At 41.9% G+C, this 144,179-nt stretch overlaps 2 long non-coding RNA genes and 1 other non-coding gene across 3 annotated transcripts; 2 read left to right on the top strand and 1 right to left on the bottom strand.

Moving 5' to 3' along the window:
• The first annotated feature begins 57,952 nt into the window (after nucleotides 1–57,952).
• On the top strand, nucleotides 57,953–58,025 carry TRNAW-CCA (transfer RNA tryptophan (anticodon CCA)). Its single transcript has one exon. It is a non-coding gene; the product is annotated as a tRNA-Trp (tRNA).
• Nucleotides 58,026–62,681: 4,656 nt separating this feature from the next.
• On the top strand, nucleotides 62,682–107,114 carry LOC139181393 (uncharacterized). Its single transcript, XR_011565370.1, has 2 exons — nucleotides 62,682–63,868; nucleotides 67,088–107,114. It is a non-coding gene; the product is annotated as an uncharacterized lncRNA (long non-coding RNA).
• On the bottom strand, nucleotides 67,745–132,420 carry LOC139181394 (uncharacterized). The gene is made up of 3 exons (XR_011565371.1): nucleotides 130,877–132,420; nucleotides 125,218–125,313; nucleotides 67,745–67,833 (listed from the first exon to the last, which is right to left on the bottom strand). It is a non-coding gene; the product is annotated as an uncharacterized lncRNA (long non-coding RNA).
• Nucleotides 132,421–144,179: the final 11,759 nt, after the last annotated feature.

The raw sequence follows: 144,179 nt of genomic DNA, 5'->3' as shown, positions 1-144,179 counted from the left end.
TTTAACCTGGGCAATGAATTCACAAACGTCTTCAACTTTAGATTTTTGAAGTTATCCCTGAGTGAATTTCTCAATATACAGTGTTCAGTCATGTGACAAAAGGAAGATATTCATCATATTTTTTGTTCAGTTGCTAAGGTGTGTCTGACTCTTTGTGACCCCATGGACTGCAGCTTAAATCTTTAAACTTTTGTCTCATCACCTGGTCCACTACCTGTACTGCACTGTGAATTAATTTTAAAAATAAATCTGGCAATTAAGATGTGATTAGCAAAATACTATTGTAGAACATTGTCATCTGCCATGGAATGCCAGGGTCCAGCCCCAGCAGGATCCAGGGGTACCCTCAGGATGACGGCATAGGCAAAAGGATAGTCAAAAAAGGGAAGAGAAAGAGGCTTGATCTTCCTTGGTTTACACAGAAAGCCAATAAAGCTCCTTGCACGGAACTTGCTCTGTTCACGGAGGCTGCAGGCGCCCTCTCAGTGGGGTGAGGATGCAGGATGCCCCCTCCTTGGTGAAGATGCAGGGTGCCTTCCTGATCCGGTCTTAGAAGCCCAGGCAAAAAAGTGAACTCAGAGAGCCCCTGTGCCCCAAGGAGTCATCCTGAAAGAAGAACAGAGAGAGAAAAGGAGAGAAAAGGAAAAAAGAATGCACGGGGAGACCAAGCTTCGGTGAGTGAGGCCTATAACTTTATTTTCAAAAGGATCTTTTATACCTTGACTTGTACAAAGAGGGAAATGAAAGATGCAAAGTCATACAGAGTCAGCCCAAACATTACATCTGTTTCGTCTTTATCGAAACCAGGATTTTTTCTGCATACCTTTCCCACAAACAATGTTGTGTACATTATCTTCTGGTCTTGGAGGCCTGTGGACATTTTATGACTCTTGTTTGATAAAGGCTGCTCAACCAGAAAACTTATTTTCCCTTGAAGTGTTTTTTCTTTATATTTCTAATCTATGTCAGCCTCAGAAAGTGCTAAACTGAGTTACATTCTCACGGAGCAAAAGTGCAGTGAGTTACAACAAAGAAAGAACCAATTAGCTCAAAGGTCTGATGTGGTTAATACCAAGGCTACTGCTTGTTTTTCCTACATTCCAACTAGGTTAACCAATGCACTCCCAGGTGCACAATGGATAAGGGATATGGACACTTGGCAGCAAGCATTGGCTCAACAGTGAAATCCTACACCAGCACTACTCTAATAGTTTTTAACTCTTCAAAAGGCTCTATATTTTTAGAATGTTTTAGGCTTCCCGTGTCTCTCATGGTGGGGAGGCTGTGAACAATCACATGCGTAGCTGCAAGAGTCTAGATAAACCTGTCAGCCAAGCTAGAAAGCCATCAGAGGGGTTTGAATTAAAACACTCTTATCATGCCCATTTACTAAAGCCATAAGTTGATTTTTTCCAGAGAAGGGTGGTCGGGGATAGCCCCCTGTTAATGTCAGAAGAGTTGGTGAAAGGCACAAAATAGTAAGACAGACAGATGCTGGTTTTGGGGTAGATGCTCGAGCAGATCCAGGGCCTGATCTGCCTTTGCCTGTCAGGTTCTCTCCACATGACCTTTGTAATGGGTGGGATCTCCCGTGGTGGCTCCCCGCATCAGAAGATTTAAATTAGGACTTTGTTATAGCTTATGAGTTATTCATGATCATCAGCCAAACCGCTAATTGGCATAATAGTCACTGTTCTATTAAATATCCCATGACATTATTTAGCTGCAAAGATTCCAAACTTTTGCATCAGTCAGAAGATACATTATTAACTCTTAGTGAGAAGATAGAAACAAATGGATGTGTATATATTTTTTTAGTTTAAAGTGTAATCATGTGCTATGTAAACATTGAAAATACAGCCCAATTTGAGCTATAGGTTTGGTATTTAGAATAAGTTATGCATGAAGAGGGGGCTTCCCAGATGGCACTTGTGGTTAAGAATCCGCCTGCCAATACAGGAGACACAGGAGACGTGGGTTTGATTCCTAGGTTGGGAAGATCCCCTGAAGTAGGAAATGGCAACCCACTCCAGAATTCTTACCTGGAAAACCCCATGGGCAGAGGAGCCCGATGGGCTACAGCCCATGTGGTCACAAAGGGTCAGACAAGACTGAGAGACTGAGCACATATGCATGTATGAAGAATGTTAGTATCTGGAAATTGCCATTGTGAGTTTGCCTTGCTGAGAGGCCCCAGCTGATACCAAAACCTATCGTTTGGGGAGGTGTAGGGCATTAACAATACTCAAACTACCACACAATGGCACTCATCTCACACACTAGTAAAGAAATGGTTAAAATGCTCCAAGCCAGGCTTCAGCAATACGTGAACCTTGAACTTCCAGATGTTCAAGCTGGTTTTAGAAAAGGCAGAGGAACCAGAGACCAAATTGCCAACATCCACTGGATCATCAAAAAAGCAAGAGAGTTCCAGAAAAACATCTATTTCTGCTTTATTGACTATGCCAAAGCCTTTGACTGTGTGGATCACATTAAACTGTGGAAAATTCTGAAAGAGATGGGAATACCAGACCACCTGATCTGCCTCTTGAGAAATTTGTATGCAGGTCAGGAAGCAACAGTTAGAACTGGACATGGAACAACAGACTGGTTCCAAATACGAAAAGGAGTACGTCAAGGCTGTATATTGTCACTCTGTGTATTTAACTTATATGCAGAGTACATCATGAGAAATGCTGGACTGGAAGAAGCACAAGCTGCAATCAAGATAGCCGGGAGAAATATCAATAACCTCAGATATGCAGATGACACCACCCTTATGGCAGAAAGTGAAGAGGAACTAAAAAGCCTCTTGATGAAAGTGAAAGAAGAGAGTGAAAAAGTTGGCTTAAAGCTCAACATTCAGAAAACGAATATCATGGCATCTGGTCCCATCACTTAATGGGGAATAGATGGGGAAACAGTGGAAACCGTGTCAGACTTTATTTTTTTGGGGTTCCAAAATCACTGCAGATGGTGACTGCAGCCATGAAATTAAAAGATGCTTACTCCTTGGAAGGAAAGTTATGACCAACCTAGATAGCATATTGAAAAGCAGAGACATTACTTTGCCAACAAAGGTCCGTCTAGTCAAGGCTATGGTTTTTCCATTGGTCATGTATGGATGTGAGAGTTGGACTCTAAAGAAAGCTGAGCGCCGAAGAATTGATGCTTTTGAACTATGGTGTTGGAGAAAACTCTTGAGTCCCTTGGACTGCAAGGAGATAAAACCAGTCAATCCTAAAGGAAATCAACCCTGAATAAACATTGGAAGGACTGATGCTGAAACTGAAGCTCCAATCCTTTTGTCACCTGATGAGAAAAGGTGACTCATTGGAAAAGACCCTGATGCTGGGAAAGATTGAAGGCGGGAGGAGAAGGGGACAGCAGAGGATGAGATGGCTTGATGGCATCACTGACTCGATGGACGTGAGTTTGAGTGAACTCCGGGAGATGGTAATGGATAGGGAGGCCTGGCGTGCTGCGATTCATGGGGTCGCAAAGAGTCGGACATGACTGAGCGACTGAACTGAACTGAACTGAGGGTATTAAGATAAATGTTGGAATTTGATGGAGGAATTACCTTTGAGGTCTAGTAAGTGTTGGAGTTAATAAAAACCCCTGGTGGTGTAATGTGAGGCTCAAGAAGGGGAAGGCTTAGAGACTATAGAATTTCTTCTGTCCAATATTCCTCTCTCCATGTTTTGCCTGGGATTTCCGGAGGGAGGGGGCCCAGGAGCTGGGACAGACTCGATCCATCTTTTCTGAATGTGGCTGTCCTGATGCAAAATTCAGCTCCCTTCTGTGAATCCAAACAGGGTAGCCGCATACAGGGTTACCATGGCTACTGCTCTATTGCACAAGCTCCCCGCTTATGCCAGGAAAGGGTGTGTACAGACTGAGGCTGGCCTATTCCTTGAAGCTCTAAGCCGGCCTCAGCCTCAGAAGCTCTCTGATGGGCTGGGCAGTCCCAACCAGTAGAGGGTGCCACTCAGCCTGCTGTCTCGCCCCAGAGACAGCCCTGAGAAGCCTCACTCTGACGTGTAACTGATGCTGCAGCTGCTGCCATCTTGTGTCCAGCTCCACCTTTCAATGGGAGAGAGCAATCCCAAGACAGGGTTGTCTCCTGTCTCCCACCCCCACCTCTCCCTGCACCAACTGGGTCCTCCCAGAATTGCTGGGTGAGGGCTACCCTCTTCGATGTGCCTTTCTTCTCTTCTCATCCCTATTCTTCCTCTTACTTCTCTCTTCTGAGCTCTTTGCTTCTTTCTCCACTAGCTTTCTCCTTCCCATCTACCTCTTGGACTTCTCACAACCCCTCCCCTTCCCTCTTGTATTGCCCTTTATTTTATCCTTCACTCTTTTCTGACTTTTTTTTTTGGGGGGGTGGGGTGGCCAGGTTTCAGGTTCTTGGTTTCCCCCACCAGGGATTGAACTCGGGCCTTCAGCAGTGAAAGTGCCTGAATCCTAACCACTGCCAAGGAAGTCCTGATGTCTTTTATTTTTTAATGTCTCTTTTCCTCTCTTTCTTGTTCTCTGATTCTTTATTTCTCTCTTCTTCCTTTCTTTTTATCTGCCATTCTTCATCCAGAGGTTGAAATTGGTGACTGTTGAGCCAAATTCTGCCCATAATTGGGTTTTATTTGGCCCACAGGGTGGTTTATTTTTCCTAGTATTTTTTGTTGTTGTTGTTGTTGTTAACAGTAAGCAATCATGAGATTTTCTTTTTTAAAAAAAATCTGGATTTTGAACTTTACTTGAAAAACAGAGAATGTGGTAAACCTGGCCCACATTACTACAAGGTGGCCATCAGCTGGAGCTGAGTCCAGCTGCCTTTAACAAGGCAAACACTCTTCAGGGCCCACTGGCCCAGCCAACCGCCTCCTGAGCATCTGTTCCCTGATGATCCCCTGTACATATGAGGATTTCAGGTCCTGTCTCCAGCATCTTTTCTTCTTCCTTCTCATGGCTTCTGTTGGGAGGTAGTAAGCCAACTGGTTAAGCTCTCAACCTTTAAGGTTACTCAGATCTGGGGTCAAAACTGCATTTTATCAAGCTGTATGACCTAGGACAAGTCTCTCAATTTCTCTGAAGATCACTTTTCTCATCTGTAGAATTTGGGCCTATTAATGCCTATCTCTTGGGTTTATTGGTGGGGGAAGACGGTGGTCACATGAGAAAATGCTTATTAAGAACTCAGCACAGTGTCTGGAACACAGTTCAGTTCAGTCGCTCAGTCGTGTCCGACTCTTTGCAACCCCATGAACTGCAGCATGCCAGGCTTTCCTGTTCATCACCAACTCCTGGAGTTCACTCAAACTCACCTCCATCAAGTCGGTAATGCCATCCAGCCATCTCATCCTCTGTCATCCCCTCTTCCTCCTGACCCCTATCCCTCCCAGTATCAGAGTCTTTTCCAATGAGTCAACTCTTCGCATGAGTTGGCCAAAGTACTGGAGTTTCAGCTTTAGCATCATTCCTTCCAAAGAACACACAGGACTGATCTCCTTCAGAATGGACTGGTTGGATCTCCTTGCAGTCCAAGGGACTCTCAAGAGTCTTCTCCAACATCACAGTTCAAAAGCATCAATTCTTCGGCACTCAGCTTTCTTCACAGTCCAACTCTCACATCCATACATGACCACTGTAGAAACCATAGCCTTGACTAGATGGACGCAGTAGGCCCTCAGTTCGTTTTTTTTTTTTTTTTTTTACATATTATCTTTCTGCTCTTATTTGCATCTTCTTCACTTCTTTCAGCCTCCCTTCTTTCCTTTTCCTTATATAATTTCTTGTTTTTCTCTCCCTTGTCTCTCTGTCCGTTTATGTTTGTGTATGTTTCTAAGCTTTATCATTCTCCTTATTTTCTGCTCTTATTTCCTTTCATTCTTTTTATTCCCCTTCATCTTTGGAGCTTATTAAAGTCTTTCGGTCTTTCTTCCCTCCTTACCCTGTCTGGTTCCCTATCTTGTTATCTCATCTCCCAATATATACAGGCCCCAATTCCTCATAGGTTTAGAAATATGCTGTTCAGTCACTCAGTCGTGTCTGACTATTTGCAGCTCCATGGACTGCACCATGCCAGGCTTCCCTGTCCTTCACTGTCTTCCAGAGCTTGCTCAAATTCATATCCATTGAGTCAGTGATGCCATCCAACCATCTCATCCTCTGCTGTCCCCTTCTCCTCCAGCCTTCAATCTTTCCCAGCATCAGGGTCTTTTCCAATGAGTCACCTTTTCTCATCAGGTGACAAAAGGATTGGAGCTTCGGTTTCAGCATCAGTCCTTCCAATGATTATTCAGGGTTGATTTCCTTTAGGATTGACTGGTTTTATCTCCTTGCAGTCCAAGGGACTCTCAAGAGTCTTCTCCAACACCATAGTTCAAAAGCATCAATTCTTTGGCACTCAGATTTCTTTAAGGTCCAACTCTCATATCCATACATGACTACTGGAAAAACCATAGCTTTGAATATATAGACCTTTGTCAGCAAAGTAATGTCTCTGCTTTTTAATATGCTGTTTAGGTTTGTCATAGCTTTTCTTCCAAGGAGCAAGCATGTTTTAATTTCTTGGCTGCAGTCACCGTCCTCAGTGATTTCAGAGCCCAAAGAAATAAACTCTTTCACTGTTTCCATTGTTTGCCTATCTATTTGCCATCAAGTGATGGGACCGGATGCCATGATTTTGTTTGAATGTTGAGTTTTAAGCCAGCTTTTTCACTCTCCTCTTTCACCTTCATCAAGAGGCTCTTCAGTACCTCTTCACTTTCTACCATAAGGGTGATGTCATCTGCATATTGGAAGTTACTGATATTTCTCCCAGCCATCTTGATTCCAGCTTGTGCTTCACCCAGCCTGGTATTTCTCATGATGTGCCCTGCATATATGTTAAATATGCAGGGTGACAATATACAGCCTTGACGTACTCCTTCCCCAGTTTGGAACCAGTCAGTTGTTCCATGTCTAGTTCTAACTGTTGCTTCTTGACCTGCATACAGATTTCTCAGGAGGCAGGTAAGGTGGTCTGGTATTCCCATCTCTTTCAGAATTTTCCACAGTTTGTCACAATCAACACAAAGGCTTTAGCGTAGTCAATGAAGTAAAAGTAGATATATTTCTGGAATTCTTTTGCTTTTTCTATGATCCAACGGATGTTGGAAATTTGATCTCTGGTTCGTCTGCCTTTTCTAAATCCACCTTCAATGTCTGAAAGTTCTCAGTTCATATACTGTTGAAGCCTGGCTTGGAGAATTTTGAGCATTACTTTGCTAACATGTGAGATGAGTGCAATTGTGTGGTAGTTTGAGCATTCTTTGGCATTGCCCTTCTTTGGGATTAGAATGAGAACTGACCTTTTCCAGTCCCGTGGCCACTGCTGAGTTTTCCAAATTTGCTGGCGTATTGAGTGAAGCACTTTAACAGCATCATCTTTTAGGATTTGAAATAACTCAGCTGGAGTTCCATCACCATCACTAACTTTGTTTGTAGTGATGCTTCCTAAGGCCCACTTGACTTCACACTCCAGGATGGCTGGGTCAAGATGAGTGATCACACCATCATGGTTATCCGGGTCATGAAGATGTCCTTAATATAACTCTTCTGTGTATTCTTGCCACCTCTTCTTAATATCTTCTGCTTCTGTTAGGTCCATACTGTTTAGAAATATGAAGTTCCAGAATTTGGGGATATGTGTGTACATAATATTATGGTACTGCTCACTGCCAGACCTTGAAAGGGATTTAGAATAGCCAAGAGGAAATAAAGACTATAAATTGAAGGATTCTCCCTTGTGAGCAAGAATGATACACTCCCACTTCTAGATTCTTCAGACCTTAGTACAGTAAGCACAGTGCTGCAGGCTGATCTCTCTCCTCTTTTTAAGATAGCACAATCCCTAGGAGTACTATTATTAAAAAAAAATTCAACAATTATTTATTTATTTATTGGCCATACCATTCAGCATGTAGGATCTTAGTTCCCTGACCAGGAATCAAACCCATGACCCTTACAGTGGAAGCACAGAGTCTTAACCACTGAACAGCCAGGAAAGTCCCCCTAGGAGTCCCTTTAAAATATGTATTGTGAAATATTTAAGATGTAAAAAAGCTGCATGTACTTTCTTGTTTAACCACCAACCAGCTTAAGAAATTAAATATTATCAACATAGTTGGAGCTCCCAGTGCACCTTTTTCCAATCACACCCCCTTCTCTTCCTCCAGAGGTTACTTCTATCCTAAATCTGGTGATTATCTTTCCATGAATTTCTTTATTCTTTTACTACACATGTATGTAGCCACAGTAGCCTTTTTAAAGGCTTTACCAAATCCCTAGTATCATGTCCTCATCATCTGGGCAGAGATGACAGAAGAAGGAGGTTTTGGTGATAATTTGGGGCAGATGGCTTTCAGCTTCACACACAGTCTAGACGCTGCAGACTGCCAGTGGTTAGCAGACATGTGATGGTTAAGAGCATGGACACTGCAACCACACTGTCTGGGTCTGAATCCCGATGCTGTACTATTGGTTATAAAACCTTATAAAGGCATCAGGACAGTATCTGGCACATAGAATTGCTCCATACTTGTAAGCTGTTGATAAGTAATAGTGAAGGGCACTTGCCCGATAACGAAGGTGGGAGCCTTCTTATTTTGATATCAGCAAAAAAACGTCAGCTAGATATCCAATGGTCTCTGGGACTCCAAATAGGAAAAGAAATGTCATGGATCTGGGTGAAATTGAGCCCGAGTGGGAGTTATTTGGGGCTTCCCTGGTGGCGCTAGTGGTAAAGAATCCACCTGCCAGTGCAGCAGACATGAGACACAGGTTTGATCCCTGAATTGGGAAGACCCCCTGGAGGAGGGCATGGCGACCCACTCCTGTATTCTTGCCTAGAAAATCCAATAACAGAGGAGCCTGGTGAGCTATAGTCCATGGGGTTGCACAGAGTCAGACTTAGCAGGCATGTAGGAGTTTTTTGGGACTTGCCCTGCCCCAACTGATATCTTATAAGGTGTTTTGATTCTCACTACAGAATTTCTCCAGACTCTTTCATATTTCCATCTAAAAGTGCATGCCTGATAAGGGCTTGGAGATTGTGCTGTGATAATGTCTACGCGTGATAACAAAGCAAGCTTTGATCTACCACTCTCTCCCTCCTCTGAGGGGAAGAAAAAACAACCACAAAAAACAGCAGCAACAACAACAACAACAAAACAGAAACAAACAATGGATTCTTCCTAATTTGTCACTGTGGACTTTGAGGTTTGATTCTGGGATCCTGGAAGTTATGGTGGCACCACTAATATATGTGGAGAATTTGATGCGGGGAAACAATTTAGAATGAAAGATTCCCCTAAGTTTAGATCCTTTGAGCTGACGATGAAGATAGTGACAGATTGTGTAAATGAAAATGCTCTCTAAACAGCTCTGTAAAGTAGGAAACAATTGCTCCGTTTGCTAATTGAGCAAATAAGCGTTCAGGCAAATGAAGTAATTTTATCAAAATAAAGATCAATGGTTCTACAATTTTAATTTGTATCTATTGGTGGTGATAAGGCTCAAAGATATGCATTTTATATACTATTTCAAGTGACTCTGCTACACATGGTCTTTGTAAAGGGCACACTGTGAAAATTCCAAATGCATACTGTGGGAGGACTTTCATCTCAGGAAGATGGTAGAGTCTCAAGATGATGCAAGGGGAAGTGGGTCACAGACCAATCTGGCCAGCTCCTCATAAATGTTGGCTAAGGAGCAGCCCAGGCCAATCAGACTTTTGGTTGATAAGTGTGTCTAGTCCCTTCCTTCCTTTTCAATGCAGTCTTCTCTGGTCTGACTGGGTAAAAAGATCATCTGTTTCCTTGAACAATTAAATCTCATCTTTGGTTGTTGGTGTCTGGCTTAGGGGATATGGGGAATAATCAGTACAAGGGGAGTGTTTGGTGCATTGGGCTAGAGCAATTGGAATGGAGATGGAGATGTGGGCTCTGAGTTTTGCATTGAATTTTCCCAGGGTAACAGTCTCAAAGCTTATCACTTTGAGAGATGTTGGTCTCACTCAGGATAATAGATCAGTATTATAGATATATATTTCAGAGATACTAGCAAGACGATAGTTATACCTCCACTACTTGAAGTGAAATGATTTGGCAACTACACTATTTATTTTTCAGTATAGACAAGTGATCTGGATAGTTCAGGCCATTCAGAAGGATTGTATGAACTACATAATGGCCAACTCACCATCTCACTTCAGATTATTGAAAACATGGTTCCAGTTACCACTTGGCAATGTAAACATGGTTCCAGTTACCACTTGGCAACATTGCCTTGGGAAAGATCAAGTGAAAAGTGAAAAGATCCAGATAACGTGAGCTGTGCTTGAAAAGCCATGGCACTGAGGGTTGTGATGAGATTGTAAAATCAAAGGCACGCTTGGCCAAAAGAGGCATAGACTGGGGGAGGACAGTTTGAAGCTGTTTAAATTTCTGGAGGGACCAATAAAAACCAACTGACTTCTTCCCTTCCCTATAATCCACAAACAAAGGGGTCACTCAATGAAATGGATGGCAAATAAACATAGAACAAGTAAAACAGATTATGTCTTCTTGTAGTATGTCACCCTCTGTGCAGGGCACTACTGCAAGAAGCTGCAAGTGGAAGTGTCGGGACCATACTTTAAAAGCAGATTGGATAACTTCATAATCAGCTCTAATAATATTTGCATCTTTGTCCCAAGTTGGGGAGAATTCACCTCCAGGCTTCAAGTTCCAAGCCATAACTTGGTGGGTTGGAGGAGCTGTGCAGCTTTAAGGAAGATTCATATCTCCTAAGAAGAGCAATATACATTTAGCATGCACTCTGGGTTCTCTTTGGCTGGTTTGGGTCAGTGTGCAGGAGGTTAGATCAATTTGGCTTTCACTTCTCTTGGAGATGCTTTTAGCTTTGCTGAATTTGTGATTCATAGAACCACAGTGCCACACAATTCAGAGTTGGAAACGAGCTTAAAGATGACCCAGTTAAACCCTATCATTTTTCAGATGGGATTCAGGGTGAGGAAATGACTTGCTTAAGATCATAAGCCTGGTTATATGCATGGACAGAGATAGCAATGTATTCAGACTAGTTATTTAGTGTGGTACATATAAAAGATTCAGATGCTTATCTGAACTGACCAGATCAGTGTTTCTCAGCACTGGCTGCAGAAGTGGCATTCGAAGTATTTAATAATGGGTACAGTACTGGGCACTGACTATTTAGAATGAAATCTGGCTAAATGCTGAAGCAGGGTTCTGAAGGACTCTTACTGGTCAGGCACTAACCATTTAATAACTGATTGTGGGAATGTCTGGGGGCTCTGGAATGGAAGAGATGAGGTGTCCAGGGCACTCAGGTCTCAGGGCATTTACCAACTTCATTGAAAGTACTTCTCAATATCTTCACAATGGGTATGGCTATACCAGTTAATCCCAATGGGATAATCCAACTTGTTTGCCCTGCACACTAGAATCATTTTGGGAGCCTTTACAAACATCAGTGCCCAGGTAATTTTAATGTGTAACCTAACAGAAGCAGAAGACATTAAGAAGAGATGGCAAGAATACACAAAAGAACTATACAAAAAAGATCTTCACGACCGAGATAATCACGATGGTGTGATCACTGACCTAGAGCCAGACATCCTGGAATGCAAAGTCAAGTGGGCCTTAGAAAGCATCACTATGAACAAAACTAGTGGAGGTGATAGAATTCCAGCTGAGCTATTTCAAATCCTGAAAGATGATGCTGTGAAAGTGCTGCACTCAACATGCCAGCAAATTTGGAAAACTCAGCAGTGGCCACAGGACTGGAAAAGGTCAGTTTTCATTCCAATCCCAAAGAAAGGCAACACCAAAGAATGCTCAAACTACTGCACAACTGCACTCATCTCACACACTAGTAAAGTAATGCTCAAAATTCTCCAAGCCAGGCATCAACAGTACGCAAACACTGAAATTCCAGATGTTCAAGCTGGATTTAGAAAAGGCAGAGGAACCAGGGATCAAATTGCCAACATCCGTTGGATCACTGAAAAAGCAATGAGACTTCCAGAAAATCATCTACTTCTGTTTTATTGACTATGCCAAAGCCTCTGACTGTGTGGATCATAACAAACCAGAAAATTCTGAAAGAGACGGGAAAGCAGACCACCTTACCTGCCTCCTGAGAAATCTTTATGCAGGTCAAGAAGGAACAATTAGAACTGGACATGGACTAACAGACTGGTTCCAAATCATGAAAGGAGTACATCAAGGCTATATGTTGTCACCCTACTTATTTAACTTATATGCAGAGTACATCATGAGAAATGCTAGACTGGATGAAGCACAAGCTGGAATCAAGATTGCTGGGAGAAATATCAATAACCTCAGATATGCAGATGACACCACCCTTATGGCAGAAAGCAAAGAAGAACTAAAGAGCCCCTTGATGAAAGTGAGAGAGGAGAGAGAAAAAGTTGGCTTAAAACTCAACGTTCAGATAAAGAAACTGAAGTTGTGAACTTGGGTGATTCACCCTAGTAGGTGATAGAAACAGTAATCAAACTCAGACCTGTACCTTTCCTGTGTCCATATTCTTTAAATTTTATGCATTTATGAATACATAAATTTTTATGTACTTTATGCATCTATGAATCGGAGAAGGCAATGGCACCCCACTCCAGTACTCTTGCCTGGAAAACCCCATGGAAGGAAGAGCCTGGTAGGCTGTAGTCCATGGGGTCGCTAAGTTGGACACGACTGAGCAACTTCACTTTCACTTTTCACTTTCATGCATTGGAGAAGGAAATGGCAACCCACTCCAGTTTTCTTGACTGGAGAATCCCAGGGACAGGGGGGCCTGGTGAGCTGCAGTCCATGAGGTTGCACGGAGTCGGACACGACTGAAGCGACTTAGCAGCAGCAGCAGCATGCATCTATGAATACATAAAATTTTTGTGTATTTTATGCATTTATGAATACATCAGTTCAGTCCAATTCAGTCGATCAGTCGTGTCCGACTCTTTGCAACCCCATGAATCGCAGAACGCCAGGCCTCCCTGTCCATCACCAACTCCCGAGTTCACTCAGACTCACGTCCATTGAGTCAGTGATGCCATCCAGCCATCTCATCCTCTGTCATCCCCTTCTCCTCCTGCCCCCAATCCCTCCCAGCATCAGTCTTTTCCAATGGGTCAACTCTTCGCATGAGGTGGCCAAAGTACTGGAGTTTCAGCTTTAGCATCATTCCTTCCAAAGAAATCCCAGGGCTGATCTCCTTCAGAATGGACTGGTAGGATCTCTTTGCAGTCCAAGGGACTCTCAAGAGTCTTCTCCAACAACACAGTTCAAAGGCATCAATTCTTCAGTGCTCAGCTTTCTTCACAGTCCAACTCTTACATCCATACATGACAAATGGAAAAACCATAGCCTTGACTAGACGGACCTTTGTTGGCAAAGTAATGTCTCTCCTTTTCAATATGCTATCTAGGTTGGTCATAACTTTCTTTCCAAGGAGTAAGCGTCTTTTAATTTCATGGCTGCAGTCACCATCTGCAGTGATTTTGGAGCCCCAAAAAATAAAGTCTGACACTGTTTCCACTGTTTCCCCATCTATTTCCCATGAAGTGATGGGACCGGATGCCATGATCTTCGTTTTCTGAATGTTGAGCTTTAAGCCAACTTTTCACTCTCCACTTTCACTTTCATCAAGAGGCCTTTTAGTTCCTCTTCACTTTCTGACATAAGGGTGGTGTCATCTGCATATCTGAGGTTATTGATATTTCTCCCGGCAATCTTGATTCCAGCTTTTGCTTCTTCCAGTCCAGCGTTTCTCATGATGTACTCTGCATATAAGTTAAATAATCAGGGTGACAATATCCAGCCTTGACATACTGAATTTAAAGGATTTTATGTATTATGAATACATAAAATCCTTTAAATTTTGTGCATTTATGAATACATAAATTTTTGTATTTATGAATACAAAATAATTTTGTAAAACTTTTATACATTAAAAAATAAATGGAACAAGTATATCTTGATAAAATAAAAAATATTTTAATAAAGTTCTGTTGTAATTGCAAGGTAACACCCTAAAAAGAAAAAAATAAAACTCAACATTCAGAAAACTAAGATTATGGCACCTGGTCCCATCACTTCATGGCAAATAGATGGGGAAACATTGGGCACAGTGACAGACTTCATTTTGGGGGGCTCCAAAATCACTGCAGATGGTGACTGACTGCAGCCATGAAATTAAAAGACGCTTGCTTTTTGGAAGAAAAGCTATGACGTACCTTGACAGTATATTAAAATGCAGAGACATTATTTTGCCAACAAAGGTCCATCTAGTCAAAGCTATGGTTTTTCCAGTAGTCGTGTTTGGACGTGAGAGTTCGACTATAAAGAAAGCTGAGTCCCAGAGAATGGATGCTTTTGAACTGTGGTGCTGGAGAAGACTCTTGAGAGTCCCTTGGACTGCAAGGATATCCAACCAGTCCATCCTAAAGGAAATCAGTCCTGAATATTCATTAGAAGGACTGATGCTGAAGCTGAAACTCCAATATTTTGGCCACCTGATGCGAAGAACTGACTCATTTGAAAAGACCCTGATGTTGGGAAAGATCGAAGGTGGGAGGAGAAAGGGACAGCAGAGGATGAGATGGTTGGATGGCATCCCTGACTCAATGGACATGAGTTTGAATAAACTCTGGGAGTTAGTGATGGACAGGGAGGCCTGGCATGCTGCAGTCAATGGGGTCACAAAGAGTCGGACACGACTGAGTGACTGAACTGAATTGAACTGAAGGGTGTGAACCACTGGACTAGGTGTTCTGGCATCCAGTTCTGGAGGTTTTGGAGACTTATTTCCTTTTAAGCTTGACTCACAACCATCACTCAGGAACATAAAGATGAGAGCCAGTGATCCAGCCTGTTGGATTTTTAAGACCTCTGAACTTCATCTTGGTTCCTAAACAAACATATCATGGTATGTCTGGGAGGGCCCTGTGGACACTACCTGGACCCTGATTTCCGTACAGTCTCTGAAATAAACTGAGGTCAAACGCTTGATCTAGATATAAGGTAAAACAAAAGCCCCACACAAGGACATCTTCAACTGTACAGGCCAAGATGGATGCTTTTGTGTGTCCATTGCAATTTCCTCTGCACTGTGAGCTTGTATCTCTGAAAGCTAATCCTTTTCAGTGGGAGCCAGGGAGCGCTATTGGAGCCTGAGCTGGGAGGTTCCATCCGATGGGGTAGGGCCCTTGGAAGGGTCCAGTGGATAAGTTGATCACATCCTTATCTGTGGATATTCTGAAATGGAGTTAGTGAAGGAGATATGAGTTATGGGAAACACTAGGGAGTAAGAAGTGTGAGGGTACAAGTCATAAGCCAGGAATAAAATAAGAGAGGGAAATTCAGATCCTAAATATGGGTGAGCATTAATAAATCAGACAGAGGAAGAGATGTGGGGAGATAAGGGATACCTGGATAAATCATAGCCACCATTATTTTGTCTCTAATATTTTATTAATATTTAAAAGCAAAGAAGTTGAAAGAATTTCACAGTGAACACCCATATACCAAACATCTATATTCTACAGTTTATATTGTATTACCACACACTTCATCTCTATCACTCTATCCATTTATCATCCTTATTATTTTGATGCATGTCAAAATAAGTTACAGATGACGATACACTTCTCCCTAAATACTTCAGCATACCTATCATGAACTAGAGTTCAGCATTGGTTTAGGGTACATTCTTTTTGAAATTAAAGTTACATAAAAATTAAATGCATATATCTTCATTAAACCACCAGTGAGAAATGAAAAATTAATATACATGTAACCTGGACCTCTTTCAAGATATAGAACGTTACCAAAACTTCAGAAAGTTCCTCATGCCCCTCTGCATTCAATTCCTCCTCTTATCCCTGCCTGCGTTTTGTTTGTATTTTTATCATAGATTAACTTTGCCTATTCTAGAACTTTATGTAAATAGAGTCATGAAGTTTATACTCTTTTGTTTTAGGATCCTTCATTCAGCATAATATTTTAAAGTTTCATCCATGCTGTTGTGTGTATCAGTAATTCATTCCTTTTTATGCTGAGTAATATTCCATTGTATGACTATACCAGTTTTTCACCTACTACTGGACCCATGAGTTATTTCCAGTTTGGAGGTATTATGAATAAAGTTGCTATGACCATTCATATACAGGTTTTGTGTGGACTAATGATTTCATTTCTCTTGTGAAAATACTGAGGAGTAGAATTTTTCCATATTATGGTTGCTGTACATTTAGTTTTATAAATAACTTCAAGATACTTTTCCAAAGTGGTTCTACCATTTTACACTCCCACCAAAAATGTATGCAAGTTCCAGTGGCTCCAAATTCTTGACAACTTTTGGTGTTGTCAGTCTATTTAATTTTAGCCATTCGTGTGGATGTGTAGTGGTATTGTGGTTTTATTTGTTTTTTCATTGTGATTTTAGTAAACAATTTCCTAATGACTAATGATGTTGACTACATATTCATGTGTTTATTGGCCATTCACATACCTTATTTTGTGAATATTATGTTCAAATATTTTGCCTGTTTTATTAGATTATTCATCTTTATATATCCCACATATTAGTCCTTTATCAGATACATTGTAAATATTTTCTCCTAATACGTGGCTTATGGGCTTCCTTGGCAGCTCAGTGGTAAAGAATCCATTTGCAATGCAGCAGCCACAGAAGACATGGGTTCATTCCCTGGGTTGGGAAGATCCCCTGGAGAAGGAAATGGTAACCCACTCCAGTATTCTCGCCTGGAGAATCCCATGGACAGAGGAGCTTGACAGGCTACAGTCCACAGAGTTGCAAACAGTCGGACACGACTGAAGTGACTTAACATGCACACACACATGCAGCTTATATGTATCTTCTTAATAGTATCTTTTGGTAAAAAAATGTTTTTAATTTTCATGAAGTTTCATTGATCAGTTTTTAAATTGTATGATTATTGCTCTCTGTTTCCTATCTAGAAAACTGTTGCCTACCCCCAGGTCATAGAGGTACACTTCTGTGTTTTCTTCTAAAAGATTTATGGATTAAGTTGTTACATTAAGTGTATGTACCTACTTATATAAATTTTTGAGTATGACTTGAGATAGGGATGGAGGTCTACTTTTTTTCTGTTTGGATATCCAGTTTTCATTAACTTTTCATTGTCTACTTAGAGATAATCTTTTGTCTTTTCACATAAAATATAGAACCATTGTAGCTATTTAAGTCAATTTACCTCAGTTCCCATCTGTGTGCTCTAGTTGTCAGGTACATTACACCTCCATACATTTAAAATATTTTTTTAGTTGAAATACAGTGGATTTTCAATGTTGTGCCAATTCCTGCTGTACAGCAAAGTAACTTTAAACATATAGACATTCTTTTATCTCCATACATTTTGCATCCAACACAATATAGCCTTTCCTTTAAACAGCTATATGTTTTTAAGAAACTATGAGGGAAACAGTTTTCACATTTACTAGATATTTACCATTTCTGAAATTCTTCATTCCTTCCTGAAGATTCCGGTTTTTATATGGTATCATTTCCCTCACCCTGAAGAACTCCTTTTATCATTTCTTGTAGTACAAATTTGCTGGACACAAAATCTTAGTTTTCCTCTGTGTAAAACTATTTTCTTTTTTTTATATTCCTTTATTTCTCATGTGTTCCCCATCCTGAACCCTCCTCCCTCCTCCCTCCCCATACCATCCCTCTGGGTCGTCCCAGTGCACCAGCCCCAAGCATCCAGCATCGTGCATTGAACCTGGACTGGCATCTCGTTTCATACATGACATTTCACATGTTTCAATGCCATTCTCCCAAATCTTCCCACCCTCTCCCTCTCCCACAGAGTCCATAAGCCTGTTCTATACATCAGTGTCTCTTTTGCTGTCTCGTATACAGGGTTATCATTACCATCTTTTTAAATTCCATATGTATGCGTTAGTATACTGTATTGGTGTTTTTCCTTCTGGCTTACTTCACTCTGTATAATAGGCTCCAGTTTCATCCACCTCATTAGAACTGATTCAAATGTATTCTTTTTAATGGCTGAGTAATACTCCATTGTGTATATGTACCACTGCTTTCTTATCCATTCATCTGCTGATGGACATCTAGGTTGCTTCCATGTCCTGGCTATTATAAACAGTGCTGCGATGAACATTGGGGTACATGTGTCTCTTTCCCTTCTGGTTTCCTCAGTGTGTATGCCCAGCAGTGGGATTGCTGGATCATAAGGCAGTTCTATTTCCAGTTTTTTAAGGAATCTCCACACTGTTCTCCATAGTGGCTGTACTAGTTTGCATTCCCACCAACAGTGTAAGAGGGTTCCCTTTTCTCCACACCCTCTCCAGCATTTATTATTTGTAGACTTTTGGATCGCAGCCATTCTGACTGGTGTGAAATGGTATCTCATAGTGGTTTTGATTTGCATTTCTCTGATAATGAGTGATGTTGAGCATCTTTTCATGTGTTTGTTAGCCATCTGTATGTCTTCTTTGGAGAAATGTCTATTTAGATCTTTGGCCCATTTTTTGATTGGGTCATTTATTTTTCTGGAGTTGAGCTGTAGGAGTTGCTTGTATATTTTTGAGATTAGTTGTTTGTCGGTTGCTTCATTTGCTATTGTTTTCTCCCATTCTGAAGGCTGTCTTTTCACCTTGCTAATAGTTTCCTTTGATGTGCAGAAGCTTTTAAGTTTAATTAGGTCCCATTTGTTTATTTTTGCTTTTATTTCCAATATTCTGGGAGGTGGGTCATAGAGGATCCTGCTGTGATGTATGTCAGAGAGTGTTTTGCCTATGTTCTCCTCTAGGAGTTTTATAGTTTCTGGTCTTACGTTGAGATCTTTAATCCATTTTGAGTTTATTTTTGTATATGGTGTTAGAAAGTGTTCTAGTTTCATTCTTTTACAAGTGGTTGACCAGATTTCCCAGCACCACTTGTTAAAGAGATTGTTTTTAATCCATTGTATATTCTTGCCTCCTTTGTCAAAGATAAGGTGTCCATATGTGCGTGGATTTATCTCTGGGCTTTCTATTTTGTTCCATTGATCTATATTTCTGTCTTTGTGCCAGTACCATACTGTCTTGATAACTGTGGCTTTGTAGTAGAGCCTGAAGTCAGGTAGGTTGATTCCTCCAGTTCCATTTTTCTTTCTCAAGATCGCTTTGGCTATTCGAGGTTTTTTGTATTTCCATACAAATTGTGAAATTATTTGTTCTAGCTCTGTGAAGAATACTGTTGGTAGCTTGATAGGGATTGCACTGAATCTATAAATTGCTTTGGGTAGTATACTCTTTTTCACTATATTGATTCTTCCAATCCATGAACATGGTATATTTCTCCATCTATTAGTGTCCTCTTTGATTTCTTTCACCAGTGTTTTATAGTTTTCTATATATAGGTCTTTAGTTTCTTTAGGTATATATATTCCTAAGTATTTTATTCTTTTCGTTGCAATGGTGAATGGAATTGTTTCCTTAATTTCCCTTTCTGTTTTCTCATTGTTAGTGTATAGGAATGCAATGGATTTCTGTGTGTTGATTTTATATCCTGCAACTTTACTATAATCATTGATTAGTTCTAGTAATTTTCTAGTGGAGTCTTTAGGGTTTTCTATGTAGAGGATCATGTCATCTGCAAATAGTGAGAGTTTTACTTCTTCTTTTCCAATTTGGATTCCTTTTATTTCTTTTTCTGCTCTGATTGCTGTGGCCAAAACTTCCAAAACTATGTTGAATAGTAATGGTGAAAGTGGGCACCCTTGTCTTGTTCCTGACTTTAGAGGAAATGCTTTCAATTTTTCACCATTGAGGATAATGTTTGCTGTGGGTTTGTCATATATAGCTTTTATTATGTTGAGGTATGTTCCTTCTATTCCTGCTTTCTGGAGAGTTTTTATCATAAATGGGTGTTGAATTTTGTCAAAGGCTTTCTCTGCATCTATTGAGATAATCATATGGTTTTTGTTTTTCAATTTGTTAATGTGGTGTATTACATTGATTGATTTGCGGATATTGAAGAATCCTTGCATCCCTAGGATAAAACCCACTTGGTCATGGTGTATGATCTTTTTAATGTGTTGTTGGATTCTGATTGCTAGAATTTTGTTTAGGATTTTTGCATCTATATTCATCAGTGATATTGGCCTGTAGTTTTCTTTTTTTGTGGGATCTTTGTCAGGTTTTGGTATTAGGGTGATGGTGGCCTCATAGAATGAGTTTGGAAGTTTACCTTCCTCTGCAATTTTCTTGAAGAGTTTGAGTAGGATAGGTGTTAGCTCTTCTCTAAATTTTTGGTAGAATTCAGCTGTGAAGGCGTCTGGACCTGGGCTTTTGTTTGCTGGAAGATTTTTGATTACAGTTTCAATTTCCGTGCTTGTGATGGGTCTGTTAAGGTTTTCTATTTCTTCCTGGTCGAGTTTTGGAAAGTTGTACTTTTCTAAGAATTTGTGCATTTCTTCCTCGTTGTCCATTTTATTGCCATATAATTGCTGATAGTAGTCTCTTATGATCCTTTGTGTTTCTGTGTTGTCTCTTGTGATCTCTCCATTTTCGTTTCTAATTTTATTGATTTGATTTTTCTCCCTTTGTTTCTTGATGAGTCTGGCTAATGGTTTATCAATTTTATTTATCCTTTCAAAGAACCAGCTTTTGGCTTTGTTGATTTTTGCTATGGTCTCTTTTGTTTCTTTTGCATTTATTTCTGCTCTAATTTTTAAGATTTCTTTCCTTCTACTAACCCTGGGGTTCTTCATTTCTTCCTTTTCTAGTTGCTTTAGGTGTAGAGTTAAGTTATTTTTTTGACTTTTTTTCTTGTTTCTTGAGGTGTGCCTGTATTGCTATGAACTTTCCCCTTAGGACTGCTTTTACTGTGTCCCACAGGTTTGGGGTTGTTGTGTTTTCATTTTCATTCGTTTCTATGCAAATTTTGATTTCTTTTTTGATTTCTTCTGTGATTTGTTGGTTATTCAGCAGGGTGTTGTTCATCCTCCATATGTTGGAATTTTTAATAGTTTTTCTCCTGTAATTGAGATCTAATCTTACTGCATTGTGGTCAGAAAAGATGCTTGGAATGATTTCTATTTTTTTGAGTTTACCAAGGCTAGCTTTATGGCCCAGGATGTGATCTATCCTGGAGAAGGTTCCATGTGCGCTTGAGAAATAGGTGAAATTCATTGTTTTGGGATGAAATGTCCTATAGATATCAATTAGGTCTAACTGGTCTATTGTATCGTTTAAAGTTTGTGTTTCCTTGTTAATTTTCTATTTAGTTGATCTATCCATAGGTGTGAGTGGGGTATTAAAGTCTCCCACTATTATTGTGTTATTGTTAATTTCTCCTTTCATACTTGTTAGCATTTGTCTTACATACTGTGGTGCTCCCGTGTTGGGTGCATATATATTTATAATTGTTATATCTTCTTCTTGGATTGATCCTTTGATCATTATGTAGTGACCTTCTTTGTCTCTTTTCACAGCCTTTGTTTTAAAGTCTATTTTATCTGATATGAGTATTGCTACTCCTGCTTTCTTTTGGTCCCTATTTGCATGGAAAATCTTTTTCCAGCCCTTCACTTTCAGTCTGTATGTGTCCCCTGTTTTGAGGTGGGTCTCCTGTAGACAACATATGTAGGGGTCTTGTTTTTGTATCCATTCAGCCAGTCTTTGTCTTTTGGTTGGGGCATTCAACCCATTTACGTTTAAGGTAATTACTGATAAGTATGATCCCGTTGCCATTTACTTTATTGTTTGGGGTTCGAATTTATACACCATTTTTGTGTTTCCTGTCTAGAGAATATCCTTTAGTATTTGTTGGAGAGCTGGTTTGGTGGTGCAGAATTCTCTCAGCTTTTGCTTGTCTGAGAAGCTTTTGATTTCTCCTTCATACTTGAATGAAATCCTTGCTGGGTACAATAATCTGGGCTGTAGGTTATTTTCTTTCATCATTTTAAGTATGTCTTGCCATTCCCTCCTGGCTTGAAGAGTTTCTATTGAAAGATCAGCTGTTATCCTTATGGGAATTCCCTTGTGTGTTATTTGTTGTTTTTCCCTTGCTGCTTTTAATATTTGTTCTTTGTGTTTGATCTTTGTTAATTTGATTAATATGTGTCTTGGGGTGTTTCGCCTTGGGTTTATCCTGTTTGGGATTCTCTGGGTTTCTTGGACTTGGGTGATTATTTCCTTCCCCAGTTTAGGGAAGTTTTCAACTATTATCTCCTCAAGTATTTTCTCATGGTCTTTCTTTTTGTCTTCTTCTTCTGGAACCCCTATGATTCGAATGTTGTAGCGTTTAATATTGTCCTGGAGGTCTCTGAGATTGTCCTCATTTCTTTTAATTCGTTTTTCTTTTATTCTCTCTGATTCATTTATTTCTACCATTCTATCTTCTAATTCACTAATCCTATCTTCTGCCTCTGTTATTCTACTATTTGTTGCCTCCAGAGTGTTTTTAATTTCATTTATTGCATTATTCATTATATATTGACTCTTTTTTATTTCTTCTAGGTCCTTGTTAAACCTTTCTTGCATCTTCTCAATCCTTGTCTCCAAGCTATTTATCTGTGATTCCATTTTAATTTCAAGATTTTGGATCAATTTCACTATCATTATTCGGAATTCTTTATCAGGTAGATTCCCTATCTCTTCCTCTTTTGTTTGGTTTGGTGGGCATTTATCCTGTTCCTTTATCTGCTGGCTATTCCTCTGTCTCTTCATCTTGTTTAAATTGCTGAGTTTGGGGTGTCCTTTCTGTATTCTGGCAGTTTGTGGAGTTCTCTTTATTGTGGCTTTTCCTCGCTGTGTGTGGGTTTGTACAGGTGGCTTGTCAAGGTTTCCTGGTTAGGGAAGCTTGTGTCGGTGTTCTGATGGGTGGAGCTGTATTTCTTCTCTTTGTTCAGTCGCGCTGTGGGGAGGGAGGGAGGGATGCTGCAAACAAATAACACTGGCGTGCGCTCGCAGTGCCTCAGCCACACTGGGTCTGCCCCAGCTCACGGCGCGTGTAGCCTCCCTGCCCACACTGCTCGGGCTCTAGGTTGTTCCGCCGGGAACAATCCGAGGCTGGCCCTGGGTTGCATGTACCTCCCAGGTCCAAGCCGCTCAGGTTCAGGCACTCGGGTAGTCCTCAGAGGCGCAGACTCAGTTGGGCCTGAGTTTTGTGCTCTTCCCAGGTCCGAGCAGCTCAAGTGATGAGGTGTTTGGCGAGCGCCAATGCTGCGACTTATCGCCTCCCCGCCACTCGGTTATCTGGGTGTAAAACCGGCGCACCTTCTCAGGCAGATGTTAACCGTCCAGACCCCCAAAAAGTTTTAGTTAGCAAAGAAGCCTGCTTACAGTTTTATAGATAATGTCTCTCTGGGGCTGCGATTGCCCCCTTCCAGGCTCTGGCTGCCTGTCACCGGAGGGGGAAGGTCTGCAGCCGGCTATCTCTGTTCAATTCTTTGTTCCGTGCGCGGGCCTGGCGGTCTTAGGTTAGGGCTGGCTTTTCGCGTGGTAGATATCCCACAGTCTGGTTTGCTAGCCCAAATTATTTCGCTCAGATAGTGCTCAGGGTATTCAGGCCAGATTCTTACTCTAAGCGATGCAGCCCGCGCTGCGCCTCCCTGCCCAGCCCCCGCTTGCTAATGGCGCGTGCAGGCGTCTGCGCTGCTTCTCCGCTGGGGGAGTTACCGTAGGACTCTCAATCTTCGAGTTTTAATTGTTTATTTATTTTTTCTTCCTGTTATGTTGCCCTCTGTGCTTCCAAAGCTCGGCACAGATTCGGCAGTGAGAAGGTTTCCTGGTGTTTGGAAACTTCTCTCTTTTTAAGACTCCCTTCCCGGGATGGAACTCCGTCCCTCCCTCTTTTGTCTCTTTTTTTGTCTTTTATATTTTTTCCTACCTCCTTTCGAAGAGTTGGATTGCTTTTCTGGGTGCCTGATGTCCTCTGCCGGCATTCAGAAGTTGTTTTGTGGAATTTACTCGACGTTTAAATGCTCTTTTGATGAATTTGTGGGGGAGAAAGTGTTCTCCCCATCCTACTCCTCCGCCATCTTGGCTCCTCCCCCAAAACTATTTTCACTTTACTTTCATTCTTGATGGATAATTTCTCTGGATATATAATTCTAGGTTAAGAATTTTTTCCCTTTTAACACTTTAAAGATATTATTCAACTGTCTTCTGCACTCCATTTTTTTCCTGCTAATTCCAACATATAAATAATTTCTAGATTATTGAATCACGAGTCCCCTATATAATGCATCATTTTCTTTGCCTGTTTTCAAGATTTTTCTCTTTATCTTTGATCAATCAGTCTGACTATGATTTTCCTAGAAATGGCTTTCTTTGTATATATCCTTCTTGGGTTACTGAAGTTCCTGAATCCGTAAATGTATATCCTTCACTAAATTTGAGGTATTTTCAGCCCTTATTTCTTCAAAGAAGTTTTTCTCCTGCTCCACTCTCCCTCTCCTTTCCTCCTGAAACTCAAGTTACACGAAAGTTAGATCTTTTGATATTGCCTCACTGACCCTTGAGGTTATGTATTTGTTTATGGGGTTTTATTTTCCATTTTTTTACTTTTTCTTCAGACTGGATAATTTCTATGGGTCAATCTTCAAGTTCACTGATTCTTTCCTTTATCACCTACACTCTACTCTTAAGTTCCTTTAATACTTTATAAAATGTTTTTAATATTGTATTTTTAGTTTAAAGAATTTATAGTTTCTATTTCTCTGTTGAAATTCCCAATCTTGGCATTCGTTTTAGACATGTTTTCCTTCATTGAGCATAGTTACAATCAGTTCAGTTCAGTCGATCAGTCGTGTCCAACTCTTTGCAACCCCATGAATTGCAGCACACCAGGCCTCCCTGTCCATCACCAACTCCAGGAATTCACCCAGACTCATGTCCATCGAGTCAGTGATGCCATCCAGCCATCTCATCCTCTGTCATCCCCTTCTCCTCCTGCCCCCAATCCCTCCCAGCATCAGAGTTTTTTCCAATGAGTCAACTCTTCGCATGAGGTGGCCAAAGTACTGGAGTTTCAGCTTTAGCATCATTCCTTCCAAAGAAATCCCAGGGCTGATCTCCTTCAGAATGCACTGGTTGGATCTCCTTGCAGTCCAAGGGACTCTCAAGAGTCTTCTCCAACACCACAGTTCAAAAGCATCAATTCTTCAGTGCTCAGCCTTCTTCACAGTCCAAATTTCACATCCATACATGACCACAGGAAAAATCATAGCCTTGACTAGATGGACCTTTGTTGGCAAAGTAATGTCTCTGCTTTTCAATATGCTATCTAGGTTGGTCATAACTTTCCTTCCAAGGAGTAAGCGTCTTTTAATTTCATGGCTGCAGTCACCATCTGCAGTGATTTTGGAGCCCCCAAAAATAAAGTCTGACACTGTTTCCACTGTTTCCCCACCTACTTCCCATGAAGTGATGGGACCAGATACCATGATCTTCATTTTCTGAATGTTGAGCTTTAAGCCAACTTTTTCACTCTCCACTTTCACTTTCATCAAGAGGCTTTTTAGTTCCTCTTCACTTTCTGCCATAAGGGTGCTGTCATCTGCATATCTGAGTTTATTGATATTTCTCCTGGCAATCTTGATTCCAGGTTATTTCTTCTTCCAATCCAGCGTTTCTCATGATGTACTCTGCATATAAGTTAAATAAGCAGGGTGACAATATATAGCCTTGACGTACTCCTTTTTGTATTTGGAACCAGCCTGTTGTTCCATGTCCAGTTCTAACTGTTGCTTCCTGACCTGCATATAGGTTTCTCAAGAGGCAGGTCAGGTGGTCTGGTGTTCCCATCTCTTCCAGAATTTTCCACATTTTATTGTAATCCACACAGTCAAAGGCTTTGGCATAGTCAGTAAAGCAGAAGTAGATGCTTTTCTGGAACTATCTTGCTTTTTCGATGATCCAGCAAATGTTGGCAATTTGATCTCTGGTTCCTCTGCCTTTTCTAAAACCAGCTTGAACATCAGGAAGTCCACGGTTCACGTTTTGCTGAAGCCTGGCTTGGAGAATTTTGAGCATTACTTTACTAGCATGTGAGATGAGTGCAATTGTGCAGTAGTTTGAGCATTCTTTGGCATTGCCTTTCATTGTGATTGGAATAGCTGCTTAAAAATCCTTGCTTACTAATTTGACATGAGTTATTTCAGTTTTTGTCTTCACTGAAGGTTTTTTCTCAAGACAATGGGTCATATTTTCCTGATACTGCATCTATCACATAGTTTCAGATTGTAACTTGGGTTTCATGAATGTTAGATTGTGGGAAATCTGTTTAATGTTGTACTTCCTTGAAGAATGTTGATGTTTTTGTTCTAACAGGCAATGTTATTGGCTGAACTTCAACAACCAACTCTGACTCCTGAGTGGCAGCTCAATCTCAGATCCATTCTTTATCCTGAGCTGAACTTCTTGGAGTCCACGTTGTACCTCTAAAGTTCAGTAATCAACAGAAGAATTTATACACAGAATTTGTACCTTCTCTTTTCAACTTTCCTTTCTGAGAGTTGTCCTGCACTGTCTAGCAGCTGTGGTTGCCCCAAACTCTACATTGCGGTTCCTCAATTCTGAAAACCTTCTAGTTTTGTATCAGAGTATTAGTTGGCTCAATATGCCAAGGACGAGGGCCTGCCCTCAGCCAGAAATTGTAAAAAAGGAAACATCCTCTCTCATTTTCATTGACCAAGTATTAAGCCACCAGAATCTGCTCACTTTCTGTTGCATTTTAGTTGCTTGATGGAATTGTTTCTCAAATTTTGTCCAGAGTTTATATTTTTATCTTCAGGAGGGTTGGTCCAATAGGCATTATTTGGTTATTATCAGAAGTAGAACCTATTAGTTTCTCCAAAAACTATTTTAAATTAAAGATATAATACATGGCTATATTCATTATTCTCCTTATTAACATTTCAAATCATAAGACAGAATGAATGATGTCCCTCTTGGCCTATCTCATCTCAGTTCCACACTCCAAGATAACCACCATTACCAGTTTGATACACATCCCTCCAAATCTTTATCTGTGAAGTAAAATATACATGAATATATACTAATATAAAAATTGGAGGTTTACTTGTATAAATGATATAAGTGGTATCATAGGAAAGTTAACAGCATAGGTTCTAGTGTCAACCTGCCTGAATTCAAATCCCCATTTTAGCACTTACAATTTATGCATCATTAGAGAATTTCCTCAAATATTCTTTGCCTCCATTTTATCATCTGTAAAGTAGGAGTAATGATATCTCATAGGCAGGGATGCAATGATGATAATAATACTTTCTAGGGTTATAGGCCTATGCATCATTAGAGAATTTCCTCAAATATTCTTTGGGGAATACTCAATAAATACTCGTCCTCCATTTTATCATCTGTAAAGTAGGAGTAATGATATCTCATAGGCAGGGATGCAATGATGGTAATAATACTTTCTAGGGTTATAGGCCTATAGGTCCCACTGCAGTCCTTATATCCCACTACACTCCCCATCTCTCATTCTGCTCTTATCACACTCAACCTATTTAATAGTGCAAATCACCCTTTGACTTTAGCACTCCTGAGAGTAATAAAGTACTTGGGACAATGTCTAACATACATTTATCCCTCAGTTAATGCTAATGATTACTGTTATTCTGCAACTCACTTTTCCTCCTTAATTGTGCCCTGAATATTTTATGACTCCACTCCTCCCTCCAGCCACGACTCTATTTTTCCCCCTTATAGAAAAACTCCTTGGAAAGGGTTGTCTCTACTCTCAGACCCCCATTTCCTTCCTTCCATTTTAATAAAGCATTGACTCCCTCTACTTCTCTAAAACTGCTCTGATCAAGGTCACCCACTGATGATGTCACTCATCTATATTATTAAATCCAAGGATTATTTCTCAGTTCTCATCTTGCTTGACCCCTGAGTACACTTTTTCACAAATGGTCACTCACTCTTCCTTGAAATGCTTTCCTCACTTAGCTTTCAGGATGCTATACTCACTTCTATATCCCCTTACTTCAATGGCCACTTCTCAGTGTCCTTTGTTGATTTCTCCTCATCTTCCTGTCCTCTAAATGTTGGAGTGCCCAGGGCTCAGTTGTGGTAACTCTTCTCTCCATCTACACTTGCCCCTTAGACGATCTCATTCAGGGTGTTAATTTTATATATCATCAATACAGCACTGACTCCAACTACCTATTTGACATCTACACTTAGATGTCAGTTAAGTATTTTAAACTTAATATGTCTAAATGCAGTTCATGATCTTCCTCCCCCAAACCTACTCTTACACATCTCAGTAAATTCACATCTCAGTAAATGGCAACTCTTTATTCCTTCTAGTAAGATCCAAAACCTTGGGGGTAACCCTAACAGCTGATCTATCAGAAAATTTTTTCAGCTCCACCTTCAAAACTGACTGAGAATCTGAGCACTTCTTACCATATTCTGCCATCCTAGTCCAAGTCACCATCATACCTCTCATGGATTATTACAGTAGGCTTCTAACTGATGTTCTTGCTTCAGCCCTGCATACCATAAGTATATTCTCAACCTAGGAGCCATAATGATTCAATGAGAACACAAATCAGATGACACTCCTCTGCTCAAAATCCTCTAACAGTTCAACATCTCCCTCATAATTAAAATCAACATTCTGATTATGATTTCCAAAGCCCTCCATGATCTGGCCTTGTTCCCTCTATGACCTCATCTCGCTACCACTTTCCCCCTCAGTCTGTCTTCTCCAGCCACACTGGTCTCCTTGCTGTTCCTTGACCACACCAGGCACTGTCTCACCTTAGGGCCTTTGAATTCGCTACTCCTTCTGCTTAGAACACTCTTCTTCTAGATATCCACATGGCTCACTTTCTTCACCTGTTCAAATGTCATCTTCTCAATATGGTTATCCTAATATTGCAAACCCCACCCCCACCCTCATTGTATACGTTTCCTATCTCCCTCTCTGCTTGATCTAATATAGTATATTTTACCATCTCTAGAAGGTATTCTAATAAAGTATATTGCACCATTGCTGCCCTGCAAATAGGTTCATTAGTACCATTTTTCTAGGTTCCATACTTATAAGTGTGTGTGTTAATATACAATATTTTTCTCTTTCTGACTTACTTCACTCAGTATAATAGGTTCCAGGTTCACCCACCTCACTAAAATTGACTCAAATTCATTTCTTTTTATTGCTGAGTAATACTCCATTGTATATATATGTACCACAACTTCTTTATCCATTCATCTGTTGATAGACATCTAGGTTACTTCCATGTCCTAGCTATTGTAAACAGTGCTGCAATGAACATTGGTACATGTGTCTTTTTCAATTATGGTTTCCTCGGGGTATGTGCACAGTAGTGGGATTGCTGGGTTATATGGTAGTTTTATTCCTAGTTTATAAAGAAATCTCCATACTGTTTTCTATAGTGGCTATATCAATTTACATTCCCACTAACAGTGCAAGAAGGTTCCCTTTTCTCCACATCCTCTCCAGCATTTATTATCTGTAGATTGTTTGGTGATGGCCATTCAGACCTGTGTGAGGTGATACTGCATTGTAGTTTTGATTTGCCTTTCTCTAATAGTAAGTGGTGTTGAGCGTCTTTTCATCTGTTTATTAGCCATCTGGATGTCTTCTTTGGAGAAGTGTCTATTTAGGTCTTTTTCCCACTTTTAGTTGGGTTGTTTGTTTTTCTGATGTTGAGCTGCATGAGCTGTTTGTATATTTTGGAGATTAGTCCTTTGTCAGTTGATTCATTTGCAGTTATTTTCTCTTATTCTGAGGGTTGTCTTTTCATCTTGTTTACGGTCTCCTTTGCTGTGCAAAAACTTTTACGTTTAATTAGGTCCATATGAATCCTAATTTAGATGTCCAGGTTGAATGAACATCTGACCTAACTGGAGCTAGGTATCAGAAGCCAAGTTCTTTGACTTTCTATAGGAAGTAGTAAACAAAGTAAGAACTTCAGCCACCGTGATCTGAGTTCAAATCTTAGCTTTATCATTATGACCTTGACTGAGCTATTACTTAACCCATTTGAGACTTAATTTCCTTATCTGTAGAATGAGGATAAAAAGAGGAGTGTTGGGAATTCCCTTGCCTCCCAGTGGTTAAGACTCTGTGCTTCCGTGCATGGGGTGTGGGTTAGGTCCCTGGTCAGGAAATGGGTCTTCCCTGTCAGGAAGTTCCCACAGGCTGAGAAATGTAGTCAAAAAGAAAAAAAGGATGTTGCGAGAGTAAATGAAATCAAGCATACTTAGCTCAATGATGGTGTATATTACTATCATAATTATAATTATTCCATAACCATCATTCTAGCACATATGCATTTATTTGGAAACCCACTGCCTAATAAATATTAGATAATGGATAAATATTGTTTAATGTATGAAGGAATTAAAATTTGAGCCAAGATGATCTGCTTATTATCACATATCTAGAGCCCATCAGCAACAATTTTTTTTTTCTTTTGCACTTATGAGCTGTAACACAGACACCAAATGTACCTTTCAGGAGCACTGGGGGATAGGAAATCAGTGAGGATAATCAGCATTTTTATTTATGCTTCTGAAGCAGCTGAAAAATGGGTCAAAGCATTAACATTTCAGGAAAGGAGATAAAGTACAGAATAAAGACCAAACAATTTACTGTAATTAGAGTATTTTCAAATCAACTGAAATCTATCTCACATCAAATATATGTTGTGAGTGGAAAATGAGGGGAGTCCATTTTCCGTGGGAACTCTTAGTGGTGCAATCTCCTTGGCTATGTTAATACAGAATTGGTACACAAATAGGCTCTTATGACCTCCAAACAACCAAAAGATCTAGTCAATACAATGAAAAAGTCACTTAGAGCTACTTGCTTGGTTAGACATAGTCAAAGCATGTATTTGATTTAATTTTTCACTTCTCAGCCAATTCCTTAGGGAGTGGGAAGACAAAGCCCAAATTTGCTTTTCTCTTCTTTTCATTTTATACATCTGATGCCTTGTTTTGGAAATGGAAACATCTAAAATCTTAACAGGTCACAATCAATTTGTCATCTTAACACAAGCAACACAGAAAGCTTGAGACATTTATGAATGAAACCAAGAATGCCAACATTCAGCTTTGAGAACAAAGCTTGATGGAGAATGAGCTCAGTCTGATTGGCACACAATCACCTTCTTACTCTTATTAATAAGTGGACCTTGCCTAGAATAGCTTTTTCGTCCCTTTGCCCCCAAAGGAATCTTCACATGCATTATCTCATTTGCTTCTCAAAGCAATTCCTTGAGATGAATAAAGTTAAGTAAAACTCTCCCATTTTATAGATAATGAAATGGAGGCAGAGAGCCAGTGAGTGAATTCTAGAAGGTCACATAGGTGTCAAGTAACAGTAATTAGACTGAAACTCAAATTTACTAACTGCTGGTCCAAAATTTCCTCTAAATCACTGTGCCTCCTTACACCATGATTACCTTACACATTTTCCTGAGCTTGGCCTGCATGGTGATCCTCAGGGAAAAAGTCCTTCTGACAAAACTGTACAAGATTATTTGACTCGTTTAGAAGTCTCCTCTCAACACACAAAGATAGAAAGGGAAAGCAAGGAGAAAAATGAGAGATGGAGGGAAAAAAAGGAGAGAAAAAGAACAGAAGGAAGGGAAGGAGGGAAAGAAAGGAAGGTTGGTGAGAGAGGGAGGGAGGAAAGAAGAAACTTTGCATTGGGGTCTAATCGGGGTGTCAGGATAGCATCACTGACTCAATGGACATGAACTTGAGCAAACTCTGGGAGATAGTGGAGGACAGGGAAGTCTGGCATGCTGCAGTCCACAGGATTGCAAAGAGTCGGACAGGACTGAGCAACCGAACAACAACTAATCTGAGTGTTACCAATAGGAAGATTCGTATATTTTTGTTTCCTACTCTCAAGTTCATGGTGATTTTTTTCTCTCTCTCACTTGGCTACTGAGATGGAGATTTCCTGATAGTTATTTACCTGCTAAGGTAAGATGGAGATAGTCCAACAAAAGAATTTTTTTTTCCTGCACCACTTGTGAAATTTTAGTCCCCTGAACCCAGGCCCTTGGAAGACAGAGTGTGGAGTCCTAGCCAGTGGACCACCAGGGAATTCCCCCAAAGAACTGTTTTTGGTGTTAACAAAATATTGTTAACTGGTATGGCAGTAGAGTCAGGGTAGACAGAAATGAGGATGGGTGCTCTGAGAGTCAGGTGCAATTTGGATTCATTTTGGGGCTCTTTGTATTCTTCTGCATTCTTGATAACATTTGTGGCTCTTAAAAAAATATGAAAAAAAGCCTCCTTTAATTAATCAGCTAGTTAATTATTCCCAACCTCCCATCACCCGCTCTTCTTTACTGTCATTCCCTGAGAAATGCACACAACTGCAAAATCCAATGACTAATTTGCTTTAGGAATGAAGGGCCTTCTCTCAACTGTTTCTCTAATTTGTTGGTTCTTTCCATTTAAAATACATTTTTCTAATTGTGATGTCTCCTGGATGGATGCCTGAAACTGAAAAACTGATGAAATATGAATAAAAGCTGAAGTTTATTTAATAGTAATATACCAATAACATTAATCTCTTCATTTTGGAGAATGTGCTATAGTTGTGTAAGATACTGGCATTAGCAGAAACTGAGTGAAAGCTCTATGTGAACTCACTGTGTTGTCTTTGGAACTCTTATGTAAATGCAAAATTATTCCAAAATAAAAAGTGCATTAAAATATACTTATAATAATACAAAGTGCTTAAAACACTGTACTTTTAAAAGGTGTAGTAACTTTGAAATTAATCTGTATATATTATCACTCTGCTGACAAAGGTTCATATAGTCAAATCTATGGCTTTTCCAGTAATCATGTATGGATGTGAGAGCTGGACCATAAAGAAAGCTGAGCTCTGAAGAATTGATGCTTTTGAACTGTGGCATTGGTGAAGACTCTTGAGTCCCTTGGACTTCAAGGAGATCAAACCAGTCAATCCTAAAGGAATTCAATTCTGAATATTCATTGGAAGGACTGATGCTGAAGCTGAAGCTCCAATACTTTGGCCACATGATGTGAAGAGCTGACTCATTAGAAAAGACCCTGATGCTGGGAAAAATTAAAGGCAGGAGGATATTGGGATGACAGAGGATGAGATGGTTAGATAGCATCACCAACTCAATGGGCATGAGTTTGAGTAAGCTCCTGGAGGTGGTGAAGGACAGGGAAGCCTGGCATTCATGGGGTCACAAAGAGTTGGACACAACTACTGAACACACACACACACGTCTCTCACCCAGAACTGTATATACATATATATATGATATATATTTATCATTATCAGTAGCATATTTCTATGAGTTGGCCTAAAAGTTTGTTTGGGTTTTTCTGTAAGATGTTGTTGAAAAACCTGAACAAACCTTTTTGGCTCACCCAATACTTCTCCCTCTACTTTTTTGGTAACCCCTATGCTGGTGAGGGATGAATAAAAAATAGTATCCCCCGATAATTTTTAACCTTTTTTCTCCTCTGAAGCACCTATTTGCCAACAAATGCCTCTTGGGGCTGTAAACTCATCGTGTCAGTCTGAAGAATAAGCTTCGTATTGACATTGGAAGTTAAATTAAAGGAGTAGAAATCAACTGCTGGCTATGCACTGGCTGAAGAAGATACACAGTGAGTATCATAGACCCCTCCCTGCCAACAAGTTGCCTGATCTTTTCCTTAAATCAAGTTCATAAGCCATAGACTAAACGGACAGAAGATCCTCACAGCAAATCCCATCTTTAATTTGGTAAACCATATAAACCACCTTCCATCCTTTTATAAACATATTTCACACCCAGAATCTTCAGTAAAATTCTTCATTTTCAGTATTTTGCCTCTAAGTGGCACTTGTCAGTATCAAGAGGTACTTAATTGTGACAGAGAAAGGGAAATATGTTAAGAAATCAAGATTGGGTTGCATTGGCACTAATGATAGTAGAACTTCAGCAGAGTCAGTGTTCTTTAGTAAATGGGGAGATAATCTAAAACATGACTAAAGGATACTCATGATAATGGAGAGCCAGGAACCACATTCTTTCTTAAATTTTCCCTATGCCGCCTAACCTGACTTCTGAGCAAAATTGTCAGGAGAAGAAAGAGGAGGAGAAAATCGGCTAAGTGATATACTGTATTTTTACTATAAATATTCTATTCCTACAAAATAAGTTCTCAGTACCCAGGCTCAGCTTCAAGGAACCATCCCTGCCCTCTCCTCTCCCCCCACCCCTTAGATTCTTCCTTTTGACCGGTGAATGTCATGCTTAGGGTTTGATTAGGTAAAAAAACCTTTGAGTTTGCATCTGCATGTATTAACCAAAGTTGCATTTTCCATCTGGGTGTTTCCTGTTATTCCATTACCTTTCTCTCATTCATGCTGATTCTCTCAGCCTCAGTATCCATTGCTTCCAAGTAGGAACACCACAGCATAAATAGTAGATGAAGGGAAAGAGGCAACTCCTGGCTTTTAAAGTTCACATAGAAACAAACCAAATGGCTGTCACTGCAGTGCCTGGATGAGTAAGCTGTCATATTCTTCACATGGTGGAACATTGTGCAGCCATCAAAATAAATGATCTAGAGTCATGCACAACAATGTTGATGAAGTTAGCACTATATTAGGTGAAAAAAGTGAAGTCCAAAAAGATTTTCATAAGACATGATGCCTTTTTCATAGAATTAAAAACAGTCATGGCTTTAGAGGTTAAGTACTTTCTATCATACATGTGAATGTATTAAAGTTAAATCAACAAAAAAGCAAAAGCATGATGAGCATGGGATTCAGGATCATGGTCACATCAGGTGAGGTTGGCAAGGGGAAGCAGGGATACGATGGGGGGAGGGTCACATGGCTAGATGTAGGTTATTATTAAGATTCTAAATTTCTAGTGTTTGTTTTGAGTGGGGGTGTTTGGAGTGTCTATTACCATTATTAAAACTAAATACCTAGTTAAATCAAAGCAGGCCACATGTGGAATGATATAAGGTGTTACTTAAAGCAAGGATATTGATGAATCCATTTCTGTGAACTTAAGGACACGGAGAAGGCAATGGTACCCCACTCCAGTACTCTTGCCTGGAAAATCCCATGGATGGAGGAGCCTTGAAGGCTGCAGTCCATGGGATCGGTGAGGGTTGGACACGACTGAGTGACTTCACTTTCACTTTTCACTTTCATTCATTGGAGAAGGAAATGGCAACCCACTCCAGTGTTCTTGCCTGGAGAATCCCAGGGATGGGGGAGCCTGGTGGGCTGCCATCTATGCGGTTGCACAGAGTCGGACATGACTGAAGTGACTTAGCAGCAAGGACACATTAAAAATATTAAATAGCAACAAGCTCACAGAAGACATAACCATTTGAGAGAAACAGGTTTTTTTAAAAAAAACTTTTTATTTTGTATTAGGGTATAGCTTATTAATCACAACAATGCCGTGATAGTTTCAGGTGAACAGCGAAGGGATTCAGCTGCACGAATCCATTCTGCCCCGCAAACCCCTCCCATCCAGGCTACCACATGACATTGGGCAGGGTTGTCTGTGCTATACTGTAGGTCCTTGTTGGTTATCCATTTTAAATATAGCAGAGTGTACATGACCTCCCCAAATTCCCTAACTATCCTCTCCCCCCATCCTTCCCCCCACCCCAACACCAGCGGCCATAAGCTCTTTGAAGTATGAATGAGAGCAAAATGTCTTGAATTTCCTTATCCCTTGGGCTGAGACTTTGGACATTAAACAGAGGATATGGGGACAAGACTCTTCTGCCCTCCCACATCAATGTAAAGATCTTCCAAATGGGGGAGCCAGAGATTCAGTGAAGAGACTGGTAGTGAGTCAGCATAGCAAGCCCCGCATGAGGATCTTGTGTCTGACACTCCACTGAGAGGGATCCTGGGGGCAGGAGGAGCCATGAACTTCCCCACTAGTTTAGGGAACCCAAGAGGAAACTGGTCCTGTGGGTCTGGGAAGGGCATAAGAGTAATAGTTTGCCATAGTCCACATTATGTGGAATTGGAAGAAATGTCTCAAAATGGGTCTGAGGCAGCCTCTCTGAATTTCTTGCAGCTCCGAAGAGACAAAGGGGGACATCCTGTGTCCCATGGGCCCGAGGGGTATGGAAGTAGCTGAGAGAGAGCTGGTCCTGGGGGATCCCGCTGGTGGAGAAGAAAGGCCAGTGCAACAGTCGCCTTGAATCCACAGCCAAGGACCAGAGAGGATGCTGCACATGTGAGTGGAAGCTAGCATTTCCACCCCTACCCCCCAGCCCACACATCTCCCCAGCCCCATTCTGGGCAAATTCTGAAACTCCTCTGAACTTACATACAACTCAGGAGGAAGAAGAGGGCTGGAAATGACTGAGAGAACCAGAAGTACCTAAGATTGAGAGTCTACTACTGGCCTGAAGGAACTTTTGATATAAAAATTAGATTTCATTATGGAAATTTTAGGAGATGTAAGTAGACATGGATTCAATCCCTAGGTCGGGAAGATGCCTTGAAGCAGGGCATGACTACCCACTCCAGCATTCTTGCCTGGAAAATCCCATGGATGGAAGAACCTGGAAGGCTACAGTCCATGGTGTCTCAAAGAGTCATACACGACTGAGTGACTTCACTTTCACTTTCACACAACTGAGCTTGTAACCTGAGATAAGAAACCCCTGCATGTATAAGCTATCTAGTCAATTCCTTTGGCTACCTGGGAATATAGCTATGGAGGCAAAGCATACATATCAACCCAGCCTTTTTACCATCTCTGGCCTTGAGAACTTTGACAAATCTCTGGGCCTCAGCCTCATTCACATAAAACAAGGGTGGTAAAGTTACTAAACTCTAATAAAAATTAATTTAGAAATACAAATAATTTAATTTAAGATAAGGGTGATCACTGCAATCCAGGTCAGGGTCTGACTCTGCCAGTAGCTCAACTGTGTGACTATGGATGGGTCTCTTTCCTTCTCTGGGTCTCCAGTTCCTCATCTGCAATACAAAGGAAAGAGGTGAAACCTATATGTTCCTTTTAGCTCCAATCATCTAGAACTTAAATTTCATATAGGCTTCTTTGGACTTTGAATGCACTAGATACAGCTAAAAACCCCTGGATTCACTAACTCTTAATATGAAGATAACTCTTTTTTTTTTTTTTTCTTCTAAGGAGCAGACAGCCAAATAGAGTTTGTGGAAGGTCATTTGTGCAGATCTATAGCCTATCACTCAGATGGATAGAAACAGCTGAGATATTAATATTTAACCATGAAAAAGCAGCAGGGTTCCATTGCAGAGCTAAATGCAGTCATTTATTGTTTATTTTTCTAAATATTACTGGTTTGGCTGCCTCTGCTTGAGAATGGTTTCTGGGTCATGAATATAATCAGACATACCTCTTCTTCTAATCCAACCTCTAAAGAGAAAAGGTGGGAGGTGGTCTTAAGATGGCAGAGGAATAGGACAGGGAGACCATTTTCTCCCCAACAAATTCATCAAAATAACATTTAAACGCTGAGTAAATTCCACAAAACAACTTCTGAATGCCGGCAGAGGACATCAGGCACTCAGAAAAGCAGCCCATTGTCTTCAAAAGGAGATATTTTATCAACGGTGCTGTACAGGTGGAGAAGTCTGGAGGCTACTGTAAAAATAAGACTGAAAACCAGAAGCAGGAGGCTTAAGTCCAAATCCTGAGAACCCCAGAGAACTCCTGACTCCAGGGAACATTAATCGACAGGAGCTCATCAAATGCCTCCATACCGACACTGAAACCAAGCACCACCCAAGGGCCAACAAGTTCCAGAGCAAGACATACCATGCAAATTCTCCAGCAAGACAGGAACACAGCCCTGAGCTTTAATATACAGCCTGCCCAAAGTCACTCCAAACCCACTGACATCTCATAACTCATTACTGGACACTTCATTGCACTCCAGAGGGAAGAAATCCAGCTCCACCCACCAGAAACCAACACAAGCTTCCCTAACCAGGAAACCTTGACAAGCCACCCGTACAACCCCACCCACAGTGAGGAAACTCCACAATAAAGAGAACGCCACAAACTGCCAGAATACAGAAAGGCCATCCCAAACACAGCAATATAAACAGGATGAAGAGACAGAGGAACACCCAGCAGGTAAAGGAACAGGATAAATGGCCACCAAACAAAACAAAAGAGAAAGAGATAAGGAATATACCTGATAAAGAATTCTGAATGATGATAGTGAAAATGATCCAAAATCTTGAAATCAAAATGGAATCACAGATAGTAGCCTGGAGACAAGGATTGAGAAGATGCAAGAAAGGTTTAACAAGGACCTAGACGAAATAAAAAAGAGTCAGTATATAATGAATAATGCAATAAATGAGATTAAAAACACTCTGGAGGGAACAAATAGTAGAATAGTGGAGGCAGTAGATAGGATTAGTGAAGTAGAAGATAGAATAGTAGAAATAAATGAATCAGAGAGGAAAAAAGAAAAACAAATTAAAAGAAATGAGGACAATCTCAGAGACCTAGATGACCATGTTAAATGCCCCAACATTCGAATCATAGGAGTCCCAGAAGAAGAAGACAAAAAGAAAGACCATGAGAAAATACTTGAGGAGATAATAGGTGAAAACTTCCCTAAAATGGGGAAGGAAATAATCACCCAAGTCCAAGAAACCCAGAGAGTCCCAAACAGGATAAACCCAAGGTGAAACACCCCAAGACACATATTAATCAAATTAACAAAGATCAAACACAAAGAACAAATATTAAAAGCAGCAAGGGAAAAACAACAAATAACACACAAGCGGATTTCCATAAGGATAACAGCCGATCTTTCAATAGAAACTCTTCAGGCCAGGAGGGAGTGGCAGGACATACTTAAAGTGATGAAAGAAAATAACCTACAGCCCAGATTACTGTACCCAGCAAGGATCTCATTCAAATATGAAGGAGAAATCAAAAGCTTTACAGACAAGCAAAAGCTGAGAGAATTCAGCACCACCAAACCAGCTCTCAAACAAATGCTAAAGGATCTTCTCTAGACAGGAAACACAACAAGGGTGTATAAACTCAAACCCAAAACAATAAAGTAAATGGCAACGAGATCATACTTATCAATAATTACCTTAAATGTAAATGTGTTGAATGCCCCAACCAAAAGACAAAGACTGGCTGAATGGATAAAAAAACAAGACCTTATATATGTTGTCTACAAGAGACTACCCTCAAAACCGGGGAAACATACAGACTGAAAGTGAAGGGCTGGAAAAAGATATTCCACGCAAATAGAGACCAAAATAAAGCAGGAGAAGAAATACTCATATCAGATAAAATAGACTTTAAAACAAAGCTTGTAAAAACAGACAAAGAAGGACACTACATAATAATCAAAGGATCAATCCAAGAAGAAGATGTAACAATTATAAATATATATGTACCCAACATAGGAGCACCACAATATGTAAGACAAATGCTAACAAGTATGAAAGGGGAAATGAACAATAACACAATAATAGTGGGAGACTTTAATACCCCCCTCACACCTATGGATAGATCAACTAAACAGAAAATTAACAAGGAAACACAAACTTTAAATGATACAATAGACCCGTTAGACCTAATTGATATCTATAGGACATTTCACCTCCAAAAAATGAATTTCAGCTTTTTCTCAATTGCACATGGAACCTTCTCCAGGATAGATTACATCCTGAGCCATAAATCTAGCCTTGGTAAATTCAAAAAAATTGAAATCATTCCAAGCATCTTTTCTGACCACAGTGCAGTAAGATTAGATCTCAATTTCAGGAAAAAAAACTATTAAAAATTCCAAGATATGGAGGCTGAACAACACGCTGCTGAATAACCAACAAATCACAGAAGAAATCAAAAAAGACATCAAAATATGCATAGAAATGAATGAAAATGAAAACACAACAACCCAAAACCTGTGGGACACTGTAAAAGCAGTGCTAAGGGGAGGGTTCATAGCAATACAGGCATACCTCAAGAAACAAGAAAAAAGTCAAATAAATAACCTAACTCTACACCTAAAGCAACTAGAAAAGGAAGAAATGAAGAACCCCAGGATTAGTAGAAGGAATGAAAACTTAAAAATTAGGGCAGAAATATATGCAAAAGAAACAAAAGAGACCATAGCAAAAGTCAACAAAGCCAAAAGCTGGTTCTTTGAGAGGATAAATAAAATTGACAAACCATTAGCCAGACTCATCAAGAAACGAAGGGAGAAAAATCAGATCAATAAAATTAGAAATGAAAATGGAGATATCACAAGAGACAACACAGAAACACAAAGGATCATAAGAGACTACTATCAGCAATTATATGGCAATAAAATGGACAACATGGAATAAATGGACTAATTCTTAGAAAAGTACAACTTTCCAAAACTGAACCAGGAAGAAATAGAAAATCTTAACAGACCCATCACAAGCGCGAAAATTGAAACTGTAATCAGAAATCTTCCAGCAAACAAAAGCCCAGGTCCAGACAGCTTCACAGCTGAATTCTACCAAAAATTGAGAGAAGAGCTAACACCTATCCTACTCAAACTCTTCCAGAAAATTGCAGAGGAAGGTAAACTTCCAAACTCATTCTACGAGGCCACCATCACCCTAATACCAAACCCTGACAATGATACCACACAAAAAGAAAACTACAGGCCAATATCACTGATGAACATAGATGCAAAAATGCTTAACAAAATTCTAGCAATCAGAATCCAACAACACCTTAAAAAGATCATACACCATGACCAAGTGGGCTTTATCACAAGGATGCAAGGATTCTTTAATATCCGCAAATCAATCAATGTAATACACCACATTAAAAAATTGAAACATAAAAAAGACATATGATTATCTCAATAGATGCAGAGAAAGCCTTTGACAAAATTCAACATCCATTTATGATAAAAACTCTCCAGAAAGCAGGAATAGAAGGAACATTCTTCAACATAATAAGAGCTATATATGACAAACCCACAGCAAACATTATCCTCAATGGTAAAAAAAATGAAAGCATTTCCCCTAAAGTCAGGAAAAGAAAAGGGTGCCCACTCTCACCACTACTATTCAACATAGTTTTGGAAGTTTTGGCCACAGCAATCAGAGCAGAAAAACAAATAAAAGGAATCCAAATTGGAAAAGAAGAAGTAAAACACTCACCATTTTCAGATGACATGATCCTCTACATAGAAAACCCTAAAGACTCCACCAGAAAATTACTAGAGCTAATCAAAGAATATAGTAAAGTTGCAGGATATAAAATCGACACACAGAAATCCATTGCATTCCCATACACTAACAATGAGAAAAAAGAAAGAGAAATTAAGGAAACAATTTCATTCACCATTGGAATGAAAAGAATAAAATACTCAGGAATATATCTACCTATAGAAACTAAAGACCTATATATAGAAAACTATAAAACACTGGTGAAAGAAATCAAAGAGGACACTAATAGATGGAGAAATATACCTTGATCATGGATTGGAAGAATCAATATAGTGAAAATGAGAATACTACCCAAAGCAATCTATAGATTCAATGCAATCCCTATCATGCTACCAACGGTATTTTTCACAGAGCTAGAACAAATAATTTCACAATTTGTATGGAAATACAAAAAACCTCGAATAGCCAAAGCAAACTTAAGAAAGGAGAATGGAACTGGAGGAATCAACCTGCCTGACTTCTGGCTGTCCTACAAAGCCACAGTCATCAAGACAGTATGATACTGGCACAAAGACAGAAATATGGACCAATGGAACAAAATAGAAAGCCCAGAGATAAACCCATGCACCTATGGACACCTTATCTTTGACAAAAGAGGCAAGAATATACAATGGAGAAAAGACAAACTCTTTAACAAGTGGTGCTGGGAAAACTGGTTAACCACTTGTAAAAGAATGAAACTAGAACACTTTCTAACACCATACACAAAAATAAACTCAAAATGGATTAAAGATCTAAAGGTAAGACCAGAAACCATAAAACTCCTAGAGGACAACATAGGAAAACACTTTCCGACATAAATCACAGCAGGATACTCTATGACCAACCTCCCAGAATACTGGAAATAAAAGCAAAAATAAACAATTTGGACCTTATTGAAATTAAAAGCTTCTGCACGACAATGAAACTATAAGCAAGGTGAAAAGACAGCCTTCAGATTGGGGGAAAATAATAGCAAATGAAGCAACTGACAAAGGATTAATCTCAAAAATACACAAGCAACTCCTGCAGCTCAATTCCAAAAAAATAAATGACCCAATCAAGAAATGGGCCAAAGAACTAAACAGACATTTCCCCAAAGAAGACATACTATGGCTAACAAACATGAAAAGATGCTCAAAATCACTCATTATCAGACAAATGCAAATCAAAACCAGAATGAGGTACCATTTCACACCAGTCAGAATGGCTGCTATCCAAAAGTCTACAAGCAATAAATGCTGGAGAGTGTGTGGAGAAAAGGGAACCCTCTTACACTGTTGGTGGGAATGCAAACTAGTACAGCCACTATGGAGAACTGCCGGGGTCCAGCCCCGGTGGATCCAGGGAATTGGAAGGGGAGACGGCTTTGGTGATCAGGATACGAGAGAATTAAAGATATACAGAGTGGTAAGGATAGCTCAGTGAGAAAATTCAGTGGAGAAAAGAGTCTGAATAACTTGGTTCACGTGGAAAGCTAATAAAATTCCAAAATAAGGAATTTATGTTACCTACATAGGCCGCAGGCATCCTCCTGTTCTCCCAAAGGAGAGGAGACACTAAGGCCTCCTCGGTCAGATCTTAGAAGCCCAGGCATAATGAGTAGGCTTGATGAGTCTCCACGCTCCAATTCAGCCAGAAGGTGAGAGAAAGAATGACATGGGGAGACCAAGTTTCGGTGAACAAGGCCCGCACTTTATTTTCCAAAGTAGTTTTTATACCTTAAGTTATACATAGAGGATAATGGGGGAAGGGGTAGAGTCATGTAGTAAGCCAGGCTTTCTTCCTGCAAACTTATCATATGCAAAAGTTTAGGTGATTTGCATCATCTTCTGGCCCAGAGGCCTGTTAACATTTTAAGACCCTTTCTTCAGAAAACTTATTTTTCTCTAAAGGTCAGGCACCATGCTCCAAAAGCATTAGATAAAGTTGCATTCCTATAGGGCAAAGGTGTGGTGGGCTATAACAAGAAAAAGAATTAACTCAAGGGTCCAAGGTTACAAACATTAAAGCTACTACTTACACCAATTATATTAATCAATACACTGCCAGGGACACAGCAGGTAAGGGATATGGAAACTTAGCAGCAAACATTGGCCCAACAAGTGAAAAACCCTTCACCAATACAATTTCTAATCAATCTTTTAACTGCTCAAAGGAATCTGTATTCAGACAGTTTAGAACATCTCATGCCTCTCACGGTTGTGAACTAAAACACTCTTGTCACGCCCAGGACAGCCCCTGTAAAGTCAGAGGTGTAGGTGAGAACACAAAGCAATAAAGTAGGCAGACTCTGGTTGTAGGGGTAGATGCTCGAGAATTTCCAGGGGGACTCCTGAGGCTCGATCCCACCTTTGTGTATGCTGAGCCTCCTTCCTCATGACCTTTGCCATGGGCGGAGTTCCTCACGCTGGCTCCCGGCAGAGAACAGTGTGGAGATTCCTTAAAAAACTGGAAATAGAACTGCCTTATGACCCAGCAATCCCACTACTGGGCATATACACCGAGGAAACCAGAATTGATAGAGACACGTGTACCCCAATGTTCATCACAGCACTGTTTATAATAGCCAGGACATGGAAGCAACCTAGATGTCCATCAGCAGACGAATGGATAAGAAAGCAGTGGTACATATGCACAATGGAGTATTACTCAGCCATTATAAAGAATATATTTGAGTCAGTTCTAATGAGGTGGATGAAACTGGAGCCTATTATACAGAGTGAAGTAAGCCAGAAAGAAAAACACCAATACATTATACTAACGCATATATATGGAATTTAGAAAGATAGTAATGATAGCCCTGTATGCGAGACAGCAAAAGAGACACAGATGTATAGAACAGTCTTTTGGACTCTGTGGGAGAGGGAGAGGGTGGGATGATTTGGGAGAATGGCATTGAAACATGTATAATATCATATATGAAATGAATCACCAGTCTAGGTTTGATGCATAATATAGGATCCTTGGGGCTGGTGTACTGGGATGACCCAGAGGGATGGTACGGGGAGGGAGTTGGGAAGGGGGTTCAGGATGGGGAACACGTGTATACCCTTGGTGGATTCATGTTGATGTATGGCAAAACCAATACAATATTGTAAAGTAATTAACTTCCAATTAAAATAAATATTGATATATGGCAAAACCAATACAATATCATAAAGTTTAAAAAGAAAATAAAATATAAAAATAAAAGAAAGTGGGTCTATTTATTTTTTAGGAGCCAATGTATGATTTTTGGCTTCCTGCCTATTCTATTTATTTGCCTGTGAAACACCAGAAAGATGGGGAGGTGGTGAGTGAGGAATCTTGAGATAGGAGAACCAGAGAATTCACTATCAGGGAATGTGGGGAAAAGAAAAACAGAGGCAGTGGTTCAAACCAAGATGTGTGTAGACACATAGCCTGCAGTCTTGAACACATGGAGCCACAGCTGAGGGAAAGTGAGGAGGTTAGAGCATGGGTCTTAGATTCAGCAGCCGTGAGTTTGAGTCCTGGTTATACTTCCTACTATACCTATGTGACCTTCCAGATTTGTAAAAAAGCAGATGACAACAGTAATACTTACCTCATAGGGTTGTTTTGAGGCTGTTTAGAATACATGTACACGAATCCATGTGCAGCAGAGGCTCAGTCGCTTCAGTCATGTCTGAGTCTTTGTGACTGCATGGACTGTAGCTTGCCAGGCTCCACTGTCCATAGAGATTCTCCAGGCAAGAATACTGGTATGGGTTGCCGTGCTTTCTTCTAGGACATCTTCCCAGCCTAGGGATTGAACCCACGTCTCATGTCTCCTGCACTTGCAGGCGAGTTCTTTACCACTAGCACCACCTGGGAAGCCCATGAATCCATGTAAGTCATTCAAAATGCATTTTGAATACATTCAAAAGAACACATGGAAAAGTATTGGGTTGGCCAAAATGTTTGTTCGGGTTTTTCCATACGATTTGGCCAACCAATGCTTAGCATCACGCCCAACACACAGTGAGTACCTGATAAATTGAAGGTAGGCTTCTGATTAGGCTCCCCTGGTGGCTCAGATGGTAAAGAATCTGCCTGCAATGTGGGACACCTGGGTTCTACCCCTGGGTTTGGAAGATCCCCTGGAGAAGGGAATGGCAACCCACTCCAGTATTCTTGCCTGGAAGAGTCCATGGATGAAGGAGCTTGGCAGGCTCCAGTCCATGGGGTCACAAAGAGTTAGACACGACTGAGTGTTCTAATTATTAATTATGATGATTAATCCATAGAATTTCAAAGCCAGAAGGAACCCCAGAGATCACTTAACTCAGTCCTTTGATGATATAGGTGAAGAAGCCAAGACTCAGGGAGATGAAGGGACATGTCTGAAGCAGACAGCTAATGACAGCACCAGGACTAGTTCTGGTCTTCTGATGTGGGTCTGCAAGACATTTTACCCCAAGGCACATACATAATTTGACAGCATCATGATTAGGTCACTTTGGTCTTTTATATCCTTCCATCCATCCTTTCCCCATTCTGGTCTCAATCAAAAGCCCAGGTGATTCCTATCTGGGATATAGTTCAGTCCCCCAAGAGCTGGCCTACACTTAAGGAAAATCATGGCTGAGGAGAGTGGCAAGAGCAGCTTCCTCAGCAGCTGGAATTACCTGCTACCATGCACACTTCCTGCATACTCACTTCCGGCCAGCCCTTGTACTAGATACCATGCTCTCTACCCAGGGAGCTGGTGGCAATGCCAGTGCTCATGGCTTCAGGGCTGCCCTGAGGAATGAAACAGATTCTCGGTGCTTTTCTCATGAAGATCCTGAGGGGCTTTTCTCAGTATGTTTCTCCTCATCACCACAAGCAATGAAGGTGTCATTTTGTGATGTGTTGTTGTTCATTCACTAAAGTCGTGTCTGACTTTGCAACCCCATGGACTGCAGCACACCAGGCTTCCTTGTCGTTTACCATTTCCCAGAGTTTGTTCAAATTAATGCCCATTGAGTCAGTGATGCCATCCAACCATCTTGTCCTCTGTCGTCCCCTTCTCCTCCTGCCTTCAGTCTTTCCCGGCATCAGGGTCTTTTCCAGTGAGTCAATTCTTTGCATCAGGGTGGCAAAGGGATTGGAGCTTCAGCTTCAGCATCAGTCCTTCTAATGAATGTTCAGGACTGATTTCCTTTAGGATTGACTGGTTTGATCTTCTTGCAGTCCAAGGTACTCTCAAGAGTCTTCTCCAACATCACAGTTCGAAAGCATTAATTCTTCTCGCTCAGCCTTCTTCATGGTCCAACTCTCACATCCATATATGACTACTGGAAAAACCATAGCTTTGACTATATGGACCTTTGTCAGCAAAGTAATGTCTCTGCTTTTTAATATGCTGTCTAGGTTTGTCATAGCTTTTCTTCCAAGGAGCAAGCGTCTTTTAATTTCATGGTTGCAGTCACCATCCACAGTGATTTTGGAGCCCAAGAAAATAAAGTCTGTCACTGTTTCCATTGTTCCCCCATCTATTTTCCATGAAGTGATGGGACCAAGTGATTTCCAAAATACTTACCTTCTGGTCCAGCTTGGGCAATAACCAACCAGAAAAGATGCTGGAGGACCAAGGGTACAGGATACTAAAGGCCTTCTGCTATGCCAGGCATTTACCCTTTAGCTGTGGATTGTAGAGAATGTTCAAGGGTCCCAGAGGAGGGGCAGAAGCAGTGGAGTCTGCAGTGGACACTTGGGGAAGTCTGAGATAGCTGCACTTTACCCAGCGTCTAGGAAATACTTCAGTGCTATAACAGTGGTACAATTACATAGGAGCAGACTGCTTAGTTGGGCTTCCCTGGTGGCTCAGACGGTAAAGCCTCTGTCTGCAATGCACCCGGGTTCGATCCCTGGGTTGCGAAGATCCCCAGGAGAAGGCAATGGCAGCCCACTCCAGTATTCTTGCCTGGAAAATCCCATGGACCACAGAGCCTGGTAGGCTATGGTCCATGAGTTCTCAAAGAGTCGGACACGACTGAGCGACTTCACTTTCTATACTGCTTAGTCAGCCTGGATGTGGAGCTGACAAAGAAAACCAGTGAGAGTGGGTCTGGCACTCTGGAAGCTTACATATTAGACCACTATGCCCATGCCAGGGCTCTAAGACAGCTGAGCAGAAGTGGAAACCCCCTACCTGCTGACAACTGAGCACTTTATAGCCATGCCTCGTTCCCAAGCTTGAGAAGTCTCCTTGCTGCCACTGTCTCTGCCTTCAAGGGTGTTGACTGGGAAACAGTTCGGGAGTCTTTAGACATTGTACTTAATACTTTTAAACAAGGAGTCTTTTTTTTAACTGGAGGATAATTGCTTTACAATGTTGTGTTGGTTTCTGCCATACTACCACACAAGTCAGTCATAACTATATAGATAGATAGATAGATATAGATAGATAGATAGATATAGATAGATAGATAGATATAGATAGATAGATATAGATAGATAGATATAGATAGATAGATATATACATCCCCTCCTTCTTGAACCTCCCTCCCACTCCCCTATCCCACCCCCACACTAGCTTGTCACAGAGCACCAGGCTGGGCTCCCTGTGCTATTAATACATAGCAGCTTCCCACTAGCTAGCTATTTTACATTTGGTGATGTATGTATGGCAATACTACTTTCTCAGTACGTCCCACCCTCTCCTTTCCCAGCTGTGTCTACAAGTCTATTTTCTACATCTGCATCTCCATTCTTTCCCTGAAGATAGGTTCATCAGTATCATTTTTCTAGATTCCATATATACATGTGGGTGTTAATATATGATATTTGTTTTTCTCTTGCTGAAGTCACTCTGTACAGGCTCTAGGTACATCCACCTCACTACAACTGACTCAAATTCATTTCTTTTTATGGCTGAGTAATATTCCATTGTATATATGCACCATAACTTCTTTGATCTATTGATGGACATCTAGGTTGCTTTCATGTTCTGGCTATTGTAAATAGTGCTGCAGTGAACATTGGAGATGACACCACCCTTATGGCAGAAAGTGAAGAGGAACTAAAAAGCCTCTTGATGAAAGTGAAAGTGGAGAGTGAAAAAGTTGGCTTAAAGCCCAACATTCAGAAAACGAAGATCATGGCATCTGGTCCCATCACTTCATGGGAAATAAATGGGGAAACAGTGGAAACTGTGTCAGAGTTTATTTTTGGGGGCTCCAAAATCACTGCAGATGGTGACTGCAGCCATGAAATTAAAAGACGCTTACTCCTTGGAAGGAAAGTTATGACCAACCTAGATAGCATATTCAAAAGCAGAGACATTACTTTGCCAACAAAGGTCCATCTAGTCAAGGCTATGGTTTTTCCAGTGGTCATGTATGGATGTGAGAGTTGGACTGTGAAGAAGGCTGAGCACTGAAGAATTGATGCTTTTGAACTGTGGTGCTGGAGAAGACTCTTGAGAGTCCCTTAGACAGCAAGGAGATCCAACCAGTCCATTCTGAAGGAGATCAGCCCTGGGATTTCTTTGGAAGGAATGATGCTAAAGCTGAAACTCCAGTACTTTGGCCACCTCATGCGAAGAGTTGACTCATTGGAAAAGACTCTGATGCTGGGAGGGATTGGGGGCAGGAGGAGAAGGGGACGACAGAGGATGAGATGGCTGGATGGTATCACCGACTCAATGGACGTTGAGTCTGGGTGAACTCCGGGAGTTGGTGATGGACAGGGAGACCTGGCGTGCTGTGATTCATGGGGTCGCAAAGAGTCGGACACGACTGAGTGACTGAACTGAACTGAACTGAACATTGGAGTACATGTGCCTTTTTGAATTATGGTTTTCTGAGGGTATATGCCCAGTAGTGGGATTGCTGGGTCATATGGTAGTTTATTCTTAGTTTTTTTAAGTAATCTCCATACTGTTCTCTGTAGTGGCTGTATCAATTTACATTCCCACCATAGACAAGGAGTCTTTTTATTTTTATTTTTTATGTAGTATAGCTGATTTACAATACTGTGTTAGTTTCTGGTGTATAGAAAAGTGATTCAGTTACATATACATTTATTACATATGTATATATATTCAGATTCTTTCCCATTGTACTTTATTACAAGATATTGAATATAGGTCACTCTGCTATACAGTAGGACATTGTTGTTTATCTATTTGATATATAGTAGTTTGTATCTGCTAATGCCTAACTTTTAATTCATCCCTGAGCCCGCCCCAGGAGATGAGGAGTGTTTTTTGCAGTGGATTGGTCTGGCATGGTTTTGAACAGGAACTGAGAAGGAACTGTTTCCTTTCCCTGTACCCTTTCCAATGTTCACTCAGACTCACGTCCATTGAGTCGGTGATGCCATCCAGCCATCTCATCCTCTGTGGTCCCCTTCTCCTCTTGCCCCCAATCCCTCCCAGCATCAGAGTCTTTTCCAATGAGTCAGCTCTTTGCATGAGGTGGCCAAAGTACTGGAGTTTCAGCTTTAACATCATTCCATCCAAAGAAATCCCAGGGCTGATCTCCTTCAGAATGGACTGGTTGGATCTCCTTGCAGTCCAAGGGACTCTCAAGAGTCTTCTCCAACACCACAGTTCAAAAACATCAATTCTTTGGTGCTCAGCTTTCTTCAACAGTCCACCTCTCACATTCATACATGACCACTGGAAAAACCATAGCCCAGATACAATTATCTGCCAGTTAGAGTCTTAACATTGATCATAGGTATCATTCATGAAATTAGCATGCAATGGTAAGAGAAGTAAATATTGTGAAAAAGATAATGAATTCAGCTTTTGGTATGATGTCTTTGAAAGGCCAGTGTTTGGGCATTAAAAAAAAAGTTCAGCATCAAAGACTGGCTTAGAAATTAGTTCAGTATCACTACAAATTATAAGAGTAAGTTGACGTTCCAAGAGTGAAGGATTATAAATGTTCATGAAGTTATAAATAGTCAGTGGGCAGATTCATCTAAATAATCAGCGTTACCTAGGCTAGCGAAGACTAAAGATATTGGTTCTTCTTTTTTGCTTTCCTTCATTTTTTCCCCCTATGTTCCAATTCAATATTAACCAAAATTATCTTCTATCACCCAAGGACATAACAGACAAGAAAGATAAATTTTTCTTTGGGGCATGCCCTTTTAATATCTTGTGCTTCATGGTGATAATTTTCTTTGCTCCCTTTCTTCCTTGATGTCACAATTTCCATGGCTGGAGTCTGTCTGAGTTGGGACTTCTATGTGCCTTACCTACATGGTGAAGCTTCCCTACACATGCAAGTCATACTCCACAGATTCCTGCAGGAATGGCGTTGTATCACATTTGAAATGGCCTTTGCCTGTATTATATATCTTTAGGACTTCACTCCCTCTAATAATAATTTGATGCTAGATGGAATAAATATTTAAGAGTCATGGTAATATGATCATATATTAGTGTAAAAAGTATATCTTACATAAGCAAAAGCAAGAATATTTTAATGATGACTTTCTAGAAGCAGTGTTTTTACTCTTCTGATCCAACCTGTCATTGACATTAAATGCCAGTGAATTTCGAAACAAACAAAAAAAAAATGTGTTCCCCATCCTGAACCTGAACCCCCATCTATGGGGGACACCAATAGCTTCTTATTTTTAATATTTATTTGGCTGCACTGGGTCTTAGTTGTGACAGGAGGGATCCCTAGCTGTGGCATGCGGGGTCTCTAGTTGCGCCATGGAAACTCTTAGTTGTGGCATGAAGGATCTAGTTCCCTGACCAGGGATCGAACCAGCCCCTCCCCACGTTGGGAGTGGGGAGTCTTAGCCACTGGACCACCAGAGAAATCCCCAGTATCTTTTTTGACCCCAACAATTTACCCTAGAGTCACTCTATTCCTCCTCTTATGTGGTAAGGTGCCCCAAGAAACCACAGTAGCACTGGCTCTCCAAGATGACGCTCCAAATGGGGGGCCTGAAGCCCAAATTAAATTAAATTAATCCCAAGCACTACCATTATGGGATTGGCTGATTCCATAGGTAGCTAAGACACACTGACTACCATTTTCCCTGCTGGACTCAGTGACATTTTGGTTAGGGATGAATAAGTAGTAAGAGGAGCACAACCCTGTGCACAGAAGGAACTCTTCTTTATGTGTCCTGTAAATCAAGGGGCAGGACGGAGGCCCTGCATGTGCTCTGGCCTGCTGCCCCTTTCCCCCGCCCTGAATGCTCCTCGCTGTGCTGTGCCACAATTAATCAGGCTTTCTAGGTTTTAGTTAATTCCAGGACCCCAATAAATTGGTTTGTACTGGCATTCGTCCAGCCTTGATAATTTCACAGCCGTGTGCTTAGGAACTGTGGCAAGTTTGCACAGGACTTAGCAAGCATGGAGCAGAGGGGTAGAAGGAATAAAAGGAACTCTTGTTTGGCTTAAGTTCCACTAATATTGGGGAAAGCTGAAATCTAAATGACAGAAAAGCATGGGTGAGCACGTGGGCTTTGCAGCTGGGAGGGGGGTTTCTCTGTGTTTTTTCTACCCTCCCTCCCAACTCAGGGTGGATTTGAAAACATTAAAATTAAATAAACCCAAACCTTCGCTTGACATCTCTTTGTCTGATTGTTCTCAAGTTTTTGTCTCTGATTTCATAAGACTCCCCTGAGGAATAAGCACTGGAGCCCATAATCTAGTAAAAGGTTCATTTGGGTTTAGGCTTTTTTTATTTTTAAAGATATGATTCTTGGAGAATTTTTTTTTTTTTTTTTTGATTACAGGCAGCTTTTATGACTGAGAGGTTACCAGGAAAATTCAAAGGCAGTGAGAGGAGAGGTCTGTCATGAGTACAGACATTTGGGGCCTGTCTGTATAAATTAGCTGCTGTGGAGAATAAGCCCAACAAGCAGTATTTCAGAGGCTCAGCCATATCTCTGGCACTTGGCTTCTAGAATGCTCTGTGGCCAAGAAACACAGGTTGGAAGAGGCCAACAGGCTGAGTGACCGGGCATCCAGAATATGATTTTACAATCAAAGAGCTTGAAGAAACAGATGGGGAAACTGAGGTCCACAGGAAGGTCAGGATATGACCCATCCAAAGCAAAGTCAGGACTGGAGCCCAGAATCCTGATCTCAGTTCAAGGATCCATCCAGGTTCTGATGCTTCTTCTCTTGTAGCAAGAACATATTTTCTCTAATATGAAAAAGGAAAAAAAAAAAAAAAAAAGACTTGGATACTTGGTTATAGGGCCAATGTGAGAGTGGCTGTTTAGATTTTCAGATTTTCTTGGCAAAACTCCCTGGACGTGCAGCTTCTCTGCTAGGTTTTAAAACCATCCAAACACAGGGAAAACTGGAGATGAGTGTTTGACTGTGTCTACATGATGCCTAAACAGACAGTTGATTCAGTCAAAAAATATTATTCATGTTGCTGGTTTGGCAACACCACCCATTTGTGGACTGAATCTTTCACTTTTTAACTCCTTGACAGACAGTGTTTGGTAGAAAAAAAAGGTCTGAGCCTGGTGGTCAGAAAACTAGGCTCCAGACCCAGCTGAGCCACCTACCCACTCTCTGCCTCCTCCCTGGGCCTCAGTTTCTCCACGTGTAGGTTAATCAGATTTGGATTAAGTTGTCTTGAAGGTGTGTAGAGTTTTCACCTTCTAGAATACTGTTCTAAGCATGGGGTGTGAGAAGAGGATGTCCCTACTTGTGGTCTTTGCCCTCTGCATTTGAGGTCAGCAGCCCTGCAGTTCTGGTGTGAGAAGAGGTTTCTGGATGTAATTCACAGCCTATTTCTCTTTCACTGCCAACTTGGCTTCTAAATGGGTAGCTCACTGCCCTCCCTGGTCCCCTCCCTTAGTCTCCTTCTCATAAGGAGAAAAGCAGTGTAATATTCAGCGGCACTGTCAGGGGGCCTGTATTTTGTCATCTGACCTCATCAAGCTAGTGCCAACCCTTCATCAGTCCACACCTCCCTTGCATATTACCCATGCTCCCAAACTGGATAATTTGCCTGTGGGATTTTTAAAAAGAGGTAGGGAACAAGGAAGTAGTATTGACTTAATGATGAATTCTGTGTCAGGTGTTGAATCTGACTTTTTCTGGTTGATTTCTGACTCTTAGCCTGTGCATAAGAATTCCTAGCTCACACCCTGGTCATCCCACTTATTTTGCTGAAGCTTTTTAGAGTGGGTTCGAGCCAGCGGTGTTCTGATGCCAGCTCCCATCAGCTTGGGAGGGGCAATTGTGTGCATCTCTTAACCACTTTGTGTTAAATGACAACACATTGGTAGTTTGAAATCGGCCATATTGGGGATATTTATATAACAGAAATCGGAAATTGTCAGTTTTTCTCCCTAGAGAGTCAGTTGTTAAACAGTTATCTCTGTACACCATGGTTCAAGTTTGAATGACTGTTGGCTTTCCCTGATGGCCCATTGGTTAAGAATCCGCCTGCCAACGCAGGAGACACAGGTTTGATTCCTGGTCTGGGAAGAGGCCACACGCTGCAGAGCAACTAAGCCCATGTGCCACAAATACTGAAGCCCACGTGCCCTAGAGCCCGTGCTCCACAACAAGACAGAAGCCACTGCAATGAGAAGCCTGCAGACTGCAAAGAAGAGTAGCCCCCACTCACAGCAACTAGAGAAAACCTATGCAACAATGAAGACCCAAAGCAGCCAAAAATAAGTAAATAAAGTTTAAAAACTCCAAATGGCTCTAGAGACTAGAAAAGTAATCTGAATGAATAAAGCAGGCCTGAAGGTAACAAAAGGGACACAATGGGACGGGTAGAGACTGTGGCAGTTGATGAGCACATATGCTATGTGAAAGTAGCAGCCACTCCTCTGTTCCAGAGTATGTTACTAGGCAGAGATATCAGCCCATTGTTGCCAGCAATTCTAATTTTTCAAGAGGAAGTTGAGACCAAGGTTTTATGTGAAATATCCTAATAATAAACACTAAAGATTGTTTGGAACCAATTCAAATTTTTGAAAAAATAAATCTCTGTTCAGTCCAAGCAAAATATGTGTGCAGGCTCTTGTCAGCCTTTGGGTCAGCATTTTGCCATCTTTGCTCTCTAGATCTTCTGTTTCCTGCTCTTATTCCCTGGGTTATAACTGATGCCGAGTTGTCAGCACCATTTCCTAATAAAAAACAAACTTTCTTTCCTTGAGAACTGGAAGAACAGGGAATTCGGATGTGAGGATATCCAGGTGGCTTCTCACGATTCTACTCTGGCCTGTGTCTTGTTTTCTAGTCCATGTGCCATGAAGCCAGAGAAAAGGATGTTAGGCCCAAATCTGCATCAAATATTTTATGATGTTCTCCCAGCACCAGGACGATACCCAGTGCTGATGCACCTGTGTGTGAGGACAGAGTGACTTCCATTTTGGCATGTCTCTTGACTATTCCACCTGAAGACATGTTGGCATTCTACTCCCCAACTCACTCCTTGCCTATAAGAAGAAGGTGGAAAATTGGACTAATTATTGGTGTATTCTTCCTGCTTTTATCCCCACTCTCTTCTTCAGACAGGGAACTAAATCTTAAGTAGCTAAGAAAGGACTTTACTTAGTGCAGAATAGCTCTCACATTTGGCCTAAGGAATGGGGGCAGGGAGGAAAAGTGGGGATGGAAAGAACTAACGGGCATTATGTAAGGCATTGTGCCAGGCCCTACTCATACATTAGGCCACTGAACCTCCATAGCAGCAATAGTATCATCTTCTTTTTACATAAAAGGAAACAGACTCAGAAAAGTTATATGACTTGTTGGGACTCAAACTCAGAAATGCTTGATTCTAAAACCATGCGAAGATCTCCTGGAGAAGGGGATGGCAACCCACTCCAGTGTTCTTGCCTGGAGAATTCCATGGACAGAGGATCCTGGTGGACTACAGTCCACGGGGTCACAAAGAGTTGGACATGACTGAAGTGACTTAACACGCAAAGCACCAAAGACAATGAAACAGTCACTTCTGTGGGTTCTACTAAAGAATAATAGTGGATCACTCTATTCTTGCCTGGAAAATTCTATGGATGGAGGAACCTTGTAGGCTATAGTCCATGGGGTCGCAAAGAGTTGGACACGACTGAGCGACTTGACTTTCTGCTCCCTAGCTTTGTAATAAACACAAATACTGTGAGCAGTTCATGGCAGTTCTAAAGAACTGTGGGTACCTTGAGATCCTATCGTAAGCTATTTAAGCAAAGACAATTGAAAGTGATTAAATGCTTTATAGCAATAAAGCTACTAGGGAGGCAATTTTTATTCCACCAGATTGCATATTTTCTATACACAGTATAACACTTGAACACACTTGATCTTCAGTTTGTTTTTATGACGTCCCTAGTGAACAAAGTTTACATACTTTTGTGAGACTGCTTGAAAATGTAATTAAACTACGTGAAGAATCCTCAACCAGAAGTGAATGTATTTTATGTTCTACCCATTTGACTCACTCATGGTGATTGTGGGCATGCTATAATTTTGAGTCAAGGAATACACTCCCTTTCATCTTTTACATATTTACTATAATCCTGCACAGTGTGATGAGTTTAAAATACATATGTTCCTGAAATTTCCTATAAACCAAATCTTGCTTTTTCAGTGGCTTTATGATAAATCTGGAGATGTGCTTCTTTGGGAAGAAAATGATGTAAAATTCTCCCACAATTCTCTTAAAGCCAGTTAAAAGGAAAAGCATTTCTATAAAATGATATTCAGATATAACACAAAGCACAAATCAAAAAATTCCTTGGGTAATTTTTGTTTGATATAGTAACTGAAAGGCATAAATGGAAAATGACAGCTTAGCTAAAAAGAACACACGGAACCAAAAAATAATGACTTCTATTAACTCTATTTCCAGGATTCTATAAGCTGCTCTGTTTACTTCTCTGATTTTCACAAAATGCAAGGAAACAGAATTGTTTTTACTGGTGATATCAGTCAGAATTAGGCAGATTACGCTGCAAAAAGAAGCAACCTCCAAATCTCAGAAGCTGTGCTGCACAAAGTTCCATGTATCACACACTTTTGATTTCCAAAATAATTCTGCTGGGATCTTTGCTCATCTTAGTCACTCTGAAACTCAGGCTTCATTTCAAAATATGCATTCATGATTCCTGTGGTAGTGGGAAGGGAATGGGACAAATCATGCACTAACTCTTTATTCCCACACATCACTTCTCCTAAGATTTCAATGACCACAGCAAGCTATGGTTTTCCCAGTAGTCATGTACAGATGTGAGAGTTGGACCATAAGGAAGGCTGAGTGGTGAATAACTGATGCTTTTGAATTGTGCTCGAGAAGACTCTTGAGAGTCCCTTGGACTGCAAGGAGATCAAAGCAGTCAATCCTAAAGGAAATCAACCCTGAATATTCATTGGAAGGACTGATGCTGAAGCTCCAGTCCTTTGGCCACCTGATGCAAAGAGCCAACTCATTGGAAAAGACCCTGATGCTGGGAAAGATTGACGGCAAAAGGAGAAGGGGGCAGCAGAGGATGAGATGGTTAGATAGCATTATCAACTCAGTGGACATAAGTTTGAGCAAATTCCAGGAGATAGTGAAGGACAGGGAAGCTTGGCATGCTACAGTCCATGAGGTTGCAAAGAGTTGGACACAATTTAGTGACTGAACAACAAAGCAAATCAGATGGTGGTGCTCATAGTAGGAGGTGAGGGTAAAGTTCTACATGAATCTTAAAGAAAGAAAGATGGAAATATTAGGTGAACCACACTATTGACAGCCAACTCTGTGTTCTAGCACTTAGAGTACATCATGAAAAATGCTGGACTGGAAGAAACACAAGCTGGAATCAAGATTGCTGGGAGAAATATCAATAACCTCAGATACACAGATGACACCACCCTTATGGCAGAAAGTGAAGAGGAACTAAAAAGCCTCTTGATGAAAGTGAAAGTGGAGAGTCATTTAGAAATGACTAGCAAGAAGAAAATATAACAAAGACAAAAATTCCGTAACAAACATGAATACATACAAGTGATAAATGGGGTCATATTAAGTGCAGCTTAAGGGTCCTCAAAGGTCAACTTCTAGATACTGAATCAAGTATTTGATTAATACAAACTTTAGGTTGGTCTGATTTTCTGTATAAAGAAGTAAACATATGCCATAATTTGCTGTGTGCTGTGCTTAGTCACTCAGCTGTGTCCAAATCTTTGTGATCCCTTGGATTATAGCCTGTCAGGCTCCTCTATCTATGAAATTTTCCAGGCAAGAATACTGGAGTGGGTTGCCATTTCCTTCTCCAGGGCATCTTACCAACCCAGGGATCAAACCTGCGTCTCTTGTGTCTCCTACATCAGCAGGCTGATTCTTCACTGTGCCACCTGGGAAGCCCCATGCCATAATATACTTCTTCTTAATCTCTATATGACCTGCTAGTTTTTGAAAGATAATCAAATAACCAGATTTTCCAGGTTCAGATAGGATGAGAAGGATTTAAAATGCTAAAATCTATATTCTCAGAACACTGATCAATATTATTCATTCCATAATGCTTCCATTTTTACATTCACTTCTACTTTTGACAACATGGATGGACCTTGAAGGCATTATGCTAAGTGAAATAAATCAGACAGAAGAAGACATATACTGTATGATCTCATTTATCTGTGGTATCTTTAAAGAAAAAAAAGCCAAACTTTGGGACTTCCCTGGTGGTCCAGTGGCTAAGATTCTTGGCTTCCAATGCAGGAGGCCCAGGTTCGATCCCTGGTCAGGGAACTAGATCCCACATGCTACAACAAAGATCGTACATGAGGCAATGAAGATCTCCAGTGCCACAACTGAGACATAGTGCAGCAAAATAAATTATTTTTAAAGCCAAACTTTGAAACAGTAAAATGGTGACTGCCAAGAGCTGCAGGATGAGGGAAATGGGGAGATGATGGTCACAGGGTACAAGCTTCTAGCTATAAAATAAATAAGTTCTGAGACTCTAAGGCACAGCATGGTGACTACAGTTAGGATATAATTAAATATATAATATAACCCTCTTATATACTTAAAAGTTGCTAAGCGTGTAGATTTAAAAAAATGTTCTCAACATAGACCCCCAAAATGTAATTATGTGAGGTGATGTGAGGTGATGAACATGTTAACTAACATTATTGTGGCAATCATTTCACAATATATACACGTGACCTATCATCATGTTGTACATCGTAGACTTACACAATGTTCTAGGTGAATTAAATTGCAATAAAGCTGGGAAAAAATAAAATGACTGTGTATTCTACAGCACACTTTATACAAGATTAGCACACAACAATCAATTGCATTTATATATACTAGCAGTGAACACTGGAAATCAAAATTAAAACCACAATAACATTTGCAATTGCTCCAAAGAAAATAAAATATGTAGGCATGAATCTAACAAAATGTGTACAAGATCTATATGCTGAAATATAAAAAGCATTGATATATGAAATTGAGAAAGACCTACAGAAATGGAGAAACATATTGTATTCATGGATTGGAAGACAAGACACATGAAAGCTGTCAGTTCTTCCTAAACTGTTCTGTAGGTTTAATGCAATTCCTAGCCAAATCTGAGAAAGGTTTTTTGTAGACATAGATGAGCTTATTCTAAAATTTATACAGAAAGGTATGGGACCCAGAATAATTAAAACAATTTGAAAAGGAAGAATAAAGTGGGGGAACCACTCTACTTGATATTAATCCTACTATATATCTGTAACAATAAAAACTGGATGCTGTTGACAGAGGGATAGACATAGAAACTGATATAAGGAAAGAGACAAACTAGGAACGGACCCATAAAATACCCAACTGATGTTTGACCAAGGTGTAAAGGCAGTTCAATGGAGGAAAGATAGTTATTTTTAAAATGATGCTGGAGCAACTGGACATCCACAGGCAAAAAGTGAACCTCAATCTAAATCTCATACCTTATATAAAAATTAACTCAATGAATCACAGATTTAAATGTAAAACTTAAAACTATAATACTGTAAAATATAGGGGAAAAATTGACCTAGGGCTAAACAAAGCACAACTTATATGCAGAGTACATCATGAGAAATGCTGGGTTGGATGAAGCAAAGCTGGAATCAAGATTACTGGGAGAAATATCAATAACCTCAGATATGCAGATGACACCATCCTTATGGCAGAAAGCGAAGAAGAACTAAAGAGCCTCTTGATGAAAGTGAAAAAGGAGAGTGAAAAAGTTGGCTTAAAACTCAACATTCAGAAAACTAAGATCATGGCTCCTTGGAAGAAAAGTTATGACGAACTTAGACAGCACTTTAAAAAGCAGAAACATTACTTTGCCAACATAGGTCTGTCTAATCAAGGCTATGGTTTTTCCAGTAGTCATGTATGGATGTGAGAGTTGGACTCTGAAGAAAGCTGAGTGCCGAAGAATTGCTGCTTTTGAACTGTGGTGTTGGAGAAGACTCTTGAGAGTCCTGTGGACTGCAAGGAGATCCAACCAGTCTATCCTAAAGGAAATCAGTCCTGAATATTCATTGGAGGGACTGATGCTGAATCTGAAACTCCAATTCTTTTGCCACCTGATGCAAAGAGCTGACTCATTGGAAAAGTCCCTGATGCTGGGAAAGATTGAAGGCTAGAGGAGAAGGGGACGACATAGGTTGGATGGCATCACCGACTCAGTGGACATGAGTTTGAGTAAACTCCAGGAGTTGGTGATGGACAGGGAGGCCTGGCGTGCTGCAATCCATGGGGTCACAAAGAGTCGGACAGGACTGAGCAACTGAACCGAACTGAACTGAAACAAAGCATTCTTAGACTTATTGTCAAAACACAATCCATAAGAGGAAAAACTGACTAATTGGACCTCATCAAAATTAAAAATGTTTGTTCTATAAACGCTTAGGGGAAGAGGATGCAATCTGGTGGAAAATATTTGCAAACCACGTATGCAACAAAGGATCAGTACCTAAATAAAGAACTCTTAAAAATTGACTGTAAGAAACTATTCAATTAGAAGATGCCAAGATATATGAAGAAACGTTTCACTGAAAAGGATATACAGATGTTAAATACACACAAGAAAAGATAGCAGCTGTCATTAGGCACTAGGGAAACGCAATTTAAAACCACAATGATATATCACTGTACTCCCATCACAATGGCTAAAATGAAAAATAATGACAACAACAAATGCTGACAAGGATGTAGAGAAACTGGATCTCTCATTCACTTCTGGTGGGAATGTAAATAGTGTAGGCACTCTATAAAAGCATATGGCAGTTCTTACAAAACTAATCATGCACTTGCCATACAATCCAGGAACTGTACTATTGGGCATTTATTCAGGGGAAATGAAAATTTAGGTTATGCAAAATCTGTAGACAACTGTTCATCGCCCCTTTATTTGTAATTGCCAAAATTTGGAATCAATCCTGATATCCTGCAATACATGAATGGTCAAACAAGCTGTGATACTTCCATACCATGGAATACTACTCTGCAGTAAAAAGAACAAACTCTTGACATTGGAACAACTTTAATAGATCTCCGGAGAATTATGTTGAGTGGAAAAAGCCAACTTCCAAAGGTAACCTATGTATGATTCCATGTAATATTCTTAAATGACAAAATTACAGAGATGGAGAACAGTTTAGTGGTTGTCAGGAAGAGAGGGACAGAAGATGAGTAACAGTGGAGACCCTTGTGGTGTTGGCACTGTTTAGTATCTTGACTATGGTGGTGATCACATCAACCTACACGTGATAACTTTTCTTAGAGCTGTACACACAGGCAGATGGGTGCATATAGAATTGTTGAAATTGGAATAAGGCGGATAGATGGTGCTGATGTCAATTTCCCGTTTGTAATAGTGTACTATAGATATGCTCTGCCAGGTGGCCCTGTGGTAAAGAATCCACCTGCCAATGCAGGAGACATGGATTCGATTTCTGGGTTGGGAAGATCCCCTGGAGGAGGAAATGGCAACCCACTCCAGTATTCTTGCCTGGGAAATCTCACTGCCAGTAGTCCATGGGGTCACAAAAGAGTAGGACACGACAGTGACTAAACAACAACTATAGATATACATGATGTTATCATTGGGAGTGAAAGGTATTTGAGATCCCTGTGAATTATTTCTTACAATTGCATATAAATCTATGATTATCTCAAAGTAAAACTTCTTAAGAATGACTATGAGATGATCTATGCTTGATCCCCCATTTAATAAGTAGAGAAAAATAAAGCATAGAGATAATCATCAGTTTAGCTTGAAAAAGACCTGGTACGATGTCTAGGTTAGGACCCACGTTGGAGTTCCCAATTCAGAAATCAAGACTGGAATGAATATAAGGACCACCAGCATTTACACTAATGAAGAACCTTTCAGAGCATTCCAGCACCCCCTTATACAGTTGCCAAGTGTACAAGATATACTGAGCAAAAACTGCCCAGTTGAAAAGAACCATTTGATCATAATAAATCATTGGAAGCTTTTAAGCCACTAGGTTTGGGGATGGTTTGTTATGGAGTAATCAGAATACTACATCAAGCGAGGGGAGCCAGTGGTTGTAGCCAAATAGATGAGTTGTTAAATCTCAGTGAGTCTAGTGATTTTTAATACTGGGATCTATGCTTGTCCCTGTCTGTTCCCTGACACCCATTTTCCTGAATACTCTCTAAGCACATTGGGAGTGATGATGGGGGTTGGGGGATGCAGATACAAAGGAAATTAAACAACCAGTCCTTGGCCTTGAGGAACTCAGTATAGTGAGACAAAACATCAGTGCCTTAAGTGGCATGAGAATGGTTATGAGGCAACAAATCAGCAAGTTCAAACTAATATAGTACAGCACAAATTGAATGCATGTGGTAATGTGTGGCTACCTAGGTAGCAGGATGGAGCTAGACATTTTGGGCCCTGAAGGCAACATTTCAGAAAGGGCCAAGTGTTCTTTGTTAACACTGAAATAAACATCCCCAGCAATTCAGGGCTAGTTGGATGATATTAACACTTGTGAAGAAAGAAAAAAAAAAGCGTTAACTTCCAGGGATAATTATTTTTGTTTTCATTCTCCTTTGTTCTCTCTTCATGATATATGATATGGTTTTGGCAAGCACAATTGCTCTGAGCATCAGTTTCCTCATCTATAGACTGGGGATAACAGCCAGAGAGCAGCGGGTTGAAAGTCAGGAAATCCTAACTGGAAGGTCAAATCTATCTAGCGCGGCCTTCCATACATCAGGTCTCCCGCTCCCTCCTCCATCAGTTTCTTCTGTGACAGGAAGAGGTTGATTAGAATGGTCCAGAAGTTCCTCGCCAACTCCAACACTTGAGGCCACGGACAGATGATTCGGTTTGTTGTGAGAGTTTAAAAAGTAATGATGATGCATAGGAAAGTACTCTGTAAACCATAAAGTGGCATGTTGATGTTAAGAGTATCAAATATAAGGCAGTTCCACCTTGAAAAAATCCTGCAGCTCTCCTTTAAATTTAGGAGCTCAAAATATAAATGGGTACTGTCTGTCAAGGCACCGCTTTCAGGCCCTTAGAGAATTCTGATAATTTGTACCTCTTGCTCATGGAATAAACTCAAATCTGGACTAGTCCATCTCGGGTTCACCAAGGGGTCAGCAGTGATATTGCGATTTCACGGATGGGTTCTTGGTGAGCCACTCCCAAGTTTTCTTCAAGACACCTAACAGTTACTAGAGACCCTTTCCCTGGGTCTTAGGAACTCTCTTGGTGAACGAAAGCAGATTTCTAAGTCGTCCCTTGTCCCTCCACAGACACACACTCATCGCCATCCTGCCTTGAAGGGCACCAACGTTTTGTCACTTTACTAGCCGCGATGTGGATTTGAGATACACCCGGAAATGATCAGCAGCCTGCTATAGGGCATCATTTTCGAGGCCAATTCATCCCGCGTCCCGCGCGCCGGCTGGGGACCAGACCAGGTGCACGCAGAGCGGCCGTGGTGCCGGAAGAGAGGAGGCTGAGGGCTTCCAGCAGGGAAGTCGGAGGGCAGCCGGGGTCATCAGGCCGTGAGCAAGCGGCGGGGAGCTCCTAGGCGCCTCCAGCGCGGAGCGGGAGGAGGGGCCGGAGGAGATGTGCGGTCCCTTTAAGACCCCAACGCTCGCTTAGCCAGAGGAGCGGGGGCGGGGGGCGCTGCGTGATGGGAAAGTCGCCCGCTAAGCCTCACACTTTCTCCCGATTTCTTAACTTTCGGGTCGGGGGATAGGGGACAAAGCGGCGGTGTCCGGGAAGCGAGGGGGTGCGGGCTTGCAGCTGCTGCGTGGTCGCGGACTTCCCGCCCGCGCCGAGCCGCCGGCCTCACGGGCCGAGTAGGGGGCGGGCGGCTGGCGGGTAGGTGGCCCCGGGCCGCCGCACCCGCGCCTTGGCTCTGCCCCAGGGAGCCGGGCGAGCCGCTGTTCCCTCGTGGTGTGAGGGCGGTGATGTTTTTCCTCCCCCCCCACTTCCGAGTCCTCCTCCCCCCTCGCACGCACTCTAGCTCTCGCCACAACCTGCGAATCCCAGACCTCGGAGGAGCGCCCCGGAGAGCTCGGAGCGCCTGCACGCGTGGACCACGGAGGCCGGTGGCCAGGTCAGTGAGAGGTGCCCGGCGCCTGCTTTCCCTCTCTTCCTTTCCAGCGTTTGCACAGGTGGGCCGTCTTCCCCCAGGGCACCCCAACCTCCCCGAACCTGCCACCTCAGCCGGCTCCCTGCTCCAGCTGCCCGCGGCCCGGCTGGAGGTGGGGCCCAGGGCGCTGCACCAAGGTAGGTGGGTGGGTGGGGAGGGGGGTCGGCTCCCTTCGGATTCGAACTCGCCACTCCCGCTTGGCCTGCGTAGTTCCAGGCTCTGGAGCTGCGGGGAGGCCCCTTGGGTAGCCATCTAACAGGTTCTGAAGTCACCTTAGTGATTGCCTGTGTCCCGAGTCTTTTTTGCTTGCTTGCTGAAGTGCCCTGGACCAGTAAATGGTTCCGACGTACTCAAGTTAAGGAAACAGAGCAGAAGGGGCTGGAGGCGCCTCTGTCCTCCTTGTGGACATCTGCCTCATTTTCTGGCCCGGACCACTGGGGTCAGAGTTGGACCCGCTAAGCTCAGGGTGCAACGAAGTATTGCCAGAACTCAGGGCCTGGAAAGCCTGCCTTCTAGTTCCTGTCGGCCCTGCCACTAACTTTATGAGAATGGGCAGTTGAGTTCTCTGGGCTCCAGGATGCCCATTTTGAAGGTGGAGTTGTTGTGGGAAATCAAAAGGAAATGATAGATAGCACGGTGTTTTGCAAACCAAACTCCAGTCGTTTGTCCATCATAGCAGCGACGGAGGCATCTCAACTCAGACCAGAGACACCTTGGCCTGAAGCTGCCATTTTTCAGAGCCAGCCCACTGCCAGTGAATGCAGCTTTTCTTGTTGGGTGGTAGACTGGGGAGAGGATTTTAGCTGAGGGACTCTGGCCTGCGACTCCAGTGTCTTCTTACTGTTTGTCCAAAAGAGAATTGTTACCCTGGGGGATGTCCCACAGACAATAGTGCATGTAAGATTACAAGGGTAGTGAAGCCTCTAGGAAGGATTAAAGGAACACTGTGGGGCATGACGGAGAAGGCAATGGCACCCCACTCCAGTACTCTTGCCTGGAAAATCCCATGGATGGAGGAGCCTGGCGGGCTACAGTCCATGGGGTCGCTAAGAGTCGGACACGACTGAGCGACTTCACTTTGACTTTTCACTTTCCTGCATTGGAGAAGGAAATGGCAACCCACTCCAGTGTTCTTGCCAGGAGAATCCCAGGGACAGGGGAGCCTGGTGGGCTGCCGTCTCTGGGGTCGCACAGAGTCGGACACGACTGAAGCGACTTAGCAGCAGCAGCAGCAGTGGGGCATGAAGAGCTGGTTGACCTGCCCACCCTTTAGCCTTCCTTTGGGAATGTCTCTGATTCTATTCTACCCAGGAGACCTCTTCTGAGAACGGACAGAGCCTTGGCACTTGGCCGCCCAGATCCCTTGCAGTCACAGCCAGGCAAGGAGCCTTTGGTCCCCTGGCTCGTTGCAAATGAACTTGGTGAATGCTTGTTTCACGAAGGCACCTTAATGGGTACATTTCTTTAGGATCTTACGTGTTTCTTAGACTCCTGTAAAGCCCACTCACCCTCCCCAGCTCCGCAGCGTTGGTCTCAGAATTTTTGTTTTCTTTGTTGTTTTCTTGTTGGGGCCTGGCTTTCCCCCAGATATGTCAATGGCTACATTTCTAAGTAACCTGTAAAAGAGCCAGCGCAAGTTCCATGGCACAACGGCCTGTGTGAAGCAGAGAGTTAGTGCCGAAATAACGCCAGTTAACTGGATCAAAGTATAATTTGAAAAATTAAGGACAGTTTGGCTCTTTGCAAGTCTAAGAATCGGCACATTTGCTGAGCGATGCTCACTCGTGTTTATTGTTGCAGCCCCAACAAATGTCTGGAACTGTTCTCCTCCCCCCAAAAGAAAAAGTTAAAGGGATAAAGAGAAATTTAACAGAGACCTGGGGAGGGAACTCTTCTAGGTTTATAGCTCCATACAGAACATAAAGGCAGGACTTCAGGATCTTGTAAATCAAAAGTGATTATTTATAAAGAGACTCATTTTCTCATGTTCTTCAGCCCAGCCAGGGAGGCCACAGGGATGACAGGAATGCCAAAAGAGATTAATTGCTCTCTAGTCGCCAGCTTTTCTCTTTGCTCATACCATTAGTTGAGACCCAAGAAAAGCAAAAAAAGAAAAAACAAAAACCAAAACCTAAGAGCCGTTTTCTTGCCAGCTTGAGTTATGAGGCAATGCTACATACAGTTCACCAAATCACCCAACTGTTGTACAAGAAAAACAATCCCGTTGGTTCTTGCATGGGGAGACCCGAAAACCACAGCTTCAAAAATGCCCCCTGAGAGCCATATGTGATTATGATAAATTAGATTTCAGTGGTTTAAAAAAAAATCTTTCTCCTTTGGAGACTTGGGGGATAAGCTTATTAAAGAAGGCTCGGGAAGAACCTCACTGGGGTGAGTCGCTGTGTTAAAGCTGTTCATGGAAATGATTTGCTTCAAGGGAACCTGGTAACTCTAAGAGGACAGAGCTGGACATTCTGAGTGATTGAAGGAGGGCAGAAACTCCCAGAAGGGATATGGTCATCAGAACCCAGGTCTTTTGAAGGCTATGAACATGTCCCAGGAAAATTTAGTCGTTGTTTAAGGAGCAGGAAGGAGGTAGAGAGGCAAACCGGTGCTGCAAATCCTGGCTGATACCATAAATTATTCTCTATGACCAGTTCTGCTTTGGTTACATACTCTTAATTTGAAACCATGGATTTTAAATTATCTGGCCAACTTCATAATATTTAAAGTAAGAGTGGTGGCATTCACATCGTGGCCCAAAGACAATTCAGTTCTCCAGAATGATCATCTTGTATTCCATCCAGCTCTCTATACTCAATATTTAGGTTGGACCTGCTGAAAAGATTGTTGAACTCACTTCCCATCCAATGTTAATCCCAGACTAAAATATGGTGTTTCTTGAATTATTTAAATATTTTCAAATCCCGCTTTGCAAGAGTTTTGCCAGCTCTAAAGTCGATGGAAATGACCTGTGGCTGGATATAATCGATAGCAAACCTTCTGTGTTCTAAGCCTCAAAAAGCTTTCCACTCCTGAGACTGGAAATGCAGTTCTCCTATTTTTAGGAATGGTAGGTGCTTTTGGGGTGGTCTTTTGCATGGTGATGCAATGTGAACATATTACCTACTTAAGTTTGCCCAATATTCCTTAAATGGTCCATTTAAAATTTCCATTTCACAGGGGACTTCATGTGAGAGGAATATGTCTGAACCATTCAGGTGCTTACATCACATCCATTTGCTAATCACATCTGTCTTTTCCAACATAAGTAGCCAAACTGAAAATCCTTATAGATCTCATAAGAGACACAGGCGAAACACTGATCAATGCTTGCCCCATCCCTGAAGGATTAAAAATAATGGTAGTCTTGAAGCTAAGATCAGTTGACTTTGGTTTCAGAAATTGTTTGGGTCACTGCCTATTATTTTTATCTTGTTTGCCAAAATGGCCATTTTGCAAACCCCAGTTTCCCTTTTCTCCCAAAGAAAATCTCTTGAGAAGTCAACTTTAATTCCCTTAGAAATGAGGATTTCAAAATGTATTTTTTCTTTCCTATGACTTGCCTGTAAGGATTTAGCCTTAGCGTTGGATAGGAATGTATGTTCGTCCACTTAAATTTTCCCCCACAGTCTTTGCAAGGCAGGAGAGGCAAGATCTCTTTCTTTGCAGGAAAACAGTGCTTACTACACATGTAAATTCCCCCAGCCCTTCCCGGCCCCCAGTAGGTTAGAAGCCTGAGATAAGAGGTCTCCATCAGTTCCAGTAGATCTGTTCTTTTTGTCTGCTTTCTTCCCAACAGCTTGAGTACACGGGGCCCTGAAAGTTTCAAGTTGCCTTTTGCACTGGCTGGAATGAGAAAAAAGTGGAAGATGGGCTGCATGGGAGGCATGAGATACATCTTTTCCTTATTGCTGTTCTTTCTTTTCCTAGAAGGAAGCAGAACAGAGCAAGTAAAACATAAGTGTCTTGAGTTTAAAAAAAAAACAAGATACTTTTTTGTCATTTCTTTGAGAAGGTGCTTATAATCTGAAGAGATTGCAAGTTAGCCCAAATGTGGCCCTGCCACGAATCTAAGAAAGTAAATGTTACTGGTTTATGTGTGAGTTGATAAAAGAAGGAGAGCTTTGAATCAGGCCAATGAATTTGGGGCTGTTTTTCTGATTATCATGTAGTTTTCATCTCATAGAACACATGACACATCAGTTATTTTCCATTTCCTGTTCTGAACTGTACAAATTTCATTCCATTTTACGTAATTCTAGAAATATCTGAGAGATGAGCTGGATTTTTTCCCAAATTTCAGACTCTTCAGCAAAGGATTTCACTTTATGAAAAAGAATAACACAGAAAAGAAAAAGAAAAAAAAAAAAAAAAGTAAAGCAGGCTCTGCCTATTCTCTTCTGCCGAAAAATGAAGAAGGAAAAACCTTCACACGAGCTGGATTGAGATGAAAAATCCTTTGAGGAAATTGAGATTCCAGGGACCGTGAGCAGATTGGATGCCATTTGTTGAACAGAACGTCCCTGCAAAGCCAGGGAATATTTCTAGAAAATCAGCGATCCGTGTCATGGGCTGACACATTGGAGAAAGCCGAGTGGCAGGAAAGGGGGGTAATTAACCCTCCTTGCGGCCACATTTGGGAGATTTTTATGAGTAACCATTGACAACTCTGCCCTTGTTAGGAGCTGTCTGCCTGCCTTTGCCCACTGTGAGCTTCACCATCTTTGGGCCATTTGCAGCCACCTCCAAGGTGGACCCTGGCTCTGCATTTGAAGGAAAAGCCCTCTCTCTAGTTCCCCTTTTTGGCTGCATCAAAAGAAGCACAATGTGGAACTGGTCCAAGACGGGGCATTCTCTGCTCCACTGAACTTATTCATGAGAAGGAAGTGTGTAAGTATGCCTGGTAGGAACTGAAACAGCATCTGAAGCCCATCACTTCAACACGTATCCCCTTTATCAGCTTAAGTTAAATATATTGGGCATGAGGCTCTCTGTTAGGGAGAACAGTGCCGAATCTGTTCCACTGTTACCTGTCTTTCTGCTTCACTATGGTTTTCATAGTAAAGTGAGTCTCCTTCCTGGGAGAAATGGGGCTTTTGATTAGGCTTTTAAACATGAGTGATCCATTGTAATCTCGTATGATTGAGACACAAAAATGGAAGTTTGAGCAGGGCACAGTAGGAGCAAGAGAGCTTAAATCAGCCTCTTCTCTTGTAGTCCTCAACCGACCTTCTTCTGCTTGAATACGTAATCCACCTCAGAACCCTCGTCTTCCAGAAGTTTGCCTTGATTTAAGTGGATGTGAGAGAAAAGTCCAGTCCATTCTCAGCTAAGCTCACAAGCAGCTGGACTTAAAACTCCTTTGTTTCTTAGGGAGAAACTTCCCTTATGGCCTTATGGCAGCATGGGGAAGCTTGCAACTCTTAGGAGACAATCTTCTCTGGGAAGCCTTCCATATTAATGAAGAATTGAGTAATATTGTCCATAGAAATAGACAATTAGAGCTTAATTGACAAACCAAAGAAAAAATGTGATTGAAAACTGATTGACAGACCCCAAACTATCACTCTCTAACATTTCCTACTGCCTGTGAGTCTGTCCCAAGCCCTTTGGATATTCAATTGGTGTCAAAATGATTATGTAACAGATGGCCTAAGGGACCAGTTCTGGGCTAGTGTTTCCAGCTTATAGTCAGATAATGAGGCTTAGGTCATCGTCATTCCCTAAATGAGCCCTCAGCATCATTCTTTGGGGCCTGACCCAAGCTAACTGTCTCAAAGATATGTGCAAAGTTATCTCCACTAAAAGGAGACTCTAAAAGTCTATGCCTTAGGTATGTTGCCTCGGCACACATACACACTCACACACCCATACACTGCACACACACATACACTGCATGCACCGAAATTTATATTGCAGCTCTACAAGACATTAGAAACACTAGGAAACGGTTGCATAAATGATCCTTGTAATGCATTCTCATGCTACCAAACACTCCTTATTGCAAATGATAGCCCTGGAAAATGCTTATATTAGCTTATTTTGAAATTTCTTAAATTGTGAAATGAATACTACTCACTGAACAAAATGATGTGAAAGTATCTGAACTTCATAAAGAACCTGTTTCTCTCAACTCCCATTCCCGCACCTCAGGGATGACTGTTACTATTAATAATAGTAATAGTTTTCTGTTTCTTCCATGCTGTTTTCTCTCTGTGTTATCAAAACATACATATCTATAGGGATTTTTTCTTTTACAAAAATTGGATATTATATATATATATATATTTTTTTTTTTCCTTATAACTTGCTTTATTCAGCAGTGTGTCCAGGACGTCCTTCCATGTCAGAACATTTCAGTGTAACAGTACCATGTTCATTCTAATGCCTACATAGTACCCGGTTATATGAGTGTGCCATGGATTGTTTAGATAGTCCCTATTTGTAGATATTTAGATTGTTTCCAGTTTTGTTATTACTATAAGTAAGGCATTAGTGAATGCCTGAAAGCACTTAAGCAAGTGTTTGTGAGTAATTGTCAGGTCAAAGTGTATGCTCAGTTTTAATCTTGGCAAAAACTGTCAAATTGTCCTTCCAAAAAAAGTATCAGTTTACACTTCCACCATATATGTATGCATGTCCATTTCTAATTCCTTCACTAAAAGTATTCTTAATCGCTGTATTCATGGGCCAGTTTACTAGAGGAAATCCTATTTCAGTTGTGCTGTGAGAGTTTCCTGTTACTGGAGTGTATTTTCAATTACTTTTAATTCAATTGTATTTCTCCAGTGAATTGGCTATTTTTCAGTTGGGTTGCTTGTCTTATTGATTTGCAAAAGCTTATTTATTAACATTTTGTTATTTCAAATGTTGTTATTAACCTTTTGTATTTCACGTATTGTTTTCCCAGTCTGCCATTTCATTCAAACTTTGTATAAGCCGTATTTTCCCATATAGAAGTTTTAAATTTTTGTGTAGTCAGATCTGTCATTCATTTCCTTTATGGCTTGTGGATTTCTTCTTATTCCTAAGAAGGTCTTTCCTACTCCATATTCTTATATTTTTTTTCTACTGCTTCTGTAGTTTGGGGTTTTACCCATAGTTCTCTCTTCTACCTGAACTTTATATTCATGCTTGGTGCACAGTGAGGCTTCCCAGGTGGCTCGGTGGTAGAGAATCCACCTGCCAATGAAGGAGAAAAAGGTCCAATCCCTGGGTCAGGAATATCCCCTGGAGAAGGGCATGGCAGCCCCACTCCAGTATTCTTGCCTGGAAAACCCCATGGACAGAGGAGCCAGCCTGGCAGACTACAGTCGATGGGGACACAAAGAGTCAGACACGACTGAGCATGCACACACACACATGGTGTGCAAGAGGGAACTAATTTTTTATCTCTGGGTAGTAGTTTCATGACTGTTATTTTTGTTCATCTTTATACTTCTGTTTATTCCAAAGATTTCACAATTGGCAATATTACTTTGACAACAGGAAAAAGTCCTTTGAAGTAAAAGGAAATCAGGATTCCCATATTGTGCTGTTGAGTTCTAGAGAAGAGTAGGTATAGGAATGGAAGAAGCAAAATGAGGGGAAAAAAATAACAGAAAAACTTCAAGAAATGTGTAAGGATCATAAAGTTTCATGTCGCTCCTTGCTGCCTGATACTGTTTTACCCAAGGAAGCCAAGGTTTTTTCTCACTCATGGGCTGGTTTGAGTATAAGCATGTTGGTCAAGGCAGATGCTCGGTAGCCTGTTTGCTCTCGCATTTTAGGCATCAGGATGGAATGAGGGGCGATGCTATTATGGTCAAAGACACTCACTCAACTGGTGTAGAATCTGAGGAGGTCTGGAGGAAATGCTTTCAAAGCAGAAAGCTGTTTGCACAAGGAGAAGTAGAAGTGGGTGCTGCCACTTGCTAGTAGCTAATTAGCCAGAGTTACCTTGCTCTCACAGGAGGGAAAACCCGCTCAGGAACCCGGGAAATATGGACAGTGCCATCACAGTGGATGAATGAGCCATTTATGGCTTATATAAAAGTTTGTTCCTGTCCAAAAGCAGCGAGGATGGAGATCTTTAGCTGGGAAAATGTCTTTCTATAATTCCATTATGCTCAACTGTTAAAGTTGTAGTCAAAAGAGGCCAGGAAGTTCTTTTGAAGTTCAAAGAAGCATAATATTCAGTGCATAATATTCATGCAAATGTAGGACAAAATGAGCTGAAGAGTTTGCCTCTTTTGGCACATCTGACTTAGGTAATGAACTATTGATCAAAGTGAGGTAGAATAATTGAGTTGTTAAGAATATTTAATTATATATTTCAAATGAACCAGCCTGTGCCAAGGCTGGCAAAAGTCCTTGGGAGAGAAATGGTTGGTGTATTTCATGGCTTCTGTGCCTGCTTTATAAGATGGGTTAGCTGGATCTTCCAAGGGACTAGATTCTCACTCATTTTTCTCCTTTGGAGAAAAGCTTCTAACATTTGTATTTGGCTGAAAATGGGCCTCTGAACTTCCCAGGAAGGATGAGTCCCCAAAAGATTGCAGAGAAGGAAGAAGATAGTGAAATTTTGAGACACAGGAAGCATGGTCTTATGGAGCCTACCCAGAGCCTCTTTATTGTGAAAGTCAAGGGCTTGAGTCCTTCACCTCCAGGTTATCACTTGGACATTTGAGGTGATTATTTGACAAGACAAAGAAATGAGCAGAAGAATAGATGTATTCACATCTTAGAAGTTCAGATAGGTAGAAGTAGAGTAAATGAGAATGCTTTAAAATTAGCTTAATGCCTTTCAAGGTATATTCTTAATTATTTTTTATGTTGGGAGGGACCAGTGATGTTGGCTATGGAAACTCTGGAGTCCACTTTGATCCAAACCCCAGATCCACAACTTCCTTACTTTGGGAATGTTGCTTAATCTCTCCAGCTTTAGTGCTCTTATCAGTACAGTAGGGGAAATAATAGTGTATTGATTGTAAACATGGTCATCTAAAGACTCGATCATATTGTGCACACAGAGGGCTGTGTGACAGTGGCTGGCACACAGTTTTTAATGAATGGTAGCTTCCCTGATGGCTCAGACAGTAAAGAATCTGCCTCTAGTGCAGGAGACCCGGGTTTGATCCTCGGGTCAGAAGGATCCCCTGGAGAAGGGAATGTCAACCCACTCCAGTATTCTTGCTTGGAGATTCCATGGACAGGGGAGCCTGGCAGGCTACAGTCCATGGGGTTGCAGAGTCAGACACGACTGAGTGACTAACATACGCACACACAGCAATTAAAGTAACTCTCTTACAGGCCCAATGATATTATTACCTTAATTTTCAAATGAGAAACTTGAAACTGAGTGAGGCCAAGTGACTTTGTACAAAGCCAGACAGCAAATCCAGGGCAGCACCAGAATGAAAACCCAGGTCTCCAGATCCGCTGTTCTGTTCACAACACCAGTTTGTGTCTAGCAGTTCTTTGAGGAAGCCAGTGCCTTCTCTTGAATGGAAGCCCAGTGCTTTGCACATGTGGAGAAGGAAATAGCAACCTACTCCTGTATTCTACCCTGGCGAATCCCATGGACAGAGGATCCTGACAGGCTACAGTCCATGGGGTCCCAAAGAGTCGGACACAACTGAAGTGACTTAGCATGGCATGCACAGCTTTGCACATGGCAGCCACTTAACATGTGAGATGATCTGAGTAGATGAATAAAGAACTTTGTAATCAGAATTCCAAAGACAGGCAGTATACTATTTGGGAGTTAAAAGATAGAGTCTAGGACTAAAGTTATTCTGGAACCTAAATAAGCTAAGCCAAAGGAAATGTGTGAGGAAGGCTAAAAATATGTGCCTTTATGTGCATGCTTCTTAGATTTCCCTGACTTATCAGAAGGATTGGAATGCCCTCATAGTCTAATGGAGAGTGAACTGTGCTCTAAGTCAGGAGACCTGGCTTCTGGTCAGTTCTATTGCTCACTGTGTGGTGTTGGTTGAGTCATTCACGCTCTCTGAACTAAAGATTCTCTACTCTCTGAGAGGAATTCTTCCCTTCTGGACAGCAAACTAAAGGATGGGAGAATAAGGGGTTGTGCAGCGGGGAGGGCAGGGGAAACCAGAAAAATGAAAGTGGAAGTGTTAGTCCCTCAGTCACGTCCAACTCTTTGGACCCCATAGACTGTAGTCTGCAAGGCTCTTCTGTCCATGAGATTCTCCAGGCAAGAATACTGGAATGGGTTGCCATTTCCTCCTCCAGGGGATCTTCCTGACCCAGGGATTGAACCTGTCTCCTGAATTGCAGGCACATTCGTTACTGTCTGAGGCATCAGGGAAACCAAGGCTCTGTCTTTAGTATTTGGAGCACACCTGGACTTTTATCATTGTCACAAGGTCTTTGCAAAAAGCGTTTTACTCATTTAAGATTTATAGCGTGCTACTTCCCCAAAGAGTAGATATAGGTTATATATGAAAGAATGGGATTCCCTGGTAGATCAGCTGGTAAGGAATCCACCTGCAATGCAGGAGACCCTGGTTCAATTCCTGGGTTGGGAAGATCCCCTGGGGAAGTGATAAGCTACCCACTACAGTATTCTTGGGCTTCCCTGGTGACTCAGATGGTAAAGAATCCACCTGCAGTGTGAGAGACCTGGGATCAATCCCTGGGTTGGGAAGATCCCCTGGAGGAGGGCATGGGAACCTGCTCCAGCATTCTTGCCAGGAGAATCCCCATGGACAAAGGCACCTGGCAGGCTACAGTCCATGGGGTCACAAAGAGTCGGACACCCAGCGCATCACAGCATATATGAAAGAATAGTTGCAAGATAACTTTTTAAAAGCTGAAGCAAAAAAATAGAGGCCATCTGACCAAAGTAGAAAGGGTAGATATTTTTAACACCTGATTTGGTATCATGAGGCTTCCCAGGTGGCTCAGTGGTAAAGAATCCACCTGCAATGCAGGAGATGCAAGAGATGTGGGTTCCATCCCTGGGTCAGGAAGATCCCCTGGAGAAGGAAATGGCAACCCACTCCAGTGTTCTTGGCTGGAAAATTCCATGGACAGAGGGGCCTGGTGGGCTATAGTTTATGGGGTCTCAGAGAGTCAGATACAATTGAGTGACTGAGCATGCACAAAGGTTGATACATTACAGTATTCATGTTTCTAAGTTGGTGTATGCTTCCTGAAAAGATAAAAAGAGAAGCTTTCCATTGGTTGGCAAGAGAAAGGTACAATTTCATCTACCTCCCACTTATTCAAATGGTATGAAAGAAGAATCATATTTGGCATTTCTCTATTAACCCTCTGTAAAGGAATAGGGCAAACATTAAATTATAGCTCAATATAAGTTTTTTTATAAGTGCTAAGTTAATGTAGTCCAGATAGTTTAACTTTGAATGATATAAGCTAATCGAAGGCTAGAACATGGAAATGTTATACATATGGTTGTTTAATATGTCTAGTAGACTGCATTGTCAATTATCAGATGCCCTAAGCAAAGTTTACATCAACGTGATTTTTTTCTATTTAAAAATAGATGTCATTTTTCAACATTCAGAAGAAAATAAAAGTATTAGAGAAACAAAAGTCATTGGTAATCTCAACATTTATGTTAATCATGGTTAATTGGTATATAGACTTAGAGTCTTTTTTTTTTTTGCAGCTACACACACACACACACTCATATGTGAGCCTCCATGGTGGCTCAGATGGTAAAGAATCTGCCTGCAATGCCAGAGACCCAAGTTCTATCCCTGGGTTGGGAAGATCCCCTGGAAAAAGAAATAGCAACCCACTCCAGTATTCTTGTCTGGGAAATCCCATGGATAGAGGAGCCTGGTGGGCTACAGTCTATGGGGATCACAAAAGAGTTGGACATGACTTAGCAGCTAAATGACAACAACAACACAAAACATTATTTTATAAAAATGAAGCACTCAGGCAGGGTATGTGCCCAGTAGTGGGATTACTGGGTCATATGGTAGTTTATTTCTAGTGTTTTGAAAAGAATCTCTATACTGTTCTCCATAGTGGCTGTGCCAGTTTACATTACCACTAATAGTACAGGGGGGCTCCCTTTCCTCCACATCCTCTGCAGCATTTATTGTTTATAGATTTTTTTTTTATGATGCCCATTCTGATTGGAGTGAGATGATACATCACTGTAGTTTTGATTTGCATTTCTCTAATAATGAGCAGTGTTAAGCATTTTTCCATGTGTTTATTGGCTATCTGGGTGTCCTCTTTGGAGAAGTATGTGTTTAGGTCTTCTGCCCATTTTTTGATTGAGTTGTTTGTTTTTCTGATATTGAGCTGCATGAGCCATAATTCAAAAAGACACATGTACCCCAGTGTTCATTGCAGCACTATTTACAATTGCCAGGACATGGAATCAACCTAGATGTACATTGACAGATGAATGGATAAAGAAGTTGTGGTACATATGTACAATGGAATATTACTCAGACATAAAAAGGAGCAAGCTTGAGTCAGTTCTAGTGAGGTGGATGAACCTAGAGCCTGTTACACAGAGTGAAGTAAGACAGAAAAAGAAAAAGAAATATCATATATTAATGCATATGTATAGAATCTAGAAAATAATACTGATTAACCTATCTGCAGGGCAGGAATAGAGATGCAGACTTAGAGAGCATACTTGTGGACAGAGCAGGGGAAGGAGAGCGTGGAATGCACTGATAAAATACTGTTGAAATATATACATTACCATATATAAATAAGCCAGCTAGGTGGAAGTTGCTGTATAACATGGGGAGCTCAACCCAGTGCTCTGTGACGACTTAGAGGGGTGGGAGGGAGGCTCAAGAGGAGGGGACGTATGTATATTTATGGCTGATTCACACTGGTGAATGGCAGAAATCAACACAGCATTGTAAAGCAATTATCCTCCTATTAAAAATTTTTTAAATGAAGCACTGATTCATCATGGATTCTCTAAAGTGCACCTGTAGTGGAGATTTAGCCTATGTTGTCTGAAGTGAAAACTGGATAAGTTAGGTATCAGTTGTGGGGCACACAAAGTTGATTCTGTTGTGAAAAGTTCAAGAGCACAACTTAAATTCTTGACCAAATAGTAAGTAAACCTCCTTTAGCAGAGATTTGTGCAGCTGAGGTGCTGATAGAAAGAACAATTTGTTTTTTTCAGACAAGAGATTTAATTTTTTGCCCAAAGTCCTATGCCAGATGATAAGAGATTATTTTAGCCAGAAAAATTATTCAGATCAGGTTTCACCAGTTGAGCAGCCTTTCTGTAAAAGTATCTCCCATGGCCTTGAGAATACCACCAAGTCTCAGTTATCCATGTTAATGGGAGATAGAAGGGCACAATGAAGTGAAATTTCATGGAAAATCTTCATTTCTCAACTTAGCCAATGATGTTGCCTTGCTCAACTCTCAAACCTCTTCGAAATATGGACCTTTTCTTCTCATTGAGTTTGCCCACCTGCTAGTAGAAAAGCTAGTAGAAAAGGCAGGTAGTGGGAAGCCCAGGCTGTGCATAGGCCACTCAATATATATTAAGTTGAATTAATTTTGGACAAATGACCCAATAAGTAGGAATAAGATAATTAACTACCAGATAAAGAGAAATAAGCTGTATACTCAAAAGTGAAGGACTTGGGTTTTTCTTGACTTTCTGCTTTCACTGGCTTTGGTAGCCTGAAAATGACGTCTTAAAGCCCTGAGGAATTCTGACTGAGACTTCAGTTCTAGAAACCCAATTTCCAGAGAAATAGGACATTTTTTTTCTGTAATGACTGCTCCATCATGCCCTTTGTCCTGCTTCAAGTTAGATAAATGTCAGAAGAGAAGTACTTATGCTTTTAATTTTTTCTTCACTATTATAGTAGCCTTTAAAAAAATACTCCAGAAGGAATTTGTTTACTTGATTTGTCCTCTTATATAATGAACAGCAAAGATTCATCTCTCCCTGTCCACTGACTGTGTGTGTTATAATAAAATAAATATTATTGTAGTACTTAACATGATGATGTGTCTACAGTAATAGCTCTTATCGAAAACTGTTCATGGGAATGTTTCTTGCCTTTAGACTGGTGATGAAGTTATTGAACTTTTGACCTGGTGCTCGGTGCTAGACAGTAATGGTTGGGGAAAACATTGATGGCATAGAAGCACATCTTTGTTGTTTACTTTTGTCATCATTTCTGTTAACAGGGGCCCTTAAAGTATCAGGGATTATCACTTTCAATTAGGGCCACATGAACCCATTTGAAAAATAGCTGTGATGATACAGGTTGAAGGTCCATCTCAAATGTTCATTGAAATTCCCTTGGGACCAAGTTCTACTCTACAGATACCATGAGTCAGTGGTAAGTCATGAAGTCTCTGGACTTCGCAGGTGGCTCAGTGGTAAAGAATCTGCCAGTGCAGGAGCCACAGGAGACAAGGGTTCAATGCCTGGGTTGGGAAAATCCCTTGGAGATGGAATATGGCAACCCACTCCAGTATTCTTGCCTGGGAAATCCCATGGACAAAGGAACTCAGCAGGCTACAGTCCATGGAGTCACAAAGAGTTGGACATGACTGAGAGACTGAGCACTTGAAGTCTCCAGATGGTATCACTCAGGTACTGGCAAGTGATAAGTTTACTTTGCTTACTTGCATCTCCTTCAAGTTGGTGAGGTATCACTGTTTCAATAAAATCAACTCACTTGTGCTTCTTGTCCAAGATAATATACTGGAACTTGAGGTGTGGTCAATGTTGCTGTGTAACTCATGAAAGTTTTTTAAAGTTCAGACTTACAAGAATGTGCTGAAATGGACTTTATCATAGTTTCTGAAAATTGAGCATTGTTCCATGCACTCATGGAGAAATCAGCTGTAATTCAGCTAAGCACCCAATCTTGGACAACCATGGTAAAACATGTCTTAAAGACTATAGTTTAAAAAAAAAATTATAGTGTTTACTTTTGCTATGTAGTTGAAATCAGTGTCAGTAATTGCAGAAGTGTTGTTTTATAGCACCAGTGATATTACTGTTTAGCTCCTTGTCTCTGCCTTCAGTTCCTGAATTTGCTCCTTCCAGGAATTTGTGGATTTCTCTTTGGAGCATAATTAGCCAAATCCCATGTTGCTGAGGTAATGGGACCAGAGTACTTGATGCAAACCACTATGTTTGCATTTATGGTCAGGTTTTGATGCATAGTTAGTTTTTGAGTAAGATGTTTTCATCCTCAAGATGCATAGTTGGGAAGACACTAGTATGGCGCTAGTGGTAAAGAACCCGCCTGCCAATGCAGGAGACATAAGAGACGTAGGTTCAATCCCTGGGTCAGGAAGATCCCCTGGAGGAGAGCATGGCAACCCACTCCAGTATTCTTGCCTGGAGAATCCCATGGACAGTGGAGCCTGGCGGGATATAGTCCACAGGGTCGCACAGAGTCAGACACGACTGAAGCAACTTAGACCTTGACCTAGTATTGTAATGTGAGATAAATGCCATGTATTGTGAGAAAAATGCTGATGGGTATAAAGAGAATGAAAAAGAACTTATAGCTGAGTTACTCTTCTCTTCCCATCTCTATTTCATAGCTCTTGGAAGCATAGGCACTATGTCATACTTTATAGTCTGTTCTTGAGATAAATACCAAAAAATGCAAAATGAAGTCTTCCAGTTGTATCATTTCCTATAGTCATTTGAGTACGACTTGGCTTCACTACAGACAACACCTGATTCTTTAAAAGGTGAGCAAAGCTGTGTTTCCAGGTAGGGTGGGAAGGGTGGTTTGAGAAAAAGTTAGGCAAGAATGTGTGGAAGCCCTTTATTTTTTAAGTTCTAAAAGTGGGTGACATGCACTTTACACTCATGTAGCAGGACAGGCAAAATGCTACTGTGGTTTCAGTCCTTGGTTCTGAGGCCAGCCTTCTTAGATTTGAATCCCACCTCCATACCTTGACTACTTATGTCAACTTAGGCAAGTTACCAAACCTCCCTGTGCCTCATGTCTAAAAGGGGGCTAATAATGGGATCTAGCTTGTAGGGTTGTGGTAAGAATTTTTGAATTCATGGATGTAAAACCCTTAGCTTATAAGACATGTTCAACAAATTTTGTTGTTATTTTTCTTATTACTGTTATCATCATGCTCAAATGGCTCAGTGTTCTTCAGGACCTGGTTTCTTGGCCTCTTTTTACCTTTATCTTCTACCTCCTTATCCTTGAGCCAAATTTGGAGCAGGCAAATTCAGATCAGTCAGTTTCACACATTGTCTAACAGTACCCTGTCTAGAGGCTGAATTTGGGGCAAACAGAATCTGTTGGCTGAAACAAGTTATTTGGATCATCTGTGGTTGTCATGAATAGTGGTGAGCTCAGATATATTGAAAGGATCCATGTAAGAGTTTCTGTAAAGAAATCTATCTTAAAGATATTTTAGAGAGGTGACGGCAACTTGTTTAACAGCTGTAGATAAAGAATACCCTCCTTGTGGCATTGGTGTATACCGTTCCTTTGGAAATTGACTTGCCTGTAAGTTAGAATCTTAGCAATTTGGAAATGAGTTTTAAAATATGTAAATGCACATGAAACCCACATTTTGATAGCTTGCTTTATTTTGGTGCTTGCTTAGTCTTTCAGGGGTGGGTCCTTATCTTTTATTATCCCATCTCTTTATCATCCAGAAAGGAATAAATCACCCAACCATGCAGATCACATTGCTAATAATGAAAGCTCATCCAGTTTCATATTTGAAGTAGGTAGTTCTCATGTCAGCCTCTGAGGGAGCTGATTATTTCTGGCAAAATAATCCAGAATCAAATATGGAATACACAGGTTCCATCTTACTTTGCAATGTGAATTTAAATCAACAAAGTAATTTCCAGCTTACCTCCATCCAAGTATTAGCAATTGAAGAACCATACAAGGCAATTTATGCCAGCCTAATAATACCACCTAAATAGCCTCCTTCATGGATTTGCTTCTAAGTGTATACTCAGATTTTTCTGAAATGTCTAGGTAAGTTGTTGATATGAAAGGCAAATAACTTAGGTGTTTTAAAGATTATGAATTTATCAAATTTATTTTAGAGAAACGGTCATTCTCTTCTCACCAGTATGTGGAAGTTTGCAAAAGGTGCCTAATTTATGTTTATTTTGGGAAATTCATGATTTGTCTGTCTTCAGTTAAACATGCAGGGATTGTTAAAAATATTTCCTACTTCATTCTATAACACTGTGGAGCAGAGGTCTAATTTGTGTATTTACCAAAAAAATTGTATTCCTGAGACTTGGGTGAAAAATATATAACTTTTGCCTACAAAGTAATTTTGATTTTTCGGAGTTCTTTTAATCAATAAATGGTCTTGAGCACTTACATTTAGTCCAGAATGTAGCTTAGGATAATAACATTAACAATAATAATGGTAATATCATAAAAAGAGAAATTAAAAGTTACTGATAAAAGAAAATAAATTGTTTCCATTTTCCCTCACCAAATTTGCGAAGTTTTAAGCAATTAAAATATCCAGTGTTGGACATTTTCACACACTGCAATTGGGAAGTAAATTAGTGCAGCTTTTCTGGAAGGCAGCTTGACAGTATAGATTGGGAATTTAAAAGCGTTCATTACCTTTGACTCAATAAATCTACCTCTAAGAATTTATATTTAGAAAATAACCAGTATTATATACATTAGTGTATATGCAAGGATATTTATTTTTTGTTTATTTTTTGGCCACACCTAGAGGCATACGGCGGAGAAGGCAATGGCAACCCACTCCAGTACTCTTGCCTGGAAAATCCCATGGATGGAGGAGCCTGATAGGCTGCAGTCCATGGGGTCGCTAAGAGTCAGACACGACTGAGCGAATTCACTTTCACTTTTCACTTTCATGCATTGGAGAAGGAAATGGCAATCCACTCCAGTGTTCTTGCCTGGAGAATCCCAGGGACAGGGGAGCCTGGTGGGCTGCCGTCTATGGGGTCGCACAGAGTCGTACACGACTAAAGTGACTTAGCAGCAGCAGAGGCATATGGGATCTTAGTTCCTCGACCATGGATCTTCTACTGTCTCCTGCAGTAGAAGCACAGAGTCTTAACTACTGGACAGCCAGGGAAGCCCCTATATACAGGGATATTTATCATGGAATTTTTTTTAAAAAAAGAAGAGGATACAATTTGAACCCTCAAATAGGGGATTGGTTAAGAAATTATGTTTCAACTGTGTTAATGAAAAATCATGTCACTAGGCATGTAGTATAGGGGGAATATTTAATGGCACAAAAATGTACACAATGTGTTAACTTTAGAAGTAGTTTATAAAATGTATATTGTTATATGTTGTTATATTATATAAATAGAAAACTTTATATACCTTTATGCACAGAAGAGAGACTAGAAAGAGCTTCTAGTTTCTTGACATGTAAAAAGCTTAGAAGTTGTCACTCCTATTGTCACAAGAACAAAGGCTTAAGGACATGAAAATCAGCAAGTCCTCTTAAAATCACAGAAAATTGAGGTCACAGGGCAAACTGCCTTGTGGTTTTTATCTTGGAAACTGGAAAGACAGGTGAATACAATCACCACTGCTGGATCCTGGTTGGAGCACTTAACGGGTAATCAGGTAATCGACTAATTGCTGGAGAAGGAGCATGTTCTAGCTTCAGAGAGAAAAACTCTTTTTTGTGAGTTTTTACCTCCAGGATCCCCACCAGGTTCTCAGGTTTGGTGAAAAATTTATAAGTGTTATAGGTAGAGGAGGGGGAAATGTAACCATTTAAAATAAGCCTAGAGTTCTTTATTCTCATTAACTAAGGCCTGGCCTCAGTTCAATTCAGTTCAGCCGCTCAGTCGTGTCCGACTCTTTGCGACCCCGTGAACTGCACCACGCCAGGCCTCCCTGTCCATCACCAACTCCCAGAGTTTACTCAAGCTAATATCCATTGAGTCGGTGATGCCATCCAACCATCTCATCCTCTCTGGTCCCCTTCTCCTCCTGCCCTCAATCTTTCCCAGCATCAGGGGCTTTTCAAATGAGTCAGCTTTTCGCATCAGGTGGCCAAAGGATTGCAGTTTCAGCTTCAACATCAGTCCTTCCAATGAACACCCAGGACTGATCTCCTTTAGGATGGACTGTTTGGATCTCCTTGCAGTCCAAAGGACTCTCAAGAGTCTTCTCCAACACCACAGTTCAAAAGCATCAATTCTTCAGCGCTCAGCTTTCTTTATAGTCCAACTCTCACATCCATACATGACTACTGGAAAAACCAAGGGAAATGATTTTATCTTAGACTAACTAATTTGGGTTTTATCAGAGTCTAACTACCCTGGAACGTCTTCACTGGTGGCTCAGTCAGTATAGAGTCTGCCTGCAATTCCAGAGACATGGGTTCAATCCATGGGTCAGGAAGATCCCCTGGAGAAGGAAATGGGAACCCACTCCAGTATTCTTTCCTGGAGAATTCCATGGGCAAAGGAGCCTGGTGGAATGGAACCACCCTGGAAGAAGGAATGTATGCCCAACTCCACTAGCTTTCCTGTCTTACCTACACTGGTGGGCAGGAGCAAAGTTAATTAGTGCTTTTGAAGGTCACAACTCAGGGACATGGATCACTAAAAGCTGAGAGCTAATTATATGATTATAGAACATTTCTCCTTCCCCTACAATTTGCTACGCATCAATTGGGATCCTGTATAATAAGAGGAGATTGAAAGACCTGCAAGCCTTAGACACTGTTTAAGAAGAAGAATCTAGGGAAACCCAATAACAATGGAGAGGATAAACAAAGACACTAGGCAGATTTTAGCCTCTGACCCCATGGCTACAAAAAACAGTAAAACTAGCCTAACTCCTAGAGAGCTTAACATAAGACCTCACACTAATGCTCCATTTACCTCAGTTACTTTTACTCAGTACATCATGTCTGAGTTTCAACAAAAAAGTACTGGGCATTCTAAAAGGCGAAAAAAAAAAAAAAAATCAATCTGAAGAGACAAATCATGCATCAGAACCAGGCTCAGGTATGGCAGATATTTTGAAATTATCAGACTTGGAATTTAAAATAAATAAGATTAATGTGTTGAGAACTCTAATGAAAAAAGGAGGCAAAATGTAAGCATATATGGGCAATGTAAAGAGACTTCAGAAAGAAAAACACCAATACAGTATACTAACGCATATATATGGAATTTAGAAAGATGGTAACAATAACCCTGTGTACGAGACAGCAAAAGAGACACTGATGTATAGATCAGTCTTATGGACTCTGTGGGAGAGGGAGAGAGTGGGGAGATTTGGGAGAATGGCATTGAAACATGTATAATATCATGTATGAAACGAGTCGCCAGTCCAGGTTCGATGCACGATACTGGATGCTTGGGGCTGGTGCACTGGGACGACCCAGAGGGAGGATATGGGGAGGGAGGAGGGAGGAGGGTTCAGGATGGGGAACACAGGTATACCTGTGGCAGATTCATTTTGATATTTGGCAAAACTAATACAATATTGTAAAGTTTAAAAATAAAATAAAATAAAATAAGAATCAAAAGGAAATGTGAGAAATCAAAAACACTGTAACAAAAATGAAGAATGCTTTTGATGAACTCATCAGCACACTGGACGTGATTGAAGAAAGAGTAAGTCATCTAAAGATATGGCAAGGGGCTTCCCTCGTGGCTCAGTGGCAAAGAATCTGCCTGCCGATCCAGAAGATACAGGTTTAATCCATGATCTGGGAAAATCCCACAGATTTTTTTTCCAGAATCTGGGAAAATGCTGCAGAGCAAGCAACTAAGCCCATGTGTCACAACTATTGAGCCTCTGTTCTAGAGCCTGGAAACTGCAGCTACTGAGCCCATATGCCACAGCTATTGAAGCCCACATGCCCTAGGGCCCATGCTCTGCAGCGAGAGAAGCCACAGCAATGAGAAGCCCGCGTATTGCAACAAAGAATAGCTCCCTGCTTGTCACAATTAGAAAAAAGCGCATGCAGCAATGAAGACCTAGCACGGCCATAGATAAATAAATAAATAAAGCATGCCAAGAGAAATGTCCCAAACTGAAAATGTGATCAAATTCAATAGAATATTCAAGAACTGTGGGAAAATTACAAAAAGTGTAACACGTATGTAATAGGAATGACAGAAGGAGATGAAAGAAAGGAAAAAGAATTAATGAATGAAGTGATAATGGCTGAGAATTTTCCAAAAGCAATGACAAACACCAAAGCACAAATCCAAGAAGCCCAGAGAACACAAAGCAGGTACATGTGAGAAAACTTACACCTAGGCATATCATATTTAAACTACATAAAATCAAAGACAAAGAGAACATCTTGAAAGAGGAAAAACACATTACATATAGAGGAACAAGGATAAGAATTGCATATGATTTCTCTTCAGAAACCATGCAAGCAGTAATAGTGGAATGAAGCACTTAAATTCTTGAAAGAAAAAATCCATCAACCTACAATTCTGTATCCAGCAAAATTATGCTTCAAAAGTGAATGAGAAATATTTTCTCAGACAAACAAAAATTGAAGGAAATTTTCACCAATTGACCTTCCTCACAAAAAAAATGTTAAATTATTTAAGAAAAATGAAAATAACGTCAGAAACTCAGATCTATATAAAGAAGGGAAAAGTGTTAAAGAAAGAATAAAGGAAGGTAAAGTGAAATCTTTTATTTTTCTTATTCTTAACCTAACAGAATAAAGTTTGTTCAAAATAATAATAGCAACAGTGTACTGAATAATTACATGATCTGCTGGATCATGGAAAAAGCAAGAGAGTTCCAGAAAAACATCTATTTCTGCTTTATTGACTATGCCAAAGCCTTTGACTGTGTGGATCACAATAAACTATGGACAATTCTGAAAGAGATGGGAATACCAGACCACCTGACCTGCCTTTTGAGAAACCTGTATGCCGGTCAGGAAGCAACAGTTAGAACTGGACATGGAACAACAGACTGGTTCCAAATAGGAAAAGGAGTACGTCAAGGCTGTATCTTGTCACCCTGCTTATTTAACTTCTATGCAGAGTACATCATGAGAAACGCTGGACTGGAAGAAACACAAGCTGGAATCAAGATTGCCAGGAGAAATATCAATAACCTCAGATATGCAGATGACACCACCCTTATGGCAGAAAGTGAAGAGGAACTAAAAAGCCTCTTGATGAAAGTGAAAGTGGAGAGTGAAGAAGTTGGCTTAAAGCTCAACATTCAGGAAACGAAGATCATGGCATCTGGTCCCATCAGTTCATGAGAAATAGATGGGGAAACAGTGGAAACAGTGTCAGACTTTATTTCTTGGGGCTCCAAAATCACTGCAGGTGGTGACTGCAGCCATGAAATTAAAAGACGCTTACTCCTTGGAAGGAAAAGTATGACCAACCTAGATAGCATATTCAAAAGCAGAGACATTACTTTGCCAACAAAGGTCCGTCTAGCCAAGGCTATGGTTTTTCCTGTGGTCATGTATGGATGTGAGAGTTGGACTGTGATGAAGGCTGAGCGCCAAAGAATTGATGCTTTTGAACTGTGGTGTTGGAGAAGACTCTTGAGAGTCCCTTGGACTGCAAGGAGATCCAACCAGTCCATTCTGAAGGAGATCAGCCCTGGGATTTCTTTGGAAGGAATGATGCTAAAGCTGAAACTCCAGTACTTTGGCCACCTCATGTGAAGAGTTGGCTCATTGGAAACGACTCTGATGCTGGGAGGGATTGGGGGCAGGAGGAGAAGGGGACGACAGAGGATGAGATGGCTGGATGGCATCACTGACTCGATGGACTTGAGTCTGGGTGAACTCCAGGAGTTGGTGATGGACAGGGAGGCCTTGCATGCTGGGATTCATGGGGTCGCAAAAAGTCAGACACGACTGAGAGACTGAACTGACTGAACTCAACTAACTGAATAATTATAGTTTATGGAAAAGTGAAATGAATGACAGTGATTTTATAAAGGATGTATTCTACTACAAAGTACCTGCAGTGCCTGTGAAGCAGTATAGTGTTATTTGAAAGTGGAGTTAGATTTGTGTAAATATGTATTGTAAGGTCTATGACTACTACTAATTAAAAAGATGAGTATAATTAATATACTAAGAAAGAGAAAATAGAATAATAGCAAATGCTCAAATAAAACTATAGAAAGCAGTGGAAGAGTGGAATACACACACATAAGTAAAAAAATCAAGGAAAATGAATAGAAAATAATTACAGATATTGTCAGTATTAACCCAGCTGTACCAATAATCATTTTAAATGTGAATGGTCTATATACACCAATTAAAACACAGACTATCCAAATGGATTATAAAACAAAAAAAACAAGACCCAACTATATGTTATCTACACACTTTAAATGTAAAGATACATATAGATTAAAAGTAAAAGGATGCTAAAAGATATCCTCCAATTAAAAATAAATTTTAAATAGTAAAGGGATGGAGAAAGATATACCATGCTAACACACTAATCAGATGAAAGTGGAAGTAACTATATTAGTTTTAGACAAAGCAGGTTTTAGAGGAAGGAAAATTATGTGTATATTTAACAGAGCATCAAAATACATGATGCAAAAATGGATAGTACCTGAAGAAGATACAGACAAGTCCACTATTTCAATTAGAGAGTTTAAAACCCCTCTATTAGTAATCAACAGATCCAGCAGGCAGAAAGTTAATAATGATATAGTTGAACTGAACCGCACCATCAGTCAACGGGATCTTATTGTCATCTGCAGAGTATTTCATCCAACGACAGCAGAATACACATTCTTCTCCAGGTCAATAGAACATTCACCAAGATGGACCACATTCATGGGTCATAAAACAGATCTTAACAAAACTTATAAGAATATAAATTATATCAGTATGCTCTCAGAACATAGTAGAATTAGACTAAAAAATCAATAGCCTATTATACAGAGTGAAGTAAGCCAGAAGGAAAAACATAAATACAGTATACTAACGCATATATATGGAATTTAGAAAGATGGTAACAATAACCTGGTGTACGAGACAGCAAAAGAGACACTTATGTATAGAACAGTCTTATGGACTCGGTGGGAGAGGGAGAGGGTGGGAAGATTTGGGAGAATGACATTGAAACATGTAAAATATCATGTAAGAAACGAGTTGCCAGTCCAGGTTCGAGGCACGATACTGGATGCTTGGGGCTAGTGCACTGGGACGACCCAGAGGGATGGTATGGGGAGGGAGGAGGGAGGAGGGTTCAGGATGGGGAACACATGTATACCTGTGGTGGATTCATTTTGATATTTGGCAAAACTAATACAATTATGTAAAGTTTAAAAATAAAATAAAATTTAAAAAATAAAAAGAAAAAAAAAATCAATAGCAGAAATATACCTGTAAAAATATCAAAATATTTAGCGATTAAACAATATACTTCCAAATAGCACATAGGCCAAAGAAGTCTCAAGTGAAGTTTAAACACATTTTGGATTATATGAAAATAAAAATATAATTTATAAAAATTCTAAGCAGTGCTTAGAGGGAAATTTATAGCATAGAATTAATATATTAGAAAAAAAGACCTGATATCAATAATCTCAGCTTCCACCTTAGGAAACTAGAAAAAGAAGAGCAAATCAAACCCAAAGTAAGCAGAAGAAAAGAAATATTAAAAAATTAAAGCAGAAATCAATGAAAGTTATACCAGGAAAACAAAAGAGAAAAATCAATGAAACCGAAGTCTGGTTCTTTGAAAAGATCAATAAAATAGATAAACCTCTAGTCAGATTAACTAAAAACGAAGGCACAAATTACTGATTTCAGAAATGAAAAAAAGGCCATCACTACCACCAGAACCTGAAGATTAACAAAAATTATCTTCCACAGCTAAAGATATAAAGGAATCACAATGAGATGGGTAAGAAGAATTGGGACAGAGTATAGTCAAGACCCACATCCCTGGGTAGCTGACTCACAAACAGGAGAATAATCACAATTGCAGAGGTTCTCTCCAAGGAGTGAGGGGTCCAAGCCCCACAGTGGGCACCCCAGCCTGGGGGTTCTGCCCCAGCAGGACAAGTGCCCAGAAGTTCCAGCTTTGAAGGTCAGCAGAACTTGCATACAGGAGAGACTGAGGGCTGTAGAAAACAGAGACTCTGCTCTTTAACAGTTTGCACAATATCTCACATGTTTCAAGTCCCAGTGCAGAGGCAGTAATTTGAAAGGAACCTGGGTCAGATTCGCTTGCTGATCTCAGAGAATGACCTGGAGAGGCAGAGAGCAACTGGGACTCTCCCCAGGGACACAAATACTGATAGCAGCCACTTTTTGGAGCTTGTTTACCATAAGGACACTGGAAAGTGCCATTTTCAAGTCCTCCTTCTAGCCTATTAGTGCCAGAGTCTTATCTGCCCACCAGTGGGCTGGCATCAGTCTTAGACCACCATCCTGCCCCATAGCCAGGGATCCCAGGACCTAGCCCTGCCCAACATCAGGCTGGGACAAGACCCAGGCCCCCTGGCTCCCCAAATCAGCCAACTTGGGGCCCGACCCCACCCACTAGTAGGTCAGCACCAGCTTCTGGATCCCCCCTGACACAACGGCCAGCCAACCCAGGACCCAACCTGCCCACCAGCCAGCTGGCACCAGCCCTGGGACATTTCGAACCATGCAACCAGTCAAGCTGTGACCCAGACCACCAGCAGGCAGCAGCCAACCAGACTGGGGGCCAATCCTACCTACAACTGTGCCCACAGTAGTCAGCTCTGCCACAAGAGAAGGGCCCATGTAGCCCACAGAGGGGACAATCCTAGAGAATATAGCTCTGGTGACCAGAGAGAAGTTTGCCGCTGGGCCCGATTGAATGTCTCCTGCATAAGCCCACTTCTCCAAGAACAGGAAGTGTAACCAACCTACCTCATCCTTAGAAATAAATACAGAAAATTAGGCAAAATAAGGAGACAGATAAATATGTTCCAAAGGCAGGAACAAGACAAAACCTCAGGAGAAGAATAAAATGAAGTGGAGCTAGGCAATCTGCCTGACAAAGACTCATGGTAATGATCATAAAAATGCTCAACAAACTCAGGAGAAGAACTGAAGAACATAGTGAAGTTTAACAGCTAGAGAATATAAAGAAGAACTAAACAGGGCCTGAAAAATACAATAACTGAAATTGAAAGTACATTGGAAGGAATCAACAGTAGACTAGAGGATACAGTGGAATGAATCAGCAAACTGTAAGACAAAGTAGAGGAAATCACCCAAGTTGAACAGAAAAAAATGAGTTAGGCAAATGAGGATAGTTTAAGAGCTCTCTAGAATTACATCAAGCATACCAGCATTGGCATTATAGAGGTACCCGAAGGAAAAGACAAAGGGGCAGAGAACATATTTGAAGAAATAGTGGCTGAAAACTTCCCTAACCTAGGGAAGGAAACAGATATCGAGGTATAGGAAGCACAGAGTCCCAAACAAGATGAACCCAAAGAGGTCCCCACCTAGACCCAGTGTAATTAAATTGGCAAAAATGAATGATAAGGAGAGTCTTAAAAGCGACAAGAAAAAAGCAAGTGCAAGGGAATTCCCATAAGGAATTCAGCTGACTTTTAAGGAAAATTTTGCAGGCCACAAAGAGTGGCATGATATATTCCAAGTAATGAAAGGAAAAATACCTAAACCCAAGAATGCTCTACATGGCAAGGCTATCATTCAGGTCTGTGAAAGAAAGTCGTGTCCGACTCTTTGAGACCCCATGGACTGTAGCCTGCCAGGCTTCTCTGTCCATGGGATTTCTCAGGCAAGAATACTGGAGAGGACTGCTATTTCCTTCTCCAGGGGATCTTCCTGATCCAGGGATACATGGGTCTCCCACATTGCAGACAGGCTCTTTACGCTCTGAGCCACCAGGGAATCCATTCAGATCTGAAGGAGAGATAAAAAGTTTTACAGAAAAACAAAAGATTAAAGAGTTCAGTACCACTAAACCAGCTTTACAAGAAATGTTAAAGGGACTTCGCTAAGCAGAAAAGACCACAACTATAAATATAAAAATTATAAAAGGAAAAATTTAATTGGTAAAGGCACATGTACAGTAAAGATAGTGGACTAACCATTTATAAAGCTAGTAGAAAGGCTGAAAAAGAAAAGTAGTAAAATCACCTATATCCACAACAGTTAAAGGGACACACAAAACAATTATATGTAAAATGTGATGTCACAAACATTAAAGATGGGAGGGAGTGAAAATGCAGGGTTGTTAGGATTCATCCAAACTTAAGAGATCATCAACTTAAAACAATAATACATATATACACACACATATATATATATATATATGAAACCACAAACCAAAAATCTGTAGTAGCTACACACACAAAAAGAGAAAAACATCCAAGCATAACACTAAAGATAGTCATCAAAGCGCAACTTAAGAGATCAAAGGAAGAAAACAATGAACAAAATGGCAATAAGTACATACCTATCAACAATTACTTTAAATGTAAGTGGACTATATGCTCTAATCAAAAGACACAGAGTGGCTGAGTGGATATAAAACACAAGACCCATATGTATGCTGTATATATGAATATATGGCACTTAATGCAGATCTAAAGATGCACACGGATCTGAATAAACATTTTTCCAAAGAAGACACACAGAAAGCCAGCAGGCACATGAAGAAAAGATCAATATCGCTAATTATTATGAAGATGAAAATGAAAACCACAATGGGCTATCATCTCACATCTGTCACATGGCTATTAGCAAAAAGACAACAAATAATAAAAGTTAGAGAGAACGTGGAGTAAAAGGAATCCTTGTGTGCTGTTGGTGGGAATATAAACTGGTGTGGCCACTATGGAAAACACTGTGGAGATTCCTCAAATAATTAAAACTAGAACTAACATACAATCTGGCAATTCCACCTCTGGGTGTTTTTCCAAAGAAAACAAAAACACTAATTTGAAAAGATAAATGCACCCTTATGTTCATTGCATCATCACTCACAACAGCCAAGATATGGCAGAAATTTGTGGCCAATGATAAATAAATGGATAAATATGTACACATATACAATGGAATTTTACTCAGCCATAAAAAGAATGAAATCTTGCCATTTGCAACAATATAGATGGACCTATAGGGTATTATGCTAAGTGAAATAAGTCAGACAGAGAACGAAAAATACTGTTTGGTTTCAGTTACCTGTGGGATCTAATAAAACAATGAATGAAAATAACAAAAACAGAAAATCCCCTGGTGGTCCACTGGTTAGGACTCTGCACTTTCACTGGTAGTGAAAGCAAGGTAGTCAGAGAAGCTTTCTTGAAGTAGCTTGTCCTTGAAGGGTGAGTGCAATGAAGGAAAAGAGAACAGCAATGCATATGTCAGGAAAAGGTAAAGAGTGGGGAATGCTGGGCTTCCCTGGTGGTCTAGTAGTAAAGAATCCACTTTTCAATGCAAGGGACACCAGTTTGATCCCTGGTCTGGAGAGATTCTACATGCCTCCTGGCAACTAAGCCCACAAGCTGCAACTCCTGAGCCCATGGGCCACAACTACTGAAGCCTGGGTGCCCAGAGTCCCTGTTCTGCGACACAAGAAGCTACCACAATGCGAAGTCCGAGCATCGCCACTGGAGAGTCGCCCCTACTCACTGCAACTAGAGAAAGCCCACACACAGCAACGAAGATCCAGCACAGCCAAAACTAAATAATGTTTTTTAAAGGGTGGCTTTAAAAAAAAGAGAAAGTTTTGGTTAAAAAAAAAAATGTGGAGAAAGCTCCAGCTGTGTGGGACCAAACTGCTGAAGCAAATTCCTTTGGGAGAAAGTTAGAAGCCCAACAGGAGATGCATGTTAGGGCCAGGGTAGTGCATTCTTGAATACCAAGTTAAGCCCTTTGAATCTCAGGAGTAAGTCAGTGGTCTCCACACTGTGTTCCCTGAGGCCAAGGGAAAAAAGGAGGCTCTGTGTCCTCCCTCCTCACTTCAACTAAAGCACAGCTCCTTTTTTTGGAGCATGTCACTTTTTTTTAATCTGCTTTTCACTTGGAGGTTTCAGATACCTAGTATTTTGCATGAAAAAAACATCCCCTGGTAACTGGAAACCAAAGAATGAACGAATGAACAAATAGACTTTGAAAACTACAACTCCAGGCAATGGAAAGCCAGCTACGGTTTTTGACCAAGGGTATGACATAACCAGAATGGTGTTTTAGAAATAGAATCCTGCTGGTAGAATGCAGGGTGAACCACAGGATATCGATAATAAGTAGAGGGACCTGTTGGGACCTTCTGGTAACTGTTGAAGTTGATCAGGCCAGGGGCAGTGGGAATGATTAGAAAAGGGATAGATGTCCACAACATTGCAAAACATATTCACAGAGCATGGTTAATATAGTATGCTAACTAACAGGATGTGAGAGTCAGAAAGGAGGGGGAGGAGTAGTGTTAGTCATTCAGTCGTGTCCCACTCTTTGTGACCCCATGGGCTGTAGCCCACCAGGCTCCTCTCTCCATAGGATTTTCCAGGCAAGAATACTGGAGTGGATTGCCGTTTCCTTCTCCAGAGGGTCTTCCTGACCCAGGGATCAAACCTGGGTCTCCTGCATTGCAGGCAGATTCTTTACTGTCTGAGCTATAGGAAGTCCCTAAAGGAAAGAAATAGTATCTATGAAAGTGTAAGTCACACAGTCGTGTCCGACTCTTTGCGACCCCATGAACTATAACCTGCCTGGTTGTTCTCTCCATGGAATTCTCCAGGCAAGAATACTGGAGTGGGTTGCCATTTCCTTCTCCAGGGGATCTTCCCTACTTGGGGATCGAACCCAGGCCTCTTGCATTGCAGGCAGATTCTTTACCAACTGAGCCACGAGGGAAGCCCAGTCAGAAAGGAGTAATATCTCTAAAAGGGATATTTTCGCTGATAAAGAAAATATTTGGGATCAAAGAGACCATTCCAATGTGCTTCAGACTATAACATTTTGGGTGAGATGTACTTCTGACCCCTCAGAAGAGAAAACTAGCCTCTATTTGTTTTTCTGGAAAACAAACGGACATATTCATCTATCTTTAAGACTGAATTGGGCAAAATGAGGGTGATTTTTCAGGACTACTCAAACACCAGTTACCAGATATTCCTGTCTGACAAGAGATTCCCTTAGGAGTCCATACTGGTGAGAAACAAGCTTAGAGAGGAGACATGTTCCTATAAACCTGTACTGTCTATTCAGAGCAAGAACTATTTTAGATTGGCTTCAACAAACTGAGATTGGGAGCTATAGGGCAGCAGCCAGATCTAATTCTACAGTCTCTGGAACACCTAGTACATTACTGCTGCTCCATCAGTGTTCAGTCAGTCATGGAAAGAAGCATAGATCTGTATGCCTAGACTAAGAGAAATTGGGTTAAGCCAAATGAGACTCAAACAGAGGCCTAATGAAAAATGGAATGAAGATATCATTTTATACCCCTTTCCTACAAGTGAAATGAACACTGGATTCAGGATCCCATAGTCAAAGCTTCACACTGTTGCCAATCATGTATACGGTGTTGTTGTTTAGTCAGTAAGTTGTGTCCAGCTCTTTGGTGACCCAGTGCGCTACAATCTGCCCGGTTCCTCTCTCCATGGGATTTCCCAGGCAAGAATCCTGGAGTGGGTTGCCATTTCCTTTTCTAGGGGATCTTCCTGACCCAGGGATCGAACCTGCATCTCGTGCATCACAGGAAAATTCTTTACCACTGAGCCACCAGGGAAGCCAATTATATATGAGACTTTGGACAAATCATTTACTTCTCCAGGCCTCATTCTCTCTGTTGTCCAGTGAGAGTGATTTCTGACACACAAGGCTGCTGTAAGAGTGGAATTTGAGTTTTAAAGTGCTTTAAAAAGCATCAAGTATATACACAGTGAAGTATTTTGATATGGATCTTATATGCCCAGATAATGGTATGTGACCAGAATTTTTGTAACTCAAACCACATATCAATATTTTCACACTTTGTTATACAAGTTTGGAAGAACTTTACAGTGGACACCCATGTCCCCACCATGTCCTTGATTTTTAAAGGCACTGTTCAACGATAGTTTTGCAAAAGAAACCAGCTAAGCAGATTGATATTCATCATTTTCTGTAATTTGTGCTCATCTTCCTAGTGTGGCCACTCTAGCCCTTTTGCATTGTCTTGCAAAGGAATCTTTACCTGGGGGAGAAGCCAGAATGTGTTTGCTCCCAACAAAATGTAGTTTCTCTTTGCTTATCAAGGTTGCGCCTAGAATGCTCATGGCTAGAAAAGGCAGGAGAATAACTGGACTAGATCAGTGAAGGAAGGCATCAGGAAGATGTGGTCCAGTTGGATAAATTGTAATCCACCTCTTCCTGGGATCACACAGGAAAGAAGATGCTATCTTTGGATGTCCATTCCTTACAAAAGTCCTTTTCAGTTCACACCCTCTACTATGGGGCAATACATGGATTACTGAGAAGGCAAGTGAGATCCGCTTAACAGATGAACAATAAAATTTTTGATAATAAAAGGAGAGAATCAGAATTCTGTTTATGAAAACCAGCCAAGCAATCTCGCCATAGGTAAATTAAAGCCCTCTGAAACCCAGCAATCTTCTTAAGCAGCCTTGGTAAATATGCTGAGATGAGTGGGGATTGTGACCTTTTTCACAGGAATGACCACAAAGTTCTAGACAACTTGAGCCCTCCTCAGTAGACAAATGGCTGAATAAATCCTAGTAGAATCATGTTATGGAGTATTATGTAGCTATTTGAAGAGATGAGCCAGATCTATGACTACTGGTATGCTGGGAGGTCTGTGATGTACTCATTTTTTTTTTTTTTTTGGTCATTGTTGTTTGTTTTTATTGGGGTCTAGTTGCTTTACAACGTTGTATTCATTTCTGCTGTACAACAAAGTGAATCAGCTATATGCATACATATATCCCCTCCCTCGTGGACCTCCCTCCAGCCCCCATCCTACCCATCAAAGTCATCACAGAGCACTGCGCTGAGCCCCCTGAACTATATAGGAGGTTCCCACTAGCTGCCTATTTCACAAATGGCAGTGTCTATGTGTGTGCATATGTGTCAATCCTACTCTCCCATTTTGTTCCACCCTCCCCTCCTCCCCCATGTACACACATCCGTCCTCTATATCCACATCTCTCTTCCTGCCCTGCAAATAGGTTCATCTGTACCATTTTCCTGGATTCCACTAAAAACAGAACTACCATATGGCCCGGCAATCCCACTACTAGGCATATATACCCTGAGACAACCCTAATTCCAAAAGACACATACACCCCGATATTCACTGCAGCACTATTTACAATAGCCAGGACATAGAAGCAACCTAAATGTCCATCAACACAGGAATGGATAAAAACGTGGTGCAATGGAATATTACTCAACCATAAAGAGGAATGAAATTGGGTCATTTGTAGAGACATGGGTGGAACCAGAGCCCATCATACAGAGTATAAGTCAGAAAGAGAAAAATATCACATACTAACATATATATGTGATGTACTTAAGTGCATAAACCAGGCTGCAGAGCAATGTGTATCTCATGATCCCATTCTAGTACAAACACCAAAATCTCCAACCACAGGCTCTGTGCCTGCATGCCTTCGCATGTGCACAGGAAGGCAGAGGGAGGATTCAGACGCAGGCTGTTACTATTGCTTATTCTGTAGAGAGGAAAAGGAGAGGGGAGCACATTGCTTATTTTGCTTCATATGCCTGTGTATTGTTTCACTGGTTGCACTGAAGGTGTGGAACGTTTATAATTTCTGAAAACGTTGAATTCAATTCCTATTAAGAAAAACGAAAACTTTCCATGGGTCTTAGAGGACTCCTCTCCCCTCCACTGCATCCCCGGCTTCTCTTCTCCCCTGTCTTTCATGTCTACAGTTAGGGACAAGAGAAGTTATTTCTTGCTTGGAGAGTCTTGCCTCCTTTGCTGCTGAAGCATTTGTATATCAGGAGAGGTGAAAGGTGAAGGGTGAGGGAGTGGGGAGTGCTTTAACTAGGCTTCATCCCCTTGCCAACATTCCTGGGAAACAGAAATAAGCTACATGGAAAGTCAGACACAGCCTGGTGCATAAACTGTTCCGGAGTGAATAAGAAGCAACTGTGTTTGGGGCGACTACCCTGGTGCTCCAGCGGCTAAGACTCCCACACTCCCAATGCAGAGGGCCAGGGGGTCAGGGAACTAGATCCCACATGCCATGACTAAGCGTTCAAATGCTGCATCTAAAGAGCTCAAATGCCACAATGAAGATAGAAGATCCTATGTGCAGAAACTAAGACCTGAAGCACTGAAATAAACAAATTTTAAAAGGAAGCAACTGATCTAATGAGGTGGATGAAAGTGGAGCCTATCATACAGAGTGAATTAAGTTAGAAAGAAAAAGACAAATACTGTATGCTGCTGCTGCTGCTGCTGCTAAGTCGCTTCAGTCGTGTCCGACTCTGTGTGACCCCATAGACGGCAGCCCACCAGGCTCCCCCGTCCCTGGGATTCTCCAGGCAAGAACACTGGAGTGGGTTGCCATTTCCTTCTCCAATGCATGAAAGTGAAAGGTGAAAGTGAAGTCGCTCAGTCGTGTCCGACTCTTAGCGACCCCATGGAGTGCAGCCCACCAGGCTCCTCTGTCTATGGGATTTTCCAGGCAAGAGTACTGGAGTGGGGCGCCATTGCCTTCTCCCAAATAGTGTATATTAACCCATATATATGGAATTTAGAAATAAGGTAACAACGATCCTACAGGCAGGACAGCAAAGGAGACACAGATGTAAAGAACAGATTTTGGGGCTATGTGGGAAAAGGCAAGGGTGGGATGATTTGAGAGTATAGCAGTGAAACATGTATATTACCACATGTAAAACAGATGACCAGTGCAAGTTTGATGCATGAAGTAGGGCACTCAAAGCTGGTGCTCCAGGACAACCCACAGGGATAGGATGGGGAGGGATGTGGGAGGGGGGTTCAGAGTGGGGAGACACATGTGCACCCATGGGTGATTCATATCTATGTATGGCAAAAACCTTCACAATACTGTAAAGTAATTATCCTCCAATTACAATAAATTAATTAATTCTTTAAAAAGGAAGCAACTGAGTTTCAAAGTCACACCTTCATTTCAAGGAAAGGGGGGAATTGGCAAACCTTGTGGTCCAGGAGGCCCAACAGCCCAAACTGCCTGCCCCTGGCTGCTACCTCCCTCTTCCTTTTGCATTCTGCCTTCCCTCCAAGAAAAACAAGTCACAAAAAGAGTCATCACCCTTTGAGCGTGTGCTGTGAGGCCAGCACTGACACCATGCAAGGCATTGTCAGCCATATCATGTCAAGTTAATGTGCTTGACAACCTCTGTGATAGATAGGCTGTGATTTTAGGAAAATGGACTAGGCCAGAGCCATCTTTAAAAGACTTCAACCGCCTTTATTTAATCCTTTGCTGTACCAAACCCTGAGGAGTCCCCTAGTGCTCTCCCAACTATACTTGATGAAAGACATGGAAGGGAGTTCAGAGAAGTTCAGTTCAGTTCAGTCACTCAGTCATGTCTGCCTCTTTGCGACGCCATGGACTGCAGCACCCCAGGCCTCCCTGTCCATCACCAACACCCGGAGCTTGCTCAAACTCATGTCCATTATGTCGGTGATGCCATCCAACCATCTCATCCTCTGTCGTCCCCTTCTCCTCCTGCCTTCAAACTTTCCCAGCATCAGGGTCTTTTCCAAGGAGTCAGTTCTTCACATCAGGTGGCCAAAGTATTGGAATTTCAGCTTCAGCATCAGTCCTGTCAATGAATATTCAGGACTGAATAGTTTGTAGTAATCCCTTTTGCATTGTCTGCTGTCCCTGGGGCCACTGGAGGGCGAAGCGACAATGGGTTGTGCCTGTTTTCATCCGTATCAAAAAGTGGCTTTACCAGCTCCAACCTGAACTCTGTTGGTGCCACCCTTCAGAGCTGGCACCTTTCCAGTGGGTCAACATACTCCCTCCCTCTCCCTAAATGTAGATGTCAGCCAGAGACACCTACTCCTGTCTCCCTAAAAGGTAGAAGGGTGCAGAGAGACAGGCCCATTGGAAAAATGGAGGGGGAGGAACCAGGTGGGAATGGAGACAGGTATGGTACAGTGACAGGAAGACTGACAAAAACAAATGAGGGCTGCCTCCTCTGGATACAGCCAGTTGAAAGGGGAAACCAACTCTAAAGAACTCAGGGGGTAGGGGGCAGCCAACACGGTGACTGTACTAAATGCCACTGAACTGTTCACTTTCGAATGGTCACTTGTAGGAACTTTGCTGGTGGTTAAGACTCTGCACTCCCAATGCAGAGGGCACGGGTTTGATTGCTGGTCAGGGAACTAAGATCCCACAGGTCGCACAACATGGCCAAAAAAAAAATGGTTAATTACATGTTATGTGGATTTTACTTCCATATAAAAAAAAATCCAGGGGCTCACGGCACCACAGTCCCAGAGAGAATTTTTTGCAGAAATGGGCCCTGGCCTGAGGTTCAAAGAGCCTCCAACAGGCAATGAATGCCTATTTGTGTCTCTCCTGTAACCTGTCCTCTCTGGGCTGCCCACTCATGTGGTGATAGTGTATGCGTGTGTATGAGTGTGTGTGTGGTTTCTCAAAGCAGCTCCTATGACTCTCGACTGCAGGAACTTTTGCAAATAACACTTAATCCTTGTTAAACTCCCATTCTAAGCCCATCTTTAATCCTCACAGCAATCCTCAGAGGTAGGGACTATTATCATACCCATTTTACAGATGAGAGAATGGAGCCCCAGAAAGGTTCAGGAGTTGCTACAAAGTCACCTAGTAAGTGAAGTGTACAGGTTCAAACCCAAAGCCAGGCACTGAAGCTCTCCACTTCCTGCACCAAACACCTACACTCTTTCAGGTTCAGAACAGTATAAAGTATGTTTATACATATGGGTCTTCCCTGGTGGCTCAGACAGTAAAGAATCTGCCTGCAATGCAGGAGACCTGGGTTTGATCCCTGGGTCAGGAAGATCTTCTGGAGAAAGAAATGTCAACCCACTCCAGTATTCTTGCCTGGAGAATCCCATGGACAGAAGAGCCTGGTGGGCTACAGTCCATGGAGTCACAAAGAGTCGGACATGACTGAGCGACTAACACACACATATGTCTATACATAGAAGAAACTCAATAAATCCCCATCAAATGAATGCCTGTCTTCCATCTAGTAAGCTCCTGCTCAGCTCTCTAACTCATTTGATGTTCAGTGCCCTATGAATTTAATGCTATCATCAGCCCCACTTTACAGATGAGGAACCTAAACCTCAGAGATGTTAAATAACTTGCTCAAGTTTATACAGCTCTTCGATGGCAACACTCTGATCCAAACTCAGACCTGTCAGCCAGGTCTTTCTCAATTGTCTTTCAGAAACTTCTCTGGGGCTGCCTGCTCAGTAAAGCCCAGCTGGGTCCTTCTGTGCACCCGTTAGTTGGCCTTGATTTGGATGTAAACAGGGGAGATACAAATAACAGACTGGCCTCTAATTCAGTGCATGGAAAACATGATCACAGCAGGCAGGCAGAGGGGAAGGGCGCTGCCATGAGGGAAAGGAGGGAGGCAAGGCCTGGAAAATTCTGATGGAGGCAGGGGCTATGCTCCATCTGCTCCCACCAGGGGAGAGACATTTTGGCTCCTCTTACAGCAAAAGCAACAAACTCGAAGCATGCCACAGTCAGCATGAAACGAGAATCTTCCTTGGACATCTAACTCTAAGAAATGAGTCTCCACGCTGGAGGAGGCAACCAGATTCAGGCAGCCTGTACCCAGACACCTCATCAGAATTATGCTGCTCTCTGCTGGAGCCTCAGCTTGGCCCCAACTGCCACCCACCAGGAGGGGCTGAACTTCCCCTGTGACCTGCATCATGGGCTGTTTTGCTTCTTACCCCCCTTCCATGTGCTGCCAGCCTTTGTTTCAGCTTCTTCCGCTGGGCTCCATTCTGTTCTGGGGATCAGAGTGACTCTGACAGGGCCAAGCCGCATGGCTCACAGGGTGATGCCATAGTCCAGAGGTCAAGATGGATGGACTACCTATCCACAGAGCTCTGCAGGCCCACCCTACTTCACTTGGAGCAGCAGTCCCCAACCTTTTTGGCACCAGGGACCTGTTTCGTGGAAGATAATTTTTTCCATGGACTGGGGGGTGGGGGGAACAGTTTCTGGATGATTCAAGTACATTACATATTACATTAGTGGTGCAGTTTCTTTCTATTATTATTATTACATCAGTTCCACTTCAGATCATCAGGGGTTAGATCCCAGAGCTTGGGATTCTCCTACACTGCTGAGACCAGAGGAGATGGTTCCAAAAAAAACATGTTGATTGATTGACAGGTGGATGGCAGGGTGATTCAGTCGTAGAGCTTTGCTATTCTAGGTGTGGCCCATGGACCAGAGGCACTGGCATCACCAGAGAGTCTATTAAAAATGCAGAATCTCAGGCCTCAGCTCAGACTTCCTGAATCAGAAACAGTTTTTAACCAGACTCCCAGGAGATTTACATGACCATTAAAGAAGAGAGATGAACTGGTGTAGGACAGTGACTCAGAAAGGCTTGCACTGTAACCGCTGTTTAATAGGTACTCATTCTCTGTTTTTCTGAATCCAGTAGTTTCTAAATGTTGTTGTACATTATTTCATCTGGGGTACTTTTTAGAATTTTTTTTTATCTGGAAATCATTTTAAACTAACAGAAGAGTTCTAAGAATAGTACAAGGAACCCTTGCCAGCAGGGTAAGCCCTCACCCAGATTTGCCAAATGTTAGCATTTTGCCACTTACTGTATCCATCCCTTGTTATGTTTCTACATGGTATTTCCCCCTTTAATCCATTCACCTAAATTGCAGACATCATGTTCTTCACTCCTAAATATGGTAGCATGTATTTCCTAAGAACAAGAACATCCTTCAATAAAAAAAAAAAAAAAAAAAAGAACAAGAACATCCTCTTAGGTAACCACAATCTAGTTATCAAGTTCAGGAGTTTTAACATTGACACAGCAATATGATCTAATAAAACGTCCATACTCAAATGTGGTCAATCAGCTCAATGATGTCCTTTATGGCAATTCTGGTTTTCATCTGGAGAGCTTTTAAAGTGCCGATGCCATGGTCCTATCCCCACACTGATTAAGAACGATTCTATGAGGGAGGGGCTTGTGCCTATAATAAATTTTCATTGGAATATAATTGCTTTACAATGTTGTGTTAGTTTCTGCTGTACGACAATGTGAAGCAGCTATATATATACACACATACCCCCTCCCTCTAGAACCTCCTTCCCACCTCCCCACATCCCACCCACCTAGGTCATCACAGCACTGAGCTGAGCTCCCTGTGCTATACAGTTTTAGGCTTTCCAGGAGATTCTAATGTGCAGCCAGGTTTAAGAACCTGTGTGCCATAGGCTTTTTCTGTGGTCCCTAGAGATCACAGGGGTAGGAACCATTGCTGAAAGAGTGAGCCCTGAGTATAATTTGTCTAAGCCCCATGTCTCCTTTAATCTGAGTTCTGCCATCAGTCATTGCCTATAAGGTTCTTGGACCTTTCTTCACTTCTTCTGATGCCACTACCCTGATGGGAAAAAAACAGTTATTTTTCCATGCTGCTATTTCCCCTACAGCCACTTGGCCCCATCCTTCTTTCTTTATAAGAAATGAAGCCTTGAATGGTACCTGCTCTGGGCTGTGTTCTCCACGAAGCTGCGTCTAACAAGTTGGCTACAACACCTGGAATTACAGAAGAGCAAGGGCAGGTGGTGGAAAAGAATGCCAGAGATGCAGCAAATCAATTCAGAAGAAGGCCAAATTTCTCTTTGGGCTGGCCACAAAGTTTCTCCAGAGTTCAAAGAAGCTTGATTAGAACTAGGCGGTTCTCAAATTACCTTGGTTTGGAAAACAAGCCACTGAGGTGAGCAGATGTAGCCATCCACAGCTAGAGTGGACCCAAAGGTGATGTACAGATGGGGAGCAATTGGGAAACTCCAGCTAATCCCAGGAGCCAGCAGGCTTTTGCATTTCCTGAAAGAATTTGGGTCAATCTAACTTGTGGCTTTAATTGATTCAATGGAGCTCTTCTGTTTCCAGCCATGAGCAGATGAAGGGGAAGCCTGGCATGTCTGTGAGGGAGTTCATGTCATTTAGTTAGCTGGGTCACCCATTTCCCCAGCCTTGAAATAGCATGGCCACCATCACCTCCACCCCTCCTCCCACCCAAACATCTGTGTCACTGCAGCCAAAGAAACTCAGTTTACTTTGAAAAGGCTCCATCAGAGGAGGCCGAGTCCAGATTTGCATGTGTTGGTGAATATATTTTGGAAGAAAGGTGAATGCACAAAGCAGATCATTTGGCTTCAAAGCAGCTTTGTCAATGCCTGACATATCGACTCGCTTTTAGGATGTATTGACATTCTTTACTATTCGAGAGAACTAGTCTACTCAGATGGATGGCTTTAACAGATACATCTTTGCAGTTTAGTCAATGACAAAATATTTGTGAGTGGTTAATGTCTTTCCTCTTCACAGGAACTTAATAATGTCCCAAATGAGATCATTCCCCCTGGCCCAGGACTTGAGAACATTTTGAACTGTGCTCATCCTGACTGGGATTCCCTGGTGGCTCAGCTGGTAAAGAATCCGCCTGCAATGAGGGAGACCTGAGTTTGATCCCTGGGTTGGGAAGATTCCCTGGAGAATGGCTACCCACTCTAGTATTCTGGCCTGGAGAATTCCATGGACTGTATAGTCCATGGAGTCTCAAAGAGTCAAACACAACTGGATGATTTTTCACTTCACTGATTGGGAACCAAAGAATACTCAACTTACTGCCAGAGTCCAAATGGAGGGCACCCCGTATTACTAGATAACCGTTAGAAAATTCCTCAATTAGGACCCCGTGTGCACTGTCACTGCCATTTCTATCATCTCCCCCATCAGAGGACTCCTTGTCTGATTACAGATTTTGGTCCCTGCCAGTAAGACAGAATGTGCTTAAATTGATCAAAGATGTGTGAATTGCACATATCTCAAATTTTTGTAACAAAAGGCCAGCTTTGGGAAATGTTTTCATAGAGTATATTTCACATCGCTTAATGCAAGCTAGCAAAGGCATTGTCTTTCACATTAGAACTATTAAAACTTGGTTAATATTCTCTCCAACCATGAATTTTCATTTTCTGGTTACTTAATATGTATATTAAATATATACATTGTATGTATCCCCTGGAGAAGTAAATGGTAAACCCAACCAGTATCCTTGCCTGGAGAATTCCATTGACAGAGGAGCCTGGTGGGCTATAGTCCATGGGGTCCCAAAGAGTTGGCCATGACTGAGTGACTAATACTTTTACTTTCACTGCATAGCCAGAAACGAGCCAACACTAAACAAACTTTAAAAGTGCACAAGGCTTGTCCTTCCAAAACTGGTATCTCCCACATATTTTTGAAATACAATGGAACATCCTGAATCCTAGGCCTATACCTATACTCAAAACTATCTCCAACCCCACCTTTTTCTTGGTGTCTCATTCCCGTAGGATCTTATTTGCTACTAGAAAATTACTAAATTCATAGGCTCAGTTCAGTTAAAAATTGCAAGGATATATTTGAGAGAAATGACTAATGATATGAGCATTTTGGCATGCAAAATTAACAGTGGGAAAATAAGCTTCTTTCATGAAGTTCCAGAGTTATTCCTGAATAAGATATGTTGTCATTTTCAAAAAATTAATGTGCTATTTTTTTTTATAACTTAAAACATCCAATAAGAAATGTGTAAAAGAACTAAGACCACATGCATTGCAGGAAAGTCTTTGTTTCTAATCTCAAACTTATTAAGATTCTACAAAGAGATAGCCATCAGGGCAAAAGAAATCCGTCATCAATAACAGGGTTAAGATTGCATATAAACAGTTAAAAAAACAACATTGTAAATCAACTATGTGCTGTGCTTAGTCCCTCAGTCATGTCCAACTCTTTCCGACCCCATGGACTGTATTTCAACTTTAAAAAAGAAGATTGCCTGTAAAATACATGAAGAATGTATATTTTGAAGATGTGGCTAAAAACTCACCATGTCCACTTTAAACACTGCATTGACTAATAAGATATAATTCTGGGCATGATTTTCTCAATGTCAGTTCCACAGAGTCTTAGATTTCTTATATTAGTGACAAAAATGAAAAATATAGAACAAGTTAGTGTTCTTTCTAATTCCATGTATGTTTAGTTAACTGAGTTCTTTTTCCCTCTGCCTGTTTTATCTCCATAGTCCTTAGTGATTACATGATATATTTGGCTTCTTTGCTTATCTCTACCTAAATTGAGAATAAAATATAAATTCCATGAGGACAAGGAATTTTTTTACCACTGTATCTCCAGTGCCTGAAACACTCTGACACATAGTAGGTGCTTAACAAACATCTGATATATGAAAGAGGATACCACTATATTAAGAGAGACAACAAACAGATTCTATTATAATGGACAACATACAAGGAGATGAATGGTTGATAAAAATGCCATTATTGTTTGTATCTATATCTGAATATGCATTTATATGCCTTTATGTGAAAGAGCAATGCTGAGTTAATTTCCTTCCATTTCAAATAATGACTATATTTATATTGATAAAGCTAGTATACCGTGAAGTACAATAATATTTTGCCTCATTCTCAATGTTTTTTTAGTTTATATTGCTATCTTTGTCTTCTATGAAAGTTTATTTTCTTTTTTAAAATTTTTAATTTTATCAGATCAGGTCAGTCGCTCAGTCGTGTCCGACTCTTTGCAACCCCATGAATCGCAGCACGCCAGGCCTCCCTGTTCAACACCAACTCCCAGAGTTCACTGAGACTCAATGTCCATCGAGTCAGTGATGCCATCCAGCCATCTCATCCTCTGTCGTCCCCTTCTCCTCCTGTCCCCAATCCCTCCCTGCATCAGAGTCTTTTCCAATGAGTCAACACTTCGCATGAGGTGGCCAAAGTACTGGAGTTTCAGCTTTAGCATCAGTCCTTCCAAAGAAATCCCAGGGCTGATCTTCAGAATGGACTGGTTGGATCTCCTTGCAGTCCAAGGGACTCTCAAGAGTCTTCTCCAACACCACAGTTCAAAAGCATCAATTCTTCGGCACTCAGCCTTCTTCACAGTCCAACTCTCACATCCATACATGACCACAGGAAAAACCATAGCCTTGACTAGATGGACCTTTGTTGGCAAAGTAGTATCTTGGAGTATAATTAGTTAACAATGTTGCATTAGCTTCAGGTGTACAGCAAAGTGATTCAGTTACACATATATCTATTCTTTTTCAAATTCTTTTCCCATTTAAGTTATTACAGAGTATTCAGCAGAGTTCTCTGAGCTATACAGTAGGTCTTTGATGGTTATCCATTTTAAATATAGCAGTCTGTACATGTCAATCCCAAACATTTAATACATCTTTTATCATAGGTCACTTTAAATCAGTGTTGGAAGTAAACAGAATGTATGTTTTACTAATGATAACATATTAATTAGAGAAATATTCATTAGGCACAGTACCAGACCCTTGAAAACAAGTGTCTTAAGATTTCTGTTTTCTTGAAAATCAAAAGCATAGGAAAATATTGATTAAAATAGTCTTCCCCCCAAGAAAACTAGCACATTCTCTTTACTGACAGAAAAACAAGAATGTTGATAACTGAACCATAACAAGACTCTGAGTTAGACTAGTTAAAACCGAACATTAGATTTTCTATAAATCTATGCTCGATTGAGGTCCTTGCTAATATATCTTCTCTGATTATATAGACTATATGCAAGAATAATTGGACTTTCATAATTACAAAATACACTGAGAGAAAATTATTTTTGCTAGCAAATAGCAAATAGTTTAGTTACTGTTCTTTTAAAAATATATCTCCCTTAGTAACTATATCAACATATTTTATGATTATTCCCTCTATCTAACATTATATAAATGGATTCATTTGAATCTCAGTGGAGAAAAGGCACAGACTATAAAAATACTTGAATAATGAGCATATAGCTTCTCAAAACCATACAAAGAAGACATAAGATAAAGTCAATATTCTGATAAAATACATATATGCTTGTAAGTAAAAGTTCCAGGGTAAACGTACTACTGCAACTGCAACTGGTACTAATATAACTTTGGTTACCATCTAGCAAGTATATAAGACAATCAAAACAAACCAAAAAAAAAAAAAAAAAGGAAGAAGTTAATGCTGAACTTAAACTTTTGTGTGGAGCCACTAAACTTTAGTGGACAAAGCAATACTCAAGAAAAGAAAATGTGGTCAGTATTGTGAATTAAAAATAAGTATTTTCCAATATACATGATTTAAAGTTATGAGTCATTCATGAAAAAATTATTAGAGGACTAATTTAGCAAAGTAATAACTGATGGTATAAACAGCAGCAGAAGTTTCCCTGAGCAGATGATCTATTTAAACCTCAGATTAAAGATAAAACGCCTGAAGAATTTATGGTAATAAAACACAATGGAAATGCTACAATGGAAATATGGAATTAAGATAACTTTTCAGAGTAGACTGGTGAAAACAAAACAATGAGATACCATTACACACTAATTCAGTTCAGTTCAGTTCAGTTCATTCGCTCAGTCGTGTCCGATTCTTTGCAACCCCATGAATTGCAGCACGCCAAGCCTCCCTGTCCATCACCAACTCCCGGAGTTCACTCAAACTCACGTCCATCGAGTCAGCGATGCCATCCAGCCATCTCATCCTCTGTCATCCCCTTCTCCTCCTGTCCCCAATCCCTCCCAGCATCAGAGTCTTTTCCAATGAGTCAACTCTTCGCATGAGGTGGCCAAAGTACTGGAGTTTCAGCTTTAGCATCAGTCCTTCCAAAGAACACCCAGGACTGATCTCCTTTAGAATGGACTGGTTGGATCTCCTTGCAGTCCAAGGGACTCTCAAGAGTCTTCTCCAACACCACAGTTCAAAAGCATCAATTCTTCGGCACTCAGCTTTCTTCACAGTCCAACTCTCACATCCATACATGACCACTGGAAAAAAACATAGCCTTGACTACACGGACCTTTGTTGGCAAAGTAATGTCTCTGCTTTTGAATATGCTATCTAGATTGGTCATAACTTTTCTTCCAAGGAGTAAGCATCTTTTAATTTCATGGCTGCAATCACCATCTGCAGAGATTTTGGGCCCCCAAAAATAAAGTTTGACACTGTTCCACTGTTTCCCCATCTATTTCCCATGAAGTGATGGGACCAGATGCCATGATCTTAGTTTTCTGAATGTTGAGCTTTTTTTTTTTTTTGAAAATTTTTTTGAATTTTATTTTATTTTTAAACTTTACAAAATTGTATTAGTTTTGCCAAATATCGAAATGAATCCACCACAGGTATACATGTGTTCCCCATCCTGAACCCTCCTCCCTCCTCCCTCCTCCCTCCCCATACCATCCCTCTGGGTCGTCCCAGTGCACCAGCCCCAAGCATCCAGTATAGTGCATCGAACCTGGACTGGCAACTCGTTTCATACATGATATTATACAGGTTTCACTGCCATTCTCCCAAATCTTCCCACCCTCTCCCTCTCCAACAGAGTCCATAAGACTGTTCTATACATCAGTGTCTCTTTTGCTGTCTCGTACACAGGGTTATTGTTACCATCTTTCTAAATTCCATATATATGCGTTAGTATACTGTATTGGTATTTTTCTTTCTGGCTTACTTCACTCTGTATAATAGGCTCCAGTTTCATCCACCTCATTAAGCCAACTTTTTCACTCTCCTCTTTCACTTTCATCAAGAGGCTTTTTAGTTCCTCTTCACATTCTGCCATAAGGTTGGTGTCATCTGCATACCTGAGGTTATTGATATTTCTCCCGGTAATTTTGATTCCAGCTTGTGCTTCTTCCAGTCCAGCGTTTCTCATGATGTACTCTGCATATAAGTTAAATAAGCAGGGTGACAATATACAGCCTTGATGTACTCCTTTTCTTATTTGGATCCTGTCTGTTGTTCCATGTCCAGTTCTAACTGTTGCTTCCTGATCTGCATACAGGTTTCTCAAGAGGGAGGTCAGGTGGTCTGGTATTCCCATCTCTTTCAGAATTTTCCACAGTTTATTGTGATCCACACAGTCAAAGGCTTTGGCATAGTTAATAAAGCAGAAATAGATGTTTTCCTGGAACTCTCTTCCTTTTTCTATGATCCAGCAGATGTTGGCAATTTGATCTCTGGTTCCTCTGCCTTTTCTAAAACCAGCTTGAACATCTGGAAATTCATGGCTCATGTACTGCTGAAGCCTGACTTGGAGAATTTTCAGCATTACTTTACTAGCGTGTGAGATGAGTGCACTTGTGTGGTAGTCTGAGCATTCTTTGGCATTGCCTTTCTTTGGGATTGGAATGAAAACTGACCTTTTCCAGTCCTGTGGCCACTGCTGAGTTTTCCAAATTTGCTGGCATATTGAGTGCAACACTTACACAGCATCATCTTTCAGGATTTGAAATAGCTCAACTGGAATTCCATCACCTCCACTAGCTTTGTTCATAGTGATGCTTTCTAAGGCCCACTTGACTTCACATTCCAGGATGTCTGGCTCTAGGTGAGTGATCACACCATCGAGATTATCTGTGTCGTGAAGATCTTTTTTGCACAGTTCTTCTGTGTATTCTTGCCACCTCTTCTTAATATCTTCTGCTTCTGTTAGGTCCCTACCATTTCTGTCCTTTATCAAGCCCATCTTCGCATGAAATGTTCCCTTGGTATCTCTGATTTTCTTGAAGAGATCTCTAGTCTTTCCCATTCTGTTATTTTCCTCTATTTCTTTGCATTGATCTCTGAGGAAGGCTTTCTTATTTCTCCTTGCTATTCTTTGGAACTCTGCATTCAGATGTTTATATCTTTCCTTTTCTCCTTTGCTTGTCGCTTCTCTTCTTTTCACAGCTATTTGTGAGGCCTCCCCAGACAGCCATTTTGCTTTTTTGCATTTCTTTTCCATGGGGATGGTCTTGATCCCTGTCTCCTGTACAGTGTCACGAACCTCAGTCCATAGTTCATCAGGCATTCTATCTATCAGATCTAGTCCCTTTGGAATGGCCAAATACAAAAATCTGACAAAACCAGTTACTGGCAAAGATGAGAAACAACAGGAACTCTCATTTGTTGTTAGTGGGAATGCAAAATGGTACAGTTACTTTGGAAGCAATGTCTAACATAGCTAAACATTGTCATACTCTATGATCTAGCTATTTTGCTCCTAGATAGTTCACCAAATGATTTGAAAGCTAATGCCCACACAGAAACATGGACATGAATTTTATAAAGCTTAACTCATTCCCTCTCTCTCTCTCTCACACACACACACACAAATTGGAGGCAACCAAAATGTCCTTTACTAGCAGAATGTTTAAACTAACTACAGAACATCAATATAACATAATATTATTCAAGAATAAAAAAAATGGGCTATCAAATCACAAAAATAAATGGATGATACCTTAATGAATGTTATAAAGTATAATAAGCTACTCTGGGAAAGGGTATACACTGTGAAAGTGAAAGTCACTCAGTCGTGTCCGACTCTTTGTGACTCCATAGACTGTACAGTCCATGGAATTCTCCAGGCCAGAATACTGGAGTGGGTAGCCTTTCCCTTCTCCAGGGGATCTTCCCAAGCCAGGGATCGAACGCAGGTCTCTCAGTCTGGAAAACACTGCATGATACCAATTATACCACATTCTGGAAAAGGTAAAATTGTAGCATGAATAAAAAATATCAGAGGCATTTTTCCTTTTGCTGCAAAATACTTTTATTAGTTTGGATACACTTTGTCAACACTCAACTACTCCTTTTCTTCTTTGATGTGAAAATCCACTTCATCCGGGTCTCCGGTGTCCCATACCTCAAGTATTGTAACATTATTCCGTGCGTCACCAGGAACCTCGATATTGGGACATTGGCATTGATCACCGGTTGCCACAGTGAGTTTCATATTCTTCACCCTGGACATAAGGTTCATCAGTGACGTCTCGGACTGGGTTAAGGCACCGCACATAGAGTCTTTGTAGGGGGAAGGCCTTATCTTCTTTCTTCCTGGAGAGCCAGATGAACAGCCCTGACGGCCAGGAGGAGTGCCCGCATTACTTTTGTCATCGCCTCCAGGAAACTTCAGGATCACCAAAAACATGAGGAAGATTAACAGCCAGTGCCACTTGCTCCCAAACCAGCCTGGGGCATACTCTGGTTGATTCTGCCGAACGCGGAAGTGCCTTCCACTGGGCACCATCCTCGGCAGTTCTTCGGCTTCATCTCTCAGAACATAAAACACATAGGCAAAGACAAACGAGATAAACGTAGGCCAAAAAAATAACCATATTACAGAGCGCATCGTGAGCTGAGACCAAGTGGCTCCTGGTGCGCTGGTCTGCGCTGGCACCTGGAGACTGAGGACCAGGCAGGGCTGGGCCCTTGGTGACGTCACAGAGGGCCCCACCCCCACCAGAACCCATGTGGCCAGGGTATGACTTCAGGGCAGAGGGTAAGGAGGCCTGCAGGGGTCAACCGGGAGTAGGGCTTAAAGGGACATGGGGCCATTTCCAGTGGGCAATTGAAAAAGAGGCGAGTGACAGAGTGCCATCCCCATGCCAGTGTATTCTTTCTGAACCTGGTGTTCTACTGGGAGGGTGGGTCCATTTTCTATTTTTATTTTTCCATTTGTTGAATCCAGACACTGTGGTGAGCAGAGCAGAACCAGGGGCATGTGCCCCTGTGGAGCAGACAGCCAAGTGGGAAAGAAAGATATTAAACCAGAGGCCACAAACTAGGAGCCACTGATGTTTTGTGTGGCCTACCACTGTCCTAAAAATGATTGTGCTCAGTGCTAAGTCCTGTCTGACTCTTTGCCTCCCCATGGACTGTAGCCTGCCAGGTTCCTCTGGAGAAGGAAAGTCAGGGGCATCACCAGTGATGCAGTAGGGGTGGGCAATGAGGTAGGTACTCTCTAAGATCCCTCCCAGATCAGAGGTTCTATGATCCTGCATGGCAATTTCCCAGAGGGCAGGGATGCACCTCCTGGGCAACAAGCAGTGGAACTGGCACATCTCTGGGGAGTTGCTGAGTTGGCAAAACTACACTGTCTGATGCACCTGTGGATGAGCAAGTACTGGCTGCACTCCTCCTCCCCGTCTGTGCATGTCTAACCGCCACATGTGTTGGAAGGTGACCTTGCTCTGCAGGTGTGGCTTGAGAGCTGTGTTCCTTTTCACTGTCCTTCTCTAGGAAGACGACCCTTCTTTGTGCTGTGCGAGTTGAAGATCCGAATGCACGTCTATGGCTGCAGCACTCGGCACTGTGCCTTTCTGTCTGGGCCGGTGGTTTTCACACTTGAGTGTGTATCAGGGTCTCCTAGAGGGCTTGCAAAGTCCCATTTTGCTGGATCTCAGTCCCCAGTCAGTCCTGGGTGGGACTTGAAGACTGCCACTTCTGCAGGTCTCTGGGCAATACTGAGAACCACCATCCAGACAATAGCTTCACTCACAAAGACGTGGCTTCCCTCTGACTGCTGTGCACTGAACCTGAGGGGCCAGTGGGAGTGGAGTGGCAGCAAGAGCACCGAACTGGAGCCTGAAGACCAGGGTTCTACACTGCACCCGCCCTCTTGTGAGCTGTGTGACCTTAGGCAAGCCTCAGCACCTCTCTGTGCCTGTAGCTGCCTCACAGGCACAAGGATGCAATGAAGTTGGTGACTGCTACTCTGGGTGTTTCTGCAATTCAGAGTTGGTCTGTCACTCTTGTCCTGAGCCTAGTCTTCCCAATTGGGAAGCCAGATACCCCCACAGCACCCCACCCCCAAGCATCCAAGTGCCCACTTCTCTCCACAATCACTCCCAGCTGGAGTGGTCCACTTGCTTGGGGGTCTTCTTCTACAGCCAGCCCTGTATGGAGCCCAAAGGGCGAAACTGTTGTCTTCCTCTTAGAGATCCACATCTACCACTTGGGGGTATGTGTGTCTTGCATGTGCTATTTCAAACGCCTTTTAGCACTGAGATAAGGATACAGAATCCTAGAGCTAGTCTCCTGCCGGTAAACTCTGATGCTAATGACTTATTGTGTTACCTTGGGCAAGTTAGTTAACATCTCTGAGCCTCACATACCCGACTTTAAAATGGAGAAGCAGTACCTACTTCATGGGATTGCTGTGAGGACTAAATGAGATCATGTATGCAAGCCTTTACTCCTGGCACATAGTAAGTGCTTAACATGGTAGCTGTTGTTTCTCAAAAAGAGGATAATGGCCTCCTCTATAACATTAGAGACGCAGGAATGCTGAAAACACTATGGTTGCAGGTGTCCTACTTTCTTAATTCCTCCCATGGTGCATAATAACAATAATGGTAATACATATGTAGTGACACTAGGGCTTCCCAGGCGGTTCTAGTGGTAGCGAACCTGCCTGCCGATGCAGGACATGTAAGAGGCTGGAATTCGACCCCACAGGATTCAATCCGTGGGTTGAGAAGATCCTCTGGAGAAGGGAATGGCAACCCACTCCAGTATTCTTGCCTGGAAAATCTCATGGACAGAGGAGCCTGGCGGGCTACCATCCATAGGACTGCAAAGAGTCAAACCCGACTGAAGTAACTTAGCATGCGTGCATAGCAATACCTTACAGAAATGGATATTTCACATTTTTGAGAACACTATCCACTAAATCCTCTCATTCCATCTTTATCACACTGTAAGAACAAGGCCACCACATTGGTGTGGATCTCAGGATGAGCTGAGATGTTCTGAAAACACTGCTGTCTACAAGCCTCCCATCAGTAGGCTGCTTTTCCCTATGTGGATTTCTGCTCCTGCATGGGCGAGAGAGCATCCTGGGCCATGGCTGCCAGCTGGGGAGGCTCCAGGGACCCTATCTGGTACTCAGCCCGTTTTTCTCAGGTACACATCAGGCCTAGAGGCTGCTTCCCATGTGGCATGATTGCTCGCGCTCTGTTTACTGCATGCCTTGCTGCTGCTGCTGCTGCTGCTGCTAAGTCACTTCAGTCATGTCTGACTGTGTGACTCCATAGACAGCAGCCCACCAGGCTCCCCGTCCCTGGGATTCTCCAGGCAAGAACAGTGGAGTGGGTTGCCATTTCCTTCTCCAGTGCATGAAAGTGAAAGTGAAGTCGCTCAATTGTGTCCGACTCTTCTCGACCCCATGGACTGCAGCCTACCAGGCTCCTCCGTCCATGGGATTTTCCAGTCAAGAGTACTGGAGTGGGGTGCCATCGCCTTCTCCGTTCTGCATGCACTACTAGGCCCCAAATATCCAAATGATGCTAATTGGATGACTCGGGGACTTCTGATACTACATATAAATGAAACCAGAATAATGCTCTGGACTTTTTCAGTTCCACTTATTAGGACAAGAAAAATCAGACCACCCTTCTATGCTGCCAATGACACTTATTAAGGCAAAATCATGAAGATGGCTCTGGCTGTGGTGTTACCACCACACTCAGCATTAATTAGAGTTCACTGATTGGTGAGGAATCAAGCACAGGAGATTCAGAAACTCATTATGGTGCTTAATAATGATTTGTTTCCTCACCAGAAATTGGATAAGGATTCTAGATTTCAGTGATTTCACTTCCCTGCTCTTTTCCTTCCCTTCATGCTTCTGTCATCACTGACTCAGCTGGAAACAGAGGTCAATGGCAGGTCCTCTGTGTGCATGCTAAGTCGCTTTAGTCGTGTCTGACTCTTTGCAACCCCCTGGACTGTAGCCCTTCAGGCTCCTCGGTCCATGGGATTCTCTAGGCAAGAATACTGGAGTGGGTCGCCAAACCCTCCTCCAGGGGATCTTCCTGATCCAGGGGTCAAATCCACATCTCTTATGTCTCCTGCAGTGGCAGGCAGGTTCTTTGCCACTAGTGCCACCTGGGAAGCCTGGCGGGTCCCCTATTTGGTGCCTATTGTTTGACTTCCCTGAGCCTTCCCTGGTGGCCACGCTCTGTCCATTGTCTAAGATCCCAGCAAGAGGCAACCTTACTTTGTGCAGCTCTATTCTAGTCACACTAGGCTTCCGGCTGTTCCTTAAACGGGTCTGGCCTCAGGACCTTTGCCCTTGCTATTCACTGTGGCTGACTTTGTGGGGCTCTTGTTCTCTCTCTTCTTTAAAGTCTTCATTCAAATGTCACCTTCTCAGGGAAGCCTGACATAACCAACATGTTTTAAAACTGACCCTCTCTTGCTCCCTATCTGCATTTCTTGCTTTATCCATAGTATTTGTTTCCTTCTAAAATGCTAATTTCCCTATCTGGTGAAGGGCTCTGGCTGTCCAGATGAGAGGTACTGTCTACTTCTGTGTTGGGATGCCAGAGGTCAGGATAGTACTCACAGCTTTACCAGGCCAATGGATTTGGAGAGAAGTGGTCCCTCCAAGAAAGAAAAGCAAAATAAACAACATGTTTACTTTACCTCACATCCCTTGCTTTTTTCTCCTTACCCTGTCAAAGCCTTCAGAGTCCAATTTCTACCTGATAATACAAATCAGCCAAGAAGGCATATGTAGGGAGAGAGGAAAAGACAAGACAATTCTAACTGGAGTCCTTTTAGGCCAAAGAGTTTGAACACAGGGGACCTTGCCTGGCCAGTGTTGTCCAGAGACTTCAGGCTAAGCATATTTCATTTCATTGTAAGGTCATAAATATTTTAAAACAATGATTAATTTTAGATGATTAATGAATAAAATAATATTTCTCAACCCCCCCAAAAAATACTAATTTCCCAATTGCTTTAGTTATCCCTCCTCCACATTCACTCTACCAAAAGGCAAGACTCAGAAAGGCAAGGATATATTTAACTTTTTATTTTGAAATAATTTTGTTAAAAAACAGTGTTTCGAGGGGATGGAGTATTGATATTTTTATTTCTTTAGGAGCTTCTATCACAAAAGTGAATACTCATAGCTTGCATTTTTATAATACTTCAAAAGTAGGTTCCCATACAAATTCCTTGAGATACATTATTATTGGGTCTAGTTCACAGATGAGGACACTGACTCGGGAGGTACAGCAGGTACTGTCAATGTCCTTCCCATATCCTTTGTCATTTATCATTTCTGTGCCTGCCAGCCTGCTTTCAAACTGCCTAAAATAATGTTTGACATTACAGGACAATAGGAAACATAGCACAGAGTTGCTGTACACCATTCACCCAGCTTCCGCTCACATTAAACTCCTTACATAATAATGGTAATAGTATCGAAACCAGGAAATTAATATTGATACAACACTGTTAACTAATCTATAGACCTTATTCAAATTTCCCCAGTTTTCCCACTAATGTCTTTTTTTTAATCCCAAGATCCAATTCAGGATCTCATATTGTATTTATTGTCATGTCTCAGGATCGTGGGCTTCCCCGGTAGCTCAGCTGGTAAAAAATCCACCTGTACTGCAGGAGACCCCAGTTCGATTCCTGGGTATAGACAGTCCCCAGGAAATGGGATAGGCTATCCACTCCAGTATTCATGGGCTTCCCTGGTGGCTCAGATGGTAAACAATCTGTCTGCAACACGGGAGACCTGGGTTCAATCCCTGGGTTGGGAAGATCCCCTGGAGGAGGGCATGGCAACCCACTCCAGTGTTCTTGCCTGGAGAACCCCCATGGACAGTGGAGGCTGGCAGGCTACAGTCCATGGGGTTGCCAAAATTTTGTGACCCTATGGACCATAGGCCTCCAGGATCCTCTGTCCATGGGGGTTCTCCAGGCAAGAACACTGGAGTGGGTTGCCATGCCCTCCTCCAGGGGATCTTTCCAACCCAGGGATCGAACCTGCATATCTTACACCCCCTGCACTAGAAGGTGGATTCTTTACCATGGAGTCACCTGGGAAGCCCTGTCTGATGTTATTTCATGGTTAAATTAAGGTTGGGTGTTTGAAGCAAGAATACCACTGAAGTGAAGTTGTGCAGGGTGGGGTTTTTTGACTGTTCCTTGCCATAGCCCCAGTTGACCAGATCAGGCCCTGACATATGGGAGGTGCTCAGTACTCGTGAAGACACAAAGGAATCAGACCCCAGGCACTTGCACTCCTTTCTGACCATGGGAAGATTATGTTCTTGGAACATCACATTCGTTGGGAACCTCTTATACCTTTGAGGAAGAAGGAAGTAAGCAAACTGGGTAGGGAGAGGGTTCCCTACCACAAAGTTAAACAACAACAGGTGAAGGAACCCAAGTAGCATAGGGCCCAGTGAGAGGAAAAATGCTATAACACTTAGAGAAAATGATAGAAAAAGTATTGCTACTTTAAAAAAATAATAATAACCTCCCACCTACTATAGACTGAAGGTTTGTATCCCCTCAAAATCGGTATGTTGAAATTTAATCCCCAATGTGGTGGTATTTGAATGTGGGCCTTTGGGAGGTGATCAGGCAATGAGGATGGAAACCTGATAAATGGGACAGTGCCCTTATAAGAAAAGGCCCACAGAGCTCCTTCATCTCCCTCTGCCACGTGAGATTATAGCGAGAAGATGGTCATCCACAACCAAGGAGTGGCCTCACTAAATTTGCTGGTACCTTGAACTTTATACTACAAAAAATAAATTTCTGTTGTTTATAAGCCACTCAGTCTACAGTATTCCGTTGGAGCCACCAGAACAGATAAAACATTCACCCAAACAAAACACTTTACCTTTCATGTGAAAGTAAATGGCTCAGGCCACAGGTTCTGAAGTCAGATTGGTGGATTCTCAATTTGGCTCTGACACTTACTAGCTAGGTAATGATGAACAAACCTCTTAACCTCTCTGTGCCTCATTTTCCTCATCTGCAAAGTGGACATACGATTACTAGTAATACAGTAGTGTTTTTCTGGGGAATGATGGAGGTAATACAGGTGAGCAGCTTAATGTGTTCAGCTGCTTCAGTCGAGTCCAATGTTTTGTGACCCCATGAACTGTAGCCCTCCAGGCTCTGGTCTATGGTGTTTTTCAGGCAACAATACTGGAGTGGGTTGCCTTTTCCTACTCCAGGGGATCTTCCCAACCCAGGGATCAAATCCGTGTCTCTTGCGTCTCTTGCATTGACAGGCAAGTTGTTTACCACTAGCACCACCTGACCCACTCCAGTATTCTTGCCTGGAAAATCCCTGTGGACAAAGGAGCCTGGTGGGTTACAGTCCATGGGGTCGCAAAGAGTCAGACACGACGGAGAGACTAAGCACAACACAGCACAGCGCCACCTGCGAAGCCCTGTCTGATGTTATCTCATGGTTAAATTAAGGTTGGGTATTTGGAGCAAGAAGCTTAGAGCCATATCTGAAACATAGTAAGCACTCAACTTTCCAGAACACTATCCAATAAGTCATCTTATTAGATATTCAGAGCAATCCCTCAAGAGCAGATATTATGACTTTCATTGACCAATAAAGAAATTGAGCATTAGGGAGTTCCCTGGGGTCCAGTGGTTAGAATTCAGTGCTTTCATTGCTGTGACCCAGGGTTCAATCCCTGGTCAGGGAACTACAATCCCACGAGCTGCATGGCATGGCCAAAAAATAAAAAACAACAGAAAAAAAAAGAAGAAGAAGAAGAAAGAAACTGAGGCTTAGAAAAGTGAAGATTCACCTTAGGCCTCCTAAGCTACTGAGCGAGAAAGCTGGAGAAAGATATAGGTCATATCTTTCCTAGTCCAGTGCTGTTTAGATTTATCTCTTAGCATCACACTCTTCTTGGTACTGGAGAGGATCTGGGATACTCTCAACCTTCTAGAATCTTCCAGCACAAGTGAGAAAGAGAGAACAAGCGTTCTAAGATAGCCCAGCAACTCTCCACGGAACAGTGGTCATACTGACAACCACAGGCAGCTTCCACCTTATACCGACAGGGCTTCTGGGATGGTTGTTTGAACCATGGGAGGTATTTTCCAAGGGAGGTAACACTGTGAGCAAGGGTAGGCACCCAAGCCAGCCTACCAAACATACTCATAGCAGATCACGGCTGCTGGTACAGAGCCTGGCTACTGATGCGGTTCCTGGAGCACAGTTTTTTACAGGGGTGGGGAAAGGAGGCAGAGGCTGGGGAGGAAGGTACAGCCTGGGTTCTGCCAGGCCTTGATGGCCCAGGAAGAAAGTCGGCTTTGGTTCTACATGTGATGGGAAACCACTGGAGGCTGTCAAGCCAAGGAATTATTTTATCTGACTTACTTTTGAAAGAGCACTTTGATGCTATAGTAGAGAACCATGCAGAACTGATTCTGTCGTGAGACAGACCTGGACTTGAATTTCAACTCTTTCCCTTCATAGATTGAACTTTTTCTGTGTAACAGAGACAATAATAGTATTAGGAGGATGGGATTGACATGTACACACTGTTGTATATAAATTAAACAACCAATAAGGACCTCCTGTATAGCACAGGGAACTATACTCAATAATCTGTAATAACCTATATGAGGAAACAATCTAAAAAAGAGTGACTATATATTATATATCTCTATAACTGATTAACTTTACCTTATACTTGAAACTAATACAACATTGTAAATCAATTTACAGTTCAATTTTTAAAAATAGCATTTACCTCACAGGTGTGCCGTAAGGAGTACAACAGATAATATATATAAAGTGCTTAGTCCAGTGGCTGGCCCATAGTAGGTGTTCAATGTGTGTCAGCTGCAATTATTATTATTAGTTGTTGTTGTTGTTTTATTATTATAGTAACAACTTTGAGAAAATACACAGGATGTGATTCAGATTAAGTGTTAGGTCAATGCGGGTTGGAATAAACTCTTTGGACTCCTAAGACCTGACACGATAGTGGACTCTTCAGGTGCCAGGTGGGGAGATGGAAAAGGTCTGTCTGGGGGTACTGCCAACTAACTACATCCTTTCTTCCCAGCCCAGGACATGCTCTTGCCTGTGGCTGTATCGCTGCACAGGACTATGTCTGGGCACTGAGTGAGATGACAGGGAAGGCATGGATAAAGAAGCACTCTTTCCTCACCATTCGTATTAGTTCCCAGAGTCCCAAAGGGTCCATTCATTCAAAAGTGCCTCCTGTGTGCTAGTCCGATACTGGGCCATGCCATCTTTCCAGCAACGGCTGAGTCACAAGAACCCTGGGGGAAGCCCCAGTGCGCTGACCATCACCTTACTCTGTGAGGATTATGCAATGTGGCAACTGGGAGGAGCCAGGGCCAAGGCTTCTGGTGGCTGCTTGGCCATCGGCTTCTCCTTGGACTCTGGTTTAGCTATTCCTTGGCATGAGCAACAGGAGGTTATGAATCACCCTCCAGCCAGGAGGGGCAGACTGGGATAGCACTGCGACCCATGTCTCAAATGTGCCCTGTGCCACAGATTGACCACGCCCAGAGAATGGTGATGAAGCACAGGGGTTTCTCTTCTGGCACGCTCCTGAGCTTTGCTGTCTCATCTGGCTGCACCCAGTTCTTACAGTCCCAAAGCCTGTCTGCTTCGTGGAGCAGAGGATTGCAGAGATACAGCATGCCCTCTCAGCAAAGGGAGTTGTGTCATGCCAACCCATGTCTAGGCTGTCTGGCTCTTAGGTAAGCTTGGTGTGCCAGGAGTGTGGCAGGAATGACTGGGACTCAAGCCAAGGTTCTATGCAATTCACCTGCCACTTTATCCTGCTATTATTTCTTATTCAATGCTTTAACATTTACTTCCATTGATTTTTTCTGTTTACTATTTGTTTGGCTGCATTGGGTCTTAATTGCATCATGTGGGATCTTAGTTCAGGCATGCAGGATCTAGTTCCCTGACCAGGGATCAAACCTGGATCCCTGCATTTGGGAGCAAAGAGTCTTAGTCACCAGATCACCAGAGAAGTCCCTAGTTCCATTAATTCTTTCAAACATTTGATCATTCACTTAATCAACAAGATTTTAAAATTTTCATTGTCATTGAAGTATGTAGTTGATTTACCATGTTGTGTTAGTTTCTGGTGTACAGCAAAGTGATTCAGTTATATATAGATATGTATGTTCTTTTTCATCTTCTTTTTCATTATGGCTTATTACAGGATATTGGATATAGTTCCCTGTGCTATACAGTAGGACCTTGTTGTTGACCCATCCTATATATTAGAGCTTACATCTGCTAATTCCAAACTCCTAATGTGTCCCTTCCTCATTCCCTCCCTTCAACAACCACAAGTCTCTCTCTATGTCTCAACAACAGTTATGGAATTCCAACTCCGTGCTAGGCACTGTGGGAGGTGGCACAGACACATGAGACAAAATCCCTGCCCTCAAGGAACTTACATTCTGAGGTCTGAGACTAGATCATTCATATTATTTATTTCTCTTCAACTCTAACCCCACCTCCAGATACTACTACTGCCCCACTGCTGCCGTGCTCCTTATATTAAAACCTTGAAGCAGCTGTTTATACTTATTGTCTCCAAGTCCTCTCCTCCCCCTCCTTCTTGTTGTTTAGTCGCTCAGTCATGTCCAACTCTTTCCAGCATGATAGAATGCAGCATGCCAGGCTTCCCTGTCCTTCATTATCTCCTGGAGTTTGCTCAAACTCATGTCTATTAAGTTGATGATGCCATTCAATCACCTCATCCTCTGTCGCCCCCTGCTTCTCCTGCCCTCAATCTTTCCCAGCATCAGGCTCTTTTCCCTCTTCCATGGAGTCTTCCTCCCTGTACACATGTACCTCCCAGACTAAGTTAGAAGCCACCTGCTCTGAACTTCCAGAACTTGTTAAGAGTGTGGGCTTGAGAGTCAAACCTGTGTTTGAATATCACAGCTGTACCCTCCCAGTTCTGTGATCTTAAAGAAGTCACCGATCTTTTCAGGGCCTGATTATCCTTATCTGTAGAATGGAAATAAAACTATATAAGATATTTCAAAACACCTAACTGAAAGTGAGTCAGTTCTTTATATCAGGTGGCCAAAGTATTGGAGCTTCAGCTTCAGCATCAGTCTATCCAATGAATATGCAGGGTTGATTTCCTTTAGAATTGACTGGTTTGATCTCCTGGCTATCCAATGGACTCTCAAAAGTATCCTCCAGCACCACAGTTCAAAAGTATCAATTCTTCGATGCTCAGTCTTCTTTATGGTCCAACTCTCACATCCATACATGACTACTGGCAAAACCATAGTTTGAGTATACGGAACTTTGTCGGCAAAGTGATATCTTTGCTTTTAAATATGCTGTCTAGGTTCATCATAGCTTTTCTTCCAAGATGATCTGGTTTACTATTGTCTAATATCAATAACCTCAGATATGTAGATGACACCACCCTTATGGCAGAAAGTGAAGAGGAACTAAAAAGCCTCTTGATGAAGGTGAAAGAGGAGAGTGAAAAAGTTGGCTTAAAGCTCAACATTCAGAAAATGAAGACCATGGCATCTGGTCCCATCGCTTCATGGGAAATAGATGGGGAAACAGTGGAAACAGTGTCAGACTTTATTTTTGGGGGCTCCAAAATCACTGCAGATGGTTACTGCAGCCATGAAATTAAAAGACGCTTACTCCTTGGAAGGAAAGTTATGACCTACCTAGATAGCATATTGAAAAGCAGAGCCATTACTTTGCCAACAAAGGTCCGTGTAGTCAAGGCTATGGTTTTTCCAGTGGTCATGTATGGATGTGAAATTTGGACTGTGAAGAAGGCTGAGCGCCGAAGAATTGATGCTTTTGAACTGTGGTGTTGGAGAAGACTCTTGAGAGTCCCTTGGACTGCAAGGAGATCCAACCAGTCCATTCTGAAGGAGATCAGCCCTGGGATTTCTTTGGAAGGAATGATGCTAAAGCTGAAACTCCAGTACTTTGGCCATCTCATACGAAGAGTTGACTCATTGGAAAAGACTCTGATGCTGGGAGGGATTGGGGGCAGGAGGAGAAGGGGATGACAGAGGATGAGATGGCTAGATGGCATCACTGACTCGATGGACGTGAGTCTGAGTGAACTCCAGGAGTTGGTGATGGACAGGGAGGCCTGGCGTGCTGCGATTCATGGGGTTGCAAAAATCGGACACGACTGAGCACCTGAACTGAACTGAACTGAATATAGCTCTTGCTGCTATGTGGAGGGCATGAGTGAAAGGAGAGAAACAACTTCAGGGTGACCTAAACTAAGCTGGTGCCTGATGTCCCTTTCCATTTAGACAGAAACCTGAGAGCAACATACAAATACATTCTGCTCAGATAAACACAGACTCAAGGCCACTGTTTTCTGGAAACCTTCCCAAAGCTATGATTCCATAGATTGCTAGCTCTGTGACCAGTGGCTCAGTGGTTGGAATATGTATGCCATGTCCAGCCCTACGGACAAGGCCCCCTTGATCAGTAAGGCCCCCTTGATCAGTTAATGGGAAAGATGGTTACTAACAAGAACACAATACAGTGATAAAGAGATTTTAAGATGTGATAGCAGCATTCATTCATCGAAATTTTAAAGAGCCCCACTAATCCCCAGCACTGGGTCTTTTATGCTTTCTAGTTGGTAGGGTGCTAGGTGCTAGGGAGGAGAAGAAAGAGAGAATGGGAGAGAGAGAACTCAGCTCACAAGGGAGCTTATACATTAGAGGAGGAGATCAAGACATGAACACAAACAGAAATCACACAAAATATATTGAGGTTAAGTATCCAAAGGGAGATAGAAATACAATAAATAATTGTCATTTATTTAACACTCAATGTATGTGAAGCACTGTGTTAAGTTTTACATACATTCTCCTGTAAGAGTCATAAGTCTATGGAATAGGTAATATGATCACCCATGATGCTATAATAGCAGCTAACATTTATTAAGTGCTTTATATCAGCCAGGCATTGGGTTAGGTGTTTTGAAATATCTTATATAGTTTTATTTCCATTCTACAGATGAGGATAATCAGGCCCTGAAAGGATAGGTGACTTATATAAGATCACAGAACTGGGAAGGTACAGCTGTGATATTCAAACACAGGTTTGACTCTCAAGCCCACACTCTTAACATGTTCTGGAAGTTCAGTGGAGGTGGCTTCTAACTTAGTCTGGGAGGTACATGTGTACAGGGAGGAAGACTCCATGGAAGAGAGAAAGTGTGAAGATGAGAAGGAAAGAAACTATACAGGGCCTGGCAACTGGCCTCACTTGGCAGAGCTGGCGGTATGTGATGGGGAGAACCTGTCTATCACTCCAGACTTGGTCTTGGGGTACCCTGGTTCTTGGTTCTCCTAAGGCCCCAGAGAGTTCAAACATCTTTAACTACCCTTCAAAGAAGGATAAGGTTTAGATTTGCAAACCCAAAACATGATGAGCAAGGAGTTGGCAGACCCTTCTTTAGTTTATGTCTTCGGTAGAAGCAGCCTTTGACATTCATAACATTGAAAACAAGATCCCAGACGGACAGGAAATCCAGGGGAGGCAAAACCCAGCAACCAACACCACATCTCAAGCCAGCAAAGAAAGTTCATCATGCATCACTGCTTACACAACAGCAAAAATTCGCCAGTGATGTAAAGCTCCATCAATATGGGATTGATGAGTTAAGTTAGGATGCATCTGCAGAAAAGAACACTGTGTTGTTCAAAAGGATGAAGTGAAACTATATATTCTGACAAAGAAAGACATTTCCAAAAGCTTATAAGGTAAAAAAGTAGGTCACACAACATTCTCTGTAGCATGATTCGATTTATATCACAGATCTGTGTTTATGAATACACAAAACCACGAACCACAGTTATCCAGAAGTTGGTCATCACAAAGAATTACAGAAGGACTTTCTAATTCATATACTTTTGAATGCTGCTGACCTTTACATGCTTATATTACTTTTATCATTGGAAAAAGTACAATAGTTTCCATTTTACAAAACAAAAGAAACCTTCTTGGATCACCTTCCATCCATCCTGACTTTTGTAACTACAACATATCTTAGGTTCAGCAGTGCATCTGAAATTATATCCTACAACTTTCCCACAAATGACTTAAGACAAGACAGCGATATATTAACCAGGTTATAACACAGGTGAAATAGACTGGCAATTGATCAAAAATTTTACACAAAACATAGGTAGCAAGCAGGAGAAAAGTCACCAGAGAAAGGCCACAGGGCTTTTCCACTTTTACTAGTAACTTAGATCAGTGATCCCCAACCTTTTTGGCACCAGGGACTGATTTCCCAGAAGACCATTCTTCCATGGACTAGGGAGTTGGGGGGCGGAATAGTTTCAGGATGAAGCACGCACATAACATTTATTGTGCACTTTATTTCTAATGTAATGGTGCTGCTGATCTGACAGGAGGCACCAGTCTGTGGCCCGGAGGCTGGGGATCCCGGACTTAGATGACACAGAAAACGTACTTACCACGTCTGAAGATGACCCAAAACTGGCGGGGATATCAAATTTGTTGAAGAACAGAACTGAGATTCAAAATGAGCTCAGAATGGCTGGAGTACAGGGCTAAAATTAAAAGAAGTAATAAGGTGAAAATTATAAGATAAAGAAAAATATTCTCAAAAATTTAAAAGTCTATTTTGTGAGGCCAGAATAAGGGAAGCATGGCTTGGCAGCAGGTCACATAAAAACAGGCAATTCAAAAAAGATCTAGCAGTTCAAGTTGACCCATAGCATAATGTAACTAAATTATGTAGCTGCTAAAAATGGAGCACATTTTAGGTTGTATTAATTAAAGTATGGCTTCTAGACCCCAGAATATAATTGTCACACTTCAGTCTCTGCTGTTCTCTCCCAGAGTCTCCTGTTCCAATCTATGCCCCACATTGCAAGAGGATCATTAACAAAGGGAAACATCTCCAGAGGATGGTCACGAACTTGACAAAGGAGCTGGAAACCATCCCATAACAAGAGTGGCTCTTGAAGGGACCAGAGACACAGGGTCTAAAAAAGAGAAACATCCCATATAGGATACCCGCATGCTTTCAAATCTCGGAAGCATTCCCATATACGTACTTAACTGGGTTGCTCAGGTGACAGAACTAGGACTACTGCCACCTAGTGGTAGCAAGGAGGCAGATTTTTCAGTAAACCTGTCAAAAAAGGCTTTCTGACCTTGAGAGGGTCCTGCAGGACGTGGAGTAGCCTGGTAAGACTGTTATTTTAAGACAAGGATGGATGAACAGATACCCAGTGGCAGAATCACAGTAACCAGGGCCCTTTCAGCTTTAAAAGATTACATCTTTCTCCTATGAGATCGCCATGTCCTCCCTGGATCAATGAGCCTCTCTCTGTGGTCTACAGAGTGGTAAGGACAGCTGGACAGGAACTACTGAGGCTGTCCCCTCTTGCTTATTGTTATCCAAGACCTGGGTGGGCAAAACTCACTGCTTATCTTATATTTTCATTTGACTTATTTAGTTTTGTTTCCTATCCTCATCTAATGGGCTATAAGTATAAGCAGGGATCCTGTATGTCCTGTTTTTGGCTAACTCTCAACCTCTGGAATATCAGTAGCAGATGGTAGGTGCTCAGTAAATATTTAACGAAATGAGTGCTGCTGCTGCTGCTGCTGCTGCTGCTAAGTCGCTTCAGTCGTGTCCGACTCTGTGTGACCCCATAGACGGCAGCCCACCAGGCTCCCCCGTCCCTGGGATTCTCCAGGTAAGAACACTGGAGTGGGTTGCCATTTCCTCCTCCAATGCATGAAAGTGAAAAGTGAAAGTGAAGTCGCTCAGTCGTGTCCAACTCTAACGACCCCATGGACTGCAGCCTACCAGGCTCCTCCGTCCATGGGATTGTCCAGGCAAGAGTACTGGAGTGGGGTGCCATTGCCTTCTCTGAACGAAATGACTAGTGCATCCCAAATTGACATCATTTTCAGAAGTTTTAATTTTCTCAATAAAAGACATTTCAGATTTAAGAACCAGATCTCACAATAATAACAAGCAGTTGTATCTTAGTAGTAGGATTCCAGGTGATTTTGTTTGTTTCTCCATTTCCCCAATTTTTTTTATGCAATCATATTGCATTACCTAGCCATCGTCATTGTAATAGCTAACATCTACTGAGTGCTTTCCTTGTGCCAGGCATGGGGATAAGCACTTTACTTGGATTAATTCATTTAAGCTCACAATAGCCTTTTCAGTTGGCACTAGTATTACTCCCATTTTAAAGACAGGAAACTGAGAAACAGGGAGGTGATATGACTTGCCCAAGGTGATGCAACTAATATCAGGCAGAATTCAAAGGCCATGTTATTACCCCCTGACATCAATGTAAGATGAAAAATGATTACGATGAGAATGACAACTAACATTTCTTTAGTCCTAATCATGTATAATATGTGTTAGTCACTCAGTCATGTCTGAGTCTTTGTGACCCCATGGACTATAGCTCTCCAGGCTCCTCTGTCCATGGGATTCTCCAGGCAAGAATAATGGAGTGGCTTGCCATTCCCTTCTCCAGGGGATCTTCTTACCCCAGGGATTGAACCCGGGTCTCTCACACTGCAGGCAGATTCTTTACCATTTATTTGTATAAGGTTCTGTGCTGTTTCCAAAACATGACCTCCTTCAATGCTCAGAACAGTCCCTTAAAGTGGGAACTATTATTATGACCATTGTACAGTATCAGCCCCTTCTGTAACGTAATCAACCATGTCCACTGCCCCACCTGGACTCTATTTTGATTTCATGAGAATCATACTTTTCTTGATTGTCTCTTCTGCATTCCAGCCAAGTGAAGAAGTGATTATCTGCCAGTCACTACTTGAACCCTCCACTCTATGGAGATTAGGTCTCCAACATAGATAACTGTGCTGTTGTCCCTTTCTAGAATGTCCTTCTTTCCTCTTTCACCACAATCCTACTAATTTTTTTTTCCAAACACAGCTCAAATGCAACTCCCTCCAGGAATCCTTCAGTGATCAGCCCTTTCCACCACAATCTCTCTTATTATACAGCCTGTACATTTCATTCAGCCTGGTCATCTCTGGCTTGGTAGTGCTGGCTCTCCTTCAACTCACATATGTCCCTTTTTCTCAGTTAGACTAGAGCTCACAGAGGCAGCTAGGTCTTGAGTTTCTTGGCATGCCCTGAATAAATGGTCTCTTAGCTTCCCCTTAGTAGGTGCTCAGTAATTATTTTGCTGATTTCATAATGATAATCTCACCTCACAGCTGTAAAACATTGTCTTTTCCAATAGGTCTCATACATATTGTCTCACTTTTGCTTCAAAGGAGACAGACAAGATTTTACTTTTCTCATTTTCACAGTAAAGTAAGTTGAAGGCCAGGGAGGCTAAGTAAGCTGTCTCAGGTCACACATCTCAGAATTCAGCCCAGCCCTCTGGACTCGAAGCCCCAGATTCTTTATCCTAGAACACACTGATTCTACTGGAAGGTACCGCTGGCTGGGAGTAATGCTAATAACATTCCTATAAAGACCTTATCTTGATCCTATCACTGGAGCGAAAGCAATAAAGAGTGACAAGAGGCCATATCCACGGTTGAGATTGGGAAGGCAGGTAAATTCACACACTCTGTGCCGAGAAGTGCCTGGTGCTTATCAGATGGGTGGTGATGACTGTGTTATATCCCCTGTGAGGAGGACACTTGGGACTGAACAAAACGTTGTCCTCCACAAAGGCCAGCGTGGCTCAATCCTCAGCAGAAGTGGGGCAGTCCAGCAGGCACGGGGTGAATGAGAGAGAGCACTAAGAAGCAAGAAAGGTGGGTTCAAGATCCCGCTCTGATCCTATCTAGCTGTGTGACCACAGGGAAGGTGACCAGCCTCTCTGAGGCTGTACTTCCTTCCTCACTAGTCGATGTCCCATGACAAAGCCTCTCATAGACCCTGTGTTCCACGAACTGGTGATCCACAAACCAAATTTGGGCCAGGAACATATTTTCTTGGGCCCAAATACTGTTTAAAATTGTTTTGATCTGGTAAGCAACACTTAAAAATCAGAAGATTTTATAGAAATATTCAGTTTCCAAGCTTTCTAGAAAAAAATAGGAAGACCTGGCAACATTAAAAAAGTGGAAGACTTTACATAAAATTTGATTTCCAGTCTTTCTAGAAAACAATATCTGGATATACGTGATTATTTTTGTACATTGTTTATTCTTTACAATATAACATGATAGGTTTTGATAAGTAGCACAGAGAAAATATAAAGCAGATAGGGAGTTCTGAAGTAGTAGGGCAGGGGAATCCAGCAAGGCCTGCAGTTAACAGAAGCTGCTCTGAGAAAGCCTCACTGCCAAAGGAAGCTATTCCCAGGACCACAATGGGCTGGAGTCCAGGTGTTTCGGCTCCCTTTAGATGGTGCGTGTAGGGAAAGGTTTAGGAGTGCTAATGCCCTTTACATACCAAGTAGGGAGTAAGAAGACACTGACCTTGGCTGATGTGAATTGAAACACAATTTTAAGCTTATTTTTTGATTTCACAAAGGCAACAAAAGAGTTTCAAGTGGTAAAATAAGTATCAAAGTCTGAGAGAAGGAGACAAGCAAATTGTATTTACAAAGCATTCCCTAATCAAGAGCAACTAAACACTGTCATTCACCCAGATGCATTTTCTGTCTAATGGGGGTCAAAGCAATTAGCCTGATACCGGTAGCAATATCCTGCCTTGCCCTTACATCTCAGGCCAGGGCCATTACAAGGTATCAGAACTCATTCTAATCAGAAAACAACCAACTCTGTCAACCCAAGCACAGCATGGCAGAGACGTGAAGAGGAGAAATGGATCCTACTCCATTCTCTTGTTGGCCATTTATTGTCTGGGCTGGGACCTGACAGGTGATTTCTCTGGATACCAGTGTTTCTAAATGGAACATAGCACCCATTAGTACACTCCAACATTTTGGGTCATGATCTACAGTAAGAAATATGTTTGTCATTCATATAGCACACATTACTAAATATATATATATATATATATATATATATATATGTAGATAGACAATAAACATATCATGAAGCAATCCTTACCCTTATTGTGTGTATTGTGCATTATTATTTCCCGGTTCATCCCCCCCTCCTTTTTTTAATCCTGATCACTACTCACTAAATTGATATTCTTAGCCGTGGGTAATAATTGGCAGCTTGAAAAACACTGCTTCAGACTAATGGTTCCCAAATCTGGTGCCACATCAGAGTCCCTTGGAGTCCTTGTTAAATACATATACTTGTGCTCCCTTCCAAACCTACAGAATCAGAATTTCTTCAGCGTGAGACCTAAGAATCTATATTTTCTTTTACCAAGGACCAGCCATACACTGGCATTAAGACATCACAGTTCTCCTCAAGACGTAGAAGCAAATAACAGCAATCACAGTCATTACTATCAAACACCTACTTCATGCCAGTGCTGCCAGCATAAGCACTTTCCATTCATTGACTCACTTAAATCCTCAGAGCAACTCCACTTTATAGATGAGGAAACTGAGGCTCAGAGAGTCTCCACTTTATAGATGAGGAACTGAGCTCAGAGACATAGATAGAGAGGTCAAGGAAGTGGTGGGGCTATGATTCATGGGGGCTCTGTTTCCATCCTTACTGATCCCTCCACCCTCTCCCCTCTGTAGTTCCAGAGACCTTGGATCTATGCTAGATGTTCTATACCAATTCAAGTTCAAGACCATACCCCAAGGGTTCCAACCAACAAAGGCAAGAAAAGGTGTAAAACAAAACAATAAGAGCTGCACTTATATTGAATTTTGACTGTCCAAAGCATATGTGTGTCTATTTTCTCCACATTTATTCCTTTCAGGTATCCTGTGAGGCAGAAAGTGTTAGTCAAAGTGTTAGCTGCTCAGTTGTGTCTGACTCTTTGCAACCCCATGGACTGTAGCCCGCCAGGCTCCTCCGTCCATGGAATTCTCCAGGTAAGAATACTGGAGTGGGTAGCCATTCCCTTCTCCAGAGGATCTTCACACCCCAGGTATCAAACCCAGGCCTCCTGCATTGCAGGCAGATTCTTTACCATCTGAGCCGCCAGGGAAGATGGCAGAAGAGGCAGAAAAAAAAAATACAGAGACACAAAGAGGGGAAGTGACTTACCCAAGGTCTGACAGCAAATCAAAGAAAAGCTATCCCAGGCAGGGTCTACTACCGACTCCCCAGGCAGGGTCTACTACTGCTCTTGGGCTGGCTTTCTCCAGGGTTTCTAGATCCACCCCACTTCAAGTCTATCTCCCTTTAAAGTAGAAAAGGAAGAAGACCTGGTACTTTCTGCCTCCCTCTTTACAGGATTTACTATCAACTTCTGAAATGAGCACACTCTGTATACACACTGCCTGAGGGACAGGTTGCCCCAAACCGCCTACACAAGGCTGTACTGAAAACTGGCAGTATTTCTGTTTTTGCCATATAATTTGGAAACAGAAAACTCTGCACCATGCTTCAAAGAAAACTAATGGATTCAAGGATGAAAGGAAAAGGCATTATCCCTCCCACACAAGGTAAATGCCACCAGCCAAGAGTGAGGCAGTGGTTGGAAGTCACTGCCGAGCAAAATGTTGTGAGCCCACAGAAAGCCAAGGCGGTGGAGTGGATCAATCTCTGTGATGGCAGAAAGGGGCTGGAGGGATGAATGACCCCCATTTAGCTTCCTTGGCTGAGACCCTTCCTCTGTTGAGAACATCCCTTCTGTTTCTGCCACAGAAAGGGGTGTTGTTCACAATGTGTATACATTTATGTGACACATGACTAGCTCTTTATCAAACACTCTTATTGATTCTAACATTTTTCTTCACCCCTTCCCCTTCACCATGCAGGTTGTTCCCTCTCTCCCCTTAACAAATCCCAAGGATCATCTAACACACACACTATTTGGTGAAAATAAAAGCAAGCCATCCTTCTCTTGGCCTCCGTCTCCCCATCTCTAAAGTCAATTATTGTTGCTTAGCAGCTAAGTCATGTTCGACTCTATAACCCGCCAGGCTGGACTATACCCCGCCAGGCTCCTCTGTCCATGGGACTCTCCAGACAAGAATACTGGAGTGGGTTGTCATTTCCTTCTCTAGGGGATCTTCCAGACCCAGGGATCGAACCCGAGTTTCCTGTGTCTCCTGCACTGGCAGGCAGGCTCTTTACCATGCACCACCTGGGAAGCCCACATAAAGTCAATGAGTTAAACCAAATGGTCTGTTAGGTCCCTTCTCTAGTTCTAGGGTTCGGATAAAGTATGTAGGTAAAGCCCTACATATAGCCCACAAATGTGACTCAGGATCTGAGCAGGGAGGGGCAAACTGATTTCAAATTGTGTTTTAAACAGTTGTCTTTTGTTAAAGGGGGTCCAAAAGGTGGGATAAAGAAAAAAAGAAACATTTCTACCATGCCCATGATCGGGCTAACATCCTAACAACGAAGGTCACTCTCCTTTTTTCTGTCTCTTGCTTTACTTTTTGTTCTCTCTACACGTGGTTGCAAAGCCTGCCTAGTCAGTTGCCTCTTCCCTGTGTGTCAGTTTCACATCCCAGGTGAAGGTGCAGGGAGCAATCTGGCCCTGTAATAGCCGAGGTTACAGCCACGCAGAGCTCCAAGTTAATGCCAGTCTCACCTCCATGGAAGCACTCCACTTGATGTCAGAAAAATTGGAAGAGGTGTTAAATTTGCTTTGTGATTGCAACTCCTTTTAGTTGGGGGAGGCTGGCTTAGGATTTGATGGTTTTATAGATTTCAATATCAAGAAAGTAGAAAAGATCTCAGCTTTTTAATTTACATTGTCAATCACCAAAGTGGCTCCTTCCCCAAGGGGATGCTAACTAGATCAGCACTTGCTGCGGTTTTGCCAACACAGCATGGGCACCTCTCCCACCTGCTTCCTGGGGCTGGGTTCAAGATGATGAGATTGCATAAGGGAAACAGTTCCAGGGCATTAAAAAAAAAACAGAGGAAATAAAAATATTCTCACCCTTCCACAGTACAGCAGATGCACTTCAGTCAAACCGCCACCATTTGAATCAAGTTACAGACTCTCCTGGGTCTCAGGTTGCTCATCGTCAAATGGGAATAATATTAATAATACCTCCGAAGGTTATTGTGGAGAGTAAATGGGTAAAGTGCCTAAAGCAATGCCCCACCACATGCTAATGCCTCAATAACTGCAGTTATGCTGACTATTATAATTTCTCTTGGCCAAACCAGTCTCTAACCAGCATTTTCTGGTCATCTCATTTCACCTGAGTGAAAGTCACTCAGTTGTGTCTGACTATTTGCGACCCCATGGAATAGCCCATGGAATTCTCCAGGATAGAATACTGGAGTGGGTAGCTGTTCCTTTCTCCAAGGGATCTTCCAACCCAGGTCCCCCACATTGCATGCAGATTCTTTACCAACTGATCCACCAGGGAAGCCCTCTCATTTCACCAGAGGATCTAAAAGCACACTAGCGATGAGGTTGAGCTGAAGTGCATCTTGGAGCCATTTGGGTGGGTTGAAGCTGCCCATTTTCCAGTTGCTGCCCTGCTGTTTATTCACTCAGCAAATATTTATTGACCACCTATTACACGGCAGGCACTGTACTAGGTGATGAGATACTAGTGAACAAGATAAAGTCCTTGCTTCATAGTGTAAACACTCTAGAAGGGTCGGAGGGGGTGCACGGTATGCAGACAAGAAATACAATGAATGAGACAGGGATGAGCTCTCATGATCCGGAGATCTAAAGCCAGTAAGGCTGGGGTGGGGGTTGGGGCATGGGAAAAGGGTGGTGTGAGATGAGACTGCAGAGGAAGGCAGGGGCCAGATCAGTAGAGCCTTTCAGGCCAGGTGAGGAGTTTTATCTTCATCCTAAGAACACTGGGAAATAAATGGAAGATTTCAAGCAAAGGGTCAATACACTATGTGTGGCTGAGAGGAAGAGGAACATTGTAGGTGAAAAATTATAAGTCATGCTTTGAACAGTGCATCGACTCTGGCTGCCCAGGTAAGCAGCTGATCTGTCAGTTTCTGTATCTTAAGTTCCTTCCCACTGAGGATCTCAAAGCATGAGGGGCCTCTGGAAAATTGGTAATCCCTGTTCCTTATCTTTGGCTCAGCAGGTTTCTTTTTGTGCCTCCTTTGGCCGAAGATGAAATAATGATTTCAGTTTGTTCCTACCAGTTTTCCAAGATTCTTCATTTATTTACAGGATCCTGATACTTCTCAATCTCTCTCACATACATGCACATGCTCACGTGCGTGCTCACACACACACACACATTTATCATTTCCCAATGTTGCTTTTTATCTGATCACTCTTTGTCATGACCTGAAAACCTTCCACTTTGGGGCATACACCTTCATTCAAGGACAAGGATTCCCCATCTGCTGCCACCAAGAAATCGCCCAGAGTTTCACAGCTTCACCCTAACCCTCTCCCCGTGACAGGAGAAAGGTATGTGGAGCAGAGCCAAGTGAGCTGAGAAAATGAGTCTAGCACTGAGAAATTAAAGAAAGTAATGTTGACTGGGGCAGGGGGATTAATCAGGAAATCTTAAGGTCACTGTGATCTCTTTGATTGCATTAACATCCAGTAGCAGAAGACTACAGATTGATCAGTGTTACAGCAGCAGGGAGGGGGAATGAACCTGGAAGTCTAATGCCCAGAGCTCCATCTTCCTAATGCCCACTAGCCTTCAAGCCAGTGGCTCAGCTGATAAAGAATCCACCTGCCAGTGCAGGAGACTCAGGAGATGCGAGTTTGCTCCCTGGGTTGGGAAGATCCCCTGGAGAAGGAAATGGCAACCCACTCCAACATTCTTGTCTGGGAAATCCCATGGACAGAGGAGCCTGGCGAAGCTACAGTCCATGGGGTCACAAAGCCAGACATCTTCCATAGGGAGAATTAATGCCAGTAGATGAAGCCAGATCTCTTCATTTCTGAGCCAGTCACACTCCCTTAGAACCCACTTCCTCCCTAGAAGTGTATCAGGTCATCTATGCTCCATGCTAAATCATTTCAGTCATGTCTGACTCTTTGCGATCCCATGGACTCCTCTGGCTCCATGGAGCTCACCAGGCTCTTCTGTCCGTAGGGAAGAATGTTCTCCAGGCAAGAATACTGGAGTGGGTTGCCATGCCCTCCTCCAGGGGATCTTCCCAACCCAGGGATCGAACCCACATCTTTTACAAGTCCTGCACTGACAGGTGGGCTCTTTACCAGTAGGCACCAGATAGCTTTCATTAAATTGCCCCCTTGCGCACTGTGCCCATTCTTCACATTCGATCAGACTATCCTTTTCCTCCAAATAGCCCTTTCTCCAGATGGCTTAGGGAAGACTCTTGAAGAACTAATCACTCATGGTGAGACAAGTACTGGGTTGGCCAAAAGGTTCGTTTGTGCTTTTCCATAACATCTTTATGGATAAGTCTTCGGGGCCTGCCCTTGCTCCATCAGCTCGGACACTTACTTCCTAGAGTCCCTTGTGCCTTTTTCTTAATTTGTCCATATTTCCAGAAGAGAAAAGCAGTCTGCCTTCTGCAGTGACAGGTTGTAGACCTGGCTCCCATAAGCAGAAGACACCAGGCTGGTTTACCTTTGCCTTTTTCTAGTCAGCAAACCACAGCAACCTGAACTGATCTGTACAGGCCTTTGAAGAGAAGGGTTACTTAATGAGGACAAGCACATGAAAGGAAATATCAATCAATAACAATTGTAGGTCTGGTTTCTCCAGCTCCAACCATGTGCCTAGCACAGGGCTAAGAGCTCTAAACAGATTAACTCTCATAGGAAGGCAGGTGTGGTGCAGATCACTGTTTCATAGTTGCAAAAAATGAGGCTCAGAGACATGAAGGAACTTGTTTGAGGGCCCACAGCTAGCAGTGAGCAAAGCTGGGGTTTTAAACCCATACCTGTCTGATATCAGAGCAAGTACTCATAATCAGTTGAGTGTGCCATGCTAGACGTGGGAACACCCTTCTGTTTTCAGCCTTTCTTCCCTTCACATGAGATGTATCCAGAATCATTGTGATGACTCCCACATCTCTGGCTCCAGCCTTGACCTATTTGGTGTCAGTCTTAACTAACTCCTTTCTACTGGATAGTTCCTTTCCACTCATGTCGCCTAGTTACTCAAACTTAACATGCCAAGAGGTTATTTTTTCACCAACCAGCTCTCCATCTCAATTTGCCTCTTTCTGTCAGTTAATCCCCATTCCCAAGCTCCTACCTTCAGGATTCTCTCCAACTACTCTCTCTGACCTCATGTGTTCAGGCACCAAATTGTGGTGATTTCCTATCTACACTGTCTCTTGAGTCTACCCCTTCTTCCATTTCAAATGCTTGTTACACATGTGTGCATGCTCAGTCATGTCCAGCTCTTTGCAACTCCCATGGACTGTAAGCTGCCAGGCTCCTCTGTCCATCGGATCCTCCAGCAAGAATACTGGAGTGGGTTGCCATTCGCTTCTCCAGGGGATCTTCCTGACCCAGGGATCAAACCCATATCTCCTGTGTCTCTGGCAGTGGCAGATGGATTCTCTACCACTGAGCCACCTGGGAAACCTCCTGTTGATTGAATTAAACACACACACAGACACACAATTTATAATCTCACAGTTCCCATGCGTGAGTCTGAAGTCCAGGCATGGTACACCTGGATCTTCTGCTCAGGGTCTCTCTGGGCTGAAAAGGTGTCAGCCAGGGTTGTGATTCTCATCTCAAGTTCTACTAATACAAAGTGTAGAAGCGTAGTATAAAGAATTTTCATATACTTTTCACTCAGATTCCTCAAATGTTAACATTTTCTAACATTTGCTTCATTCTTTTCTCTTTTAATGGATATTTATACTCACATACACAATTATTTTTTTCCGAACCATTTGAGAGTAAGTTGCAGGCATCATGCCCCTTTATCCTTAAGTAATTCAGTGTTTATTTTCTAAACAAAAGAAGGGTAATTCTCTTATGTAGCCACTGTAAAATTATTAAAATCAGGAAATTAATATTGATATAACATTATCATGTAATCAAAAACCTTCTTTCAAATTTCATCAATTATGCCAATATCATCCTTTAAAACAAACAAAAAAAATAAAGCCAAAATTTTTCTGCTATAGGACTCAATTTATAATATAAATTTATACATCAGATCAGTTCAGTTCAGTTGCTCAGTTGTGTCCGACTCTTTGTGACCAAATGAACCGCAGCATGCCAGGCCTCCCTGTCCATCACCAACTCCCAGAGTCCACACAAAACCATGTCCATTGAGTCGGTGATGCCATCCAGCCATCTCATCCTCTGTCGTCCCCTTCTCCTCCCGCCTTCAATCTTTCCCAGCATCAGGGTCTTTTCAAATGAGTTAGCTCTTCCCATCAGGTGGGCAAAGGATTGAAGTTTCAGCTTCAACATCAGTCCTTCCAACGAATACCCAGGACTGATCTCCTTTAGGATGGACTAGGTTGGATCACCTTGCAGTCCAAGGACTCTCAAGAGTCTTCTCCAACACCACAGTTCAAAAGCATCAATTCTTTGGTGCTCAGCTTTCTTTATAGTCCAACCCTCACATCCATACCCGGCCATTGGAAAAACCGTAGCCTTGACTAGATGGACTTTTGTTGACAAGGTAATGTCTCTGCTTTTTAGTATGCTCTCTAGGTTGGTCATAACTTTCCTTCCAAGGAGCAAGTGTCATTTAATTTCATGGTTGCAATCACCGTCTGCAGTGATTCTAGAGCCCAGAAAAATAAAGTCTGACACTGTTTCCACTATTTCCCCATCTATTTGCCATGAAGTGATGGGACTGGATGCCATGATCTCAGTTTTCTGAATGTTGAGTTTTAAGCCAACTTTTTCACTCTCCTCTTTCACTTTCATCAAGAGGCTCTTTAGTTCTTCTTCAATTTCTGCCATAAGGGTGGTGTCATCTGCATATCTGAGGTTATTGATATTTCTCCCAGCAATCTTGATTCCAGCTTGTGCTTCATCCACCCCAGCGTTTCTCATGATGAACTCTGCATATAAGTTAAATAAGCAGGGTGACAATATACAGCCTTGACATACTCCTTTTCCTATTTGGAACCAGTCTGTTGTTCCATATCCAGTTCTAACTGTTGCTTCCTGACCTGCATATAGGTTGTTCAAGAGGCAGGTCAGGTGGTCTGGTATTCCCATCTCTTGAAGAATTTTCCACAGTTTATTGTGATCCACACAGTCAAAGGCTTTGGCATAGTCAATAAAGCAGAAATAGATGTTTTTCTGGAACTCTCTTGCTTTTTTGATGATCCAGTGGATGTTGGTAATTTGATCTCTGGTTCCTTTACTTTTTCTAAAACCAGCTTGAACATCTGGAAGTTCACGGTTCATGTATTGCTGAAGCCTGGCTTGGAGAATTTTGAGCATTACTTTACTAGCGTGTGAGATGAGTGCAAGTGTGCGGTAGTTTCAGCATTCTTTGGTGTTGCCTTTCTTTGGGATTGGAATGAAAACTGACCTTTTCCAGTCCTGTGGCCACTGCTGAGTTTTCCAAATTTGCTGGCATATTGATGCACCACTTTCACAGCCTCATCTTTCGGGATTTGAAATAGCTCAACTGGAATTCCATCACCTACAGTAGCTTTGCTTGTAGTGATGCTTTCTACGGCCCACTTGACTTCACATTCCAGGATCTGGCTCTAGGTGAGTGATCACACCATCATGATTATCTGGATTGTGAAGATCTTTTTCTGTGAGGTTAGGTAATACTATTATTCCCATGTTACAGATAAGGAAACAGAGGGTAAGAGAGAATAAATAATTTGATTTGCTGAAATCATGACAGCTACTATGTATCAGATTTACACTATGTGCCAGTGTTAGTCACTCAGTCATGTCTGACTCTTTGTGACCCCATGGTCTGTAGCCCACTGGGCTCCTCTGTTCATGGAATTCTCCAGGCAAGACTACTGTAGTGGGTTGCCATTTTCTTCTCCAGGGGATTTTCCCAACGAAGGGATTGAACATGGCTCTCCTGTATTGCAGGAAAACTCTTTACCGACTGAGCCACCAGGGGAGCCCTTACACTATGTGCCAGGCACTATCATAATCATGTTACATGCTTTGCCTGATTTTAACTGACTGTAACCTGTGGTGAGCTGTGCTTAGTTGCTCAGTTGTGTTTGACTCTTTGCTTCCCCATGGACTGTAGCCCACCAGGCTCCTCTGTCCATGGGGATTCTCCAGGCAAGAATACTGGAGTGGGTTGCCATGTCCTCTTCCAGGGATCTTCCCAACCCAGGGATTGAACCCAGGTCTCCCACATTGCAGGTGGATTCTTTTACTGTCTGAGCCACCAGGGAAGCCCGTAACCTGTGGAGATGGGTATTATTATTTTAATCTCCATTTGTAGATGAAGAAGCAGAGGCACAGAGAGGTTAAGCAACTTGCCCAAGATCACACAGCTGGTAACAAGCAAAGCCAGGATTGAAAGCTGGGCACAGTGGCTTCAGGGTTGGCATGCTTACACACAGTGCATGTGGCCTCCTTAAGAAGATATGCTGTCATGTTAAATCACTTCAGCCATGTATGACTGTTTGCAACCCTATGGACCATAGCCACCAGGCTCCTCTGTCTACAAGATTCTCCAGGCAAGAATACCGGAGTGAGTTGCCATACACTCCTCCAAGGGATTTTCCCAGCCCAGGCACTGAACCTACATCTCTTACATCTCCTGCATTGCAGGTGAGCTCTTTACCACTAGCACCAATGAAGCACATAAATAAGAGTCTTAAAGCTTTGAGCCTCACAAATGCTGAATTCACACAGAACCACTGCTGGTGTGTCCTGGCTAGAACCTCCTCTGTCAGAGCAACTTTGACACCCCCAAATGCTTTCCTGTGTCCCATAAATCCCTCATGATAAACCTCTGAGGCCAGCTGACATGCCTGCTGATACTCAGCGGCCAGCTGCATGACCCAGATCGCATCACGGGAATTGCTCTGCAGACTGCTCTCCTCCAGCCCTGCCAGGCTACAGCCTTCTGGCATTTCAATCCCTTGATTGGCTTCTTGTGCAACCTCTGGACCTTAAACTTGGGTTTGGTACTGAGTCTTTCTAGTATCCCACCTTTATTGTTCTCCGAAGGAACCCCTCCCAGGTGGTTCTCCAAGTTTTGTGGTCCAGCTTGTATTAGCAGGAATGGCCACTCTCTGTCCAGGGCTGCAGGACCAAACCTCAACCCTGGGCTGCTTTCCCCTCTTCCTGGGTGGGCTGGTCTCCACCTCTAAGTCCCATAGAATGGGGACTTGAATAAGTTGCCTCCAACTCTGGGCTGCTTTGCAGAGCTTTCACCTGCCGTCTGGGGAGAAAAAAAAAAAGTCCGATTTCTCTTGATGGTGCTTCCTCCTAACAGCTCAGCTGGCCACAGATTGGCCAGAGCTGCTCCTCTGTGGGTGGTGATGCCTCAGAGTGCAGCCGCCAAGGGACCTCAACCTTGCCCTTACTCCACCCTCACGCCACCCTCTGGAGAAAAGAGGAAGTGATCTCAGGGGGAAAAAAAAAAAGTAAAGAGAATCTAAAGCTGGAGCAACATCTGGCCCCCTGCCCCAGCTTTCCCACTTTGTGCAGGAGCCTGGAATACAGGGGAATAAGAAACAGAGGGTGGGTGTTGTTCTAGTAACCAGTCGGCTCCCTTTCAGGGCATTCTGTGGATTTCTAGATCCTCCTCTTCTAGGAGCTTGCCTGAGAGGGGTTAGCCAGAGCTGCAATCTGCAATTCCTGGCTCCAGGATGTTCTAATACAGGGCTTCTTTTTTTATCATTTTATTTTATTTATTTATTTTGGACTGTTCTGGGTCTTCATTGCTGTGCAGGCTTTTTCTCTAGTTGTGGTGTGCAAGGGCTACACTCTAGTTGCTGTGTGTAGATTTCTCATCACGATGGCTTCTCTTGTTGCAGAGCACCTGCTCTAGGATGCATGAGCTTCAGTAGTTGTGGCACCTGGGCTCAGAACCAGCTCCCTGGCTCTAGAGCACAGACTCAATAGTGTGGCACATGGGCTTAGTTGCTTCATGGCACTTGGGATCTTCCCGGATCAGGGATCGAACCTGTATCTCCTGCATTGGCAGACGGATTTTTTTTTTTTACCACTGAGCCACCAGGGAAGCCCAGTGCATGACTTCTTAACCTGGCCTCCAGACACGGGATTCATCCACAGAGAGGATATGATAATTTGGGTGCAGAAAATGCATCCTTGTCATCACTAATCTCTAACTTCAATTTCCTTTAATTCAACGTAGCATTTCCTTCGGTTATAAACATAAGCAACAACCCACAGTGGTATTAGCAGTACCTGGGACTTTGTCATCAGTGGAAGTCACAGATGGTTGCATATTGCATTACAACAGCTGCAGATCTCTTCAAGTAATGTTTGTGCTCATCACTGCTTTGAAAACATGGTAGTAATGAGACCTTCCACTAGATCTTGTTGCTTAATGTGTCATAAAGAAGCACAGATATTGGTATATCACAAATTCATTTTCAATATTTTATAACTGTATTTCAGTATAATAGGTTTTCTTTTTATTTCTATATAGTTTGTCTTATGCATTTAAAAACATGGTTCTATCTTTCTACATTGTTGGTGGGAATGTAAATTGGTGCAGACATTATGGAAAACAGTATGGAGTTTCCTTACAAAGCTAAAAATAGAGTTGCCATATGATCCTGCCATCCCATTCCTGGGCATATATCCTGACAAAACTTTAATTCTAAAAGATATAGGCACCCCTATGTTCATAGCAGCACTATTCACAATAGCTAAGACATGGAAGCAACCTAAATGTCCATTGACAGATGAATGGATAAAGAAGATGTACAAATATACAATGAAATACTACTCATCCATAAAAAAGAATGAAATAATGCCATCTGCAGCAACATGGACCTAGAGATTATCACACTAAGTGAAGTAAGTCAGACAAAGACAAGTATCATATAATATCACTTATATTTGGAATCTAAAATATGACACAAATGAACCTACCTACGAAACAGAAACAGACACAGACTCGTGATTGCTGGGGGCGGGGGTGGTAGGGGAAGGGATGGACTGGGAGTTTGGGATTAGCAGATGAAAACTATTATACACAAAATGTATAAACAACAGGTCCTATTATATAGCACAGGGAACTATACTCAATATCTTGTAATAAACCATAGTGGAAAAGAATATTAAAAATGTATATACATACATAAATATGTGTGTAACTGAATCACTGCTGTAAAGTAGAAACTAATGCAACATTTTAAATCAACTATACTTCCATAAAATTAAACTTTAAAAAATGGTTCTAAACAGAGGTTCTGTCAGGTTCATAGGTCTACTAAAGGTTTCCATGGCACCCCAAAGTCAAACTCCCAGCTCTTAGGAATTCTGTGTGACTCTGGCCCAGGAACTAGATGGATGTTTCTGTGCTTAGGGCTCATGCTGGGTGCTGGGATGCTGTGAAAGGAACAAGTCTGCAGGCAGAACAGAATAGAAACTCAGGTGTGGAGCTGACCACCACACCACAAGGCCAGGCCTCACCTCCTCACCATTGCCATAGGAGCCCATCTTCCCTCCTCCAGGAAGCTGGAACAGCTCTGTGGCAGGTTCAAACTCATTCCCCATGGCACGGCATATGCCACCAGATGGCGCCATTGTAGGTGTCCGTGGCCAGGAGGGGCTGCCATGCCAAAGGCTTTCATAATTGTAATCCAGTCTAATACAGTCACTGTTCCCAAGCTGTTGGGCTTGTTGTCCAGGCCCACTTAGGACCCTCAGAGACCTGAAAGCATGGAAAAGACTATGATGTCTACCTCATATGCAATTTAAAACAAAAGCAAAACTAAACTGTAAATGATTCTGCTGAACTTCCAGTGACATTTCCAGATTTCCTGAATGTGAAATTCCAGTCTTTGAAGTTGAACTTTCTTGTGCCCTAGATGTAGCAAGTCTGCCCATCAGGAAGACCAGCCCATCCTGCTGGCAAAGGGTTAACCAAGCCTAATCCAGCTCTGGATGCCAACAGAGACCTAGCATCCCTATGCCCTCAATCACAATGTGTCAGACACTGGCACATCCCAGGACATATGGTAACTACTTCCAAATTTCTGATAGACTAAAAGGTTTTGGAACACTCTGTGGACCCTGCCCAGCCAATTCACATGGTTTAAGCCAGCCCCAGTGTGGGTGAACGCCACTCTATGATTCAGAAAAATAAGGATCACTGAGGTATAGCAAGGGGCTTGCCCAGTGGCTCAGTGGTAAAGAATCTGCTTGCAATGCAGGAGCAGCAGGAGATGCGGGTTCAACGCCTGGGTTAGGAAGATCCTCTGTAGGAGGAAATGGCAAACTACTCCAGTATTCTTGACTGGAGAATCCCATGAACAGAGGAACCCGGTGGACTGAAGCATCATTTCTCCCATGAGGTATAGGAAAAAGTTCACATGTGGCATTATGCAAATGTTCTGGCTAGATATCGTGTCACTTGCAAACTTTATCTCTCAGCTCCACCCTGCTTCTTCATCCCTGACTTCCTCTGACTATAAAGTCAAACTTCTACCATCCTCAGGGCAACTGCATCCTGTACATCTCAGGATTTTGCTCACATTTGCCTCCACAAACATTCCAGCATGAGCTTTTGCCAAGCTTCACCAGATCCTCTACCTCCCCAGAAGGTATACAAAGAATATATACAAAGAATACTCTTTGTAGAAAGAAAAATCAACAACTCTGACTCTGGTGGCTCAGTGGTAAAGAATCTGCCTGCCAATTCAGGAGACTCGAGTTCGATCCCTGGGTTGGGAAGATCCCCTAGAGAAGGAAATGGCAACTCACTCCAGTATTCCTGCCTGGAGAACTCCATGGACAGAGGAGACTGGTGGGCCCCGGTCCATGGGGTCGCAAAGAGTCGGATACAACTGCAACACTAAGCACCTAATTCTGCCAGAACTCTGTCTGCAGTGTCAGTTCTGTAACCATATGGAAACGTTCTCAATTTTGTTAATTCCCAACTTCCCAGACAAAGCCCCATGGGATCCAAGGCTATGCAGAGTTAGACTTCCAGGTCACTGACACCCCTGATCAAATCTCGGAGGGTGACCAAAACCCTCTGCTATTTCAGACAGTTCCTGCATCTGATGACAGCCTGAAGCTTGCACAACAGCTTTTCAAACAGCTGATGAACCAGATCTCATGAGACCCCCTGTATTCAGGCTTCATCTTTACTGCTTCTCTACACCATCAAATGCTTGCTTCAGGCAGCTGTGGACCTGCCACAGCAGCACTCGCACTGGTAAATGAATGTTTGACAAATGGAGAACTCCTTGGCCTCTTTCTGCCTGTCTAGGGCATCTGTGTGGAGTCTGGCAAGAAAGAAATCCACTAATCTGGAAAGGGATCCCCTGAACCCTTAAGGGTAAA

The sequence above is a fragment of the Bos indicus genome, chromosome X, assembly GCF_029378745.1.
Source record: "Bos indicus isolate NIAB-ARS_2022 breed Sahiwal x Tharparkar chromosome X, NIAB-ARS_B.indTharparkar_mat_pri_1.0, whole genome shotgun sequence".
Classification (NCBI taxonomy): Eukaryota; Metazoa; Chordata; class Mammalia; order Artiodactyla; family Bovidae; genus Bos; species Bos indicus.
The sequence above is the reverse complement of the archived record's forward strand: the minus strand, read 5'-3'. Positions and strand labels throughout refer to the sequence as shown.